Consider the following 144,179-nt stretch of genomic DNA (forward strand, 5'->3'; position numbering starts at 1 on the left):
GATGAAAGTAACAGTTATTTATGTCCCAATGCTAATAGAAAAACCTTATTTTTTACTTCAACATTACATTTAGCAGTATTTGGATTCAGATGTTTACAAAAATGTATGCATATTGCCAATGGCAATAAATAATGTTCAAAAATTATAGAGATTTTTTAACATTTTGCATTGTTGGGTTGCTTTTGAAACATTTGATGAAGCTGAAATTTCAAAATGCAGTTTAATATTTTTTGCAAAAATAAAGAACAAAATATATTTGCAGTTAACATTAACAAGGTTATAGTCAGATATATTTAAAATAAATTGTTGTTACTTTTGACAGCCCAAGACCGGTTACTCAATGAAGCTAAGCAGGGCCGAGCCTGGTCAGTACCTGGATGAGAGACCACTAGGGAACACTAGGTTGCTGTTGGAAGTGGTGTTAGTGAGGCCAGCAGTGGGCGCTCAACCTGTGGTCTACGTGAGTCCTAATGCCCCAGTAAAAGTGAAGGGGACACTACACTGTCAGTGGGTGCCGTCTTTCGGATGAGACGTTAAACCGAGGTCCTGACTCTCTGTGGTCATTAAAAATCCCATGGCACTTCTCGTGAAAGAGCAGGGGTGTAACTCCGGTGTCCTGGCCAAAGTCCCTCTATCGGCCCTTACAATCATGGCCTCCCAATCATCCCCTTCGACCGAATTGGCTCTATCACTGTCTCTCCACTCCATCAATAGCTAGTGTGTGGTGAGCGCACTGGCGCCATTGTCCTGTCACTGTGGCTGCCATCACATCATACAAGTGGATGCTGCACACTGGTGGTGGTGTGGAGAGACCCCCTCTCATGATTATGAAGTGCTTTGGGTGTATGGCCATACACAATAAATGCGCTATATAAATACACATTACATTACATTGGTGTGTTACTTTCGTTTCTGTCTATGAAGTCAAAAGTAGCAATGTGCAGCTTTTGTTTAAGGTGAGGTTATATTGAAGCTGTTCTACACTGATACAAAATAACACCTGGTTTTGAAAGACCACTTTTGTGAGTTAATAACCAGAGCAAAAATATATATTCATGCTAAAAAATATTATCTTTCAAAATTAGATTTTTATTAAAAAAATTTTTTACTTTTGTCCCCGCTCTCCCCTACTCACTAATCTAATGTATTTACACAAACATATTATTGTAAAGCATCTAATAAAAAAATATGAATTTAAAAGAGAGATCTGTGAAGAATGTACTCATTTATGCTGAGCACTGTACATTCAACAAGAAAAAAAACACACAGGAAAAACACACCTTTAATTAGATGTTAACATTAGAAAGAGATTGATTTGGTGGATCAGTATTTGACTTTCTGCTTGAGATACACACAGGAAGCTGGGTTTACAGTTAATGATCCATGGCTCTACTTTGATTTGGTGGATTAAAGAGGTTTTAGATCAAGGACAGCCCTCTCTTTCTCGCAAAACACACACCACACGCACACAAACATACAAAACATCTCAAGATACGGTTCAGCAACCGAAACAAACACACACCCAAAGACCCGCACACACAATTCTATAAAGCCTCCAATACCCACCTTTATCTGATGGCTGAAAGGGTCTCTCAAATCCCTGTCTCAAACACACAACCTTTAAACTACTTTCATCTGAAAACCTCTCAAAACGCCCCTAGACTCAATCAGCAGTGGTAATGGAACGGCGGCCTTTATATCCTGACTCCAGCTTTGCTCAGAAGAAGAGAGAGAAAGACAGAGAGAGCGAGTGAGCGGTTGGACATCCTAATCATTTTCATATTAAGATCTAGAGCTTTGATATAACCAAGACACAAATATAGAGCCGCATCCTGTCATCAGGAAAGGTCATCACTACCGGAGAATTCTCCAGTCAAGGCAAAAGCCGTTTTGTGGGAAGGCCTTTATGGTTTTTACAAGTCATCCATTTACTCGCATGATTTATTCATCGTATCCTATATCTGTACCTGTTTCTGCACAGGTACAAAATGTTCACTTTTGCACAGAGTGTGTTGCTTGTACTACATTTATATTTTGGAACTTAAATGACTCTACTTACCACGCTGCATTCTAAAAGATTTTGAGATATTGAGCTTCAAAGTTTTTGCATTCCATAGCAAACAGTATGTGTGTAACATTTGTTTTTTAAAATGTAAACAACTAATATAAAAAAAAAACATCCCATAATGTAAATAAGTCAGTAAATTAATTGTCAGTAACACGGTATTTGACGATATTTCAACTTATATTTACCATAGTGCAAGCATGTGTTTCATTTCATCATTTTCTTGTCGGCTTAGTCCCTTTATTAATCCGGGGTCGCCACAGCGGAATGAACCGCCAACTTATCCAGCAAGTTTTTATCCAGCAATTTTTACCAGCATTTCTGTATTTAACATGCTAACATCTAGATTTAACATACTGCTAGCATGTTTTAAGCATAGCTTTTCACTCACTGTTAGTATGCTTCTAGCTAAACTTGCCACTCTGCATGTTTCAAGCATCATTTTTAAATCTGCTGGCATGTTTCTAGCTGCATTTAACATGTTGTTAACGTAATTCTACTCATATTTACCTTACTGCTTGCATGTTTTATTCACATTGTTAACATGTTTCTGACTATACTTACCACAATGCATGTTTCTAGCATAATTTTCAAAACTGCTAGCATGTTTCAAGGTCTTTTAACATACTAACACGTTTCCAAGACATTTAATATATTACAAGCATGTTTTAGCAAATATTTTCACACTGCTAGCATATTTCTAGAACACTTTTCAAAATTACTAGCATTTCTGTATTTAACATGCTGCTAACATCTAGATTCAGCATACTTCACACACCATTGCTACGCTGCATGTTTTAAGCATAATTTTCAATCCTTCTAGCATGTCTATAGCTGCATTTAACATACTGCTGACATATTTCTACTTAAATGTATTACACTGCATGTTTTTAGCATGGCGTTTCAAATTGTCAACATGTTTATAACTATACTTCACACAATTCATGTTTCTAGCATCATTTACATACTGCTAACACTTGTCTACTATATTTAACATCCTACAAGCATGTGTTTAGCAAATATTTCCACAGTGCTAGCATGCCTATGGTATACATTTCAAAATTACTAGCATTTCTGTATTTAACATATGGATATATATATATATATATATATATATATATATATATATATATATATATATATATATATATATATATATATATATATATATATAAATATATATAAATATAAATATATATATATATATATATATATATATATATATATATATATATATATATATATATATATATATATATACATATATATGTTTTTATCATAGCTTCCACACACTGATAGCATGCTTCTAGCTATACTTGCCACTCTGCATGTTTCTAGCATCATTTTCAATCCTGCTAAGAATGTTTCTAGCTGCATTTAACATATTGTTAATGTAATTCTACTCATACTTACCCACTGCTAGCATGTTTCTAGTATCATTTTCAAATAAGTATTAGCATTTCTGTTTTTAACATACCACTAACATCTAGATTTACCAAACTGCATGTTTTAGCATAACTTTTCACACACTGTTTAGGATGCTTCTAGCTATATTTACCATGCTGCATGTTTCAAGCATCATTTTTGAAACTGCTAGCATGCTTCTACAAACTGCTAACATTTTACACTTAAATATAAAAACATACAGCTTGTTTTAGCATGGCTTTTTACAGTATTATTTTTCTAGCTATACTTACCACCATGCATGTTTCAAGCATCATTTCAAAACTGCTAACATGTTTATGACTTTATTTAGCACACTGCTAACATGTTTCTACCTATATTGAATTTTCTGCTAGCATGGCTTTTTACACTGCTAGCATGTTTCTAGTTTGGTAGTCCACATTGCTAGTTTAGCACTTTATTGACTGCTTGTTCTAACATGTTCTAAAAATAAAAAGGCCCATGCCATTCTGCTAACCTACTAACTTATTTTACCTTGAACCTGTTTTAACTCCCTAACCCCAAACTTTTTAATAAATTTAAAACTCAGAAAAGTACACAGAGAACCAGCGGTTTGAAAAATGCTAATTCTCTCCAAGCTTTTAGGACTACACACTGAATGACGCTATTTTAACGCCTCTACTTTACAAGCCCTAATGGCTCTCATCAGGAATGACATGTTTGGTAGTTTCTTGTGCTGCGTGATTATTTTGTGCAATTGGGAACATGATAAAAGCATTACGTAATCGACAAGGGCTTAATCTGCAGCTGAACACATCACATACGTTTCAGTTCAGCTTTATCTGAGATGGAAGAGTGCAGAAGTCTGAGGAAGTGATGCCTCCTTGGGATATTAAAGGCTGACGAGGGATTTGAACCACACAAAATAAATGCTGTAAGCACTAATGCTCCTGAGCTTTCGCCTAAGATCCTCTACGCTCCTGAGTCTTCCCTTTTCTAAATATCAAAGGAATATTAATATACCAAACTTCATTATACAAACAGAAAATTCATACATGCCCCTCAGAACTGCAGGAGAGTGAAACATGACACTCCATTAAAAGAAACACATGGCAATGTAAAATCTTAGGTACTATTACAAAGAGAGAGAAAAAGATGTGACTATACATAGTGCAAATATATATATATATATATATATATATATATATATATATATATATATATATATATATATATATATATATATATATATATAAACAGCAATGCACTGGGGAATAACTGCTGCATTGACATTTACTTCTCCATTAAAATACTGAGGAAGAGAAATTCCAGCAGCTTAAGATCACTAAAGTTGTCTTTAAAGTCATCATGAAGTATTTTGTTTTCATATTTTATGAAATATTGCAGGATTTACTGTACTGTAAATGAATAAGCTGAGCACTTTTTTGTAATTTATCTGCCCTCATAACATTTATACTCACAAAATAATGGCACATGTGTAACGATTGTTAACCTCAGCGTTATGTTTTTTGCAATTGTCACCAACTCAAAGCTATGACACCTTCCAAAAAGTGGTTCTCAAGCTGCGTCCGAAACCGCCTACTGCTCAGAAGTACTGCTTTTGAATTTAAACGTACTACTCAGCCGTACATTCTATACAATATGAATGTGAGCACTATGAATGGAATTTGGATGTACTGCATCTAAATTTTGTCATGGTCACATGACCTACCCGCGTCAGTTGCATTGCTTTACTCCCATTCATGAGTTCTCTTGTGGGGCATCAGGGGGTAGCGCAGCGTGCATGGGATGCGCACTTCAGAATTTCGCCTAAAGTAGTAAGTCACCCGGGTACTTCTCGCATACAGATTTTTTAATTCTATGAATTCAGACATACTACTCGGCTCGCATACTGATTTTAGTGTACTGTGTAGTATGAAAGTATGCGGTTTCGGACACTGCTTCAGTGTTTCTTTATTCTGAGAAACAAATCAAATCAAATCACATGAAACACAGGGCAATATACTGCAGACAAAACCGTCAGCCATTTTCTGCTGAACTACTTTTTAACAATTATATCAAAACAAATAAATTATAAAGAGCTTACATACCTGAGTAACAAATCAAAGTAATTAAATTAAACCACACAAACTTTAAGGATGGTCTTGAGCATTCCATAATACAATATCATAACTGCAACAACATGTAATTTTTACTATGGGTGAAACAAAGCTCGATAATATTGTATTTCCTAACCCTGACTCAACTCAATCACTCTTGTATATCTAAAAACAATCATGTTTTACACTTTAGGCACATTTTTTTTTATTCTTGTGTTTAAAGAACGCTTACCTGTAGCAGCAATAACCATTTTTTTGTTGAACTACTTCTTCTTCTGGATGTTTATCTGGCAGTTGGCAAACAAATTTTAAGGTGCATTTTGAGTATGGAGTATTGAGCGAAATTTTGAATTGGAGTATGGAGCGAAACTTGGTTAGAAACCCTGATGGATTAGTAAGGGGATACTACATGGGTTTAATATTAAAGAAAGGGGACAAAATAATAAAAATAAAAATGAAATAACAAAAAAATTATAATAAAAAAGTACATAAGGGAAAACCATTACATTATATCTATTAAATTTATATCATTCAAATATCTACAAATGTATTCATTTACTTTTTTTTATTTCTGCCATCTAAATTATATTTAAAGGGAGAAACTGAATAAACTTAGCTCTCTTAACAAAGTTTTGTACATTCAAATAATACATGAGATACAGTTTCAGGGAAACCACATCTTTCACAGTTACCCTTTGTTGTTGTTGTAAACATTGGTTTAAAGCAGTGACCTATTCGTAATCTTATTTTGATAACATCCTTTTTCCTGTTCATTATCTGCTAAAATACGGTAGCCGCGCAAGGACAAAATACAGAAAACACCTGCATGTTTTAACCACTAGGGGGCACCAAACTATTAATCATCTTTGTTATTCTAATTACATGTCTTTCATTTACATTACATTTACATTTACATAGTCATTTAGCAGACGCTTTTATCCAAAGCGACTTACAAATGAGGACAAGGAAGCAACTTACACAACTATACAAGCAACAATGAATAAGTGCTATAGGCAAGTTTTAGGTATTCAAAGAAAGTGTAAGAAGCAAAACAGTAGTAATTTTTTGTTTATTAATTATTAATGTAGGGAGGGAATTGCAGATTAGTAAGGAAAGTGGAGACTAAATAGTTGAGTTTAAGTTGTTAATCACAATGAATCGGTTATTCTCTTTTACCACTGCTACACATGCTTTTAAAGGGATAGTTCTCCCAAAAATTAAAATGATGCCATAATTTACCCACCCTTTACTTGTTTCAAACCTTTATGAGTTTATTTCTTCTGTTAAACACAAAATATATTTTTTGAAGAAAGTTAGAAACCTTTTTTCCCTACTATGAAAATCAATGATTACATGATTTCAGCTTTCTTTAAAATATCTTTTTTTGAGCTCAACATAAGAAAGAAACTCAAAGTTTTGAAATAATTGGGGATGTTTAAAATCGTTTTCATTTTTGGGTGAACCATCCCTTTAACCCTTTTAGATTTAGTCATCTTTTCATCAAGTTCACTCTTCATGTAAGAACAGAAACACTTCCCTTTTAATGCTTTAATTACTGCTTTGATAAATATGTACAATAAGCAATGTAAGGGGTCCTACTGTTCAAGACATAAATAAAATATCAGGTGTCCCCAGAAAATTGGGTGAAATATAGTTTCAGCTCAGAACACCTCACGGATCATTAAAAACCAACAAAAACTAAAATGCTTTGGATGAAAAGAAACTAGTCGCACAGCAGCTACTTGAGGACAAAAACCTGACAGATGTCTTTAAGTGGAACATGTTGTTCAGTGTTATAACCATAGTAGCACAATAATTGCTGTTTTGTATTGTTCACATTACCACCAAAAGATAGATTTTCACTAATGAAATGATCAATATCCAGTTAATTTTTTAAACTTTAACAAACATCTTGTCTATACAGTCTTTTTCTCACAGTTTATATATATAGAAAACTTATAATACATTTCAGAAGTTTATTGGCAGACTTTGATATCATGAAAAAATAAAAATAATCTCCATAAACTAGACCAGGGGTGTCCAACCCTGTTCCTGGAGATCTACATTCCTGCAGATTTCAATTGCAACCAATATCAAACACACCTGCCTGTAATTACCAAGTGCTGTGCAGCACTTAATTAATTGTTCAGGTGTGTTTGATCATGGTTGGAGCTGAACTCTGCAGGGATCTCCAGATTGATCTCCAGGAACAGGGTTGAGTACCCCTGAACTATGCTACGTACCAATTTGCATACTTATACTACGCCCTAAAAGTATTTACATTTTTGTGAAAGAAAAATATATCGTTTTGAGTGTAAAAGAGAAGAGAATGCAAGCTTTGGGGCATACTTCCTTGTTAACAGATTGTTGTGTTGCTTTGTCAAGACCTCTGTCAATCATCCACACATAATCCACATTTAATATCATATTTAATTTCCTACCTTATTAGAGAAGCAGCAATAGGTTATTTTGCCATTCACGAGTCTTTCATGCAGAGAAATCTCCTCAGGTCTTTGGGTAATTATGCATTCAGACGTTAATGTCCAAAAACGTCTTGATATAAGTTCAGTATTGTTGTTGCAGATTTAAATCTTTTTCCAGTTGGCTAGATAATAACAGTCATACAATCATCTTTATCGAAGCCTCTCTACTTGAGGTTGGTCTCGTGCGTCCACCATGTTTTTAGTTTATTTAAACTTTTTACCCGCATTTGTAGTTCTAATCAAATTCAGGTCCATCGTGCAATGTACTGTGGGCAATATCAGCGGTTAGAGTATGGACGGTTCTACGCTTAAAATTTTTACCGGTAATATTAAACCATCCAAGAAACTTTGGCATACTCTTTTCAACATGCTACAATCTGGGACATACTAATTCTATTTTCAAATACTTTTTAGGATGGATAGTATGCAAATTGGAATGCACCATTCGACACTGTACACTGTAAAAAAATGTTGGGTTCCGCACACTTGATCTGAAATTAATTGAAAGGAATTAAATTAGCTTATTTGTTATTACAAATTTGAGTGGATTGAACATAAACCAACAAAGCTGTCGCCAAAAAAGCTCAAGATTGTGTTGTTTCGGCTCATTTTAAATAAGTAAGTTGTACAAACAGCAAAAGGGAAATTGTGTGCATGAAGCTGCAGACAAACTAGAGTTTGAGTTTGCAAAATTCTGTAGAATGACGTTGCGAAAAGTGGTGGGATTAAACAAGATGATAAGACATTTAAAAAAGCGAGCGATTAGTCCTCATTTTAAATTTCTGTGTATAGAGGTCGTGTTTTGATCTAGATTGGTCTCACGCATAATGCGATTTCACAGGTCAGAGATCACCAACTTGAACTTTGCAACGCAGTGAACTGCAAAACATGTTGAACGATTCAGTGTTTGCGGTCTGACGCATTTGCGTGCATATGAAAAGGCAAGAGTGACCGCAGCTTTGTGTGAATTCAACAAATTAATTAATTGATTTTATTTGTTAAGGCTAATGCAGAAATATTATGTTTTTCTCTGGGTGATCCCCTGCTTAAAAAAAAAAAAGACATCAGAGAACTTGAAATGATTTTAAACGGTTAATGAAAATTGTATTGTTTTAATGAAAACTAATGGCCTTTGGATCTCTAACTGATTGCCTTCTATTAGTGGCATGCGGAAACCAATTAACTACTTTTTACATTAATGTGCTTTGATGTCCCAAAACACATTAACATAAAATGCTTTGGTTTTTGCTAATTAAAATGTGATGGTTTGTAATGTTTTAAAAGCTATTTGTGGTGGAAACCATTACAACTTTGGGCATTCCATCGTTCACTCTAAATGCACATGCAACAAAATACAATAAAAAGATCATAATAAGACAATTCGCTATAGCTGCAAGACTTTTCAGCAGCTTCTTTATCTCAACATCACTTTAAATTCCTGTAAACCCTCCAAAAGCTGTGTAACTGCTCCTGACCCTGTTCATGCAACTCCCGTGCCATCTGGTACAGTATTTGGTCTGTTGGTACTGTACATCTGTGCTCTATTTTCAGCATCTTTGACCTTTCTAAATGCTTATTAATAACAAAGATCAGCCAAAAAAATTTTAAAAAAAAATGAAAAAAACATCCTGTTTCCACTTGCATGTTTGAAGCAATGGCAAATCTTTACTTGGAACATTCTTCTAACCATCTCTGCACTTTCTAAAAGGCAACCACAACAGGATTGAGCTCCCGATGCTTTGCTTTCTCCCTGAGGACTGTGAGATGCCCTCAGCTTCATTATTCTGGTCCCTGCTTCCCGTAGTAGTCAGCAGGTGCCGGCAATCCAGCAAACATCTTCCATACCGAATGTGTCATTAGCGCTTGTGCTCAGCAAGATGACAACGCGTTCACTCGGGCGCTTAAAATGAATAAAATAACTCATGAACACATCAATTAAATCACAGCGGGGCACTGTATAATACTTGGAAAACCGCCTTAAGGGGAACGCGGTTTTCCTGTCAGCACTGTTATTCATAATTGATGCAGAACAGCATCCGCGGAAAACAAACGGAGGGTCAGATGAAGATGCACACCAGCGTTCATCTGTGCCCCAATGTGGTTAAACAACAATACAAATTGCTTGAGTTAGCAGCGGTACTTTCAAAAGGTTGTTTACTCATCATTACTCATAAAGAAGCCAAGTTACAGTAAGTTACTATGGATGTAGACTATATGCAGCATTAGAAAGATTATTAAACTGTATTACACTGCTGGTTAGAAAATACAACAAACAAATAAGTAAGATTTTTGAGCAATCGAGTAAAAAGTGATCAAGATTTTACAGCAATGTAATCTTATGTTTTTGATTACTTTTAGATTACTTTTGACCAGTGTTTGGTAAGTTACTTGAAAAAAGTAATAAATGACGAATTACGTCATTAAATTTTTATTTAAATTACTTTTCTTATTACTTTGTTTTAATAAATAATTTTAGTTGAAAAGTTATTCAATTTCATCAATGAATGCACATAAATCGTGCATTTACCTACTCATTCCAAGGGCCATTTACAGTATATCGAAGTTGATATTTAACCACACCATGTCCCAATCAGGGTTTTTTGCCCTCGAGTCTGAGTCATTTGATTTCAAGTATCTACCAATACCTAAACCCGATCTGATACTTCTATAATACATAAAAAAGAAGAGTGAAGAAACAGATCCAGGATGTTACTTATTTCTTAATTAATTCACCTTATTTTAACATTCAACAACTTTGTAAACAAACAGAGCACTTCTTTGAGGTAGCTTGAACAATCAAGCATGTTGTGGGGAAAACCGGAGCACCCGGAGGAAATGCATGCCAACACGGGAAGACAATGCAAACTCCACACAGAAATGCCAACTGGCCCAGCCGGGACTCGAACCAGTGACCTTCTTGCATTGAGGAGACAGTGCTAACCACTGAGCCACAGTGTCATCTATTATCATTATATTTTTAGTTATTCTTTTACCTAAGAGTAATGTGACTATCAGAAAACTGTGAACATGCAAATATGTTGTTTAATCATTGACAGACTACCTTGAATTTTCAGGGATACATTAAATATTTAATCCTTAAAATAGAAGGTAAATTCAGGCAACAGTTTGGGAATTCCTGTATTAAACATTAATAAACATAAAAAAAAAAAAAAGTCTTCCAGCTTTTATATTTATTTTAGGTCATGAGGTTTAAGATCACAAAAACTTTAATAAACTAAAGATGACATTAGTCTTCCAGCTTTTGATTTTCCAATAGATATGACAAAGACTAATAACTGAAACTATCAATCCTGTAATCAATAAAAAGAAACTGTAATCAAATTATTAATATTTGATTATTTTAACATGTAATATAACTTAATTACAGCAAGAACAAGTAATTCATAATCCAAATTACATGTAAGTTACTACTCAGCACTGTATACACAAACTGCTATTAAATAAAGATGATAACACCGATGATTTAAAGTCTATGTTTAATCATACATGCTGTAATTGAGTAGATCAGACAATCTGTTGTCCTGTTTAGTGGATTGAACCTATTTTGAGACACGATGCTCTGATTTTATCTAAATATTTAAAACGGCAGTAATCAGTAAAACAGCATGTGTCCTGCTTCTCTCAATCACACATCAAAACAGCTCTTAAAATCTGACATGAGGATCTCTGATAAGATCTAAATACAGTTATGATGACGTCTGATCTGTATGTATTGTTGTTAAATTCTTTCATTAAACATTGTCATGCATTTATCTACGCTTTTTTTTAGGTTAGAAAGTAATTAAGCAAGCAGGAAAATAAATAATATACACATCCAGTCATTTACATTTGCATACTATTACACTTTTATAGCCAAAAAGTTAGGTATCTCAAACCGTTTGAGGAAACTAATTTCAACAAACCATTTCAAGTTCAAAAACTAATCCTAATGAACTTAATTTATTTGAGTAAAGGAAGCAATTTGAGCACAGTACCAATAAATGAAGAGAACTAAAACTACTTGAGAACTGTAAAACCTAATAAGTTCAAGCAACTCAAACCGTTAGAGGAAACCGATTGCTACAAACCATTTGAGTTAAAAAATCTTAATGAGTACTGTGAACTTACTCCATTTAAGTTGAAGTAATGAGGTATTTAATTATTTAATTAAAACCTGCAATACAGAGTTCAAAACTCTTTTCAAATGAGTAGAATTAACTTTCAGTAAGTTTTAAGTTAACTACACTCATTTTATTTGATAAAGATGACTGTTGGGTTTTACAGTGTAAAGGTCCTGATTACTATAATAATATAAATATATAAATTATGGGTGGGCCGTTATCGGCGTTAACGTGAGACTGTTATCCGGGAATTTGAAAAAAAATATCGCCGTTAATCTATTCTCAATAAGTTGGGTTGGGTCGGGAGCTGGATCTATTCTGCGCATACAATGATGACTTTCACCTTGATATTTTAGCGCGGATGTAACTGGCCGAATTGCACTGTAGATGGCGAGAACGAGTCTTAGGACCTTTGTGCATTCCTACTGTGAAATTACCACATCAAATGTCACCTGCTAACATGGATACAATTTCACTAGGGTGAATCTGATTAATGTTAGCTCCACATCTAACTATCAGGCACCTGTAGAGTTTATGCGTTATTTGAGTAAAACATATTCAAATAAAGTGGACTGGGTGCTTTTTAAAATGTATGACGGTGAATGAAAGTCAAACCGGTGAGCCGTCTAGATTAATTCCAAGATTACAGTGAGATTCATCGAGATTTTAAAAAATTATCTATGCCCATTTATAATATAAATACATAATTTAAGTATGCATGAAACTGATTGAAAGTGAAAAGTAAAGAGACTTCTTATAATTTTTATAATTAAATTAAATTTATAACTAAAATTCTATAACAAACCATTGAAATGATGTAAAATTTTCTTGTACTCAATATTTAAATACCTAATTTAATATTCAAATGCTACAATAAAAAAAAAAAAAAATCACTAAAACTCCCATCATCAAATTTATCAACAAGCAATACACTTAATGACACTTCTAAAAAAAATACCTAAATTGTACAAAGCCCATATTTTTGAAGATGACAGTAAAATCACAAGCTTCAGATGAGATCCATAGGGCTAGAATTACGTAGAGACAAGAGATCTAGATTTAGGAGGAAGGTATTTATTCCAGTAGTGGATTTGACTTACTGCCTTAGGGCAGGATTTAAAGGATTAGTTCAGCCAGAAATGAAAATTCTCTGATCATTTACTCACTCTCATGTCATTCCAAACCCATGGACTTTTAAGCTTGAAAGAGAAAGTAAAATCACTGTACGGCAGATTTGTCTCATTTGTAAATAATTCATAATGCTGTTTCTGATCTGGATTAACCGATTCATTAAAAAACATGTACTAGACAGTGTTACTTGTCCCACAAATGTGCAAACAAAAGCTAGGAGAGATCCTTATTCCACCAGACATTGTGTGTTCAAATGCATCACATCTTGAGTTTGGATTTTGTGCCTCTTATTGTCAAGATCACATTTGTCGAAGCTCTCTTACTTATAACTGTTGAATGAATAAACAATGACTTCAAATTAGAACCACTTGTCTAGTAAACAAAGTAAGCCTCTCATATAATACATCTACCGATAGATAGAAAATGTTACTTTACAAACTGTATTGTACATAAACCATAAAACATTTGCACATTATTCATTCATTCAGATATTACTGAAATTAATATAAAACTTAATAACCAATATACTTACATAATTAAATAGATTGAATGATGGGCAAAAAAAATCTGCAGATTTCTGCCTGCACAGATACCATTTGGGCCAACTTTTAATTAAGTGGAAAAGCAAATGAGTAAAAGGGATGGCATCAAAATTTTGATTACAATGTGTTTTGATACAATGCAGCAAAGTATGAAAATGTTGCTTTGGTGTCCTCTCACAACACATGTATTAATGATCATGGCTGTTTTTCAATATGCGTTCTCAAGCAGTCTTGCGTCCTCGTGTTCTTGTGTAATGTCATCATCAAGACCGCAAGAACATAGGACGCGTGAAACTTCCCGGATGTGATCTTGATATCGAGGACGCACCGATGCAGACTTGAGCACCGAACTCTCTCTAGAAGACCCAGAAGTCATTGCGACTGGAGGTGGAAAGCGCAGCATTTTATATAGGTTTATTTTTAAAGTTTAGAGGTATAACTTATTTATCTCAGGAGTTTCTGTAAATGAGACGGTAAAAATAAAGGAATCTTAATAAAGGAATAAACACATTAAGGGCTTTTATTTGCTGAAATTTGTATTAAAATCATTTTTTTTTTTTTTTTTTTGTGCAACAAAGGGGATATACAAAGGGGAAAAACAATAAATCGTTGAATGAATGCTGTGATGTTTAAATCTTTTTCATTATTTTCATTAATTCTCATTAAAAATGAGTGAAGGTCATATGACCACCAGGAATGCAGCATCTCATTTCTCACAGGACGCATTCTGTGTACTCTGGTCTCCCGAGTTCGAGACACCAAGACCGCTCTCCACAAGAATGCAAGTTCGTTCTCTGCGTTCTTGGAATTGAGAAGCAGCCTATGTCTTCACTTCAGTAGACAGATGGCAATTTATGGATGTTTGAATGCATTTAACCATTTGTACGTCCACACAGTCCCTTTAAATCATATTTTGAGGATATTTGGAAGTGGGCAAAAGCACAAACTCGAATATGTTACTTGTGATAGGACATAGGAAAATTGAAAAACAAGTATAAACAGGACCCTAAAGGCTTAGTTCACAGTAAAGAATTATTATTTCCATGTCATTTCCGTCCTCTTGATGGGCAGGTAGAACAGCCATACCGTAATGTTCAGTCCGAACGTTTTGATTGGATAAACATTTCTTGGTCTTACCACTGACTTAAGGTACGGTTACACTGGACTTTTCTCCCCATAGACTTCCATTATATGCACGCAAATGTGTCAGACTGGAAATGCAAGCTTGTGCGACAAGTTTGGCAGTTCACTGCGGTGCAATTCAAGCTTGGTGAAATCACACCTGCTAAACCGCATCATGTGACTGCGTAAGACCAATCAAAGATTTAAACATGACCTCTCTGGACAGAAATTTAATATATGGACCAATCGCTTGCTTTCTAATAATCTTGTTTAATCCCGCCCCTTTTCGGAGCACCGTACAACAGAATTTGGCATGCTCAAACTCGAGTGCAACCGCGGCTTTACACCGAATGTTAAAATACTGTATTTACCAATTTTGTGATGCCAGTTTGACGCAAATTCACAAATTTGATGCTATCAGGATGTGAAGAGACTTTCAATCAGCATATCCAAAACACTTTCTGAAGATAATAAATTATTGCACCTTTAATGTCCCTTGCCTTTTTTCATAAGACAAAAAGTGATTGGAGACTTGACTCAATAGCAGTTTCATGAACAGCTGTGGGCAATTACTTCATTATTTCTACATCAATTAAGCAGGTAAAAGGACTGTAGTTGATTCTAAGTTTGGCGTTTGCATTTGGAAGCTGTTGCCCACATCATGCAGTCAAAGAAGCTATCCGTGCAAGAGAAACAGACAGTCATTAGCCCTCAAAAGCAAAACAAATCCATCAGAGAGATGGCAGAAACTTTTGGATTGGCCAAAACAGTTTGACACATACAAAAAGATCGGATTGGTGCGCTCAGCAGCATAAAAATGCCTGCAAGTCAATGAAAAACAAAAGTGGTGGATGATTGGAGGATTCTCACATGGTAAAGAAAATTTCTTTCACAACACCCAGTAATGTTATCAACACTCTTCTGGGGGTAGGTGTGATACTGTCAGAGTCTACAATCAGTAGAAGACTTTACGAGAGCAAATACAGAAGGCTCACCACAAGGTGCAAACCACTCATAAGCCTACTGTATATAGAATAAAAAGATAAAGCAAAACAAAACATCCGGAAAAGCATTCTTTGGATGGATGGAATTAATCAACTGTATCAGAATGACAGGAAGAAAAAAGGACGGAGAAGGCTTCGAAGAGTTAATAATACAAAGCACATAACATCATCTGTCATACACAGTGGAGGCAGTGTGATGTCATAGGCACGCATGGCTGTTTAAAAATGGTTGTAAATCTAAAGTACTTTATGTAACCCCAAAGGAGAGTTTATATATAAATGTCACTTTAGACAATTATTTGATCTGAAAAGAATTAGGTAGATTTTCTTTTGCGTCAAAACCAGCTAAATCCACTCGTGCTTTTTTTTTTTTTTTTTGCAAAAACCTCTAAATCCACCTACTGAGACAAACCAAAGTAATTAGCTGAACATCTCTAAATATGGGATTAGAAATTATTTTACCAAACATAAAACACATTACACAAATCACCTAAAATTAAAAATATATATTTCTGCCAAGTGGTGGTTCATTCCGCTGAGGAAAGAAAAAAAAAAAAAAAAAAAAAAATATATATATATATATATATATATATATATATATATATATATATATATATATATATATATATATATATATATATATATATATATATATATATATATATATATATATATATATATATATATATATATATATATATCTTAAAGGGGCTAATAATTTTATTTAATAATTTTATTTAATAATAATGTTTACTTAAAAATTAAAAACTGCTTTTATTCTAGCCGGAATAAAACAAATAAGACTTTCCCCAGAATATATGCAGTTATTATAACAAGCTATCAATAAACACACAACTTAAATGAAAAACAAGTTGAAAGATGGGGAGGAACCGAAGTCTGCCACATTATCATATCAAATTGAAAGGAGGCGATAATTTAGTGTACAGTTCATTAGGTAATTGCAAAAAGCTTTGAAAAAAAAAAGAAAAAGAAAACTGTGTTCGAATAGGATTTAACTGTATATGGCGTTCAGTAACTGGCTATAAGGTATGAAAATATGGTATGTTTACTCTAGCACTGTTAGTTAATGATCACTTTTTAAATGAACGCTTATTTAAGGAACATGGCCGTGAATACACGAGATTCAATGTAACATACAACAAGTGAATGTTTGTTATTAAAATCCTAATTACTGCATGTATGTTTGTACATTTCCATACCTCTTGTTTGATGTGTGGTCCCAGAAAACGTGTTTTATTGGATATTTGGTCCTTCCCCCATGCATCCTCTTCAACCAAAATAAAACAGTACACCTCTACTCCTTATATGTATATTAAGATTGAGCTTTGTAATAGTAGAAAAGTCTCAATGACTTCTTTTGAAATCTTTGAAGCACCAGTTTATGTTGCAGTTATCATTGCAAGGTAAAGAAAACACTAGCATAGTTTTCACAAGTTAGTGTTTGGTGAACTGTTCATTCAAAGAGCAGTCTCAGAAATTGTGCAATATACACACTGCCCTCTTGTGGACTCCTACTGCAGCCAGGGACAAAAACATTTTTCCTCAGACTGGATCTGTTAAAATTCGCATTTCATTATATTCAAGCATTAAAAACTAATATAAATATATGTTATCTTTTACAGAGAAAATCTGCCAAGCAACAGATCTGTCAATGAGTTTGCAGCAAAAACATGTCTATTTTGAGCTACCCCATATTAACAAACTCACTTCTACAATTTTTTTCCCCCATATGTGTCTATTTTTGACAGTTTACAGAGGAACAGCAAGACAGAACGTGAAGAGAGAGCTTTATAATGCAAAGAAAAATGACTCACGGCTGAAACAGAAAGGTTATGCAGTTTTGATGCAGATGCGGCACAAAGTAGAGCAAAGAGCTGAATGTCAACCACTTCTCTTACGTCTGCTTATTATAATCATATTTTAAGAACAGAACATTCTGTACATGTGTAGAAATGGTGAAAAGGCCAAACACTGATGTTAACCACTTAACTGTTGCCGTATTCAAGCAGTTTTCCCCAGTACATTTGAACAATCGTGACAAATTATGTATAATATGCATACATCGACAATTTTAAGGTGTAAATCTCAAATGTGGGGTGACTGTTGAAGTTTTTTTTTTTCTCTCTCTCTGAGAAATGCAGTTGATTCTGACGAAGCTGATTTAATACATTCCAGATGCATTTATTATGATTCAGGGAAACAATTTATGTAAGACTTTCAGTCGGTGGTAATTTATTGATGAAAGAACATTTATCTTAAATTTGCTCCGACAACATGAATGATAGATTGATTTTCCCCCAAAAGATTAAAAGTTCTTTGTGTAAGTTTTTGACTCTTCTAAAGCATAAAAATATGTTTGCAAATATTAAAGAAACATGCTGAGTGAACATTCTTGTTTATCAGAAAAACAATGCTGAAGTCTGCTTTGAAAATGGCCGGAACACTGTCTTTGTTTTGGTCATTTAACTTGCCCAATGCCAGTTTAGCCAATTCAGCACCCCGGGTTTCCTTGGTGGAAAACAGCATCTTATTCATTCAGAATGGGTGTCAAAGCATGCGCCATGTGGCCTCTGGCGGACTCCAAAATTAGTCAAATGTCATGTAAAATGGCATTCAAAGTCACATTATTAGCATTGAACCATGAATAAAGCATGTGAGATTTACCTGAGGTGTCTGTTTTCTGTTGTTCAACTGCAAGAAATAGAAGCCATTTCTAAAATATCAATTCAAGGATTTGGTAGAACAAAAATGCCTTTTAATATGGGAAAAATTACTTCTATCGGGTGCCAATACTTTTATTAAGAACATAGTTTTAATCAGCCTTTAGGCTTCATCGTAAGACTTGCTTTCTTGTTCCTCAATCTGGCAAGCTGTACTTGCATTCTTTGATCAAAACAAACGCAATACCTAATTCAACAACTGGGTGTCAAACTTACATACTGCACCTTTAAGCCACTAAATATTACAGATATAATAAATAAATAAATAAATAATTGTTAGTGAAACCATCCCAACATTGAATAGACAGTTCATCTAAATATAAATATTGTGTTTAAGTTCATTAATAGGTGATGAGCTATTTTTAGCTTAAAGCAAAACATATAAACATAAATATATCGAAAACTAAAGCTGAATGGGACAGTTCACCCACAACTGAACATTTTGTTATTTACTCAAACTTCATTTGTCAAAAACCTTTTTGAGTTTCTTTTTTTCTGTTCAACACAAAATACAGTGCTCAGCATATTTGAGAAGACCCCATTTTGAAAATCAATATTTTTATCCATTTCTTAGTGATTATAGGCAATGCTTTTTGGTGCATTTAAACAAAACAGATTAATTAAACAGATTTATTTATTAATTAATATTTTAGTTACCAAACATACCAAGTAATTGAAACATAATGCAATTAAATTCAAGCAAAACATTGCAAAAAAATTACAATTCCAATTTTCCCTTTTTTTTAAATTTTCATTTAATATTTTTCTATAACAAATTTGGTTGTACTAGTTTTTAAACTGTTATTTTTATTTATTTTGTTAGATAAGCTCCAGATTTGGCTTCAGTACTGCCTAATCTATTCTAATGTATATGCACAAATATAATATTGTATAGCTTCCAATGAAAATATGAATTTAAAAGATAGATTTGTGAGTGGTGTACTTATATATGCTGAGCACTGCAAGTTATTTTAAAAAGAAAATGTTGAAAACCTGTAACTATTGAATTTCATAGTAATTGACCTACAATGGAAGTCAATAGCTGTGTCTCAATTCAGAGGCTGCATCCTATGAAGGCGGTAATAAAATTTGTTATGACTTTTTTTTTTTTTAAAGTGATTTTAAAACTTCTACTGTCAAAAGTTTGGGGTCTCTATGATTTTATTTAAATGTTTTAAAATAAGCTGCATTGTTTCATCACAAATACAGTACAAATTGTAAAATTGTAAAATGTGACTGCACTATAAAAAAAAAACTGTTCAAAAGTAGTGAACCCAGTGATGTGTTGCGGCTGGAAGGTATCCTCTGCGTAAAACATGTGCTGGATAAATTGCTGGTTCATTTCGTTGTGGCGACCCCAGATTATTAAAGAGACTAAACCGAAAAGAAAATGAATGAATGAATGACTGGAGTAATAATTTCATTTGAAACTACATACAATAAGTAATAAATACATTTTTAACCATTTTTTACACTTAAATGCGAAGGTCACATTTTAAGAATGCATTTGAAGGAGGCTTTGAATTTATTTAAAATGACACAGCTCTTTGAATGAATCCTTCAGGGGACGCAGCCTCTGAAATGAGACACAGCTACTGGTTACAGATTTCTAACATTTTTCAAAACATCTTATTATGTGTTCAGAAGAAAAAAAAAAAGATATTCAAAAAGGTTTGGAACAACTTGAGAGCAAGTAAAAAGTAAGTACATTTTCATGTTTGAGTGAACTATCCCTTTAGCCAATTTTAGCCATTGACTTCTATAGTAAAGGGAAATGCTATGGAAGTAAATGGCTACTGTCAGGATGAGTAAATAACTGAATGTTCATGTTGGGGTGAACTATCCTGATAAGAACAAAACTTTATGCATTAACTGAAGGTAATTGTGCAGCAAACAGCAGGCAGAAGATTTTGAGCTGATTTCCTTCACTCTGTTCAGGTTGCTCATTATAAAACAACCAAGCGCCTGATTAGCAAACCAGAACAACAAACATTCAAAGCGGAGCAGAGCTGAATTAAAGGTGTCATCTGGTGCCAAAGCGCTAAAGGAAGCCAAATATGGCGAAGCATGCCAAACAATCACATTTGTTTCATTTACATGTTACATGTGTCATATTGACAAATCACTGGAAATGCACATGGCTTGAATCTGAATACATTTATTTGCCATTTCAGTAGCTAATGCTTGATGAATGGTTAATTACACATCCAAACATTTTTTTTCTCACACACATCATCAAAATAATACATGGAGACATATGCCAGGCTTCTAACAAATATTGTGCAAATAGAAAAACACTTATTTAAGTCTGTGGAACGGTTTGGCAACAGCAAATATTTTGCATTTAGAGCTGGTGAAAAGCCAGAAACCTTAGTAAGAATGGAGTAATTTGGTAGTTTTGAAAAAGAAGCCTATTTTGCAACACAACACAGGCTCATTGGAAATATATGCTTTATTGTATATTGCTGTGAAACTGAAAAACCTGCTTAAACGTATGTTTAGCCACACTTAAACATGCATTAAACAGTGAATTATGATCCATAAAATAAATAATAAAAACATTTCTGGAATGGTCAGTTTTCTCAGTTGCTCACTTTGTATGGTTCCACAAGAGAGGTAAAGCAATGTAAAATCAAGGTAAAACTATGCTGTTAAAATGTCTGTTTGCTTTTAAAAACACTATTAGGGAAGGGTTTAGGTAAGTGGTTTGCTAGGTGATTTATACAAGAAGGATGTGTATCTGAAACAAAACAAAATGCATCCTAATTTCAGATTCACAAAAATGGTATCATTATGTTATCATCCGAAACATAACCGGAGGAATGTATTTTACATTTCGCAAAAATGTAGCCTGACGCATGCATTTCCAATGAGACTGGCATGCCATTTTAGTAGCTAAAAAAATGTGATCACTAATGCTGGTTTAATACTATGATGTGTTATTATTAGCTATTAGCAAAGTTCCAAGCGAAACCTTTCAAAACACACTGATGTAGGTAAATAGACGTTAAACATCTTTCTAGGACAGCACCAATAAGGATTTTAGAGCCGATACCAATAAATCTTTAGATTTGGAGGCTGATAACCGATATATTAGCAAATAAATATAAGTATTTAAAAATGTTATATTTTTGTAGAGTGATCAACTAATTTTATTTTAAAAACGACATAAAAGTGATCTTAGAATAATCTACTCAAAGTAAAAAAGCAATAATGTCAAAATTGCAAGGCAATTATATAGACCTATATTCATGATTTCGCATAAATCAGCATGGCAAAAATAAATTTTTTGTTCACCAAAACAAATTATTAATGTATCAATAAGAAATATTACAACCCAAATTCAAAAGAATTACAAATGGAAATGTACGGTATACACATTATTTGAAGGTGTCCTTGTAACAACATTATTACATGCATTGATAAATAAGTGTTAAGCAAAATGTGATGATTTTATTAAACAAAATGTGGTATAGGGTAAGTAATAGGTTTGGTTTTTGGTTAGAGCAAGTCATTATTGTTTTAAGCAGTAAATGCATTTAAAATGTTGGAAAACATTGTGAATTAAAGGGCTTTATTTTGATGATCCATGCGCAAAGTCCAAACCGCAGGGCGCAAATGCATTAAGGGTGTGTCAGAATCCACTTTTGCTATTTTAAGGACGGAAAAATCTGCCTTGCGTCGTGGTGCATGGTCTAACAGGGTTGAGCTTATTCTCTTAATGAGTTATAGGGGTGTTCTGAGAATAAACCAATCAGAGCCTCATCTCCCCTTCCCTTTAAGAGTCAGTTGTGTCACGCCATAGCGCATTTGTTATTTACATGACAGACTTTGCAAGTGGAAAAACTGAGCACTTCACTAAAGAGAAAACAGTTAAACAGAGCATCTACAGGCGAGAATGAGAGATGAGCCTCCTTGTTCTTTTCTTTTACTTTCACTCTCGTGGATAGGGAAACTTCTTGTACGCACAGACATCCATTAGCCTATACATAATTAATTTAGTTTGTTAAGAACAAAGATTTGTTTCAAAACTTTCTCTAAAATCAGCTTTAATTTCCAGCAAACGAATGAATAAACAATAATAACGAAGTTTATTAAAAAAAAAACTGAGTTATTACTAAATACACATGCTGTGCCCCATATGGTCTAAAACCTGACAGGTTGGCAAATCTAAGCTTGTTTTAAATAAAACAAATAAAAATACTATATAATAAATAACACTGCTAATAATAATAACATTATACAAAAGCAAATTGTTATGAATAAACTAAAAAAGCCTTCCGAGATGAAGAAGCCATGAAAGTATGGTTTTTATATTTATGCAGGCTAGAAAATAATAATTTTTGTAATATTTTGATCCTTTAATTCTTTTTCATATGTAAAGATATGTGTGTATTGCTGTACATACTGTGTGCATTAAGCAGTGTGTAAGCGAGGCGCACGACTATCACGCTCTGCGCACAACTATCACGCTCTGCGCTGGACTATAGACTGACTTTGATCTGGTCTATTTTGCATTCTATTATAGTTCCTCAAAATAGCAACACGCCAGCAATGCACCTCAACATGCCTCCTTTTTTTAGACCAGAAAGCCTATGGGCGCACATGAGTGCAAATGCATTTGCTATTTAAACAGCGTGGTGCAAAACATCAAAATGACTCTTGTGCAAAGCTGAAACTAGCAAACAACAATTGTGTCGTGCCTTGCACCGGGTGTATGATTGGGCCCAAAGTGTAACAGATTTTTCTCATTCTCTCTGGTTTAACACAATTATTACAATACAGTAATAACAATTTGTATATTGTTTTTGTATACACATGTCAAAAGATGAGACATTCAATGTGGGTGTTCCCATCAAATAAAACATACAATAATGATTCTATATACATAGGAAGCACATTTAATTTAATTTAAGTCTCTAAATAATTTTTTTTTGTTATTAAACAAAAATGCAGGTGATTTTTTTATATATAGAAATAAAAATATGGGTGAAATTCTGTATTATATATTGATGATGGAATAATAAGTAAAACCTAGTGGTTTGGAGATATAGTGGTATCTATTATTATACTGTTATTTTAGTGTGCGTCTTCTGTAAATTATGGCATGAGTGTAGAACATATATTATTATTTTTTACTTTAGAAAAATAAAAGCAGAACACATTCTAGTGACATTTTTTTGTGTTTGTTTTAAATTGGAGGTTGAAATATGACTCATGGCACGCTCCTGACACAAATTCACACCGTCATCTCATCACTGCTAAATTGCTGTTAACGAAGATCACGCATGCACCATTCACTTTAACACTCATGCATCCTAATACGACAGTTAGATTTTACTTAGTGTTTCAGAAAATCTGAACTCTAGACACAGCAAATCATCTCCAATCTCTCTTATTAAAAAATGTGGTCCAGTTTCTACAGCAAAGGCATCCAAACTTGCTCCTGGACAAGCACTGTGCTACAAAGTTGAGCTCCAACACACTTTCCTTGAAGCTAAGCGCATGTTTGGACACCCCTATACAAAACAGATGCTCTCATAAATAATTTAATCAAACTAAAATACTCAAGAATAATGAATCCCAATTTAGTATTGTTTTACTATAAATATGCACAGTCACTTTCTTGAATATCTTATTTCATTCATTACAGTGCAAAAATGAATGTTTGAGATGTAACAGAAATGTAAAAAAGGCAGAAAAAATAATTTAAAAAGGAGTAAAAAAAGATGAGGTGGGAAAAAAGAGGTGTGAGAGAGAATTTGTGAATGTGTAAAGCGAGAGTTTTTTCAGTCCAGAGGCACCTCTCTCAGATTTGCTGGGTCAGTTGTAGCTGTGGCCTGTTTGGACTCTCTCATCTTATCTAGGCCAAACAGCAGGTCCAGTTGAGTCACGGGCCTGAGCTGCCTGCTGTCCACATGCCTGAGGACAAACCAGAGGACACGGTGACAAATTCAGGGACATGAGGCTCACTGGATTTTAGCGTATAATATATTCACTCCTATATTTACACAGTAGAGCTGCACTACTAAACTGAGAATCACATTTTTGAGGATTTTATTTGTTTAAAACAGAGATCACGATTTTCTGATGATTCTACATAGACACAAAACTTGTTTACTAGAGGTTCCGAATAATATTTTGCAATATAATTTTACAATATATTTGAGGGGATAGCCAAAAATACATTGTATGAGTAAAATTTAAGTAATAATAAATAATAATGAAATGTAATCTTCCATCTTCCAAGACATTTAGTAAATTGTACATACAGTGTATCAACACTGAATTAGAAAAATGTGTTGCTGAAAACCATATAAATCGCTTAAAAGGACATTTTTTAGAAAGTTTTTAACTCTCAGATTCCATATTATCAAATAGTTTTGTCTTGGCCAAATATTGTCCTGTCGTAAAACCCTATACCTCAATGTTAAGCTTTCAGACTGCTGTACTGGTTATGACTGGTCCACAGTTATACACATACATAATTTTTTTAAATATCACATTTAATAGATGAGTCAAGCGCTAACATATAAAAACTTCACATTCAATGTGTGTTGTCACTAATAGGTAGGTGCACACAGATTCTGTGCGTGCAGAATTCTGCAGATTTTAGCCCATCATTGATTCTGTTTATTTACTTGTGTAAATGTGTGTAAACTTATATTTATTCAGTTTTTAAATTATTCCAGTAATATTATTGACCAATATAAAAATATACACGATTTATGTACAATACAGTTTGTAAAGTCATATTTTCTGTCTTTTAGTAGAGATATTATATAAAAGACTTGGTTTGTTTACCAAATAAAGTAGATAACTGGATTTGCATTGTAAAAATTTAATAAAAGTTAAAGAGGTATTACTTTTTATTTCATATATTAAGGTTTTAGTTATCATACTCCTAAAATAATTCCGCTAAATCCACAGATTTTTAACACAAATCTGCACAGAAATAGCAAAAAATGTCCGCAGATTCCGTCTGGCTTTACTTATGGGTCAATCTACTGTACATGTATATCACAACTATTAATAGTTATCCCAGTACTTCAGTGACAATATGGATGCATGCAGTGTTCAAATTATTTTACAAACACCTATTTGACAAGAAAACACTCTTGTGAACACTCACGGTGTCCATTGGTGCTTTAGACCTGTAGTTTCAAACTGTTAAATGAATTTTTTTTTCCACATAGACTGATTGGTGCGATTATGCATTCACAATGGTATGAACCAAATAGACATGGTCAAATTTATATTTACATTATCTATTATTTTAATTATTAATATTATTATTTAAAATACAGATCAGAGCGAACTATTTCTCATTTTTAAAGGGCTGACCCCCCATACATTTTGTTTTCATGTCTTTCAGGGGAATGTGTATGTGCGTGTAATATAAAATATATTAGACATACTCTTCCTCTTCGTCCAGTTGGAACTGTTGTGCGATCTGTTTCATCTGCTGTTTGCGGACATAGTCTCTGACACGGTACATGGCGGCGTCCCTGCACAGCTCTTTCAGATCACTGCCGGAGTAGCCCTCGCTTTGACTCGCGATTTCCTTCAGGTTAATTGCATTACTTAGCTGATAAAAAAAAAACAAAACAAAGTAGAATGAAGTAATTTATGCAAATACTAATTTTCTAAGTTTGTCCCCATGATTTCTATTAAACGAGGACCATTAAATTGTCAATAATCAATATTTATATATATATATATATATATATATATATATATATATATATATATATATATATATATATATATATATTCAATGTTGATTTCAAATATCTATTCATGTATTTATTTTATTTTATCATTTTGAAGGTACATATTTATTTACAGTCTTCATAAAAACTAAACATTCTATTTCTATTGCTAGTAATAAAAATATTTTCTATGCTCTTATATACTTTATATTTATTAAATGATCCTCATAAAATGATAATAAATATGACTGTTTTCAAAGTTCATATAAAATCTTTAAAGTAATATATAGCATATTTGTATGATCATGTGATACATTGCATATTTCACATTATTACAGGTATTTTGGCATATACTTTGAGATGAAATGCATGCATGCTTAAGCATAAGTGATTACTTTTTAAAATAGTTATGACTCCAGCACTTTTAGAACCTTTATGTTGTATAACCTTTTAAAACAAATGTATAATTTAGGAATGATAGCAAAAACGTATTAATTTCTGTTATTTAACGTTAATCCGCTTGTTAAGTGTGCATCACGTGAAGCAGCGTTTGGGTCCAAGCGGTATATCAAACTGTATGAGGAGACTCAACAAATGGTAATAAACGTTTACAAAGCGATGTATCACTTTTGAAAATCAGGATCACAATATATCCATGCCTAATATTAGATGGCCATAAAGTGATACAATTTTCATAATTTGTTTAAGTATTGGTGTCTGAGATGCAGATAAAGTCAGAGACTGTTGTGTACACCATGATTTTAAATAAAATTCACTTTAATGTATGATATTACTAAAAAGTAGTCATAAACGAATATTTCCTCAATTGAAACGAGTAGCGGTCCAGAAACAGTATTCTATACATCATGACATAACAAGCGGATATAAGCAGTACATTTAAACAGACTATTTTTTTGTGAATGAACTGCAGTTCAGATAAAGAAGCGATTAATGCCTTACATTTTCACCAGACAGGATGAGTCTAAGGATTTCTTCTCTTTGAGCTGCATTCTGAAAATGGACCAAAGACAACATCTTACCTTCATAAAGACATGCAATTAACAAAAACAGTGTGCAAAACGTGTGTACTTTCTGCAGACTCACAGGCAGGCCTACATGAAAGGCAGTAGGCATTCTGCGCAGTATTGCGGCATCCACATCCTGTGGTCTGTTAGTGGCTCCCATCACCATTACCTGCACATTGACATTTCATTACACTTTCGATTTCTTTCACATAGGAAATTCAAGATACGATACGATGCTCTCTGAAACCTACTGTACAGTTGAATACAAAATTATTAACCCTCCTGTGATTTTTTTTTTTCAAACATCTCCCAAATGAAGTTTTACAAATTTTTCTACAGTATTTCCAATAATGAGCAACGCAGTGGCGCAGTAAGTAGTGCTGTCGCCTCACAGCAAGAAGGTTGCTGGGTCGCTGGTTCGAACCTTGGGTCAGTTGGCGTTTCTGTAAGGAGTTTGCATGTTCTCCCTGCGTTCGCGTGGGTTTCCTCCGGGTGCTCCGGTTTCCCCCACAGTCCAAAGACATGCGGTACAGTTGAATGGGGTGGGCTAAATTGTCCGTAGTGTATAAGTGTGCGTGTGTGTGTGGATGTTTCCCAGAGATGGGTTGCGGCTGGAAAGGCATCCGCTGCGTAAAAACGTGCTGGATAAGTTGGCGGTTCATTCCGCTGTGGCGACCCTGGATTAATAAAGGGACTAAGCCGACAAAAAAATTAATGAATGAATGAATATTTCCAACAATATTTTGTCTTCTGGAGAAAGTCTTATTTGTTTTATTTTGGCAAGAATAAAATCAGTTTTTAATATTTATAAAACTATTGTAAAGTAAAATTTATAAGCCCCTTTAAGCAATATTTTTTCATCGTCTACAAAACAAACTGCTGTTATGCAATGATTTGCCTAATTAACCTAGTTAAGCCTTTAAATTGAACTTTAAGCTGAATACTAGTATCTTAAAAAAAAAAAATAAAAATCTAGTAAAATATTACGTGCTGTCATCATGGCCAAGTAAGAGAAATACGTTATTAGAAATTAGTTTTTTAATTATATTGCTTAGAAATATGTTGGAAAATATCTTCTTTCCGTTAAACAGAAATTGTGGATAAAAAATATACAGGGGGGCTAATACATCAGGAGGGCTGATGATTCTGAATTTAACTGTATACTGTATGTGCATCTGTTACCTGGCTGTTTTCTCCTGTGTCAAGTCCATCCCACAGACTCATGAACTGGGCCTTCATCATAGCAGTGGCTTCATGGTCCATACTGGAACGATTTCTCAGGAATGAATCTGAAGAAAGAGAAAGATTTGATCGATTTATTATTCATAAATGCATATTGTGAAATCAATCCAAAAAGCTGAAGAAATGTCAGTTTGTCTGCCTCAGTCTTTCTATCTATCTACTGTATCTGTCTGTGTTTGACTGTCTATTTATTATCAATTATCTATCGATTATACTGGATATAAAATATTTCAATCACATATTTTAAAATAATATTAATACTTAATACAGTTACATAAAGTAATATATAATTCTTTCCACACTTTTTGTACTTTATCCATTTTAGCGTTTGTAATTTAATCTGTGGCAACGGTCAGCCTCAATAGCCTTTTGAGTAATGCACTGACATTTAGTATCCTGAGGTCGAATCTTGACTTGCGGACTTTCCTAATCCCTCTTTCGGTCCAACTTCACTTCCTGTCTAACTGCTGTCAAATCACATTAATGCCAGAAAACACCAATAAGTAAATAAATAAATAAATGCATAATCTGTGGTAGCAGCTTGAAAAGAAACTTAGCTAATTAAAATAATAATGAACTTTTACTGCGGTTTCAGCTTGCACCGTATGATAAAATGCCTGAGAGACTCTGTGTGCAGCGTTCGCATTCTTCTGTTTCACAGATGATGGGTCACAGTACAGTATTATTCAAATGCCATCAGCATTGAAAATACAGTGCTTAGAAAACACTGCCATCATTATGCAAATACACATGTACCACATTTTCCATAAAACCCATGAATATAAAACACCTGCATAACCCATAGTGATTACAGACAAGTTTATTTCTGTAGTGGTGCAGAGCGAAATTATTCAGCATGTTAAACAAGCTGGCATTGTAATATCTTTCCTATCTGTCTGGCATCTCTAAGCATCTTTCACACTCTTTTAGAGCATATTCGGTAGTTACCTATTTCATCAAGGAAAATGATGCATGGCTGAATCTTGACAGCCAATGAGAAAACAGCAGCGGTCAACTTCTGCGATTCGCCGTACCACTTGTCAGTCAAAGTGGAGGCCTGTAGATTAATAAAGCGGCATCCAGATGCTTTTGCTGTTGCTTTGGCAATTAATGTCTTTCCACATCCTGGGGGTCCATACAATAGTACACCTGGGAATCAAAAATGTAAAAAAATATTTATATAAAATAATAATAATAGAGATGATGATGAAAGGTTTTGATTCACTTCAAATAATACTTTTTAGTCGCTATCTGGCCTTTCAAAGCCTTTCTACACCTCCCTTTCTTCAAGTGTTCAATAATTTTCCCTCTGCCATTTCATCTTATTAGACATAACTTAATTTGTAAACTAATTAGTTTTGTTGTCTTTGCATATATAGATTTCTTAGGTTGTTACCAACATCCGGTACAGATTTTCAAGTCAACAGCAGGTTTTCCGAATAAAATTGTGTTGAAAGTATTAAAAATACTTATTTCCCCCTGTTTTATTTATTTACAGTAGTCAACATTTGAAGTGAATCAAAACCTTTCATCAAAGTTGCCTTAGGACAAATTTGAAGACTTTTTTGATTCAAGTTTCCTGGACTTGAAACTGTTTTGACATACAAAAGGTTATAGACATCCTGCTGCTACATAAATAGGTAGATATAAATGTGTAAATGTGTTTCTTTACAGAGTTTCATTGTTTTCATCAAACATGTACCCCTCTCTACAAACATGCTCTCACCAGACCCTCAAGAAATGCCATTTTCAAAACCAATTCAAACACAATAAACACTATATCTAGCTTTACATGCATTATTAAGAGAAAGCTTGCAATTCAAGCTATAATGCAGCTTTTCTTATTTTTTTGTGTATAAATACAAAAAATAAATAAATAAATAAATAAACAAATACAGTTGAAGTCAGAATTATTAGCCCCCCTGTTAATGTTTCCCCCAATTTCTGTTTAATAGAGAGAAGATTTTTTTCAAAACATTTCTAAACATAATAGTTTTTATAACTCATTTCTTTAAACTGATTTATTTTATCTTTGCCATGATGACAGTAAATAATATTTTACTAAATATTTTTCAAGACACTTCTATACAGCTTAAAGTGACATTTAAAGGCTTGACTAGGTTAATTAGGTTAACTAGGCAGGTTAGGGTAATTAGGCAAGTTATTGTATAATGATGGTTTGTTCTGTAGACTATCTAAAAATATATTTTTAGAATAAAATATAAAATATATATATACTATCTAAAAATAAATTTTGATGAATTAATATTAAAGGGGCTAATAATTTGACATTAAAATGGTTTTAAAAATTAATAACTGCTTTTATTCTGGCCAAACTAAAACAAACAAGTCTTTCTCCAGAAGAAAAAAAATATTATCAGACATACTGTGAAAATGTCTTTGCTCTGTTAAACATCATTTGGAAAATATTTATAAAAGAAAAAAAAAAAAAATAAATGAGGGGCTAATAACTCTAACTATATATATATATATATATATATATATATATATATATATATATATATATATATATATATATATATATATATATATATATATATTTTTTTTTTTTTTTTTCTGTGTGTTTTAAATAATAAATAATAATAGAAATAATAATTCTAAAAATAATAAATAATTTTCTAGTAAAGGTTTGATATTGGCCACACAAGTAAGCTTATTTGTTTTTATTTTATCAGTTGAAGTCTTTAACAGTTTAATAGTTACCCAAGTAATTATTTAATAGGTTTATAGCCTACTTTATACCTCAGTGTTGGGACTTTGAGTAACAAATTACTTTGCAAATTACAGGGGTTGCACCAGTGAGCACAGAAAATACAGAAATCTGTTTTTTTTTTTTTTTTTTTTTTGAAGAATCACATCCCTGATCAAGATTAAAATAAATATTGGTTTGAAAGTTTTTTGATGAATTAATATTAGTTTGACACAGATGTCATAAACAAGATGTCATGAATGCATCCCTCTGAACTACACTGTTTAAAAGTTGAGCAAGCAATCTTTGTAGTTGAAAGAGCAGAGATCAATAAGCTTCCATCATTTCAAAATTATATGTACAGGAAAGGTATCTTGATCAATGGCTTCTCCAATTTGCATATACAGTGTCAAGCAAAAATAAGCACACCCCTCAGAGATCTCTCTTTTAAATTCATATTTCTATACAGTATGTTTTACAATAATATATTTGTGCATGTACATCAGATTAGTGAGTACCAAAGCCAAAACTGGATCTAATATAACAAAAAACTTAAACAGGATAAACAAGGGGAAAGAGAAAGCTGTTTGTAGTTTGCTAGTTAACTCATTTGATTTTAAATTTAGTATATTTATATTGCTAAAGATGTCTGGTAGCCAAACTTTTATTTTAGTTAATATGACTGTTTAATATTTTGTGGCAATATTCACTGAGAAATGGATAAAAAGCAGTCATTTTTTAAGGGGGTGTACTCATTTATGCTGAACACTGTATCCTTTCTGTGAATTTGTGATTAAGTGTCCAGACTTATTATTATTAGTATTATTATTATTATTAATATTATTATTAATTTTTTTTCCTTGGAGTCATATCTCTTTAGAGAAAAATGGCAATGATATGCATGTCACTGCTCTTTCTGTATGCCAAGTTCTTTGTTTTCCTCAGGGTTACCAAGCCAGGTCAAGAGGTCATTGCTTCTCATGTGGACTGCTATGAGTGACCTGCATCTCTTACTATTTATTCTGTTGTAATTTACATTTCATTGTACGCTGTGAGATCCTACTCCCATAGTGTGTGTAATGTGCTGTACTGATAGCATGCTTGTTAAAACCAAACGTCTTTAAAGTAGATAAGCATTCTTTGTGTATTTCTGTGTGCGTGTTTTTCCTCTGTGGGAGACTAAAAGACTAAAGCTGAATCTCACCTCAGTGGTCACGCTGACCGCAAAAATGTCACCTGACCCTTGTTTGTTTTCGCCTAATTCATCATTTAGAAGATATGCTTCAGTTCTTGCATCTGAGTGTGGAGATTGTCTACATTTATGTGTGTTTTAGCCAATGAGAATTCTTTCTACTTAGATGTGTGACGTAGTCAGTGACCTTCTGTTGTAGAATAATTGTTGTTTTGTACACAGAGTGGCTTACGAACTCTGTGTGAGTGTTGAAGTTGGCATCTGCTGATGAAAGTGCAAACTATTTTCTTCAGTAAATATTTCTTTAATTAATTGTATCTCTGATATTTGTTCATCATACCGGGTCCTTGGGTTTAATTGTACATTCCTTTAAGTATAATTGCAAACATACTGAATTAAAAACAACCGTCTGTTAGTCTTTGGCTTCTAGAGTTTCATGACAGAACATTTTCACAGTTTCTACAACAGCTGGTAAAATGTTTTTGGCACGTTCATACTGCAGGAACTGGAAATGCTTTATGTTATAGGAACTTCTTTTGGGAGAACTTCCTTTTGGGAGATCTAACCCAGCACAATAAGAACTATCAGTAACGCAAGTAGCACAGTTCTTGGTCAAAATGATTGCACTAATCAAGCTAGGGATGTTCTGATACCCTTTTTCCATTCCCGATACCGGTTACTGAACCAATACCCCATTGTGTATCTGTAGAAACGGTTGTGTATAACAATACTACTAATAATACTAATATTAATACTGCTACTGTCTACTTCAGACTTATCTTTAATAAAACATGAACATATACAGACAGTGAACTAAAGTATTTTTATTAACTGACATTTTATTATCAGGCATTCAAGAGTAATTTTATTTACTGTACTTTACTGAAACAAGTTCAGCTAGAAATCAAAAACTGTAACTTAAAATTATACAAGTTTTACAGTAACTGTGTAAAATCAGTGAAAAGAATAAAGACATATAAAAAAATAACCTTTTTTTAAACTTAAAATTTAGACACATTTAAAAAAAAACAAGTAAAATAGTGTGTTAGCCTCTTCTTCGCTGCTCTAACAGTGGTTATTGTGGCAACAAAGCATAACTTCTTGTTTTTGCATTCTGAGCAGCAAAGAGCTGACTGGTTTGGAGTGTTAAGCAAAGTTAATGATCATACAGTATGTCTCATTTAAAAATATGGTATCAGATCGGTTTATGGTTTCAAATATTCACCAATGCCGATGCCAGAATTTTTGTGATAATGGAAAATATTTCCGATACTAGTTATGGCATCAAAACAACCCTAACTCAAGCACTTTTCATGTACATTTACAAACTTTTACCAGCACTTTACAAAAGTGGACAATTACATTTACTTCAATGCATACATGATATACAACAATAATTGTAACAGTATTCTATAGTAGTGTTGTAACATTGCTGGAATTCGCTACCAATCAATACTGAAATTGATGTATCAACTGATCTTTACAGCTTTTAAACTCTCCAGTGTCCCTGTATCTGTGTTTACACTCAGTAAACTGCGCTGATCTTCACAGCCAATCACAGTCACTTCCGATGAGTACATTAACACAACGGCAAATCAGCGCTGTTTAAGAATGTGCTCAACAGCGCTAAAATGTTAGCGGGAACGTTTTTCAAACTTCAGTATTCATTGGTACCGAATTCCAGTATCATGACAACCCTATAGTATAGTATAGTATAGTATAGTATAGTATAGTATAGTATAGTACACTAAGGAAAAGTTTTGAGGTGTTTGTCCCAAGCTCAAGACTGAACTATTGTCATTTACTCTCTTTATTTTATTTTATTTAAGTATTGAATTGTTATTTCCTATTCAGTAAGATAAATTATCATAAAACCAACAATTAAAATTGCAATCAGTTTCAAATAATTCAACCTTGAAAACATTACATTAAAATTCAAGGATTTTTAAGGATTTCCAGGACCCATATGAAACTGAAGTAAACACTAGCTACGTTTCCATCCACCTATTTTTATGCGCATTTTGGATATGTGCATAAAAAACTGTTGATGGAAATGCTAAGATGTGCATCATTTTGAAAATGCAGATAAAAAAAGCAAATGCACAGAATAACATTTTTATTCGATGAGAAAAGATGCGCATAAACTATGATGGAAACACTTTTACCTTTCAAATTCCAGTATGCACATTAAAAAAAGTCATGTGATTTTGTTATATGAGATCGTGTGATGGTAAAAAATGTTCATTAATGGACAAAACCAGCAGGCTGAGCATTGTAAAACATCTGAAATGTTGTTTTGGTCATTCTAAAATGCCAGTATTAATGTTATCATATTATTATTTACATACAGAATTGTCAAGTGCGTCTGTGCTCCGCGTCTGACAACTTCAAATGCCACCACGCATTCATTGCATGTCAGCATACTGCCTTCTGAAGCGCAAGTCATTTATTAAAAAAAAGAAAAGATTCACGCAGCTTCTCAAACCACATTAAATTCCGTTCTTAATTTTGATATTTGCCAGTTCAGTTAATCAGGAAGTGATGATTTTGTTCTCTTTGCCTACTTGGATGGAAACACTGCCTTTTTTTTTTTTTTTTTTTTACAAGACATAAATGTACAGAAAGCTAATGTTAACAGCAGCTTCCAGTGTTTGTTAGTTTCTATAACTATTGGTACTGCCTGGTACAATATCTACAAAAAATAAGATCAAAAACAAACTCTAAATGCCAAGCGAAATGTAAGTTTTGTCCTTTAAAATGCATTCTCTATTTTCTTTACCTTTGGGAGGTTGCAAGAGCTTAGAACCACTGAAGAGATGACGTTTCTGGAAAGGCAAGATGACAGTGTCTTGCATCTCTGAGATGATCTCATCTAGCCCAGCAACATCTCTCCAGGTCACCTAGCAAGGAAAGGAAGAATATTTTCGACCATATAGGCCACTGATGACTTGGAAAAGACCGGAGGGCCATTGTGAGAAAAACAAATTGCAGGTTTGTGCTGTCATAGGTGTGCAATCTGTCAGTGCAATTCACATGTACTTTAAATCAGGTTGAAAAATAATACTGTGTCTATTTTTTGTAATGAACTCCGATGTAATGAAGCAGAGTGTGATTTCATGAAAGGGTTGCATTAAATGCAGTGCGGACAGTATTTGTGTTTACTTTGATGCTGCGAGGATCAACCAGAAGAGTGGCGATGTTCATCTCATACTCCGTAAGACTGACACCCTCTACACCTATCTGCTTCATCAATTGCTCTGCCTGGAGAAACATGGTAAATGGTGAGTTAGAGACAATGGATAAATAATTCCAATAAACATGTTAAATAAAAATTCACAATAAATAATACTTAGCTCATATTACTATAAAGGTTAGAAGTCTTTTTGATAACCTACAGTTGAAGTCAAAATTATTTGCCCCCCTGTGAATTTTTTTATTATTATTTTTTTTTTATATTTCCCAAGTAATGTTTAACAGAGCAAGGAAGTTTTTACAGTATTTATTATAATATTTTTTCTTCTAGAGAACATCTTATTTGTTTATTTCTGCAACAATAAAAGTGCTATATATTAAAATGTATAATTTATTTAAAATATTTGTATTTTTTAAACCATTTTAAGGTCAATATTATTAGCCCCCTTAAGCAATATTTATTTTCAACTGTCTACGGAACAAACTACTGTTATACAATTAATTACCCTAACTTGACTAAAGAACCTAGTTAAGCTTTTAAATGGCACTTTAAGCTGAATACTAGTATCTTAAAAAATATCTAGTAAAATATTATGCACTGTCGTCATGGCAAAGATAAAATAAATCAGTTATTAGAAATTAGTTATTAAAACTACTATGTTTAAAAATGTGTTAAACAAAATATTTCCGTTAAACAGAAATTGGGGGGGGGGAAATTAATCAGGAGGGCTAATAATTCTGACTTCAACTGTATGTTTTTCCTAATTAGTCAAATACACTTTATCAAAATCAACAAAACATCTTTATATGTAAACTTAAAAATAACAATTGACTTTAACCAGTTCAAAATGGAGCGGCAAGTTTATTTTTTTCCACCTCATTAACCCCAATTCCACATCATTCAATAGGGTATATGCGGAGCTAGGGTTTCTTCCCATACTGATAAACTTTGGGTGAATGGTTAATGTGACTTTTTTTCATTTTATATGGTTCCTTTCACAGCATTGATGTTGTAATGTAATTAAAATACAATCAGTTAATTAGACTTTGGCATTCATTTAGTTGCTCCAGCGTAAAACGAGACAAAAAGCTGTTTACTTGCATGTGCCCGTCAGAAACGGCAGGGTAGCACAGAGGCTCCATTGAATATATTGGGGTAAAATAAATGTTCATATTTTAAAGACATGGCGGGGAAAAATTTTATTTAATGCAGTGCTTCTTGTACAATCTGAGACCCACTTTATATCGAATATCACTCAGCCAGTGGAGATTGCTGATTGTTAAGGAAAACAGAGCTTAAACGCGTTGATTTTGCAATAGCATACAGTTCACCAGGTTACTGACAAATTAAAAGTCCTTCAGCATACTTCCACATATACCCTATTATCTCTTCAAATTATTTCACTTTATTCTTACATATTATATGTTCTTTATAGGTATGGGACAATAACGTTTTCAAAGGTATACCATGGTTTGGAAAAGTTAAGGTTTTAAAACTGCCAAAGTTGCCAAAGTCCCTCAATCGGCCTTTACAATCAGGTCCTCCCAATCATTCCCATCCACTGAATTGGCTCTATCACTATCTCTCCACTCCACCTATCCGCTTGTTAAGTGTGACGTTACGCGAAGCGGCTTCCGGGTCCTAGCGCTCTATTCAACGGAATGGGGAAAACCATGAAATGGTAATAATAAACGTTAACAAAGCAATTTAATGCTTTCAAAAATCACGATCACAGTATATATGTCCATGCCTAATATCCGATGGCCAGAAAGTGATAAATTTTTTTATAAATTGTTACATTTTTGGTATTTGTTATGCAGCAAGCCCAGAGATTGTTGTGTACACTATGATTTTATATAAAATTAATTTTAATGTGTGATAGGAATGAAATGTAATCATAAACGAATGTTTTCTCCACTCAAATGAATGGCGGCTTGGACCTGGAAACAATATTACATACTTCACAAACACATCACCACTGAACAAGCAGATAGCTGGTGTGTGGTAAGCTCACTTGTGGCGTTGTCCTGTGGCTGACGTCACATCATCCAAATGGATGCTGCACACTGGTGATGGTGTGGAGAGACCCCCTTCATGACTGTGAAGTACTTTGGGTGTATGGCCATACATGATAATTGCGCTATATAAATACACATTATATCATAAACTGTGGGCTGGCCCACACAAAACTGAGTGGGACACAATTGAAGTTTACTCTGGGCAAATAGCAAGTCCACACAAAGTGGAGTGTACAGTATATGAGCACACTGTAGAACCTTATTTATTTAACTGGAATTGGGTTTTCTGTGACACTTAACAGCACACATAAAGCAACAGAGATTTCTTTACCCTTTTCTTGGCTTGGGATTTTTGTTTTTGTGTCGGGTCCAAAGCATCCACCACCCATTTGATGCTGTAATATGTTGCAGCACCAAACACGGTCAGCCTCACCAACATCCCCACAACTTCATTCCGGGTGAGTGGGCGGAGCAGGGCATCCCGAGGAATGTCACTCAGCATTATGGCCCGCCCCCGCTGTCAGCCCATTGGATAAGAACAACAGACTGGTTGTGTCAATCTAGGAGAGAGCAGGTACAATAAATATAAATCACAGTAGATCCAGAACAAACATTTCTTGACCTTTATTTTACTGTTATACGCTTAAAGACAACGTTACACACGGATTAATTGAGCATTCATAATGGTCTTAATTCAGATGCAGCGTGACATGGGCGTGAAAGACATTTAAAACGGAGCAAAGCACTAAATTTCTTATAGAGTATTACTATTGATGTCAAAATCTATTAATTAAATTCTACCGACGACCAAAAATAGCAATATGTAAAAACATACAGCAAAGCATTGTAAGAAAGAACATCCTCCTAAGAGACAAAAACGAAAGGTATGTTTTCCCCCGCACTTCTAATACACTAATGACAAAAACCCAAACCGAGTGTTAAGCTAAAACCCAAGATATGAACATCATAACGCAGTACATTTAAAAAATATCCACTCACATTTCACAGCATTCCTTAAATCCACAAACAAGACTAGTGTAACTGTCCGATATGTACCGTCCGGAAACAAATCTATGGAAACACAGGTTCCTACATCCGTGTTTCTTATAATTTTTACAGCGGTTGGCATCCAACGTTTTGGTGCATTATTTACCAACATCCGTGTTTATTTAGACTATTAAAAATTTATATAAATGATACTGGGTGCCTTTTACTGATATAACTTTTAAATTATTAAAAATATTAAATACGCTGAACACTGAGACATTAACATAATTAACTCATCAAAATATTTGAACTCCTAAATGCATTATGAAGACTATGCAAGCTAATAATAATAGGATTTTGCCATTTATGTCTATTTTTAACTTAACTGATAATATTCACTGATGTACTGACTCGTTGTAATGAAAAATACATTTAAATGACCAGCTACAGGTTATGTAGTCTAACTTATTATTTAGATAACAGATTATTGAAAGCATGTAGCTTCCTTTCACTGACATTTTTTTAAAGAAAAGACCATGCGGTTTGATGAAATGATGATGAAAACGAGATGATGAATCTTCTAAATGTTTTGTTTGTTTATTTATTTATTTATTTATTTATTTATTTAGTTAGTTAGTTAGTTAGTTAGTTAGTTAGTTAGTTAGTTAGTTAGTTAGTATCAGGCCCTAGTGAGTCATTCATTCATTCAGTCAAGTAAAGTATGCAGTATTGTAAGTGCAGTCTCCAATCACTTACTATATTGTGTTAAACAAACTGGAATCTAATTTTAACAAATTAGGCTATCTAAATGTTTGGTTAATTGGTTATTCAAAATCAAGCATACAGACTCTACAAAATAGTTAGTGAAAACCCCTGTAGTGAATATTTTAATGAATCACTTAAAAAAAAAAAAACTGTTAAGTAAGTTGTTGTTGCCTGGAGTCCCTATAGGCTACTGATTTTTTTTAAAGCCCCATTGGTAAAACAGAACAAACAAACTAATTATTTATTGAACTGTCATTATTAGTTGGTTATCTTAAGTGTGCAACCTTCTACACTTAAAGAATAAAGACAATTTGTGGTTTATCCCAAAAACAGAGAGTCAACTAATTATTTGTTTACTATTATGTATCTAGGGCTGCACAGTGGCGCAGTGGGCATGTTCACCTCACAACCTTTCTGCTGGTCTGAGCCTTGGCAGGGTCAGTTGGTGTTTCTGTGTGGAGTTTGTTTGCATGTTCTCCCTGTGTTCGCGTGGGTTTCCTCCGGGTGCCCCGGTTTCCCTCACAAGTCCAAAGACATGTCTGTATGTGTGTGAATGAATGTGTATAGATGTTTCCCATGGGTTACAGCTGGCAGGGCATCCATTTTGCAAAACATATGCTGGATAAGTTGGCGGTTCATTCCGCTGTGGCGACCCATTATTAATTAAGGGACTAAGCCGCAAAGAAAATTAAAGAATTATGTATGTAAATATTTGTTTTGAAAATATGTGTTTAAAGCAAATTAACTGATCATATATTTAGGTAGTTATTTTAAAGAGATCGTTTAATCCAAAATGAAAATTTACTCACTATTTACTCACCTTCAGTTGGTTTATTTTTTCTGAAAAAAAAAAGATATTTTGAAGAAAACTGAAAAAAAATGCAAATATACACATCAACATTATATACATACTTTAAAATCACAGGTTAACTATGTCTGTATTTATTAACTTATATGTGATTGTAGCTTTAACTTAATTTGATTGCAATGCAATAATCTGCTACTTTTGTAAATGTACTTTTGAAACAATATGATTGTAAAAAGCCCTATACAAATAAAATTGAATTGAAAGTAAATACATGGAAGTCAGTGGTTACAGGCTTTCAGCTTTCTTTAAAATATATTTTGTGTGTTCACCAGTAGAAACAAACTCAAACAGGTTTGCTACAAATGAAGGGCGAGTAAATGATGACAGAATTCTAATTTTGCGTGAACTCCCCCTTTACATATGCAGCTTCCATATTAAGAATTTTAGCTAAACAGAAAGCTGACCAAAATATCAAATTAATGAGCAGTTATCTATGACACTTTGGGGTACAGAGGTGTTGTTAAAAATCTCTACTCATGAAAATGAAGGACATTAGGCTATAATTATCAGTGAAGTTAGTTGTTCTGCACAAAAAACTCACATAAAATGTGTGAATGTGTTATTTACAAATGGTGCAACATATGTTTATTTAACCAATCTTAAAAGAAATGTATATATTTTAATTTGTTCATCATTTTATCGATTCAGACCATTGGTTCCTTTATAGGCCACTTGAGGGCAGGCTTGGCATATTCAAATAAACCAGTGCCTGAAAGAGACTGAGCACTTGTGATTGTATCAACCTTATGATAAGCCTGAACCATGCGTGCATGTAATATTGAAGGTTAATTAAACCGGAGAATGGATGTTTGCTTGCATCAAGGAGTCATTATCTTCAAGAACAGGGACTAGTATTGGCCGCAAGCCAGTGGCTAAACTAAGAATCGGCGTGTTTGATTAGTTGCCATGGTGCTCGTTACTTCCTGTGATGGATGAAAACTGGGAGATGCGTTCATCTAATTTCTTCAATCTTTCAATTAGCGGTGGAAACAATAGGCACTTAGATAATGCAGAAAATATGAATGCTGGTTAAACTCACGAATAAGCAACTTTTTTTTATTTTAAATAATCTATCCTTGTTGGCATTTTAGTTATTTCTGCTAGCTCTCTGTTAGCTGCTTTTCAGAAGTAAAATATTTGAAATGATCCTTTCTTTATATTTATTTCTGTGATAAATGATCTAGAAGACCCACAAAAAAAAAAAAAAAAAAAAAAACAATTTAGCAATTTAAAGTAAATACCGTGTTTTTTGTGTATTATACTATATAATGTATTATTTACAACCCTGCTGAAAAATCCAGCCTAAACCAGCCTAGGCTGGTTGGCTGGTTTTAGCTGGTCGACCAGGCTGGTTTTAGAGGGGTTTTGGCCACTTCCAGGCTGGTTTCCAACCATTTCCAGCCTGGTCTTAACTGGTCAGGCTGGGAGATGACCAGCTAAAACCAGCTTGACCAGCCTAGCCAAGCTGGGAGTCCAGCCAAAACCAGCTATATCCAGCTTAAACCAGGCTGGTCAAGCTGGTTTTAGCTGGATTTGGCTGGTCATTTTCCAGCCTGACCAGCTAAGACCAGGCTGGAAATGGTTGGAAACCAGCCTGAAAATGGCCAAAACCCATCTAAAACCAGGCTGGTCAACCAGCTAAAACCAGCCAACCAGCCTAGGCTGGTTTAAGCTGGATTTTTTCTGCAGGGTTATTTTAATGAGTTATTTTAGTTCATGCTTTTATGACTTCTAGGCTGGATTACTGTAATCCTCTGTTCGCTGTTTGCTCAGCATCCTCTATTAACAAACTTCAGCTAGTACAAAATGCAGCTGCCAGAGTTTTTATCAGGTCTAGAAAATATGATATCGCCCCAATTTTATCCTCCTTACACTGGCTGCCTGTTAAGTTTCGTATTGATTATAAAATATTGCTTCTTACCTATAAAGCTTTAAATAATCTAGCTCCTGTTTATCTAATCAACCTTCTGTCTCACTACAATCCAACCTGCTCTTTTAGATCTCAAAACTCAGGGCTTCTGGTAGTTCCTTGAATAGCAAAGTCGAGTAAAGGAGGTCGAGCCTTCTCATTTATGGCTCCTAAACCCTAAAATAGCCTTCCTGATAATGTCCGAGGCGCAGAGACATTCTTTCAGTTGAAGATTAAAGATATTTTCTTTTTGGTAAAGCATACACACAATGCATCGCATAATGGTGTGATGCATGAGTGTGCTCCGCGCAGGACACACTCCTCCTGTCTAATTATTATTTCATTTATAGCACTCAATTTTTGCATCTCGCTTGATTGATTGTTTATGTTGTTGGGCTCCCCATCTCTTGTCATTTTGGATCGTTTTGCTGGTTATGTTATATTAATAAATAATTTTGTTGGAGCACTTTGGCTGTTGTTTACTGATGTCATTTGTCTTCAGATCACAAGTCGTATTTAAATTAGGGACCAGAATATATTTAAATATATTTTTTATTAGATAATTGAATATTTTTGTTTTGGGAAGATTTCATTAATTTACAGTGCATTTAGATAAATTTATAATAGATTAAATGAATATATAAATAAGATTGATATATATATATATATATATATATATATATATATATATTTTCCCAGTGTTAGGTTGTGGCTGGAAGGGCATCTGCTGTGTAAAACATGTGCTTGTGGTTAAAAAAGATGGCTGTTCATTCCGCTGTGGCGACCCCTGATTAATAAAGGGACTAAGCCGAAAAAGAAAATGAGTAAATAGTGTCTTTTAATCTTTAATAATACAATCCTGCTATGTGACTATTGTGATATTGATGCTCCAACAATATATTGTTCAACCGTAATGTACTAAAATAACATTATTAGAACTGTGTGTAGAATTTTGAGGAAATAAACTAATTTAATCCATTTTGAGATAAGGTTGCAACATAAAAAAAAAAAAAATGTGGAAAAAGTGAAGCGCTATGAATACTTTCCGGATACACTGTATATATTTACAGCTGATTCAGAACCACAGCAAGTGCCACAACCCATAATGATGTGCCTGGCAGTGAAGTGCTGCACCACTAAAGGTGCAACCAGAGACCTGCTCAGCAACCTCCATCATCGTAGCCCGACACCCCTCACTCGTCCGAGGCTTAAAATCTCTCTCCTTCCCCGACTTCAAGCCTCCATTGTGTTGTACGTGACTTAAAAGGATCAAGCGGTTCCTGTGGGAAATTTTTATGGTGATTGTTCCTGTCACCTCTCTCCCCTCTGTTGATAGCAACACACGCCAAGACAGCAGTGTACACTTTACCGGGAAGCGGATTCCCACAGCACCCAAAATCTAATCTTTTATTAAGTTGAGGAATTAGGCCAGCTCCTTTTTTTATTTCGGTGTTGTAATTAAAAAGATAATCAAATCGCATGGTGGGAAAAGTGGTGCAGAGATGCAGATGATTGCATTTATGTAGAAAATTAAAAGCATTTTTTTTTTTTACTCTTAACAGATTTGTGTTTATTTTTCTTACATACAAAAACTTTTAAATAATTAACATGAGTAAATATGCAATAATATTTAGTTATACATGTTTAAGTCCTTTAAAAGTTAACAATACCTCAAATTTAAAATATGTAACTTAGTGACATTCATAATATTGTTTTAATTTTAAATGTCTTTATCGGTCAAAAATGTGATGTTTTTGAAAGAAGTTTCTTCTGCTAACCAAAGTTGTATTTGTTTTTTTATATTTTCAAGCTACAGTACAATAATTGTTTTATGTGTAATTACATATTATTAAAGTTTAACTTAGTCCTGTGATTCAAAGCTGAATTTTCAGTATTACACAATGCTTCAGAAACTACTCTGAGATACTGATTTTTTCATTTGTTTATTACCATTGGCAAAAACAGTTGTGCTCCTGTATTTTCCCTGTGGAAACAATGATAGATTGACATTAAAATGTACACTGTAAAAAATAGAATCATCATTTGTTTAGCACACTGTACTTTTTCTGTCATATATTTTAAGAATTGTGAATAACTATTGATCTACAGTACATGAAAATATATGTTATGTCAACAATATTCGTTAAAATGTTGTCTACATGCATTTTCTGGACAAACATTTTTGTGTTAAACATGCGTGACGTAATGATCTAAAACTAAGTTTGCTTATCTGTTGCTTTGAATGAAAATAAATTGAAGTTGTAAGAGACACTGTGGCGCAGGGGGTAGCACAGTTGCCTCAAAGCAAGAAGGTCGCTGTTTGGCCGGCTGGGTCAGTTGGCATCCCTTTGTTCGCATGGGTTTCCTCCGGGTGCTCCGGTTTCCCCCACAGTTCAAAGACATGCGGTACCGGTGTCTGAGTGTGAATGAGTGTTTGCGAGTACTGGGTTGCAGATGGAAGGGCATCCGCTGTGTAAAACATATGCTGGATAAATTGGCGGTTCATTCCGCTGTGGCGACTCCTGATGAATAAGAAAGAAGAGAGAAGCACATCAATATAGCCTGGGAAAACTTTTTACAGAAATCTTGTTTTGCATGCTATCTTAATCAAATTTTAAGGTATATTTTTTCTAGGTTATTATAATTTCAAGTGTTTGTACATGGAAAAACAAATATTGAACACAATTTTTTTTCATTACTTCATAATGTATAAGTTTAATCATGAAACTTTCTAGATGGCCATACTAAAGCCCAAAGTGTCTTTTTAACATATGATACCAAATTTTGGTAACACTTTAATTTGATGGTCCATTTAAGTATTTATAGACTATTGTAGATGCAATGTAACTTAAATTCAACAAACTGAACATCAAAATAAAGTGTGACCAAATATTTGTAGCTCACTGGGGTCAAAAATGGTTACTGTTTAAAGTTAGGTGTAAGTCCTCATAAGTGAGTGCTGGCTAACAGGTTACCAAAGTGACTTTTAAAAAGATTTTTGGTAGTTTAAATGGTATAACGTTTAATGCATATTATATTGAAATGTACTGGCAGTTTAATACAAGTTTTTTTTTTGTATCACAATGTACAACACAAACACGGATAATATATTACTTTACTCTAAAGATTAGGGTTGTCGCGATACCATTGATACATCGATACTGAACTAGCTTAGTGTAAGTATCATTTACCAAATAGTATTCCGATATTGTAATTCATAACTCAAGTTATTAGAAACACTATATTTTACCTTATAATAGGTCTTGAATTTAATTAATAATTGCTTTTTTATTTAAAAAAAGTATTATTTGCATGTCACTTGACCTACATTTTTTTCATTCTTATTTTGCAGTTTATTTTGCAGACCAACAACAACAAAAAATAAATAAATAAATTAATTAATTAAAAACAACATTAAAATTAAGATACAAATTATACCAAATAAATTTGTTACATAAATAGCATTTTCCCCAACAAAATTGGGTTATATGAAGTAGTCAAAAATTGTTTTAATGTTTCTGTCATGGTATGGTAAATCCAAACACAAATCCATGTGCAGCAATTTGATATGACAAAAATCAACAAAAAGATAATCCCAACCTTGCACAGGAATTACAACTCAAATAGAATAATCTAGAAATGAGTCCAAACAAAAACACTGAAAAAAAAATAAAAAAAAATACAAAAACCGGGCAGGAGTGCTAACTAAAACAATCAGGAATCCAAAATTCAGCAAATACTGAGGTGGATTTTATACTCTTTAAAGTGTGAAGTTAATATATATATTCAAAGTGTATGTATATAATCTGCTTGTAGACTTGCATACCATTAGAAGAATTACCATATCACAAGAACTGGATAAGTTATATAGTTACCAGGTTTGTGTCAGGGGTTAACCTAGGTGGAAATTGAGGTCAGGGGTTAACCTAGGTGGAATTTGTGTAATATATGGAGAACAAAGGAAAACAACGGATGTAAAAGGGTATTTAAGTAAGGCCAGAAGATGAGTGAGTTAGAATTTTTCAGACAGAGATGCTACTGGGGGTCTCCTGAAAGTTCTCCTTTGTTGTCGACAATAAAGTATATTCTTTTGATATTCATAACCTCCAGACTGAGTTTGATTGAGTAAGAGAAAAACCAAGAAAACCACCACATTTGGCGTCCCTCTGGGTGGGCTGGAAAGGAGCAGGACTGGTGTTGCTGTGCTTGCTGGACTGGAGAGAAAACACAAATATGTGGCCACAATAAAAAACGGTAAGCAATTTTATGCTTATTAGTTTGTGTTTTTTCTGCCAGGACCTGCTTGTACAGGTAAATACACTTGAACTGTTTCTCCAGCTTTAAAGAATTAAAAGTAAATGTAAAAAAGATATTAAAGAAAAAAGGGGTTTTGAATAACAGACGAAAAAGAGTAATTTGCATGCAAATGATCTGTGTTTTCCTAAGAGGGCCTTGATGGATAGGATAAACATTAACTAGTAACTGTTACCCAGATTTGGGAAATTATTAATGATGTAAGATATGCATAGAGCATTTATAAGTTTTAAGAGAGAGTCCTTAATGTGTGGTAACAGTTAAGAGATTAAAGCAGATTAAAGTAGAGAGATGCGCGCTAAGACCTACGATACCGCTTTGTTTGAGGAGATAAACAAAGGGCTGCATGGGTAGGCGAAAGCCTGTGGTTACCGCTCTAAGGTTAGAGGGCTGCTCGGACAGGTCACTCAAGAGGAGTGTAGTGTAGAGTATTTATTTAATTGAAGTGTTTGTGTATTTGCTGCTTCAGATTGTGGCAAAATAGTCCACATTGATGGGCAGAGAAGACTGCCTTCCTCCTCCTTGAATGGAATGAGGATGGGGGGATGCAGCTCCTGTTACACTGAGTGGAGGAGAGGAGTGAATGAGAAGAGGAAAAGTAATAAGATTAGAAGTGTGAATGTGTTTAAAAGTATGTTTTCAATAAGGAGTAGGTTAAAATAATGATTATAGTATATTATAATATAAAAGGAGGGCTGCATATGTGTGGTGTGATTTAAAGAACAATAGGAATAGTGATTGATGCAGTTTAAGAGAAGAGATTATGATATAAAGAGAGGAGTCTCTTAAATCAAAACTAATGGAACATGTTGCATTTGAAAGACACAGAGTAAAAGGCAGAATAATATAATAGTTAAACATTTTTCTGAAATTATCTTTGTGTTTTAAGTTTGAATATGTTAAAAAAAGAACAATAGGCAGAGTGAACTGAAATTCCTGACATAGCAATGAGTGAAAGACAGTCTGCTCCAGGATGGGGGTAAGAGAGAGATTTATGGTGTCCATGTGTGAACAATAGATTGCCTATTTACAGCACTAGGGAAACAGAGAAGAGGAGAGTTAATGAGAGGAGATCAAACTATAGATAAAATAATGACATAGACTTTAACATAATTTGGATAGAATATAAGTTATTAATGAATAGACAAATTATAAAGTAGTATAGTAAGATAAATGAAATGAGAAAGTACTAATAATAGAGTTATATTATATAGAAAAGAGTTTGAAACTTTACTAATGAAAAAGAATAAATGAAGCCATAGTGATCAATATATATAGAGATAAAGGAAGTATGGAGTAAAAGAATGTATTAAATAAACAAATAGATTTACTAAATAAGTATGGATAAATAACATATAAGTTAGTTCTTTGATTGAGAATAAAATAAAAAAAAAGAAAACTTGAAAAATGAATAGTGATTAATTGAAGATTTAATTATAAAATGTGTAACAAAATAAGCTTTAAAATGTATAAGAAAACCTAAGAGCTAAAAACTCAAAATACGGAAAGGAAAAAGAATAAAATAGAAATAGAAAAAATAAGTTCACTGTTTCAAGGATAAAAATAGATGTTTAAAATATGCTTACAATATAGGTACAGTGAACAGATAAGATAAAAAGTAAAAAAGCAGTAACATTTTGAAGAAAGAATTAACTTTAGAAAATTTGATTGGATTTAAGGGGAAAAAAATGTTTGTTTCATCTTTCTCAAAGTCAGCTATGTCATTTATTTATAGTAAAGTACAGTGATTCAGATGAAAATCATAGAAGCTAGGTAAATGTTAAAGAATGCGTTAGAGTGAGTTTAAAAGATAAATACATTTAAAAGTTTATGCAGTAAGAAGCTAAATTTATAATTATGCATTGCACTTCAAAAATGAAAAATGCTTTTAGTAAATAAATATGTGTATTTAATTAATAATATGAACCCTGAGCTATAGCATTAATGATTTTGAATGGTTATATCAGATATTGGGCCACCATGTAATACTACTGAATTAAAACAAGTATGGAAAAACAGATATGGAAATAAAAAATGCAATACTAAAATATGTGACAGAGAAAATAAAAGATAAGATAATGACAAATGGCAAACAGAAGAAACATTTGATGCAAGCAGTGAGAAAATAGAAACTGAGCATAGAAAATGTTAGGGAAACTAAAATTCGATGTAAAAATGACCGGTTAGTAAAGGAACACTAGCATAGATGAGGAGAAATGTAAAGTAAAGCATAATCTGAAGCTAAAGAAATTATTTAGAAGAACACTGAAGAAATAGAAAAGTAAACATTTACATATGATAAAATGATTGTGAATTAGAGAAAAATACACTGTTAAACCGTAAAGAGGAGAAAATAGATGAGAGGAGACTTCATTTGATGAAAAAAAAAATGGGAAAGAAGGAAAGACTTTTATGAGCTAAATTCCATATATTACTTAAGAGGACATAGGGATGGACTTTGGGGGACTGTGGTCTCTTACCTACTAGACATCTCTGAGTGCATTGGCAAATGGAAAAGGTGTTTGAAAAATACAATGGACAAACTGTTGGCTGTGGACATTTGTGAAAGCAGTGAGGCAGACACTGCATGCCCAGGAATTACTGAGGACTGGAAAGGCTACTTATGTTCAGAGACACTAAAAAGAGGCAAACAAGCTAATGATGAACTGATCAAAGAGAAAAAGCGCTCAACCAGAACTTTACATCAGCTCAACAAAAGAAAAGAAGCCAGCACTAAGAGAAGGGGGAAACACTGTGCCCTGATATGGACACCACAGAAAAGACTACACCAATCTATGAATCAGTTGTCTTCTCAGGGTGTTAGGAGGGGGAGTCTGGCAGTCCATCTCAAAGCAGTCGACCTATAGTCCAAATTGACTACAATGTGACCACTCAGAGGGCAAAATAAGAGCAAAAGTGTAGCTGCCCATTCTTGTATCCAATCAGACTCCTATCAATTTGATAAAAAGAAAAGTATCATGTAACCCTTAAGAAAAGTCTTAGATGATAATGTACGATGATACTTTAAATGTGTAATGTTTAAATGATTAAATTATGAAGAATGTTAAATTATTTTGGTTCATTTTCATAGGTTAACTCATAGAGATTATTGAACATAAGAGGATAAATTATTATGTATGGTGGTGATAAAAAAGATAATAAAAGACAGTTTTTGATAACTAAAAAATAATTTGGGTTAGAAGTTGATGGAGTTAAGTATTTAAGTTAAATCTAGGGAAAACTTATTTTGAGTAAACTAAACCAAGATTTGAGAGAAAAATTATGCCAGAAATTACAACAGAAAAGTGATTTAAAGAAGAGATAGAAACACAAAAAAGTGAAATGAACTCACAATACTGAATAGGTAAAAAAGTAACAATTCTAAATGTACTAAAATAATATTTGAAAAAGAAAAGTGTTTAAGAATAAAAAACAGAAAACAAATTGTTTTACAAATGTGAAGAAATAATTAAAAGCAAAAAAGAATTAAGGACTAAAGGAGAAAAATGAGATCAGCTAGAGAGGAACCTATAAAGAACTCCAGTGATTTTTCAGTCAACTGATAAAAAATTACAACAAAAGTTTATGAATAACCAGTTTGATGTGAGAGCAGGAAAGAATTAGGAGCTGAAAATGCTGAAAAGTAAAAAATGGTAATGAATATAAAATGCAAAATAAGAAATGGCTCAGAAATAAGAAATTATTTAGGTAAGTGTCAAATTTTAATAATGATTAATAGTTCAGGACATTAAGGGAAAACAAAATTAGCCAGCATAGGGAGGATTGATTAAAATTTAACCAGATGAAGGTCTGCTATATGCTGGAATAGGCATTGTTGAAACTTTTGAGAACATAGCAATAATAGAAACACTTAGATATGTAATGGCATTTCTAATTAAAGTCAATTTCAATTTGGTTGTGATTGTGTAGGTGACGAATGAAATGGATTCTATTTGAATTTGATTTGAATTTAAATTTTGATTATGGCATTAGTCAAAGCAGACAAAAGTAGATGTTGTAAAATTTATGATTTAAGAACAGTCAGTGATAGAGAATTTCTTAGCAGAGGTTCCTAACACGCGCTGCACTTACATTTGTTAGTTTGGATGCCAAAGATGTTAAAGTAATTGATTTCTGTTCAGTTAATTATCAGAGGAGGGCAGACACTTGGTTACACTTAAAGTAAAAAAGACGTGTAGAATTTAGTTATCTGCAGGTACATCTAGTTCAAGCTAAGTAAAAGACATAAATAAATTTTTTTTAGGGATGATTGGTTTAGTGTTAACAAGATTCTGTATCTATTCTAGATGCAATAATAACTGATAAGATGATAAATAAGAAAATTGATTTTTCATTAAAGAAAATAGGGTAGCAGGTCTAACAATAGTATAGAGTCACAACCTTAATTAGATTATAGTACAAATAAACAACGTGCTAGTCTTTATGAACATATGTAGCATTATTCAATTCAATTCAATTCAGCTTTATTTGTATAGCGCTTTTACAATGTAGATTGTGTCAAAGCAGCTTCACATAAATGGTCATAGTAACTGGAACAGTGTGGTTCACGTTTTAGTGTTTAAGTTCAGTTCAGTTCAGTTTAGCTCTGTTCAGTGTGATTTAATCATTACTGAGAGTTCAAACACTGAAGAGCAAATTCATCGATGCGTAGCTCTACCAATCCTGAACCATGCGAGGCAGTGGCGACAGCGGAAAGGGAAAAAAACTTCACCTGATGGGAGTGAAGAAAAAAAACCTTGAGAGAACCAGACTCAGTTGGGCACGACCATTTTAATTTCTCCGCTGGCCAAAAGTCTTGTGCAGAACTTCATTCGCCGTGGTTTATGCTTATGCATTAGAGGTGAACGAAAAAGACAAATAAGATTTATGTAATACATACAAAGTACAGATTGTTGAGGCAACAGCATTTCTAGATATTGTCATTGGCGATGTACATGGTTAGAATCAAGGGTGAAGTAGTAAGGAAGATTAAGCAGCAAGGATAATAATCTCCTTTTTGAATGCAGTGATTGGTGAATTGTTGTACACATATGACATCTGTGTAAAGTAGAATGTGAGTAAAAGATCAGCGGTAGGCCTAAGAGGATATTCAAGAACTTGATTGTCGATGTTGTGATATAATAAAAATAACTTAGGGCAAGAGATACAAACTTTTGGAAATAACAGTTGTGGTAGATGAGTGAAGGTAATTCCATTAGCAGAGCAGGGAAGAAGGAACAGTTATTACATTTAAGACAAGAGAAGTCTCAGATTTGGAATAACCTCTGAAGAAAGTTCAAGTAATGTGTCTACATTTATAAATAAATTAGAGTAATGAAAGGTAATTAAAGTAAATAAAGGTAATTAAGTAGATAAATAAGTGGATATGTGATTCAGTGAATAGATAAGTAAATGTATTGATAAAGAATTGGAAAAAAAAATTGAGCAATTACACACAATTGTAAGGAATGATTGAAAGAGCTGAAGATGATCCCTCAAGGCCTAGTTTAACAAGATGTGTTAAAATAATATACCTTTTGCATTAATAAGTGATTGCATGAAAACTGACAGAAACAAGCAACTAACATTGCATGAAGTACTATTGGGTCGGCCCTTGCATGTAATCTTGTATCTAACCTTGTGGAATGTTTGGAGAACATTTCTAATGCATTGGAAAGAAGTTTGGTCTTTTATGAGGAAACTAACTGCCATATGCAAAGCGATATCTGTACAGGAAACCAGAAAGGACCAGAAGCAGGAGATTAATCCGGTGATCGAGTATATCTGAGGTGTTCTGGAGAAAGTGGAGTGAAGTCAGGAGAAATGGACCTTATGCCAAGGTTGTCAAAGGGGATGCCATCAACTGGATACCATCGGGACCACAGCACAAGACAGCCAAAGGAAAAAGCTCCAGCAAGAGAAAGCTAACGGGAAACAGAGGAGGCAGAAAATGTTGAAGCTCAACGAATTGCAAAGTGTGGCAGAAGGAGTTCATCAGAACAGTTAAAAGAGTAATTCTGATTATATACCTGAGTGAAATATACAGAAGGTGCCACAAGTTCAAGTGATCATAATAACCACAACTTCAGGTTACAGACTCTCAACATAAAGTCTCTATCAACATTTTTTAAGGCCAGAACGAAACAAAGAATGCTCGCAAGTATGTGCCAGATTTAGGGTCAAAAAGATGAACTAGTGCTAAAAATTTTTATAGTTTAGATAAAGAAGAGGATGATGAAGAGGATCCATGCCTTGGGTGTTAAGTGCTAGTAACCTCTACCCCAAAACGGCGGCTCTCTACGATACGCAAAGTATCTGGGCTGAAGATCAACGTATTCTACTGATTATGTTTTGTGGGTGTTAGATTAGAATATTGTGTTGTGACCCTAGATTGGGAGATTGTGCATGTTTATTTTTTGTTTTAGGTTTATTCTTTACTGTATGTTAAATAATCATGACCACCAGAAGCAAATAGATAACTAATTGTATGCTTAAAATACAAAATAGAATCAAGTCTTTTACTGTGTCCTCATCAAAACAGGACACAGAGGTTTGGCGTGATTCTATTCCAAAGTGCAATTACATGATTTGGTCATTTGTAATAATACTGTGACATATATTTGTCATTAGGTAATATGGCTGAGGGCTAGATCATAGAGTTGCACTATGGGCCAAAAGCAAGACTATTAAGACTTAAAGTCTTAAGAGGAGGGATTATATGAGGTGGATTTTATACTCTTTAAAGTGTGAAGTTAATATATATATTCAAAGTGTATGTATATAATCTGCTTGTAGACTTGCATACCATTAGAAGAATTACCATATCACAAGAACTGGATAAGTTATATAGTTACCAGGTTTGTGTCAGGGGTTAACCTAGGTGGAAATTGAGGTCAGGGGTTAACCTAGGTGGAATTTGTGTAATATATGGAGAACAAAGGAAAACAACGGATGTAAAAGGGTATTTAAGTAAGGCCAGAAGATGAGTGAGTTAGAATTTTTCAGACAGAGATGCTACTGGGGGTCTCCTGAAAGTTCTCCTTTGTTGTCGACAATAAAGTATATTCTTCTGATATTCATAACCTCCAGACTGAGTTTGATTGAGTAAGAGAAAAACCAAGAAAACCACCACAATACTAAACTGGGTACAAGTGCCAACAAAAACAAACTAAAATAAATAAATAAAAAAAAATAATAATAATAATAATAACATGGTTTATGAAGACAGGGCTAAATCGACAAACAAGAAACAGCTGTAACATAATATAATCAGAAGTGCAAAGGATTATAGGAAATGGAGTTCAACTACAAAACAAGTTAGTGCATTCAAGTGTTCAAAAAGGATACTGCAACAGGTGTTTCCTGTTGTCAAAACGTAGAATGTGTGGAGAACTACAAATATTTGGGTTCCATTATTGACCGATCTTTAAACTTAAGGCAAACTGTGATGCTGTGTGCAAGAAGGGGCATCAGCGCCTATATTGTCTTAGGAAACAATCAAGTTTTTACATTGGCCCCAATATGCTTACTCTTTTTTTTTTATCATGCTTTTATTTAGTCTATTCTATCCTTCGCTCTGGTGGGATGGTTTGGAGGTCTGTCTCTCAAAAACAGGAATAGACTGAGCCAAGTTGTTATATGGTCTAGCAGGTTGATTGGTAAATCACAGCTAAGTATTGAATCCCTGTATAGGCAGCTTTTACGGATAGCCTATAACATTTGTAGCTGTAGCTCTCATCCTCTGGCTGAGGAATTTATCCTGCTTCCTTCAGGTTGAAGGTTTCAGATGCTTTTTAGTAGGACAAAACGGTTCAGGATTAGCTTTGTCCCATCATCTGTTGTTGCATCTGTTGTCGTGATACTATAGTCCCGATAAACTGTGCAACCCTACTAAAGATGTTAATAAAAGCCACTTTTTCAAAGTTTTCAAGGTTAAAAGTTGCTGGAAAAAAGATCAAGGACCCATAATGCAATTCAAAAGCATAAATAAACAGGGAAAAATAAAAACATGAATCACAAAATACAAAAAAACGCTTATTTTTTACTTTATGTATGCACTTTAAAAGAGCCACAAGACTCCACAAACCGCTTTACAACATCATAAGACTAAAGATACAAAAAAGTAATGCAGAGAAAAGACAAAACAGACACACAAAATATAAAAGCAGGCAAAATAAAAGTCCTAATAGGCCAATGAAAACAGGTTGTTTTTCATTTTTAAATGGCCATTCTGATCTCCACTCGCAGGTCAACAACAGCGTGTGTTTCTTTTGCCTGCTGCTTCTCTATTGTTAGTGTAAATGAAGTTCCTGGTTGTCCAGCGAACCCTTCAGATGATGCAACACTGACAGATCTCTTTCTCACTCTGCTTTATCTAAGACTTGACCGTAGGGAACACTAGCTGCAAAAAGTCTGTCTTTACTCAAACAAAAAAAAGCAAAGCGCTTTATGCTCCGCTATATATGGTAGTTTATGCCATGGTATCAACACACTGTGATCTAATTACACTCTCAGTCAAGCTGAAAAAAGCAAATATATCTGTCACAATGAGGGCAGAGCCCCAGCTGTGCGACTGAAAGCACCTGGAAAAGAAGTATTAATAACAATTGGACAACAATGCACCTTGTTTTTATCCCATTCACAATGCTAACTTACATTTAAATAGAATAAAGCAACATATTATGGACTTTTCTGTGTTTGTGACGTCTTTGAGATTCTGTATAATGGAGTAATGATAGCTAAATAATAATATTGTTCATCATTCATTTATTTTCCTTCGGGTTATTTATCTGGGGTTGCCACAACGGAATGAACTGCCAACTATTCTGGCATATATTTTTTTATGCAGTGGATACCCTTCTAGCCACAACCCAGTACAAGGGAAACACCCATGCACTCTCGCTTTTACACACACTCATACACTATGGCCAATTTAGTTTATTCAATTCACCTATAGCGCATGTCTTTGGACTGTGGGGGAAACCGGAGCACCCGGAGGAAACCTGAGCCAACACAGGGAGAACATGCAAACTCCACACAGAAATGCCAACTGGTCCAGCCCCCTAATAATAGTAATAGTAAATTATTAATTAAATTAAATAAAAATGTAAAGAAAGAATCTAAGCTTATTTAACTTAAAATGTCAGACAAACACACGAGGGACAGCAAAACGAAGTTATAATATATGTATAAAGTACAATATTTTATTGTTTTAATATATTGATATGCTATTTTTGTAAGTCTGACATTATAATAAAGTATACAGTATGCTTGAATATGTTTGTTAGCAATTTTTTTTCTTGTGACATTTGTGTGTGTGTGTGTGTGTGTGTGTGTGTGTGTGTGTGTGTGTGTGTGTGTGTGTGTGTGTGTGTGTGTGTGTGTGTGAATGATAATAAAAGTTTAGACCAATTACAAAAATGCTTTTTTTTGCAAGAATTATGTTGTATTATGTATATTATATTATATTATATTATATTATATTATATTATATTATATTATATTATATTATATTATATTACTATTTTGTAGTGTGTTTTAAAGATGTTGAAAATAGTTTCGTTTTATTTTGTTTTTGTATAATCCGGTCTAGAGATTACAAATAAATAAGTTCTAGAAAATAAGAATGATCCTTCTGCTTTACTTACTCTTATTTAGCTTTTTGATTATAGATAAACATCTTTCGTTGCCTCAAGTTTTTTCCAACTTCGCTCACTTTAAAAAAAAAAACAAAAAAAAAAACTTTTTTTTTAAGGTTTAGTGAGACAGTTATTCATGCTCTCATAACTTCACTCTTGGATTGCCATAAAAGAGAGAATTACAGCATTTACAAACCAAATGATCCAGATTGCAGCAGCAAAATTCCTTAAAAATTTCTACTGCAAGGCTGAAACGCAGACTTTTCAGTGGTGGGTCTTTGATTATGGAATGGCTTGTCTGTGCAACTCAGAATGGCCAAACCTCTACCATTTGTAAAATCTCTTTTAAAAACTCATTTGTTTTCCTTAGCTTTTAAACAAGTGTTAATCTGCAGTTTTTCTTATCCCTTTTAATGATCTGTCCTGTTACATCGAGCAACTAAACTAAACCTAAACCTTTTCCATATTTACTCACTTTTTGGACTGAAATTTGTTGATAAACATTTTAATTTTTCATTTTTCATCTGTTGAAAATATAAAAAGGAATGTGGGCTGGATAAATTTGGCCTTTGAGCAATAAGTTTTTTTTTTTTTTTTAGTAGATTTAATTCTTATGCTGTTCGGTGCTGGTGATTATACACATTTATACATTTATACATTCAGGAAAATTGTGATTCTTCAAAATACAGAAAACACAAGCAGATTTTGAAGAAAAAAAAGCAAACCTGCCAGCATACCATTACAATAGGTTCAAATTATTTTCAATGAATATATTGAACTTCTTTGAAATAATGCTATACACAAGGTTTAATAAAAACAATGATTACGCTCAAACAATAGAGCATAGTGTCTGGAATGCACAAGATCATGAGCTTGATTTCCAGTGAATTCATTACATAATAAAATATACACATTTAACCCAACCTAATTAGCTTTGCTTGCCAAACGTGACTTTTCTAGCCTTTTCTAATTGTTCTAATCGTTTATTCACAACAATTCTGTGAATGAGAGCAAAACTATCCGAAAAAGCAACAAGTCATTTGTGCACTTTTGATTTTTCGTTGTCACTTATGCTTATCCACAAACTCTTGTCTCAGGTTTGGCTCCGGATTTTATCTGTGCACCTGCATTATTCAACCTGTACTTAATATTCATAAGCAGACCACCCGCCTCAATCTTTTTTAATGCAGATATCTCATGAAAACTCATTTCTCTCTGATGAAGAGATAGGATTGTCTATTAGTGCAACTGGAAACAAATTTGCAGAATAATGTTTCTGCCAGACAGATGTGCGCAAAGCAAAGCAGTAAGCGAACAACCCAATCAAGAACATAATGGTGCTGCTGATTTAACTCCTCACGCAAGAATCTGGTAATAAACATCTGATTTCCCTGATGAGTTTCTTTAGAGACTTATGGTAATGTCGGTAGAGGGTTATCACTTTTTTTTTTCGTGAGGGACATTTGAGTTCCAAGAGAATGAAGGTCTGAACAATTACAATTGGCTCTTTCCAGCTTCCATTCGTCAGTGTGACAGTGCTTGTCGGGCGGAAATGAATGGATAAATAGAGAGAACACATTTAGGTTGCAGATTATTCCTGGCGCACGAAGACAACTCTGACGCCAGGGTGACAGAACATGTTTGGCGGAGCGTATTTGGCAATGCATCAGCTTGAACGCAGTGGTTAAATATATATAATAAATTATAATATTGCTAGACATAACAAATATTCACTTAAAAAATAAAAACTTTTTCATCAATTAAAACATCATGCATGCAAATAAAATTCCATAAATTCTTTAGAAACAACTTTTACATGTGATTGAACCAAAGGCAAAATTTGTATCACCGGCTACTTTATTAGGTACTGGAGGCTGGAACCACTTTTGCCTTCAGAACTGCCTTAATTCTTCATGGCACAGATTCAACAACATACTGGAAATATTCTTCAGAGATTTTGGTCCAATCATAAAGTTGCTGCAGATTTGTCGGCTGCACAGCAATGATGCGAATCTCCTGTTCCACCGCATCCCAAATATGCTCAATTGGATTGACTTCTGGTGACTGTGGAGGCCATTTGAGTACAGTGAACTCATTGTCATGTTCAAGAAACCAGTCTGAGATTATTCCTGCTTTATGACATGGCACATTATCCTGCTGGAAGTCAGAAGATGGGTACACTGTGGACATAAATGGATTGACATGGTCAGCAACAATAATCAGGAACAGGCTGTGTTGTTGACATAATGCCCATCTAATGAGGTCAAAGTGTGTCAAGAAAATATCCCTCGCACATTACACCTCCAACGGCAGCCTAAACGGTTGACACAAGGCAGGATAGATCCATGCTTTCATGCTGTTGACGCCAAATTCTGACCATACCATCTGAATGTTGCAGAAATCGATTCCAATTTTCCAATTTTTGTGAGCCTGTGTGAATTGTAGCCTCATTTTCCTGTTCTTAGCTGACAGGAGTGGCACCTGGTGTGGTCTTCTGCTGCTGTAGCCCATTTGCCTCAAGGTTCGATGCTCTTCTGCAAACCTCGGTTGTAACGGTTATTTGAGATACTGTTGCCTTTCTATCAGTTTGAACCAGTCTGGCCATTCTCCTCTGACCTCTGGCAACAACAATCTCACTCAGACCAGCAACCGGGTCCAGTCTTGCATGATTTTATCTCATTGTGCGATAAAATGAAACTAGACCTAAATGTGTCAAAAACCAAAGAAATGCTCAATAACTTTGGCAATAATTACACCTGCTCTCTAAAAGGTGGTCATAAATGACACACAGGTCGAGGTTGTATAGGAATACAGGTACCGAGGAACAATTCTTGACAACAGGTTGAATTTGATCAAAACCCTCATACAATAATTAATAAGGCTCATCAAAGACTGTGGAAACTCAACTCTTTTAATGTAAAGAAAGTTCAATAATTAATTTATTGAACATATTTTGTCCTTTTCCTTTATTCGCTGGTTTTCCTCATTGTCTATAAAAAGCAAGAATTGTCTTTAAGGTATTGTTAATTTGTGTGCAAAAACTTTAGGAGTTTCCCGGCCCAGTCTTGCATCCTATTACGAACAGCAGGTGTTGAAGATGGCACATAAAACACTAGAATACAGCACACACCCCTCAAACAAACATTTTGAGTGGATGCCCCTTGGGTGAAGTCCAAGGACAATAAGATGTTACACAAATCGTTATAAATTCACTTTTGTGCCTGAAGCAATTTGGTTACGTAATAAATGTAGTTAATCAATTGATTATTATTGGTTATTATTATTTAGTCTTGAATTTTTTTTTGTTGTGTACTTGATGTTAAGTGTTGGGTTTATTGTGTTAAGTGTGTCATTCTTGTTAAATGTGAAGCATCTCCATGTCAGAATGAATTGCCCCAAAGGGGGCTTTTTCACCCACAGAACTGCCGCTCACTGGATGTTTTCTTGGCTGATTATACATTTGCTTTAACGAGCAGTTGGACAGGTGTACCTAATAAAGTGGCCGGTGAGAATTTTAATTTAATATTTTAACATTTTAAATGTATTTTTTGTCCAGTAATTTTTTAATTTCTTTCAATATAAATAACAATATATATATATATATATTTTTATTATTGTTATTTACTAAACCCAGCTAAGTGTACTTGTATAATATATGAAGTATTTTTAATTTTCATTCTTTCATTTTCTTGTCGGTTTAGTCCCTTTATTAATCCATGGTCGCCACAGCAGAATGAACCGCCAATTTATCCAGCACATTTTTACGATGCTCTTCCAGCTGCAACCCATCTCTGGGAAACATTCACATTCTCACACACACACTCTCACACACACACACACTCACACTCTCACTCTCACACACACACACACACACACACACACACATATATATATATATATATATATATATATATATATATATATATATATATATATATATATATACTGTATATGAATTATTTTTTTGTAATTACAGCACTTATTGAAAATTTGCGCACAAAGAGGGATTTTGCCAATGTTTTTGATACTGTAAACACTAAAACAGTTTAATATATCACTCACAACTCACTCAAAATAAGAATTATTTATTTAGAGGTTACTGAGTCTGACTTCCAAAAATACCTTTTCATGCTGTGCTGGTGTGTCTCTTGAGCTCTGACCTCCATCCATTGTTTTATTGATTATTACATCCCCCTTGTGCCACCCTCAATTCTGTTACCATAGCAACCCATAGAAACGGTGCACTTGTGGCAAGTAGGGAATTGACCAACATCAACATTGTACATACTGATGAAAAATGAATCTGCTGAGTGTTGGTCCTCCTTACTAAAACGACTGAGAGTGAGTCTGTACTGAACTTCTCATTCCGTTGATTAAAGTCTCCCTAAAATCATACTGGCAGTTTTTTTTTTGTTGTTGTTTTTTTGTGTATTTAGCATTAATAAGTTCGTCTAGAGGTGATCTAAAAGCAAGTGTGTTCCAAATCAAAAGACACAATTAAAGATTAGAAGATATAACCATTAAAAACTTGCAGTTATTTGTTTCCACCAAGACAGATTGATTATTTTTTTGACATTAAACTTTTTTTTTTTAAATTAAACTCATTGGATCTGACTTTTTGATCAGCAAATTCTCATTAGTTTCTGAAGCATCCGGTCTATACAGTAAATAATTTTTTGCTAGATATATTTCACCTTCTATACAGCTTAAAGTGACATTTAAAGGCTTAACTAGGCAGGTCTGAGTAATTAGGCAAGTTATTGTATAAAGATTGTTTGTTCTGTAGAAAAAATGTGGTCAGAAAAAATATAGCTGAAAGGGTCTAATAATTTTGACCTTAAAATGTTTTTTTTATTTATTTATTAAAAACTGCTTTTATTCTAGCCAAAATAAAACAAATAAGACTTTCTTTAGAAGAAAACATATTATCAGACATACTGTGAAAATTTGCTTGCTCTGTCAAACATCATTTAAGAAATATTTAAAAAAGAAAAAAAAAAAATCAAAGGGGGCCAATAACTCTGATTTCAACTAGTTCAAGAATGAAATTCCTCATCGAATCCTGTTTGATCTACAGTTCCTCTCCATAACAACTCCCTCTTGTCAATATGTTTGTTGTCTCTGCTGCATTTATCATGCTTTATGTTCAATCACCAATGAAACAAACAGCTCCACATTCATCTTGCTTCGACAAATCTGCTTCGTCATTAGGAATGTGTGCTCGCCAAGACCGCTTTGTGCTTGAGCACCATCAAGTTGTGTTTACTGTAATATCAACAGCTCAAAGCACATGAACAAATTTGCCAGTCTTATTGGTTAACCAGTTTTTAATACAGTGCATGTTCATGTTTTGCATGTTGCTGTGCACACTCACATTAGCAATCTTTTTTAGTCACTTTAAATAGCCATATTGGAAGTATATTGACATATCTCATAATAAAAACATGCATTGTTAACTGCATAATGCAAATCTGCATTCCTGCTGACAATCAAATGATCAAAATAAATACATTCATTCATTCATTCATTTTCCTTCTGCTTAGTCCCTTTATTCATCATACTGTAGGTCTCCACAGCGGAATGAACCGCCTAACGCAATTCAAATATATAAAACATGAATTGATGTATACTTTAAACTTAACTTAACTTAGTTACACTGTTCAATTAAAACAACTAAAATATGTATTTGTCAAATAATTGTGTGACTCAAAAGTATCGGTTCAGGCATCGGTGCCATTTTAAACATATCGATTTAGCACCAGTATTGAAATAACCCCAAACGATACCCAACGCTAGTCTCCACAGCACACCACACCCCTAACCCTTAATGTCCAATGAGCAAATCAGACTAAAATGTATACACATGGAATCAAACAAATTAAGAAGGGAATTACCAACCAACGTCACACACATGACTTCACAGGAATTCATCCCCATAAACCAGTTGTAAAAAAAGGCCGGTTGCAATACGAAACATGTCGTGTTGTGTGGTAGGATGCCAAAATCCAAAGTCCAAAAATAGAAAACTTAAATTTTACCATACACCACACTGCTTTTAATGCCAACAGCAGACGTCTTTGGCTAACAGCCATCAGAAGAGCTGAATAGAGTGAGGACCTAATTTAAAATGCTGGACTCTGCAGCTCTCATGTTATATCAATTAAGTTCACTCTAAGCTGAATCACAGTAGACATACACAATACACATTACTCGTTTTAGATTGCAGCAATAATTTCAGTAAAAACAGTTAAATTAAACTGCGGACACTCAATGCTAAGAATGAAATGTAAAAATCTAAGTGTGCATACCCTGCTGTACAGGTGCTGTCAGAATGCAGTTGTTTTGCTTGTTGCAATTACCCAGGCCTTGTACAGTTCCATTATCTTTCCTTGTCTTTGGCTAGACAGAACCTTGGTTTTTAGCACCACATAGTTTTAAATCTGGTAATTATGGAACAACATTTCTTACACATGACCACACAGAACAAAATTGTTGGCATCCAAAGACTTGTTGGCCTTTAACTTATCTCTTGTAAAACCACTTGGAGTTTCAATGAGATAGCTGTATTTTTCGGGCTGGATGCTTGGCCATTTCGTCTTATCCTATATCCATTGGGATGGTGTTATCACAAATAGAACCTTGTGAACCTTGGTCTCTTTAAGGTTAATTTTGCAGAATAATGGTGCTTATCACTGGGTGACAAGCTGTTAAACATATGTTGAAAGCTTTATGTAAATGATGTATATAATATGTAATCAATATAAATCATCTATAATACAAAAACAAACTCTGTACTGCATTGGATGTCATTCCCTCGCTGTAAATATTATCGCTCCCAGTTTTTTCTGCAACCTCCATGCGCACATCCTGAATATTTACAAACTGGAAATTCACAAATTGCCCTGAGATTGTGTTTGAGAGACAGTTACTCAGTCAGGATTAGAATTATATACCGTGGCTGTCATGAGCCTAATGTGTTAAAGCTCAACGGCTCCTGGAAGTGTTGTGATATAAACAAACTATATTTGCTGCTTTTATAAAGGGGGAGCTTTTCAATATTTCCCACCTTGTTTTCCTGTTTCAGTTGAAGTTATCAAAAATGCTTCACATTTCAAGGCACTTCAGGGGATTTTAAAGATCGGAAGAGTCTAATGTGACTGAATGTTTATTCCTGAAAGTATTGCTCATGCACCTGGATGAAAATTTCACATCATGCTGCATTTATTTCATTTCTGACTGTCTACTTTTTGGTCCAACAAAAAGATCATTCATTATTTTGTAGGATCCCTCATCCGAGCCACATCACTTTTGAACTGACACTTTCATCATAAATTACATGCCCGGCAATCCCTGTCGACCGCTTTTCCTCCCAGAATCCACCAGGTGGCTGAACTAACAGCAATAAGTGTCTCTCTCCAGCGAACAAGCCGCCATATTGATCACTGCTCATGTTTCTTCTGAATCAATCTCCATCACCCAATGGCCATTTTCCACATCATATTTCTTTTCAACAGGAGACCGATGTTTCTGGGGCTTTGAAGAGGGGGAAGGGTTCCAAACAAGCAGATTCCATCAAAGTAAAGGTCTCTAGTTCCTCCTCAAGGCACCAGCGCTAATGCAACCCAACACATCACTGTCATGCTTCCAGGGTCTCTCAGGTGCGGAAAGACAACAATAGCTGTAATGGATTTTAAAAGACGTCAGAGAAACTCAGGTGCCTTCAGCAACGGTTAGTTTTATTCCTTTGAAAATTGTCCCACTCCTATAAACTCTCGGTAGCCTATTTTCTCCGAGGGTTGACCTGTATGCATTTAGGTGTCAATTTTTAATAGACAGCAAGGCTCACTGAAGAAAATGTACAAATTATTTCAATAGTTTCTCTCCGCAGGTAGAATGGTGATGAGGGCTTTTGAAGCACTTGTTTTGATATATTATGCAGTTTTGTTCTGTTTACACAGCTTTGCTTTTGCATTTGAATCATTTAGCTAAGCAGTGGATTCAACTGATTCAAAGGTAAAATCATGTTTGTTCCTCTCATCACTTTGGTAGGTTAATAAAGTTCACATTTAAAGTTCAAATAATAAGGGGAGCAATATTAATCTTAACTTGACATGTTTTTAATCCAGCTAAACTAAAATAAGACTTTCTCCAAAAAAATTATAAAATAAATGAATAAATAAATGAATAATGAATTAGAAGTACTGTAAAAACATCCTTGTTAAACAGCGCCTGTGAAAAATTGGAAAAAGTATTAAAAAAATGTACAGGAGCGCTAGTAATTGCTCTGAACTGACAAAAGAAGAAATATGTTTGAGAATGGAACCACACTGGGCACATTGTATGTTTTCTCACAGTTTGCAATTGGGCTACACTGAGCAGAGTCCCTTTAAGCAAGTAAATTCACTCGACGGCCATCTTTGAAACGTCTCTCTGGCAGTATGCTCAGACATTAAACAACAGCTGTCTCATAAGCTTTGTTTCTAAACATCCGAATCAAAGAATATCTGCATATTTTTTGGTTGCCCGAGCTAATGCGCATGCACACTCGAAAGGAACGAGATCACGACACCAACCTCATTCATGGTCATTCTACACATTATCATCCTGTGTATATTGATTGTCTGATTTCACTGCTCTTCTGAACTAATTCAAAACTTAGTCTTGATGGCAAATTTCCTCCAGAAATGACAGTGACTCTTTGTTTACAAGTTTGTGGGGCATTTAAGTAGTTGCTGTAATGTGATGAGCGTTTGACAAGATGGACTGTACCTCGCGTTCGTTTCATACAGATTACAAAACCAAAAAAACTTGCTTTCAAGTGCTCTTGGCTCATTTATAAGTAGAGATTTCAATCTTTATGAGGATATATTTCTTATGTCTGTGAAACAAGCATTCACAGAGATTCCAGTGCATTTGTTGACCACAAAACTGTTGTAAAAATCACCATATTAACCGTTACACTTTTCTCCATTCAAAACTATGTTTGAGTGACATGTCTTGTGTATTCTGTAGTCTTTGACTGAACACACTACGGTAAATTAAAAAAAAATCTCAATAAAAAAAAAAAAATCTAAAAAGACCGATTCATTCTGGTATTATACATTTTGATTCACTAAAAAGAACCAAAAACCAAATGAGAAGCAAATGGAGCGATTTAACCTAAGCACCACTAATGGATTTAAACAAGAGTATAATTGTTTCAGATAGATTTACTCGAATAATGATCTTTATATCGAGATACTTGAGATACAAGTGCTTGTTAGAGTCCCCACAGCGGTTCTGAACTGTGAAAAAAAGGGTTGAGTTTCTATTACTTCTCTTATCTCCAATGGCCTGTCCCTCTCCAAAGCTCTTAAATGGGTTTTTGGCCCAGAGAGAATTAATATTGACTTTCTATTGACACCAGAGCATTGCTGCGGGTTTTCAGTATTACACCCAGATGCATTGTTCATTTCCCTGCAAGGCCGATTCAGATTTGCGGTCCGGCTTCTTCAGAGTGTTCACTGAACCAGTTACTGAATGCAATGATGAGAAGTGTCTGCGTAGCTTGCCTCTAGATGATCTCATTCATTTAGACGTGTCTTCGACACTGAACTCTGGGCTGACCATTTTAATTAAATTTGCACAGTTTTATAATCTAAGGCTAATTTAAAACCATTAAAAGGTCAGCCGAAAGATGTAAATCACAGATTTATCGCACATGAGTTGGTAGGCCTGTTTGATATTCAACATGAAATCGTCATTGCTCATTCTTGGCATGTTATTAGAGTTGAACACGTCTACATGCATTAAGCATGCAGCCTTTTAAACGCTTCATGATCAATTCCTGTCATCATCGAGTGTCAGGTAGTAAATAATTGACTGATAATGTGCTTTTTTTGCTAGCTGTTTTCATTAGGAAAGAACAATCGTATAAAGGCTCACTCAACAAACACAGAAGCACATGATTAATTCAGCCATATTTTACAAGCATTCCAGGAGACACCTTTTAAAAATATTAATAACAAAAGAAATACAAAATTCTAATTATATATATATATATATATATATATATATATATATATATATATATATATATATATATATATTTTTTTTTTTTTTTTTTTATCTCAAAAATGTCACATTTTTCCTTGCCATTCTGAGTGCATATCTTTAAATTATTACCTTTAAGAGTTCACATTAAGCTGAGGATTGATAATAACGCTTGCTTGGCATGTTGTCCCGAGAGAAAGCACTGAGCTTATAAGATTCTCAAGCCATGGGCTCCTGTTAGCAGGGCAAGAGAGAAGTTTGAGCTCAGGCAGATCTTGATAAACTCCCCTGACTTGTTGATGGCTAATGAGTAAGGACAGGTTATAGGGATAGCTGCACTGCTTACTAAAAGTTCATCTATGCTTCCAATTTGGTATGGCTAAAATTACCTATAATGCGCGTTTTTGGAATGTGGGAGAAAATCAGGGAACCCAGGGGAAACCTATATGCGAACACAGGGAGAACATGCAAACTCCACACAGAAATATTGACTGGTCCAGTAAAGACTTTTAGCATTGACTTGCTGTGAGTCAACAGGGCTAATCATTGGGCCATTGTGTCACCCAATCTAGAACAAGGAGGGAGCAGTAGGGGTAGGAGGGGGGATTCTTCAAGACAAAGATATTGAGGTAAGAAACTCTGATTATTAATAGTGCAATAGGAATCATCTGATTGGTTAATCGTGTGTTAGCTAATGCGGGACCAACCATGGACAATCATACGCATATGCTCCTTTCGAAGATTTTTTTCATCTAATCTTTTCCCTGCAGAATTGTAAGATCATAGGCTCATGATGTGTCTAGCTCACACTTTTGATACATGAGCTTGCAATTTAAGTTTCTAAGTTGAAATCAAGAAATATAAACACACTCACAAAAAAAAAAAAAAAAAAAAAAAGATTGTGAGGTTTTTTTCTTTTGATGTCAGGTTGCAAATAATACCCGATGATGTGTTTCTTTTACTGTAAACAGAAAGTAAGTAAAATCTGGTTAAAGGTGCAATATAGGAAATTGTCTTCAGAAATTTTTTTTGTTACGCTGGTTGAAAGTCTCTTCACTTTCTGATATCAATCATTAAGTGAAGTTTCATAAACTAATTTTGAGAGGAATATGATTAGGATAAGATTGATTGCGACTGGTCGTTCATCTATAATCATCAATAATCCAATTAGATTAATCCAAGCCTACAATGCCACAATTTTATTCTACTGATCTTCTAGTAGGAAGAATCCCTCCTTCCACCCCATCTCCTCACATTCCTCCTTTTTCCATGGGGAGCTCTTGAGACCTGCCTGATCTTGGAACCCCTTACTGTATATGTTAAATGACCAGACGGGAGCCCTGGGCTCAGTTATCTCTGAGGTAAGGATTCTTTCCCGAGACAACATGCCAAACCTGCTAATAGTGTCAAGCAATATCTCTTGAAATGAAATGGTCCAAATGTATTGGCATGTATTTGTATTATATTGTGAAATGTGTGGGACCAAGAAAGGCTCGTCCAATCAAAACGTTTAGTCCAAACATTAAAATATGCTGTCATACCTGGGTGTCATTCATCCATTCATTCATTTTCCTTCAGCTTAGTCCCTTTCTTCATCAGTGGTCGCCACAGCACAATGAACCGCCAACTTATGTTTTACACAGTGGATGCCCTTCCAGCTGCAACCCATCACTGGGAAACACACACTCGTTCACACACATACACTATGGTCAATTTAGTTTATTTTTATTCACCTATAGCACATGTCTTTGGACTGTGGGAAAAACCGGAGCACCTGGAGGAAACCCACACCAACACGAGGAGAACATACAAACTCCACACAGTAATGCCAAATGACCCAGCCAGCACTCAAACCAGTGAATTTCTTGCTGTGAGGCGACAGTGCTAATCACTGAGCCACCGTGTCAGCACACCTGGCTGTTAAAAAATGATAATTGCAAACCTCTACAATGTATTGTTGTCTGCGTGTTCATGCATTCAGGAGGTGTGGAATTTGAATGGCGATTTTGCATTATGGGTGTAGCCTTTTAATGTTATCAGGCTAACATTAGCATGTTCAAAGATCTCCTATTACCTTTCTCAACAATAACCTTTTTTTGTCCAATAAATACCACCATCTCCCTTTTTTCTCTTTTTTTTCTGTCAATAAAGTAAGAAAGTTTCTCAATTTTTACTAGTGTTTACTTGTCTTGTCGTGTCTATAAAAATAGCATTTTTTTCTCCATTATGAAACACTGGGCTTGCCAGTTTGACTCAAATGGAGCTGTCTGGCAATGATTCTCTCATCAGGTCTGCTCTGTTGAACAGATTTACAGTATAGTGTGTGCAATGGATGCATTGATGAGAATCTGTTTACTGAAATCTGTATTAAATGAAAAAAAAAATAACAACATCATATTATGTTAATATTATGGTATTTCTGCAAACATTACATAATAATAATAATAATAATAATAATAATAATAATAATAATAATAATAATAATAATAATAATAAATAAATAAAACATTATACATAACAGTAAAATGTACATTTAGAATCGTGTGACGTAACGAAGATATTCAAGAGATGTGTCAATTGCCTCATGTGACATCTAACCCTGGTCTATGAACTTTCAAATGCAATACAGAGGTCAAAAGCATTCATATGTTTGCTAGTGTGCGATCATCATATATCTTTGAATAATTTCATGGCACCATCTCGGTCTCACAATGAATGCGCTAAGGGACCTGGAGGCCCGTAGCAACTTTTCTGCTCTGATGCAAGACTTGCGCTTGCCACGGAAATGATTTCTGCATTGTAGCTCAAAGAGATATTGTGAAGACATCACCGATATGTATGAGGGACTGAATGCACACCTTGCAGCAGCACGTCTTCTCTACACTTTTTCATCAGTCTACTTCAGACTTTCACAATGCCCTATTTTTCCACTTCTCTCTCTCTCTCTCTCTCTCTCTCTCATCAAAATCCTGATCCTCCCAGCTCTGACCCTTCTTCCTCTCTCCACCTCAGCATTATTCTTCTACATTTGTCCTTGAATTCATTTCATTTCCACCTGTCCTCTCTTCAGCAACGCAGAGCCCACAAATTCATAATATTTCTCTTAATTAATTAATGAGCATGTATGAATTTTTTTATTAAATCTTATATTAATAAAGTCAGTGCACTGGTGATGAGAAAGTATAACTACAGTTATAAACCACATAAGTGTCAAATGTCCTTCAAATGTGCAGTAACTTGTTAAAATCACATTTAAAAACATGAAGAAAATGTGTTAGCTTTTGGAAATTAAATAAATAAATAAACAAATAAATAAAATTAATTAATTAGGCTGGCGTGGTGGGCAATAATGTCGCCTCACAGCAAGAATTGCCCACTGAACCTACGCAGGGCTGCACCTAGTCCAGGTATGTCAAACTCAATTCCTGGAGGGCCGCAGCCCTGCACAGTTTAGTTCCAACCCAGCTCCAACACACTTACCTGTAGGTTTCAAACAAGCCTAAAGGACTCAAGTAGTTTGATTAGGTGTGTTTAATCTGGGTTGGAACTAAACTGTGCAGGACTACGGCCCTCCAGGAACAGAGTTTGACATCCCTGACCTAGTCAGTACCTGGATGGAAGACCACATGGGAAAGCTAGGTTGCTGCCGGAAGTAGTGTTAATGAGGCCAGCAGGGGGCGTCCAACCCTTAGTCTGTGTGGGTCCTAATGCCCCAGTATAGTGACAGGGACTTTATACTGCTCAGTGAGCGCCATCTTTCGGATGAGACGTTAAACCGAGGTCCTGACTCTCTGTGGTCATTAAAAATCCCAGGATGTCTTGTGAAAAAGAGTAGGGGTTTAACCCTGACAACCTGACCAAATCTGCCCACTGGCCTCTGTATATCATGGCCTCCTAACCTTCCCCATATCATAATTGGCTTCTTCACTGTCTCCTCTCCAACAATCAGCTGGTGTGTGGTTTGAGGTCTGGCGCAAAATGGATGCCATCGTGTCATCCAAGGGGATGCTGCACACTGGTGGTGGATTAGGAGATTCCTCCCCATGTGTAAAGCGCTTTGAGTGCCCAGAAAAGCGCTATATAAATGTAAGGAATTATTATTATCATTATTATTATTAAAAGGTTGTTGGTTTGAGCCCCTCCTCAAAGCCCGACGGCAATAAAATCATGTGAATTGCCTTTTGCAGCATAAAAAGTGATTGTTATTTGTATTATTAAGTGTTATTTTATATTAATAATGTACTTTATTTATGTTTCCCCGCAAATGTCAAGAGCAAATCTACATCCTTGCTTTTTTCCTAAGGTTCTAAACTTTGAGTCATTTATACCACAAAAAAACATAAATAAATTAAAAATATTATTTAAAAAATTATTTGATAAAAACGTCTATCTATCTATATATTTTTTTCTTGATTACAGTTTTTTTCTTGTTAAAAAAATTGTTATATCCAAATATATAAACATTCTTAAAATTAATTTTTCTAATTAAGTACAATCTTTTGTCTTTTCAGAAAAAAACAAACAAATAGAAAAACTAATTACTAACAAATAACAATTTCTGAAAAGCAAAAATCTCTACTCGTGTATAAATTACTTATTGGTTTAAAAAATAACAAAACTAGAACAAAACAAAGCCTAAAACACGACCTTTTTTTCTTTTTTTTTTTTTGCAGTGTAGCCTGATTTCTATTACAGATTTCAACCAATTTCTCAGATGAAGATTAATAATTTTCAAATAAACAGATCAATATTGCTGATCTGATCTTACTGCACCTGTTGCATAATGGCAAAGTGAGTTAAAAGTTTTTACAATATATGTTTTATATGTTTGATGGTCATGATCATGTGACCTTTACATTTATTAAAAAAAAAAAAAAAAAACATTTCCATGCAGATTTGGAGAAATATAACTTGCAAATTACCTAAAATAAAGAGCTTGTCATCACAGATATTTTCAACATATTTACTTAATAGTACATTTTGGTTGTTGTTCTTGTAATCTTTCTATTTAGCATTCAGTGTGATTCAGCGTTGATGCATTCTGTGCAGAATAAGTACTGCAAACACTGTACTACTCACAAATGCAGTTTGATCTTTATACAAATAAAAAATAAATTAAAACAATCAGTCTACTGTGCCAAAGTTGAGAACCATCCTGAAAACCGGATTTATATTGTAATATTTTATATTTGAAAAATATTTTTATATGGTAAAAAAAAAAAAAAAATTAATAAATTATAAAAAAGAATAAACAAAACAAAATTTATAAACAAAAAGTAAAAAAAAAAGTTGATAAAAGTAAATTAAAATAAAAAGAATGAAACAAAAAATGCATAACTAAAGAAAAATAAAATAAAATGAATAAAATAAGAAATAAAACCAAATAGGGCAACACAATGGTGCAGTAGGTAGTGCTGTCGCCTCACAGCAAGAAGGTCGCTGGTTCGAGTCTTGGCTGGGTCAGTTGGCGTTTCTGTGCGGTGTTTGCATGTTCCCCCTGCGTTTGCGTGGGTTTCCTCCAGGTGCTCCGGTTTCCCCCACAGTCCAAAGACATGTGTTACATGTGAATTGGGTAGGCTAAATTATCTGTAGGTTATGAGTGTGTGTGTGAATGAGTGTGCGTGGATGTTTCCCAGAGATGGGTTGCGACTGGAAGGGCATCTGCTGCGCAAAAACCTGCTGGATAAGTTGGCAGTTCATTCCGCTGTGGCGACCCCAGATTAATAAAGGGACTAAGCCGAAAAGAAAATGAATGAATGAATGAATAAAACTAAATAAAATGTATAAAAATAAAAAAAGAATAAAATAAAAAAATAGCAAAGAAATAAAGCAAAATAAAATGTATAAAGTAAATTAAAAATAAAAAAAAAAATAAAATAACAAAATAAAATTTATAAAAGTGAAATAAAATAACAAAACTTATAAAGAAAAATGTTATAATTTCTAAATAAAAAGTAAAATAAAATTTAATTAAACAAAACAAAATAATAAATAAAGAAAAAATAAAATAAAAACTAAACTAAATTTATAAATAAAATAAAATTAAATTAAAAATAACTGGTTTTGTCATGAAATTAATAAAAAAAATGTTTATACTTCATTGTGTGTGACTGTTATGCTAAAATTCCAAATAATACTCTTACATATGTGATATTGCTTAATTATAGGGTACAGAATCATCATACAAAGCTGTCATCATAATTTAATCTATTTTACATGAATCCACCCCTAAAACAATCATAAAGGGAGAGTGAAACCCTAACATGAAAATGTACTCCCATTTACTCACCCTTAATTTTCTACAAACCTACTGTATATGGGCTTCTTTCTTTAACTGAACACAAAACAAGATAAAACTAATTGTGATTATAACTAAGACTGTGGATTACACTTCCGTCAGAATAAGTGGAGATGTGAACAAGCCCTTTCATTCTTACAAAATACTGCTCCCCCAATTTATTTATCTCCCTCAACTTGCGTTTCTTTCTTCTCAGACCATCTTTTTTCCTGAGCGTACCTTCTGATTTGCCAGAAAATAATGACGTTTAGTTAGCCTTATGATGCTCCTTCACACAAGGTTATGCAACCAAATACAGTAGGCTACTGTCCCCAGCTCAACACTATGGTTCAGTGGGAGAATATCAGTGTCAGACTGATGAATAATACATCCTGATTGCCGTCACATTTATAGGCTTTGATGCACCGCAGACACAGGGTTCATGGTGAGGGTAAGCAAGTTGCTCACCGCAGTAAATGTAAACTGTCCTGCTACCTCCAATATTACAGCCTACGATGATGCAAAAGTCATTTTGATTGACAACATTGGTCCATGTGAAGGACCATGTGAAGTTGTCAGCAAGGTCTAATTTTATGGTATGAAAACATACAACCAATAATACAAGCATGCAATGTACAGTTGAAGTCAAAATTATTAGCCCTCCTGTCAATTTTCTTCTTTTACAAATATTTCAGAAATTATGTTTGACGTAGCAAGGAATTTTTCACAGTATTTACTAAACTATTTTGTCTTCTGGAGAAAGTCTTATTCGTTTCATTTCAGCTATACAAGCAGTTTAAAAACAAAAACATTTTAAGGTCAATATTATTAGCCTCCTTGAGCAATATTTATTTCAGATTGCCTACAGAAAAAAAAAAAAAACATTGTCATTCAACACATTCTTCATGTACGGGTGGGCGCAGCCCCTGCAATCTTTTTCGCTTGGGAAATTTTTACACTGCTTAATGTTGCAGACTAATATTTTCTTATTTTGTAAAGCAAGTAGTTTGGCCGTTTTTTGTAGCTTATTATTTTTAATTATCCCTTCCATAGGCGACTGAATTGGAAGTTCAAAAACAAACGCAAAAATGAGCGCACTTCCACATTAAAGAATAAGGTCACTATGACTTGCCTAATTACCCTAACTTTGCCTAATTAGCCTATAAGTCTTTAAATGTCACTTTAAGCTGAATATTAGTTTTTTCAATAAAATCTAGTCAAATATTATGCACTGTCATCATGGCAAAGAAAAAAGAAATTAGTCATTAGAAATAAATGATAACCTTATTATGCAACTATATTGTTATATTATGAAATGTGTGGAAAAAAAGAATCCTCCAGACTTTGGGGAAAAAATAAAAAATAAAAAAATAAAATATATATATATATATATATATATATATATATATATATATATATATATATATATATATATATATATATATATACACATATACATATATATACATATATATACAAGGGGGCTAATAATTGTGACTTCAACTGTCTATGATGGATGAGACATCTAATCTGATATTCATGACCACATAAAATTTTGTAAAGTAATTGTAAATACTTTGAAAGCATATTAAATGTGGACAAATTGTTGACTTGATTTTAAGAAATATTCTTTCAAACATCACAATGTCAAAATCGAATTGTTGTGATCGCTGGTGATCTGGCAGTTGCACATCGCTGGAGAACTACACACATGCCACAGTAATGAATTAAAACTCCCATCATGCAACACACACACAGACACACACGACGCACGCGCACACACACACATTACAAAAATACAATTTATTGGGTAGTTTAACAGTTAACATAAATAATACTCCATACAGCTACTGTTTGGGTGTCCAAACTCTGTCCTGGATGGCCGGTGTCCTGCATATTTTAGTTCCAACCCCAATTAAACACACCTGAACCAGCCAATCAAGCTCTATTTAGTTATAGAAACTTCCAGGGTGGTGTGTTGAAGGAAGTTGGAGCTAAGCTATGCAGGACACCGGCCCTCCAGGACTGAGTTTGGACATCCCTGATCTAAAGCATGATTTTTTTTCAAAATCATAGTGTAAATTATGATAAAAATCCAATTCCAGTTTCATAATAATAACAAATATATATACAGCAGTGAATTGCTAAACAGCTTCATTGTCACTCTCCAGACTTGTCAAGGTCATTTTGTGCAGAAATTGGATGAAGGATAAACAGTCAAGGTTTTGTTTGTTTTGATGGTGAAAAGAACTAGAGGTTCAGTTCACTTTTAGAGAGGAATTTGGGATTTGATTTTGTTCTGCAAGAACAGGAGGTCTCCTTTAACTCATTTCTCAAATGCTAGCTTGTGCTTTAAGCCTCAGTTCTCATATTAAAAGAAAATGACAGTATATAATATTTTGCTAGTTATTTTGCAGGGTTTTAAAGTGGCATTTAAAGGCTTAACTAGGTTTTTAGGCTAACTATGCAATATTTCAGGTTGATTAAGAAAGTAATTGGACAGAAATCAATCAGAAATTGTTCAGAAATCAATTGAAAAATAAAACATTTAGGGGGCTAATTGCTGTGATCGTCAGTGACTTAGTAGTTGCAGATCACTGCAGAACTACCCACATGCCACAGTGACAAACTTCAACTTTCAGCATGCACCGCACACACGCATCGATTCCTGTTTCCAGTAAGGTCTAGATAAGATATATGGCCTGCCGAAAGTCAATCAACAACACAGCATTTTTTAGGACACTCTTTAACAATAGTTCATGTTTTTACAGTACTGTGGGGGCTGTGTTTAGGGTTAGGTAGGGGTAGACGTTACAAAAATACAATTTATTTCGTAGTTTAATAGATTACATAAATAATACTCAGTACAAATCAGTGTAAAACAATCTGTTCCAATTATGATAGAAATCCAATTCCCCCTTTATAATAATATCAAACATATGTATACAGCAGTGAATTGCTAAACAGCTTCATTGTCTCTCTCCAGACTTAACGAGGTCATTTTGTGCTGAAATTGGATCAGGGATAAACAGTCAAGAATTTGTTTGTTTGGTTTGATAGTGAAAAAAAAAACTAGAGGTTCAGTTCACTTTATAGTGAGGATGTGGGATTTGATATTGTTCTACAACAACAGGAGGTCTCCTTTAGCCCATTTCTCAAATGCAAGCTTGTGCTTTAAGCCTCAGTTCTCATATTAAAAAAAAGAAAAAAAGAATTCATTAAATTTCATCACTACCTTTGGGATGGAAGTAGTCAGCACCTTAAAATGCTCAGTCATGCTAATTTAGATAAAATACCAAATGCAGTTTTTTTGGATACTGTAAAATGCTGAAAATGAGTTTCGAAAATGCAAAGTAGTACAGTTGGAACGTTGCAAGATTAATGTACATTCGTTGGCATATCATTTAAGACATTGTTGTATTACAAAATCATTTGACAAGAAGTAATTGATTACAAGAGTCTGGCATCAGGTACAGAATATTGCTTTTATCCCTCAATGCAGATTGTGTGATTATAATTAATGAATGCTGGCTTCAGGAGTTTTGACTTTTGCTTATTCTGCATTTGGAGGGGGGGAAAAAAAGTTGATGTTGCATTTGGAAAACAACAACACTGCCCTCGTGTCATTCAGCCATCAACGAGCCTGTCACCCCAGCGCTGTTCAATTCTACAGGATGCAACAAAAGGCTGATTTAATAAAAATGCCATCAGCATGACTGAAAAGATTTAAAAAGCTAATTAATAAGTGAAATCTGCTTTCAGTGAAGAAAAAAAAGTCACAACAAAAGGTTATTTGGAGAGAATAGAGGGGCTATCCATTTGTAAACAAGTCAATTTCCTTTTACATTACTCTTGCTTTCACCAGAATGTGTGGTGAAATTTCATAAACCGAATGAACAAATTGAAGTTTAGAGCTTTTAACTTCAGACAGAGAAGAAAAAACAATAACCGGGAAGCCGAAGCCTGTAGACAGTTGAGAGATTTTGATGTTCGCTCAAAGCTGTTATTCTAACAGAGGAAACCTGACCTTATAAAGCTGGAGGGAGGGACACTTTATCCATGTCATCAATCAAACTCAGAAAACAATTTAATGCCTGTCAATAGAGAAAGCTCAGCGCAGACGCCTTCAGAAGACATGACTAGTCAAGCACACGGCCAACGCTTTCTCCAAATAACCTTTTTAAGACAGAGGATCACAAACTCAAAAGTGACTTTTCTTTTCTTTGTCTTTGAAATACAGGTGTTGAGCTGTTGAGACAGATTTTTGGATTTCGTTCTGCTTGGGCTGCAAACAGCAAAAAATTTCAATTAAAGTGATTTGTTTAAATTTATATTTGATGTTTAAAATTTTTAAATGATATATTAAGTAATTATTTACATGTACTAGTTACTTTCCTTTAAAATAGGTTTAATGTTTCTCAGATGTATTTAAACACTGCAGATATTTTAGTTAAAGTCTAATTTATTAGTCCTGTTATTTATTTTGTTTGTTTTTCTGTTAAATTAGAATTTTTTTTAAATAAGTGTTTTTTAATGGAGAGTTTTTTTCAACACAGCTTTAAACAATAGTTTTAATAAATAATTTCCACTGATGCATTTTGTTTTGCCACAATGAATATTCATTCATTTATTAATTTTCCTTTGACTTAGTCTGTTTAGTAATCCGGGATCACCACAGCGGAATGAACCACCAACTTATCCAGCATATGTTTTACACAGCGTATGCCCTTCCAGCTGCAACCCAGTACTTGGATGTTTCCATACACACTCATTCACACAAATACACTATGCATGTCTTTGATTGTGCACGAAACCGGAGTACCTTAGGAAAAACCATGTGAACATGGGGAGAACATGCAAACTCCACACGGAAATGCCAACTGATCCAGCCGGGACTTGAACCAGCAACCTTCTTGCTGTGAGGTGACAAGGCAAACCACTAGTTATTTTGCAGGATATTCAGCTTAAAGTGACATTTAAAGGCTTAACTAGGCTATTAGGGTGACTAGGCAGGACTTCAGGTTAATTAAGAAACTAATTGGACAAGTGTTCTTTTCTGTTGCCAACCGAAAAAAATAGGGGGCTAATAATATTGACCTTAAAAATTATAATAATAAAAAAAAACTCTTTTTAAAAGTTCACACTGGAATATTGCTTAACGCAATTAGCAGATTTGGTATGTTGTCCTGGGAGAAAACCCTGAGCTCCTGTCTGATCATTTAGCATAAAGGGGGTCTGAGATCAGGTAAGTCTCGAGAGCTTGTCCTGCTAAAGGATGAAAAGAAGGAGGTAGGGTGGAAGGGGGAATTCTTCCAAAATGAAGATTAGGAAAGTAAAATTGGTCTATTTATTGTAGGCCTGGATCAATCTGATTGGATTACTGCTGATTACAGATAAGAGACCAGCCGCGATTAATCATATCAATCCTTATTTCAGCCAAGTTAAAAGAAATGTCTTTCTCTATAAGACAAAAAAATATATAACACATAAATATTTTTTAATTAAATAATAAAATTATTTTTCTTATTTAACTATATATCCATTATGATCATAAACAAAAATGTTAATAAAAAGGTAAATGTAAAATAGTAATTTTATTAGTTTTGTTTTCTTCAAACCAAATAAATAAGAAAAAAAACGGTCACTAGTTTTGATGGTACGTTTGTTGAATTACATTACATTGCATCTACATGCCAACTAATCCTAAATGTCTGATGAAGGAGCAGTATAGCAGATATTAAGCAGACAGTCTACTAATACTCAAATGGACCATCAAATTAAAGTGTCACCAAAAAAAAAAAAACAATAATAATAATAATTATTATTATTATTATCATTATTCAGTTTCCGTTAGCTTAGTCCCTTTACTCATCAAGACCAAACAGAAGGAAAATAATTAATGAAAAATATATATTTTTCCAGTACTGGGTTGCAGCTGCAGGGCATTCGCTTTGTAAGACATATGCTGGGTGAATTGATGGTTCATTCTGCTGTGGCGACCTCTGACGAGACGTAAAAAGCTTTAACCTATTTAGTGTTAGCACAAAATTTTCAAGCTTGTCATACTGCAGCCAGGCTAGTTATAGTTATATGCACAGCTGCTTTTACAGTAACAAAAGAGTGCAGGACATGAATGTGTTTGACAATTGGATTTCACACTACACTCCAGGACTTTGTTAAATAAAAGAGAGAAAAAGTCATTTCTTGTGAGATGGACAAAAAAAGGTCCAAAACTTTCCCCTATTGATGTATTCAAAGGACAAATGTGTGGCTTGATCTTTAGGCAAGAAAGCTTCTTGGAATAAATCAGAAATAATGAATTTGCAGCACTTTTCATAGAAATGAAGCTTTACCATCAAAGCTTCTTTTATGAAGGCAAACCGGCTGTATTGAGGACCGAAGGATTTTACTGCCATTCTCTGCATTATTGGCCTTCTTAAAGAGAGCACAGATAATTTCAGTTCATCACTCATGAAGTTTTCTTTCTAACTTGTTTGCTGTGTCTTTCCCCCTTCTTACTCCTGTGAGCATCAGCGTTTTGTTTGACTTTTCATTTTTAAGAGCTTTCTGGAAGTTCTTTTCTGCTAACTCATTTGCTCATATTTAACTAAAGCTATTTCTGGTAATCCAGTAGACTGTGACTGATTTTATTGCGTATTCTCTGCGAGCGCTTGACTATTTCTTGCCATATTAGCAAAAAATGAATTTGCACACATTAGCCTGAAGTCCTTCTTGTGTTGAACCATTTTTTTTTATATCGATGATAATCTTTTTTTTCCAAGAAGCCTGGAAATGGTGATTAAATGTTGATTTTCCATCAGTGGAGCGGCGGATGAGATTTTACATCCCTGAAATCAGTGGAGGACTGATAAAACGAGCCATCTGAAAGCAATATCCTCTATATTTCAGGGGTGATAGGGCCTGCTTTCTGTGTAATAAATGATCTTATTGCTTTTTTAACTAGATGACAAAATAGGAATTTGCAATTTTGCAGATCTTTGTAATGAAACGCTCTTCTATCTCATCAGGTGTGTGTGTTTTATAGTTCTTCAGTTTCTGGTGGAGAATTACTTACACTCATGTGCCCTTCAAGTGGAGTTAAAAAAAAATTGTAATGAGTTTGAGGTAATGACTTTGAGAATATGAAAAGTTATATTTGCAAAATATGCATGTTCAAATGGACAAGCAGTTTTACAATTGCACAAATTCGGATCTATAGTAATATAATGTAGTGTTTGAGTTAAAAATCACAAACTAATGGTTTGCTTTATGCAATAAAACAATTTGTTTCCAGGTGGATGTTATCACAGAATAAAGCCCAAAAGGCTTATTAGCAACTCCTATATAAAGTATAGCCCTATTGTATAAGACTAAAGGGCTTTTTCAGCAAAAACAACTGCCTAGATGTATTTTATCCCACTTCCCAGCAGACACACTATGTCATAAGAAGTTAATGTTAGGTTAGGTTTAGATCTTGACGTCAGGTGACCAAAATCCAATATTTAGTCAGCGTCTAAGCACGTTATTTTGACATCCAATGATTTCAAATGACGTTATTTGTTCATTTTATTTTTTGTTGGAAAGTGACCAAAATCCAACATCAGTAGACAGTAGACGTAAATATTAGACACAAAACATTGCTCTAATCCTTTTAAATTCTTTAATTAAAGGCAAAGCTGACACAAACAAAAATGGCTGAATGGAGCATACACTAACCTGTAACAAAATTGAACCAAACAGTCAATATAAATATAAAAGTTTTCACTGACGGTAGATTTTTTTAACATCAAAAAATGTTGCAGCAGAGACAATAATGAAATTCAGAAGTGTAAAAGAGATTTTTTTTTATTTCATTTTTTTATCAGTACACTTTGAACATATACAGTACACTATGCACTTATACATGCATGTAGTGTATGAGTTTAGTGTCATCCAAGATTGATTCAAGTCATTTCAGGTCAACATTTAATGGATTTAATGGTTGGCAAATTAGTGCAATAAATAACCAAACTACCAAATAATACCTGTCATGACAACAATAACTGTATTCCTCATTGAGAGGCACCATAATCAGAATTTTTGCTAGCATAATTATAATTGACCCACCAGCCCTTCTTCTCTCCCCCACCTCATCACACACCAACCCAAAATACTATAAAATTCTGAGTGTGAAGAGAAACAAATTGCTTTGTATAAAGGCCTGTTTCCACTGATTGGTATGGTATAGAAGGTTCGGTACGCTTCTATGGCCGTTTCCACTGTCAAAAGTTACTTAAAAGCGAACCGTACTACACCACATTTTTGGTACCCTTTCCAAAGGGTACCTAGCACAACAAAAGGGTACCATAAAGTAGGGCTAGATGCGCAGCTGAATGCTATTGGTTTACAAAGATGCGTACACAAGCCAGGAGAATGAAAACAAAGAGAGCCCCAGTTTTAAATACACAGCTGAGACATTACATCGTAATACTTTATACATATAATAACGAGCCATAATTGACCTGAGCTCAAACAACCTTGCAGTTGTCTTAATGAACAGCCCCAAAGCCAAGAAGATTAAAATCTGCCATGCCCTATTGTTGTTTTAAAAAAAGTGCAAATGGCTTCACTTTTTCCAGAGAGTGCTCTGCACGTCTGTATTTGAAAAACAAACTTCTTAAGCTGATGATAATAACATGTGCATGATTACTAAAGTGCTTCTGACATCATTTCAGAAACGGACAAATGCGCCAAAAAACAAAGTAAAAGCTTGAAAAAACAAAGAAGCAAATGATTCTTTCAGCAACCTAATACATGAATAAACTACTACTGTATGTTTTACTATTATCATCACCTTTTGGACTATTATAAACTTGGAATGATGAAATTACTTTCTAACAAGAGGTTAAATGTGCTGATGAAGATTAAAGATACAGATGAGAGGTTTGCTCTGACTGTGCTTTATGTTGCGTGTTGCTTTTGAACCCAAATAAGGACTAAATGTATGCTGTATGTAGTTTTTCATACCCCGTGACAAACTGGGATATTAGACGCAAATAAGGAGCAAGGACTGGTGAGAGTGTTATATAATTTAATAGCGCATACCAAATGGTATGACTTTTTTTTTTTTTTTTTTTAAATATGTACATTAAAATTGGCCAAAATTGGAGGGTGGGGGGTGGGGGGCGTGTGTCCTAAATGGTTGAAAATTCCTAGTTTAGTGAACATTTAAAAATTGATTTGCCACATACAAGACACTGGATTCTTTTTTTTGTTATAATGATCTACTGCATCTGCCCATTTATAAGCTGCCGTTATCTTTTAAAAACAGCTGATCTACTGTTATTGTAGTAAAAATGATTTTAGTGTTTTTAGATTACAGCAACGTTCACATAAGGGACGCTCGAAAACAATCCATTCTCCTCTGCTGTACCCGCTCCAAGCACTTTATATTCATTCGCATTGTTTGCTTTCCTCTCTGTCAATAATCCAGCACATTTATCCAGTCTTTATTAAAGCTAAATTGTCCTCTACAATTTCATACTTTTGTTTATGGGACTATCATTGAGCCGGTGCCGAGTAATTTCAGAGTCTGTCACAAAAACGCATTTCATCCTGCTGCTGATGTCAGGGAAGATGGAGCGCTCTGCAGTGTATCATCGCACGGCTTGGACGGTGCCCAATGAGAGGACGCCAACTCTGACAATTCAATTAAATCATCCAGCGGCCATACTGTGTCCAGCTGACCCGCTTGTCCGCACCGAAGCTGCCACAAAATGATGGTGTCATTTGCCCGAGTGTTAGAGAGTTAAAACCCATTTAGGCAGCTCGAGCCGCTATTCATCAGACTAACTAGAAAGGTACTAATAGAAGGCAGCGAGCTGAGAAGAAATCCATATGTACGATGAAATAAGACGCATTGTATGATGTGCTGGTTTAATTGCGCTAGAAAGAACTAAGTGTTCTTTTTGGAGGCACTTTTTTTTTCTCTCTCTCTCTCTAGCACTCAAGCGGATGCACTACAGCTTAATTGTGAAATGAGGTGCTTTTCTGCTAATTGTCCTAGGCAGAGAGGGACATGCCTGGAGTGCTAAATTACCGCTGTATTTCTGACTTTATTTGCGAATTGTTTGACTGTTGCTGGAGGCAAAGTGACGACGCCTGTGCTTGTGTGTGTGTGTGTTATTTGGCTGTTTTGTCTGCAGCTGTGCCCAGTTGTGGTTCTCACTGGTTTTATACTTGCACTCTTTGCTTTAGCAAAAACAAACCGTTTCAGATTAAGCAGATTTACAGTGCATCCAGAAAGTATTCATATCTGAGGACTTTTTCCACATTTTTTTTATGTTACAGCCTTATTATAAAATGAATTAAATTAATTTATTTCCTCAAAATTCTACACACAATACCCCATAATGACAATGTGAAAAAAGATTTTTTGAAATTGTTGCAAATTTAATAATAAAAAAAAAATCACATGTACAGAAGTATCCACAGCCTTTGCCGTAAAGCTCTAAATTACATTCTGTTTCCACTGATCATTCTTGAGATGTTTTAGCAGCTTAATTGGAGTTGACCTGTGGTACTTTCAGTTGATTGGACATGACTTGAAAAGGCGTACACCTGTCTATATAAGGTCCCAGGGTGGACAGTGCATGTCAAAGCACAAACCAAGCATAAAGACAAAGGAATTGTCTGTAGACCTCAGAGACAGAATTGTCTTGAGGCACAAGCCTGTGGAAGGTTACAGAAAACTGTCTGCTGCTCTGAAGGTTCCAATGAGAACAGTGGCCTCCATCATACACAAGTGGAAGATGTTTGGAACCACCAGGGCTTTTCCTAGAGCTGGCCGGCCTTTAAGCGAAGCAATTGGAGGAGATCAATACAATGGTTACTCTGTCTGAGCTCCAGCATTCTTCTGTGGATAGAGGAGAACCTTAATGAAGGACAGTCATCTGTGTAGCCAGACGGAGTCCACTCCTCGCCTGGAATTTGCCAAAGACATCTGAAAGACTCTCACACTATAAGACACTAAATTCTCTGGTCTGATGAGACTAAAATTGAACACTTTGGAGTGAATGTCAGGCGTTTCATTTGGAGAAAAACAGGCACCACTCATCACCAGGCTAATACCATCCCTACAGTAAAGCATTGAGGTGGCAGCCTCATGCTGTGGGGATGTTTTTCAGCAAAGACTAGTCAGGATAGAGGGAAAGATGAATGCAGCAATGTACAAAGACATCCTGATTGAAAACCTGCTTCAGAGTGCTCTTGACCTCAGACTGGGGCTCTGTGAATGTCCTTAATTGGCCCAGGCAGAGCCCAGACCTAAATCCTATTGAACATCTCTGGAGAGATCTGAAAATGGCTGTACACCGTCGCATCATATTCAAAAAGACTTGAGGCTGTAATTGCTGCCAAAGGTGCATAAACAAAGTATTGAGCAAAGGCTGTGAATACTTATGTACATGTGATTTTTAATAAATTAGCAACAAATTCAAAAAATATTTTTTCACATTGTCATTATGAGGTATTGTGTGTAGAATGTTGAGGAAATGAATTAATTTAATCCATTTTGGAAGAAGTCTGTTACAAAAAAAATGTGGAAAAAAGTGAAGTGCTATGAATACTTTCCGAATGCACGGTGTATTCAAGCACACACTCATACAAAAATAAAAACATAACTCCATCTAAAAGATTCAATGGACATAAAAAAATTGAGATTGTGTTATTGTTCACAAACAAAAATGACTGGGCTCTATATATGGGCACTAAATGTATAAGAAGAATCATTTGCGAAAAAAGTAAAAACAAAAAGTGAATAAAAGACTGAGACAAATGCATTTTTCACCATTGATTGAAAAAGTTAGTTAACTCAAACTTACAGTCAGCAAATGTGATTGTTTTGTATTTATTTCAGACCAGAGTTTCTGCAATCATGCACATCAAATGCTGTCCAAAAAAAAAAAAAAAAAGTAGTAAATCTTCTAGAGAGGGACCTCAGATGCTCTTTGAAATAAAGTATGAGACTCACATCCTCCAGGCTAGCATCAGAAAGCTCTTCTGTTTTTTCAGCTTTCTAAGAGGCAACCATTATAGCTGTCACTTCGCATGATGCATAAAGGACTCTGAGCCGATTGGATGACCTTGGCAGAGCTCATCTGCATAACCCTCAGCACCCACCAGCCTTGCCAGTGTGCCATACTCAGTTAAGGCTTGAAAACAAGCCTCATGTTTTTTTTTTTTGAGGAAAAAAATCCTCTTAGACGCACAAACACTTGAAGATACAGATGCAGTTACTCATTTGCAGGAGAGCCTAGGATATTGCGTTCTTTGTAAATGGAGTCTGCGCTTATGACTTTGCAGAGTGTTCACTCATGCTGATCTTATGCAGGGAATTTAGCCTTTATTGGTCTTTCAAAGCAGAAGAGATGGCGCAGTCTAATTATCTGAGTATTGTGTGTGTTGCTGCAAAGTATTTTATTTTATTTGTAATTGCAAACTGAGAAAAAGACTTTGACTGCTTTGCATTTAGATTTTGGCATTGGCTAATTAAATCCATGTCTTTAAGAAAATAAAGATACAACTTAAAACTTGAAAAAGGATGATAGTGTTTCACATCCATAGGCGAATCCTGAACGTGTCCCCTCTTAATGCTTAGCCCAGATCAATATTAGTCTTCATTGTAAAACTGATTATTACTTTGTGATATATTTCTGACATGGCCTGGTAAAAAGCTCTCTTTCATATCTATTGGATGCAGGCCTGGTGCTAATTCATTCATTGATTACTAACACTCCAGTCATTCCAACCTTCAGAACACAAATTTAGACATTTTATACTATGAAAAAGTAGATAAATATACAAATTTTGAAATTAAAGCAATAGTCCAGATATCAGGTCCCAGTATCAGATAAGATGAAGATGTTCCTTTATAAACGTGCGTGCGGCAGCAGAGGTGCACTCTAAACTCACACTGGAGAAAACTGAAAAAATGAATTAGGCTGCTCGCCTTCATGTCATCCACTAGACAAGACTTTTGTCAGGTAGTGTAGATGGCATATAAAATCATGCTTTCCTACAATAGGTAAGAAGTGCATTAGAAAGGAAAAACATCTCAATTAAACGTGCTTTTTTTTAATCAAACAGCAACAAAGATTTTTTTTTAATTAAACGATGAATGCGATTCTAATGATTCAGATTGCAAATGATTTTTTTCTGTTCAGGTCAGACTGATGTTAATCTTCTTTATAAAAATGTACAGACAAATTATTATGATTATTATGAATATGTCTAGCATTGTCTTTCTGTGGGTTACATAGTAACACTAGTGGTTGAAGTCATTCAACGGTCTTTGAATCATTGAGTGAATCAATGAGTTACTTACAGTGTTTGGACTTTCAATAGAAATTTAAAAGATCCCATAAAATTATAATAGTTTTTTTTTTTTTTTTTTTAAATATCAGTATCAGTATTAGGCGAGGCAGTGGCGCAATGGGTAGTGCTGTTGCCTCACAGCAAGAAGGTCGCTGGGTCGCTGGTTCGAATCTCAGCTCAGTTGGCATTTCTGTGTGGAGTTTGCATGTTCTCCCCGCCTTCGCGTGGGTTTCTTCCGGGTGCTCCAGTTTCACCCACAGTCCAAAGACATGCGGTTCAGGTGAATTGGGTAGGCTAAATTGTCCGTAGTGTATGAGTGTGTGTGTGTGGATGTTTACCAGAGATGGGTTGCGGCTGGAGGGGCATCTGCTGTGTAAAAAACTTGCTGGATAAGTTGGCGGTTCATTCCGCTGTGGCAACCCCGAATTAATAAAGGGACTAAGCCGACAAGAAAATGAATGAATGAATGAGTATCAGTATTATTCATCTTTACAATATCTATAAGCTTTTTGTTTGACATTTGGTGTTGTAGAAAAATATAGTTGTGTTAGTGGTCTTTTTGATTGTGTATTTCTGTTTTGTGTGTGTAAATTTTGGCTTTTGTTTGTTGTTTCAGCCAATTCGAATGTTTTGATTTGATTGAATGGCCATTGTCGATGGTTGTCAGCTGATAGATATGGGCCAGTACGGGCCTTTTGCACCCAATAGTAGGCTTAGAAGGCTGCTATCATCCATCCACATAGCTAGTCAGCTATGGATCAGATACGGCTGTGGCCGGAAGTTAACGGAAATGATTTATATTATTTATTAAATTTCCCATTAATTATATTTTATTAACGTCTACCCCTACCTCAACGCTAAACCCATCACAGTAATGTAAAAAATAGATCTGGATCTGGAGTCTTCTCTATTAGTATAGCTGATTAACCATGTCGATGGATGATAACAGCTTTCTGAGCCTACTATCTGTCTCTCAGCTGATAACCACTAACCCCCATTCAATCGAAGAATAACATTTGAAGCGGGTGATTGCTTATGCCCCACTTGTTGTTTTGTTTTTGGTTTGTTCGTTGTTATTGTAAATACTGTACTTTGTATATACACCGTGAGAAGCAGAAGGGGTTGGATGCCACACAAACAAGTATTTTCCCTTGTTTTTATATATAATAAGGAAAGTAGAAGTAGTTTTTGCATTTTTTTTGCTGTTATTTATTAAGGTGTATTTAGTTTCACTTGGTTGTTTAAGTAGGGGACATTTTTAGTGTATTATTTTACCTCTCTGAGGTATTTTGCTTCTCAATTTAGATTGAATTTAAAATTACAATGGTGATAATAATATAGGCGATTCAGATCTTTCAGATGATGACTATACGTTTATTTGGTCAGTTTAGATTAATGTTAACCTTCTTAATAAATATGTCAATGCGCTCCAGTTGCAATAAAATCTAGGTTCATATAATGAAATATTTCTATATTACAAACTCACCAAAAATCTGTCATGGTCAATAATAAGTGATTTTTTACATTTATTTTAAATATAAATCACCTGGATTCTAGAAAATATGCTGTTATTACAGTATAATGTATCATTATGATGAGTTGCTACATATCAAGGACCTGATAGATTATTTCGTGATATAGTTCAAGCATCGGCTGATAAAAATCAATATTTCATATATATTTTTCACATTCTCTGCTTTCACAGCATCTCTTACATTTACTGAACAGGTATGGCAGTCCTTTCTTTGGAGTAATTGCAGTGGCTTTTTAATTACATTTTCAATCTTGGTTCAATCACATCCTAACAATCCTACAATAGAGATTTACATTTAAATTGACATTTTATCATGAGAGTCTGGCAGAGGTGCTTTAGCACAAAAGAAGAGTTTTATCTCTCCGGCTTTAGTGCAAAACTTTGATGCTTTTGTGTTACTGCTGAATTCAGTGCCTCTGATATGTGGACAGCAGGGGTTGAGGAGACGTCCTTCACATCTTTTATGTACATTTATTTTCATTTTCTGATATCCTAGTATAGATTTTATGAAAGCTTGTATCATTTACATTTGGCAGAGTATGGAATATTTGTTTTTCCAAAGTTGTTAATTAAGAGCAACATTTGTATTAAAGGTACTGAATCAGTTTTAATTTAACCACACCAGCATTCAGCAAAACTCTCCTACCTGCCTGATATGATGGATTGTTTCACAATCTGAAATATTGTTATGACTTTTTATTCTCTTTTCTACATAAGCTGCTTTGACACAATCTACAAAGCACTAATAATAAAAAGATAAAGAAAGACAAAAATGTTTAGTTAACAATAACCAGAAAATTAAATTTTAGTTAAAAAAAAAAGTTGTTCATTCAGTGTTCATTCAAATGTTAATTCAGTGTTTCTTCACATGTAATTGTGGTGTATAATTGGCATGGACTGATGGGAAAATATTATTTCTATTGTGTGCCATTGCTTTTATTTACAACATGACGTAAATCAGCCTTTAGGCTTAAAAAAAAAAAAAAAAAAAAAAAAAAAACTGGCTGTTGATGTTGTCGATCTGTGCTTGCATCTGCAGGCATGCAGTACCTAGTTCAACCACTGGGTGTCAAACGTACATACTGCACCTTTAACTTGCAGCCACTGTAAAAAAGAACATTTACCAACATTGTTGTTTATACCCAGAAGGATTATACTCAATCATCTCACTACAAAAATACAACAACTGAAGTTTAATTGGTGTAGTTGTTCTCTCAGCTGCTGTTCGAGTGGCTAATATGATCTCCGAAGTAAACCAAATCCCTTTAAAAGCAATAAAATAAAATAAATAATGATAATAATAAAAAAATAAAAATAAAAGACCTGCTAAAGCAATCCAGCTTCTGAATTACAGTAAAACCATGAACAATTTGCTATAATTTTAAAATTGTTTCAATGACATACACTTAAAGCAGCACTGGATCAATAAAAAAATAAATAAATAAATAAACAATGGCAAACTAAAAAGCCTGAGGTAAAAACACAAGACCTTGCAAAGATCACTTCAGAGAAGAAGTGCTACAGCATTATTGGAAAAATGAGCAGAGCGGAGACCGAGAGCTCTTAAATCCAGCAGACCCCGCTCAGAAATGGCCCAGTTGCTCTGCAATTCAGCCCGAATCGCTCAGTCCACGACCTTGACGTCTCAGCAAGAGAAAGACCCTCATATCAAATAAGAAATAATAAAATAAACTGCACAGATGTGAGACTGGTGGCCTGCTGTGAGCAGCAGGCAGGATGAATCAGCCAATCAGACTGAAGGACAAGCTGATATAAGTTTGATAATGAAGATTCTGTGCACGACCACATCAAGAGTGCTCAGTGACAGTGGAGTCAATTATAACTTTTTCTTCAATATATTTATGTTGTTAAAGTAATGTTTAGGGTTACAAAATAATAATAATAATAGAACACAAAAAAAGAAATAAAATGTACAAAAATGTTATACTGTAGTGGTCCCACTAGTGTTTGAGCCAATAGTATCTGGATGCAGCCTTTATGATGCAACCTGAGATTGCATCACTCAGATGCAATGTCAGACACAATGCACTCAATGGAGCTAGTGACTTCACTCTGCGTGGAGTTAGGGGTGGGGTTAGGTGAGCCCATTAAAAAGCATTGGATGCAGCTCAGATTGCATATGCACCAAGTTTGCAGCCAGACCCCTTTCGATTGAGCATGCAAAATTCTGATGCATGGCAATTGGTCAGAAAAAGCAAGCAATTGGTTCATATTTTATATTTCTGTCTAGAGAGGTCATGTTTTGATCTTTGATTCATCTCATGCAGTCATGTAATGCAATTTCACAGGTCAGAGTTCACTAAGCTTGATTTTTTGCAATGCAGTGAACTGCGAAACTTGTTGTACGAGCTTGTGTTTCTGGTCCGACACATTAATGTGCATTTGAAGGGTCTATAGGGCCAAAAGTCCAGTGTGACCGCAGTTTAAGTCACATTCACACTGTTTTGAACCAATCAATCTGACTATAAAATATAAATATTTCATAAAAATCAAGAAAATAATGCAATGTTATTGTACTGCAAGTTTAGAATACTGTCCAACTATTTATTACAATTATAAAATTAACATTGAATGATAAATAAAAGGGTCAAAAAGAAAATGGATGAAAATTGTGCAAATAATATTAAAATAATAATCTAACTCTTAATTTAGTGAATCATTAATTCAAAATAGAAATAAACCAAGTGTCTTTATAAATAGTTCATTGAATCAACTGATTCAATCAAAATGAGATGAATTTTTCTGGGATAAAAAAGTATGTCCCATAACAGTGTCTCTCAACCACGTTCCTGGAAGACCAATCTATCTGTCAATAAAATAGTATTATTTCATTAAAGAAAAAAAATAATAATAATGCAATGTTAATTTACTGCAAGTTTTGAATACTGTTCAATTATTTATTACAATTATAAAATTAACGTTCAATGATTGATAAAAGCCAAAACGAAAATGAATGAACGAATGACAATTGAAATAATGATTCACTAAACTAAGAGTTAGATTATCATTTTAATATTATTAATTTAATACAGAAATGAACCAAGTTTCTTAATAAATGATTCATTGAATCAAATGATTCATTTAAAATGAGATTAATTCTTCAGAAATGAAAAAGTATATATGTCCTATTACAGCGTTTCTCAACCACGTTCCTGGAGGACCACTGACACTCAATTTTTTGGTTGTCTCCTTTGTGCCTCAAGCCTGTTGAAAGTCTTTCAGTTTTTGCTAATGAGCTGATGATCTGAATCAGATGTGTTTAGTTAGAGACATTAAAATTGTGCAGAACTGGTGGTCCTACAGGAACGTGGTTGAGAAACACTGTCCTATTATAACATTTTGTCAAACAGCAGGTTGTCAGAGCACACATTCCATCTGCTATTGGTCAGACAAAATGATGCAAATGCACTAAATGATAGGAGAAAACAAAAAACAAAAACATCTCCAAGTCAACTTATAATATGCAACATTTGCTTTCTTTTTAGTTTAGTTGGACTAATTTTTTTTTTTTTTTGTGCTTATTTGAAAAAAAAAAAAAAGGGGCCAGTAATTTCATTTCTTTGCATTTATGGTCAGTGTCTTTATTTCTAATGCACTGACTGACACTGTTTACAGCTAATAGCCATTCAGTACAATAATTTAAAGTCTGTGGCAGAAATCAGTCCACAGTCCCAATCACTGGATAACTGTCATGTTCATAATAAATATATGTAAATAAACATATGTAAGAGGTGATATTCTTTCAAACAGTAGCTAAATTAAAAAAAAAAAAAAAAACATAAATAAGTCATGTATTAATCATTACAGCTTATTTTTTGTTGTTGCGTTTGGATTTTTATGACATTGTATTTTTTCTATTTATTTGGTAACAATCACTTATGTTTCTGCCTTTCAGTCTGAAACTGGTTTCAGATTAACATATTTTGGGCTCATTTATTGATAATATATAACTGATAAATCTAATAGTGGGCTTTTCCTGGCTTGTTTTTAAGCTTCGGTTGCGCATTTGTCTTTCAACACTAATACAATTGTTTATCCCTATTTTCTATGATTTTAAATACAATTATGCAGTAAACAGCTCTGAGCGAGTAAATGAGGTCGCTGTTTTTTTTATAATTGTCAAAGTAGTTTCAGGTGTATTTGCATAAAAATAGTCACACAAGGTCTGCTTTTAATTGTGTCTCGGAGCGGCGTCTTTCTCTCACTCCTCTGGAGATCTCATTACTCCTCCTGCAAGCTGTTCATCGCACAGACTCATCATTATAACAGGGCTTTGCTCACTGATCTGAGAACTGCTGTGGTCGACCACATACAGAGCTGAAAATCATGTTGAAAGTGTTGGTTCGAGATCGGCCTCACCTCTGCTGTTCATATTTATTCTCATTACAGACACATCAGATGAGTGACAACTGTGCACTTACAGTACGGCAAGTAACATTCACAAGAGACCCCTTGATTCCTGTTTTGCCAACAACAGCATCTTCTTCTAGTCAATTCTCAATTACTGCGCAGAGTTCCAAATCAGAGAGTTTAAAAAGAAAAAGTTCTTTTGCACTTTAATGGTAAGAGCAGATTTTAATACTGCAAAATGTATGTGATGAGTAGGCCCACACGGAATCTGCGCGCGCAGAATTCCGCAGATTTTCCGCAGACTTCCGCAGATTTCTGCAGATTTCTGCAGATTTCTGCAGATTTTTAGCCTATCATTAATTCTGTTTATTTACTTGAGTAAATGTGTAAATCTGAATTTATTCAGTTTTTATTCAGTAATTTATTACTGTTTATTTAATACATTAAGGTGTAAGTTATGATACTCCGTTGGATACTCCCAAAATAATTCCACAGAAATCTGCAGATTTTTCCAAAATTCTCAGCAGAAATAGTAAAAAACGTCCGCAGATTCCATCTGGCCATGGTGATAAGCAATGTGCTTCTTTTTAAAGCTTATTTACTACTAAGAAGACAAAGAACCTCATAAAAAAAAATCGATACAGTCAGTTGACAATTTCAGAACCATGAATCAAAATCATTTACAAAAATAAATAATTAAATAATAAAAAATAATGGAGATAATAGTAATAATAATAATAATAATAATAATAATAATAATAATAATAATAATAATAATAATAAAATCCTAGTTACTGATAAGAGGAGATCAGAGAAAAAGGGGGCAGGGGCTTAAAAATTAAAGATGAAAATCAACATAACATTAGCAGGGGTCACTGATGCTAGTCTCACACTGCACAACTTTGGCCCTGATTTTTTACTGGTCGAAAACGAAGCCTGAAATCAGTCAAACAGTCAAACTAAAGCCTGCTCTCACTGTAGGATTTTAGCCATGATTTGATCATCTGAGACAAATTTGGGAAATCATAATTCCTGAAATCCTTGGTTAAAATCTGTGATTTTTGATAGTTGGTTTGACAAATTCATAGACAACTGCTTAATGGCCATTGCAATCAGATTTCTCTTCTGATGAAGTTCAGACAGTGTCAAAAGATTTCAGACTTTCCTGCAGTGTGACTACAGCTGTGACCAATTCAAGTGCAATAATCCCAGAAATAATAGGAGCCTTGAATCTGATCAATTGGCCAAACAAATTCAAACCATTGCAGAGAAATGTCAAAACATTTTTTTTTCTTCCTGGTTTTATTAGAGGTGAAATTGTGTGAAACTGCAACTACAGATTGTTTATGTTTGCTGTGAGGAATAATTTAAAAGTGTGACGCCAAACTCCAGGTGATTTTACCTCCATGTTTGGCACATCCTCACTGTCATTCAGTCTGGCATTATGGCAGCTGAAGATCTTACAGCCTGACATGCTACAATAATTTAGTTAAATTTAATGATTAATAATATTATAATATTAAATATTATATTTAATAAATATGTACACAGTTTAAGTCAGAATTATTAGACCCCCTTTGAATATTTTTCTTTTCTTTTTTTAAATATTTCCCAAATTATGTTTAACAGAGCAAGAGAATTTTCACAGTATGTCTGATAATATTTTTTTTCTTCTGGAGAAAATCTTGTTTGTTCTATTTCAGCAAGAATAAAAGCAGTTTTAATTTTCTAAGGTCAAAATTATTAACTCCTTTTAAGCTATATATTTTTTGGTAGTCCACATCTTAAGCCATCTTTTTTACAATAACTTCCCTAATTACCCTAACCTGCCTAATTTGTCTAATTTACCTAATTAAGCCTTTAGATGCCACTAAGCTGTATAGGATTGACATGAAAAATATCTAGTCAAATATTATTTACTGTCATCATGGCAAAGATAAAATAAATAAGTTATTAGAAATGAGTTATTAAAACTATTATGTTTAGAAATGTGCTGATAAAATCTTTTCTTCGTTTAACAAAAATTGGGGAAAAAATAAACAGACTTCTGACTTCAACTGTATATATGTATATATATATATATATATATATATATATATATATATATATATATATATATATATATATATATATATATATATATATATATATATATATATACACACACACATACATACATACATACATGCATACATACACACACACACACACACACACACACACACACACACACACACACACACACACACACACACACACACACACACACACACACACACACACACACACACACACACACACACACACAACAGTTCTGTCTGGTGCTTATAGCCAAGAGATATTAAAGTAATATCAGCGCTTGAACAGCCTCTTCACCCTTGTATATTACTCCACCCATACGAATGGCAAACAGAGCACTACAGTTTGACAAACATTACAGCTGTTGGACGGGGCTTTTAAGGTGAGAATGTAGTTGTTTAGATTGCAACTATGCAGTTTATTTATAAGGATAGTGGCTATTTTAAATATTCATAATTTTTGAGATTCAGCACATTGGTGGCCATCAGCCTGCCATACTTAGCAGAGCAAAGACGGTTGACGTTCAGCCACAAAATGGTGCAAGAGACCGTATAATATGTAGAGCTGTATTATACCATAGTAGTGGTTGCTTTGTTCTGGATTTTTCGGGGTTTTTCGGTATTGTGATCTCCTGATTGCAACAGAGAAATACTGGGAAAGCTATGTAGACTGATTGCAAATTGTGCTAAATACTTGAATAAAAATTATATATATATATATATATATATATATATATATATATATATATATATATATATATATATATATATATATATATATATATATATATATTTTATGGTCACAACAGAAGCATTTACTAGAAAAATATTAAATATTTATGTTTTTTGAAAAAGCTGTCAAAATTAAACGAAGACAAAAACAAGTCAATATTCGAATTGAAGTAATCTTGTTTTCAGCTTGAAATAAGATTATTTTTAAAGATTTTGAAATTTATTTTTACCATTTATTTCTAAAAGAATTGTATTTTATACTTGTCTAGAAAATAATTCCTAAATTTAAGCCTCCTTTTTAATAATATTAAAAAAAAAAGTTACCCTGAATAATGCTTTTTTTTTCATCTTGAAGTTTGACATTAGTTTGACAAAAAAAATTAAAAATGAACAGCGCAATAGTATCTGGCTGCAGACTTGCATGTGCAAACCCAGACATGCAGTCTCAGACACATACACTCAATGGACCCTTTTCTCATTTCCAGGATTTTCAGTAGCAGAAGTTGTCATAGTAAAGCAACGATATGTTTTTTACAATCCTGTTTGCTGAAATCATAAAAGGCAGTTTCTGCAATGGTGTTATAAAGACTTTCAGAAAAAGGGAAAAAAAAAGACTAATGACGGCAGCCAGAAGAGAGAACAACGTCAAATTTACTGTCTCACCCCATAGACACTGCATTAGAAACACTTTGCATAATTGATAAACAGTTTTTTGTAATTGGATACAAAGATAATAAAATACAGACATGAATAAAATTAAATATTCATAGTTTTTTTTTTTTTTTTTTAAATAAAAATATTAAAACTTTCAAGGATTTAAGATGCTGATGACCAATAAAGATGTCATAACAGTCTATGGGTAAATAGTAAATAGGTAAATGCATTAAAAACATTGCTGGCAGTCTCAGCTTGCATGTGTACCAGGTGTGCAGGCAGATTAGAAACGAGACAAACCATTGTCTGCAGTGTATAGGCATGCAACACCACACACAGGAGAAAAAAAAAAGATGAAAACTGTAAAAATCTAGTTCAGCTCAATCTTGTCTGTCCGCTCAGATGTGTTGCTGCAGTCAGTACCTCAGTCAGTGAAAGTCTTCCTGGGAAGGTTTCCTGGTGACCTGCTTCTCATTCCTGTCCTGCTGTCCTCCTCAAAGCTCCCCATTACTGCATCCCGTCATCCATCCTGTGTGTCAGAGGAAGAGCGGGGGTATAATGTGAGCCATACATCAGTTTGCAGACTCTGTGTTGTGAGTGGAGCTGCCCTTGTCAGAAACCTGGACCTGGAACTGTCCTCTTCCGCTAAATTGAAAGCTGTCTCTCTGCTTTAGTGTCCTCTGGGTGTTTAACAGCTCTGGGAGTGAAAACATTAACATTTTACAACTTCTGCTTTTATCCTGCAAGGCCAGACTACACAACACATCTCTTTTTTTCCTCCTTCTTCTTCTCTAATACATATCTCGTCTGACAGAAGTACGAGAATGCAGAGGGTTTTATGGGGTTTATTTAAGACACAGCAAAACCTGTTTTATTATAAAAACGATTAATTGTCAATATATTTAAGGAATACGATTTACTTTAATACAACAAATATTACTTAACATTATAACAAAAAAATGTATATTATTTTTAATCTATACTATAATAAAACATATTTGTATAAATTAATTAAAAAAAATATTTAAATAAATAAAAGAGATTGATTACTTGGAAAAATATTAATTACATCTAATAATATATAAAATATTTATTAAATCCACTTTAATAAAAAGTTAATTCCTATATATCTTTATATTAATTTATGTTTTGTTTCTAATAAATGTCATACAAAGTATTTAAAATGTCTATTTAACTTAAATTATTTAAAATGAAATAAAATGTATTTATTGTGAAAAATAACACATTTATTGTAAATAAATATGTCGGCAAAGTTCCATTGTTTTTACTTTACTATAATAAAATAGTTTCTCATTTTCATTTATCACTCAACAGCCAAACTCTGCATGGACTCTTTTTACCAACCTGAATGCATGAATGAAAGATAATAAGAAAGTGTCTTCAGTCTTGGCTGTTTTTTTTTTTAATTGGCTACAATACAAAAAATAATATATATATATATATATATATATATATATATATATATATATATATATATATATATATATATATATATATATATATATATATATATATATATATATATAGAAGAGTTGGCCACCCACCACTTTGTTCACAGTCTGAGACAGAAAGTTGTGTGAATTCTCAGGACACCTATTTCAGTGATACCTGTCAACCAACAGGAGCATTTTATGCGTGGTTTTAAAAAAAAAAAAAAAAAAAAAAAAAACACCCATTAAACAGCTTCTCCTATCACCGTTTAATGTGCAGAGACAAGTCTAAGTAAGCCTTTTGTAGGCTGATTTCCCCAAAGACTGTAAACACTGGGACTCCATGGAGCTTTCAAAACATGCTGCGCTTGTTTGTGCCTCCTACATGTTAATTCACCAATCAGCCAATGGCCCAAAATACCTCTTCACAAAACCATTCAAGGTACGTTTTGTATTTTTAAAACAAACTTTAGAAACAGTTTTCATTAATAAAACATTATAAATATATAATGCATAAAATGTGTATTTAGGGACATTGTCTTAAAAATATTAACGTAGAGTCCCACTCTCCTATTTTTTACTGTGTTAACCTCTTGAGTCATACACTAAGCTTTAATTATCATGAAATAATTATTTTGTTCTGTTATTTGTGTTTACTATGCTAATGTGCTGTATACAGCAAGGGTTCTTAAACTCCATCCTGGAGGTCCGGTGTCCTGCAGATTTTAGCTTCAACTTGCCTCAACACACCTGCAAGGATGTTTCTAGAAAGCCTGGCTGTTTCACAATGTCCTTTCTTTAGTGATCTTGCATTATCGTGTAACGTCATCATCAACGCCCAAAGTTCACTTCCAATACTCAAGACCGCAAGAATGAAGGATGCTTGAAACTTCCCAGATGTGTTTTTGATATTAAGGATGCATCAATGCAGATTTAAGCACCGAACTCGCTCGAGAAGTCCCAGAAGTCATTGGGACTGCAAGTGGGATGCGCAGCATTTTATATAAGTTTATCATTTCAGAGATATAATTTATTTACCTCAGGTAAACATTACCATGAAATCTTAATAAAAGGAGTAAACACATTAAGGTTGTTTATTTGCTGAAATTTGTATTAAAATCTGTTTTATTTGTATTGTGCAACATATATTTGTAAAGTCTTCATGCATAACATATATTGTGAAAAGTGGAAAAACAATAAATCGTTATATGAATGCTGTAATGTTTAATTATTTTTCCTTTAAAAACGCGTAAAGGTCATGTGACCATCAGGAAGAATGCAGCATCTCATTTCTCAGGATGCGTTCTCTGTTCTCAGGTCTCCAGTGTTCGTTCTTCCGAGGTGACCTGGCAAGACTGGTCTTCACAAGAACGCAAGTCTGTTCTCTGTTGAGAAACAGCCAATAATAAGAGCTTGACTAGCTAGCCCACCTGTCTGATTGGGGTTGGAGCTAAAATCTGCAGGACACCAGACCTCCAGGACAAAGATTGAGAACCCCTGGTGTACAGTATACAACATGGAACTTTATTTTTCTTTATTAGTAGCAATTTCAGTAATAACAATAGATGTTGTGTCTCTTCCTACATTCTGGTGAACTCTGTTATGCTGGTAATGAAAAGCATAAGAATCTGTAAAGCACTGACAGAAAAAGCATGTGACACAAAAGACAGTGGTTCTCATCCACGTTCTCAGAGAACCACCAACACTGCATGTATTGGATGTCTCATTTTTCCTTTTGAAAGACCATTTCAGGTCTTTCAGTCTCTGCAAACGAGCTGATGATCTGAATCTTCCCCTCCGGAAAGAACATCAGAACAAGATGTATGCTGTGGTCAGTCTGATATTTCTCAATACTAATATATAAATATTTCACTGTGATATGTGTTTTAAACAATAAATGTTATTAATTAATTTCGCTAATCAGTCTATTCAAGAAAAAAAAAGTCCGAAATTGTCAGTTCTAGAGCACCAAAAGACATCGTGTTCACATGACTTTGTTTTCTCTTAAAATGGATGTTTTTATCTACATTTAGCCTGAAAATAAAATCAAGTAAGATGTACAGTATAGTTTGTAATTTAATCTATAGTAACATCTGAATGTTTATCTGATCTTAATCAGAGGATACTGTAGGTCAGAAATCTTAAATATATGTTTTATTAATAAACTAGACATAACTAAAACTGAATATATAAATGACTGAAGCATGTATTACACAAACTAACCAAAACAGTTGACCCCCCTTAAATTTATAATAATTCGCACACTGCGTATATTGTTACTCGAACACCCCTGCACTGTAATAGCCAGGGATGTAAATTTGTTAGGTTGCTCTCATGTACCAATAAACACTATGGTGACTAAGAGAGAAGCATCAAATCTTCTCACTCTGACCTCAGAGGAATTGAAAGAAACTGCATGTCAAAGAAGGTGAAGTTCCGGAACACACCCACTGACTGCATTAATGCAACAGAGCGATGATAGCGCAAAGGTCAAAAAGCCCAAAACAAAATCACCCCTAATAGGGTCAACTGATAATAGCTTGGTGTTTATTTAATGTAAATATCTTATTTTTAACTGTGCTGTTACCTCGCCTCCCCTCACTACTGGCTCTGAGCACAGGACACAGCAGGTTTACTGCGTTAGTTGGTGATCTTATACGAAGCAGATTGTGCAATGATTCACTGGTTTGCGCTCACTGTGCGTTTCCTCCTATGACTTCATCATTGAACCGCATCATGTGTAAAAAACACAAGACACCCACTAGCCTGCTAATATAAATTTCCTATTTGTTTCATTGCACCACATGCAAGCTATGGGCGAATTTGCAGCGACAGCATTTATCGGGTCTCCAGCGAGGTTTTAAATAAGATCTTCTCCTTAGATAAGTGCGGGCAGAAGATGCTTGTTTATGAACGCATTGGAGCTGAACAGCTGAAGCCTGGCTGAGCAGGTTTCTGCAAACTCTCTTCGCAAACACACTGGAAAAAAAAACAAATTAAAGAAACGCCTTGAGAACACACAGGTGGCTGTATAAGAAGTGCTTACTCTAGGATAGCTTCTTGCTGTGGTCTCATCCGTCTCGACTCTCTTTCTCTCTCTCAGGACTACACAAGCAATAAATATATGAAAGGAAGGAAATTGAGTGGCTTTCACTGCAGATGAGAGAGGGGGAAAGAGCGAATGCATCAATGGAAAGCAGTAATGTTTATTTTCTAGAGTTGTGGGCTTTTGAGTTTGCTTCAGAAAAGATTGATTGCTTTGAGAAGCATTCAGAGATCAGCTGAAGTGTTGTGTGGTTTATAATATAATGATTGGACTGTTAAACGTATATCCTATTATGAAAGAGTGTTTAAGTGCAGAGCTTTAAGAAAAAACCCCTGCAGACACATCATAGGACGTTAATATTAGGTCGCAAGCGTCTAAGAACAATGTTATTTTGATGTCCAATAAAGATGTGAAATGACGTTGATATTTTTTTAATAATAATAATAATAATAATAATAATAATAATAATAATAATAATAATAATAATACCTTACATTTACATAGCGCTTTTCTAAACACTCATAGCGCTTTACACAATGTGGGGAATCTCCTTATCCACCACCAGTGTGCAGCATTCACCTGGATGATGCGACGGTGGCCATATTGCAGATGGTTGATTTTAGGTCATGTTGGAAAGTGACCAAAATCCGAGCCAACATCTTAAACCAAAGTCAAACACTGATTTATTCGTCAGGTATGGTAACCAAAATCCAATGTCTGATAGGTGTCATATTGGTAACATCCACAGAACCTCAAGCTGTAACATCATTAGATACTGATATTTGGTTGTTTTTAGGTTGTGTTGGAACGTAACCAAAATGCAACGCCTGTCTGATGTTGGACATTGATGTCGGTCTGACATCGTCCCGCTTCATTCCGCTGTAGCGACCCAGATTAATAAAGGGACTAAGCCGACAAGGAAATGAATGAATGAATGAATAATATTGGGAAGGATCAGGACCGTACAATAATTGTTCAATAATGGAATTTGGTACAAAATAAAGCTCAGGAAAACTAATAAATGAAAAATGCTCTAAAAAAGGTTTTGCAGTTTGTTCAAGAATAGTTGTTGTTCAATAGTTTTAGACAATATTCACACAAATATTTTGATCTGCTTAAAATGTTGACCACTAAAAAATGACTTTTGTTGCTTGTTCAAGCTACTTAGGCCCAATCCTAATTCTAACCCTTAGCCCTTGTCCTTACCCCTCATTGTGCACGTTCATGTGAAGGGGTAGGGGTGTGCCAATTCTCTTTAGCTTGATGGCGTAGGGCTAAGGGGAAGGAATAGATATCCCTTAAAACTATGATTTTTCAAGACCACACTGAAATCCAAGGGGTAAGAAAATTTCCCTAAATACACCAGCCACAATGGCAGGATAGCTGCACACGGAAGTAAGGAGATCCACAAATTAGTATTTTTTGTCAATTAATAAAAAAATGTTAATACAGTCATAACCGCATTCGTGTTTTACCTTCATGCTTTAATAAATAATAATAATAATAAATAAAAAAACAAAAAAACGCTAAATTTCATAATCTATAATCCATAATAATCACTTCTGCACAGCAGTCCCACACCATTCTGACACTCGAATACCCTGTCAGAAAAGTCTAGTGGCTGGAAATGAGCTTTTTACAGTGTCTGCTATCATATTAATTTAGATGTTTGTGTGTTTACATTGATGAATTGTGATAAATTGTAGAAACCAGCATTTTTTTACAGTGTACTAATAAAAAATAAAAAAATAAAAAAAGACCACAGTTTTGGCTGAAAAAGTAATTAATATATTTATATCATACAGCAAAACAAGCTACAGATGCACTGTAAAACATTAAAACTTTTTAAAATAAATTGTCAACAATTAGTATTGTTGTTAACAATATTACTAGATATTTTTTTTTCGTTTTAAGAAGTGTAACAATACTTCAATAGTGTAACAATACTTCAATAAGTCAGTTTGACTGGACCTATTTGATATAGGTTGAGATGGCTAGAAAAGTTAAATTGATGCAACTGAAAAGAGGAAAAAAAACTTTAAGCAGCAATCAATTGTTACACCATGGACAGCATGAGGGTGGCTAAAAACGGTAAATACAGTGGTCCCTACCCATAACAAGGTTCACCTTTCAAGGTCTCGCAGTTTCACACATTACCTTTATAATAAATAGTAATTTGCCATGCTTTTTTTTTTTTTTTTACAAAGCATTGTGTTATGTGTCTTGATAGACCAGGGTGCGAATTACAGGGGGGTTGGGGGGGGCTTCAAATCCCCCTAATTAACGATTGATCTCCCCTGAAGAACATCAAAACAAGAAGTTTTTAAAACCATTTAAAATGTCAAAATTATTAGCTTTTTTTTTTTTCCAACAGTCTAGACAACAAACCATCATTATACAATAACTTTCCCAATTACACAAACCTGCCTAGTTAACCTAAAAAATAAATCTAGTAAAATATTATTTACCATCATCATGGCAAATATAAAATAAATCAGTTCTTGGAAATGAGTTATTAAAACTATTATGTTTAACAATGTGTTAAAAAAAAAAAATCTCTCTGTTAAACAGAAATTGGGTGAAAAAATAAAGAGGGGGCTAATAATTCAGGAGGGATAATAATTCTGACTTCAACTGTAATTGCTAGCACATAAAAGTAGAATAAAATATTTACTTTTTTGTCACATCCATAACGCGTGTTTATTTTCCACATTTAAAGTACTAAACATGTTTACAGATTGCTATTTTTCTGGTCCCTCAAGTCTGTGTTTAGTTGTTCTGGAAAATATAAACAAAAGTTTCAATATAATATTAACATATGCTTTCTATGTGAATTTATGTTTAGAGTTTTTACTGCAAATGTCACATCCATAACGCTGGAATTGCTCACTTGCAGTTTGTGAATCTCCTATTTGTTTCATTGCACCACATGCAAGCTTTAAGTGAATTTGCTGTTTGAATTAACTTATTTAATATAAGTTGAGATGTTTAGAAAAGTTAAATTAATTCAACTGAAAAAAAAAATTAAAACTTTAGGCAGCAATCAATTTTACACCATGAACAGCATGAGGGTGAGCAAAACTGTAAACATCATCGTTGGGTGAACTATCCTTTTAACATTGCCATTGCTTTTTCCTGTCAGTTAACTCAAAGCATCTGAAAAATGACACCATGATTGCACTTCATCTTTTGGACAGGTAATTATGTGCTTTAATTTGTTTGGTGATTGTGTTAAAGCAATTAAGTATTTTTGTGTAGCTTAGTGGCTCAATGCTAACAGCAGCTACGTTCTATCAACAAACATGTACTGTTTACATTTGGTACATTTGGTATTATAATTAAATTGTAAAGTTGTCTCTGTGGAATAAAGCCTTCACTTAATTATTAAAAATGTCGAGGTATTGCTTTGAGCAGATCACACTTACCAGTCTTTAGCTTTGTAGCGTTGCTGAAGGCTTGATTTGGTTCAGGTGTGTTTGATTAGGTTGAAGTAACGCTGTGTTCAGGTCTTCCTGGCAGGTTCTTCTTATTTACGAGATGCCAAGTTGTAATTATGATGTCAGGTGTGTTCAAATCACTTTGGTAGGAACATATATAAAACTCAACATGATTTTTTAAAACTCTCATCTACAAAATGATCAGTAAACTGCATTGTGTTGTAGCTTGTATCTGTTTTTATTCAGTTTATAAATGTGCTGATAACTGAATTGTCATATGTTGTATCATAAGACCACAAAAAGTATTTTCTAGATGCTATTTGCTGTATAGGCCTATGACAAAAATTATAAATATACTGTCAGTACAGATGGTTTACACCATTGTGTCAGACGTGTTATTTTACAGACAAACAGCGAACTCAGAAACTCAGGTGTTAAAGGAAATCTATTGTTTCCCAGTCACAATCGGCTTCATGTTGATGTTCATGTGCTTTTATCTTATAAATGCAATCTTTCAGATGACATTTCTCGAAATCACAATTGTTGTGTACTGAAATAGAGTAAGCGAAATTTAAAGGTGGCACAGTGGCTCAGTGGTTAGCACTGTCACCTCACAGAAAGAAAGTTGCTGGTTCGAGTCCCAGTTGTGGCAGTTGGCTTTTTTTTGTGAAGTTTGCAATGTTCTTTCTATGTTCACGTGGGTTTTCTCCAGGTGCTCCAGTTTCCCCAAAAAGTCTAAAGACATGCGCTACAGGTGAATTGAATAAACTAAATTGTCCTTAGTGTATGAGTGTGTGTGAGAAGGAGTGTGCTTGGGTGTTTCCCAGTACTGGATTGCGGCTGAAAGGGCATCCGCTGCGTAAAACATATGCTGGAATAGTTGGCGGTTCAGTTCACTGTGGCAACCTCTGAAATAGAGACTAAGCCAAAGAAAATTAATAAACGAAAGAATGAGCCTATATAAAACAATAAAAAAATCTAAATTAATAATTTATTAGTACATTATTCATAGATTTAGAAAGGGGACATTCTCAGAACATTGCCAACGTTATGATAACATTATCTTACAAACTCTTATCCAGTACCTTTAAAATAATAGCCTAGTCAATAATGTTTAATTAATGTAAAGCCACACACGTACACACACACAAAATGCACCTTTAACCTTTAAGCAGCTTTATTTCTACATTTTAGTTAAGTGTTGGTTGTTATTAGCCCCTCTGTATATTTTTTTGCCCAATTTCTGTTTATTGGAGAGAAGATTTTTTCATCATATTTCTTATCATAATTGTTTTAATAACTCATTTCTAACAACTGACTAATTTATCTTTGCCATGATGACAGTAATAAATGTTTGACTAGATATTTTTTAAGACACTACTATACAGCTTAAAGTGACATTTAAAGGCTAAACTAGGTTAATTAGATTAACTAGGCAGGTTAGAGTAATTAGGCAAGTTAAGGTTTGTTCTGTAGACTATCGAAAAAAAAATAGCTAATAATAAAACAATTATTAGAAAAAAGGGGCTAATAATAATAACCTTAACTTGTTTTTTTAAAAATTAAAAAACAGTTTTTATTCTAGCCAAAATAAAACAAATAAGACTTTTCCCTAAAGAAAAATTCAAAAAGGGGGCTAATAATTCTGACGTAAACTAAACATTCCCATTCCAATTAATACTTTCAGAATGATAAAATAATGTTTCCTTAATATTTAATAAGCTTTTACATCTAGAACTGTTCTAGAACCCCAGCTACCCATCTCCACATGTGATGTCATCAAATTTTATACACAGTAGAAAACAATATTACTTGTTTTTTCCCCTTCACATAAAACACATCACACAACTTTGTAGAAAAGAGAAGAAAACTTGTATTTTATTGTTTTGATCTTCCTGGATTATCATGTTTGAAGTATTTTACAACGTGTTTTTTCTACAATAGGACCTCTTAACATTATATTCATATTTTCATTAATTTAAAATCAAATATTTTGTACATGCTTAGGGAGGAACATTCCCTGGTCTGATGGCATAAAGATGGAGAAAGGCACATGAGTTCTTGAGTGAACACATTGTGTTGTGCATCAGCAATTAAGTCTGTAAATTAAAGAAAGAAAATACTCAATAGCTAAAAGAGCTGAAACTGTGGTGTCAGATTGAAGTCTATCCTACTTTCTGTTTTCGTAGCACTTAGGATACCCATTAAAGTTTCAATGTGGATATTCAATTATCCAAAGCAATTCACAGCCTGAAGAAATAAGTGTTGATATGGCAATTGATAAGTAATAAATCTCGAGACTTTGCTCAGTGGGCTTTGCAACTTTAGCTGCTTCTTTCTTTGTTTATCCTCAGCTCTTTCATCATTCCTCTCAGAATTTTCTCCCAAATCCGCTGGAAGTCTATAAAGTGGAGCAAGTCTTTCTTCTGCTTTAGCCGGTTGCTCGACAGTAAATGCGTCCAAAGACAATATTTCACCTTTGGACGTCTATATTGAGAGTGTTTTCCCCTCAAAGAGAGTTTCTTGCGTGAGTGAGCCTGAACCCCAGACTCTATGGCTGCTCTCCAGCTCAGGTTATTTAGTTTTCAGCTTGGATGTTTCTCAGTGTCTGGGGTGTTTTATCCAGTTCCGAATCATCCATTTCTGCCCTGAGCAGCGCTGGACCACCAGCCGCAGGCCAAAGTTCGCATCTTTTGACATTTCAACCTCCAAACAGCGTCCCGTGTCTCGACTTATGATAGGGCCATTCTGAAAAAAACAAAACAAAGATGATTATAAATATACAGTATACACTAGATTAGTTACTGTTCATTTATTTATGTTTTATATTTAGCTAGAATGCATTCAATTATTGTTTCAAGTGACTATAATTTTATATTAAATAAAATTCATGGATGTTGCAAAATATTTAAATTAAAATATAAACGTAAAAACTTGCTGGATAAGTTGGCGGTTTATTCCACTGTGGCGACCCTGGATTAGTAAAGGAACTAAGCCGACAAGAAAATGAATGAATGAAAACAAATGCTGGTTCTTTTATTTGTAGTACTTTTATTACTGTTTCTATTATAATTGTATTTGAGTTAAGTTTTAATTCATTAATTCATTCATTTTCCTTTGGCTTAGTGCCTTTATTCATCAGGGGTTGCCACAGCGGAATGAACCACCAACTTATCCAACATATGTTTTACACAGCATATGCTTTTCCAGCTGCAACCCAGTACTGGGAAACATCCATACTAGGGGTGTCAAAATTAATTGTTTCTTAGATGCACCACGATGCAGATGTAGACAATTAAGTAATTAATGTATCATTCATGCATTCATTTTCAACTGCTTTTCCTGGCCGGGTCGAAGGGGCAGCAGTCTTAACAGAGTACCCCAGACTTCCCTCTCCCCAGATACTTCCTCCAGCTCCGCCCAGGGAATCCCGAGTTGTTCCCAGGCCAGCCAAGAGACTTAGTTCCTTTAGTGTGTCCTGGGTCTTCTCCAAGGCCTCCTCCCTGTAGGACATGCCTGGAACACCTCCCTAGGTAGGCGTCCAGGAGGCATCAGAAACAGATGCACGAGCTACCTCGGCTGACTTCTCTCGATGTGGAGGAGCAGCGGCTTTACTCCGAGCTCCTTCTAGGTGACAGAGCTCCTCACCCTATCCAAAAGGGTGCGCCCTGCCACCCTGTGAAGGAATCCGAGATCTTGTCCTTTCGGTCATGACCCAAAGCTCATGACTATAGGTGAGAGTAGGAACACAGAATGACCGTAAATCGAGAGTTTTGCCTTTCAGCTCAGCTCCTTCTTTACCACAATGGACCGGTACATTGACCACATTACTGCTGACACTGCACCTCCGCCTGTCAATGTCACGTTCCCTCCTTCCCTCACTCATGAACAAAATCCCAAGATATTTGAACTCCTCCACCTGGGGTAAGGACTTTGCTCCAACCAGTTGATGACAAACCACCTTTTTCCGATAGAGCACCATGGTCTCAGATTTGCAGGTGCTGATTCTCATCCCAGCCGCATCACACTTGGCAGCAAACTCCTCCAGTGCGGATTGAAGGTCCATGTTTGATGAAGCCAACAGAACAACATTGTCTGCGAATAACAGAGATGAAATCCTGATGTCCCCAAACCGGACGCCCTCTAGCCCAAGGCTGCACTTTGAAATTCTCTCCGTAAAAATTATTAACAAAATTGGTGACAAAAGGCAAAGGGGAGAGTCTAACATGCACTGGAAGTGCAAGTCTGACTTTTTCCGGCAGTGCAAACCAAACTCCTGGGGCCTCATGTATCAACGCTGCGTACGCACAAAAACTTTGCGTACGCCAGGTTTCACGCTCATGTTTGGATTTTTTTAACGATGAAATTAACGTGGGAATGTGCGCAGGTCCACACCAACTTCATGCCTGACGTGTGTACATTTCTTGTGTGTGTCTGTTTTATTTCCATTGGTGACTCCTAGAGGCAATTGTGTTAAATTGCACACTACAAAGTGTCTTTGAGCCGTGTAATGGAAGCTGTATGAGACGGGTTCATCCGCATGTCTAGCAGGTATATAAGGTTTCCATACCATGCATTTGACCAGCCAAACATTAAAGTGCAATTTGCAGATGTCGCCGTTTTTCCCAATGTAATCAGAGCAATCTACTATACATTGCTATAAAGGCACCATCTGAGGATGAATTTGCAAATGTGAATCGTAGGGCTGGGCGATTTGGCAAAAAAAAAAAAAAAAAAAAACTATTTTTTTTCTAAAGTTTGACCGATTCACGATTTCGATTTTTTTTTTATTGTGTTACTAGTCTTCTCAAAACATTACAACAACATGACTGAAGTAACATTCTCTTTAAAAGTTGAACTTTAAAACTTGAAAAACCATCTGGTTAAGGAATATTGTATTTTTAATGGCCATGTCATACAAAAATCAGTCAAGGTGTAAATAAATATAAAACAAATTCGCGAGTTAAATGTCATTGCTGAAGATTTGAATAAGAAATATTTGTGTAAATATTGCAATTGCAGGAATACAGAGGTATATTTTGCAAGTTTTGCTGAGCCTAGAAAAGATTGGCTTTCAGCTCGACTTTGACTTTGTCTTCTTCTGATTGAATGTCAGGTTGTAATGCTGCTGCCTTTTTCTTTAAAAGATACCGTGGAATAAAAGGACTGAACATGTAAACTGTAAAGCCTAATTTAACCCAATGCATGAAGTTGTGGATGTATAGCAGAAGCAAATAAAAGCACCAGATGTGTGTCTAATTTAAAATAATATATTTAATCTATTTTCCTTTTCCTCCTTTTAAATATGGATTATTTGATGCACTTTGCTCCACTCTGTATTATGCTGCCTGATCTGTCTGGTTTTTAACTAGGTCCGCTAAATGACGTCATGGGGGCGGGTACTTTCATTTTCACTGCTACAGTCCCTCACCTCTGCTCGTGTTTAAACCAAAAGATCGGCACGGTTTTTCACATGGCAGGGTTTTAAGTCCTTCATACATGTTGAGATCGAGTTTATCAACTTGATGAGGGAATATTCTTGACAATCTACACAGACATGACTCAGACTAATGCAACAAGTAAAATCCTACATGACTTCATGCTTTAACAGGCAGTCAAGCACATGACAGTTTAAACTATCACACACCAGACGCGCATATTCGCATGATATTTAACATGAAACTAATCAGATGGCGCTCTGTGGCGCGGCTGAATTATGAACTGTGTCTTGAATCGTGGCTGGGTGGCGCCGGTGTGTGTATAGAAACCTGTTTAGAATTCTAAAATCCATGGCGCTGTGTGGTGCTACGCGGTGCGTTGCCAAGAGGTACTTCTGGTGTGCTTCCTGCTTCATACAGAGAGTGAACCAAAGGGCTTTGGTGCCATTATATTGTATTATATATATTTATTTGTTAAATCTCGATTTCTCGATTTAATATAAAACTAAATCGTCGTCAAAACGTAAATTCGAATTAATCGAAAAAAATCGCCCAGCCCTAGTGAATCAGAAACATTTCCAATTTCAATAAACGTGCAAATAAAACATGACACATATACTTATAAGTGATTCATACTTGTCTTCCTCGTGATAAAAGTATAGGCAAAATCTGATATGCTTTGAGCACAAAACTTCTGAGAGCAGTGCACGTAGGACAGTTTATGAAGGATGTACCGCTGGATCTTGTCTCACTATAGTTGTTAAACGTGATATTAAATTAATCTTGTCTCTATATAATGACTCTTCAGTCTTTTGAATCAAGTCACAGCGTCAGTACACTGCTTCAATCTTTCGCTTTCACGCTTGTACTTAGTAATTGTAACGAAAACCCCAGACACTTTTGGTTGGTTCCTGTTGGTTGTGAACCTTTTTTACCAACCAAGTTTGTTGACGCCATATAACAACACAGATCACTCTGTCTATTCATGCCAGAGTCTTCCGGAAAAACTGATTGTGAGGTGGTCATTTGTTTGTAACTCATCTTTATTTATTTATGATTTGATTATGGGTAAGACAAAGACCTTGCGGGTCAAGTAGTTAAAAAGGTAGCCTAAAATAGTTAATCCGTTATGAATTAATTAATTATTCGTAAATAATTAATTTACAGCTGCCTTCAATGAAAATGCCATTGTCTATCGCAATGTTTCACATTAGACATCGTACGATCTCCCAACCCTAGTATTAAATCAACAAACAAAATATTAAGACAAATATATACAACACAAAAACAACAAAACAAATTAAAAACTGTAACCACTGTATACAAACTATCCACTTACTTAAGCCTAGTTCACACTACAGGAATTTAAATTTGGAAGTTAATGAGCTCTCTGATGGATCGGGCTGTGATCGGGAAGAAATCTGTGGGTGAACACCACAGCGATTAGAAGACACAAAATCAAGTCATGTAGTGTGAACGGCACAGCGATCTGCCAATGTTTAATAACCTGTAGTGTGAACTAGGCTTTTGGAATTGCTCAGGGTTCTGCCACAGCATGCTCGCTAGCCAGGTAAACTGATACTTTAGATATAAAACATCTTAGCTGTGCTTTTGGAAACCAATACATTTTTAAACATCTATTATCTCTTTATTTAGCATCTATTTAGCATTTTTATTTATGTATTTATTTCAATTTACTTCATATTAATAATGAATTTATTTGATTTATATATTTCCTCACACACAAAAATTACTTCAACAAGAGACGATAAAATATTAATATGAAGCAACATTAGCTAATAAACTAATAAAGCAAATAAACAAACAGTTTTGTACCTGAGTAAAATCCCAGAGCCTCTGGGAAGACCGGGTGACAGAATCACATTTTTTCAAGCTTGGAGTCCTTCCTCTTCCATCATCCACCAGGCATTTTGTGTCAGGCAGAAACGTAGTTGACCCCAGGGGTCCTAACTGCAATAAGCCCTCAGTGGTGTATCTTGCCAGCTGAAATGAAACATCACAGGAAATTTCTGATGTTATAAAATGTAACAGAAGATTTATAGAAGAAATACAGCTTAAAGGGATAGTTCACCACAAATGAAAATTCTGTCCTCACTCCTCCATTTGTTCGAAATCTGTTTGAGTTCCTCTTCTTTAACACAAAAGGATATTTTTTTGAAGAATGTAAGTAGCCAAACAACCATTGAGTATGTATTCTAAACAAAGGAAGTCTATTATAACAGCAGCATTCTTCCAAATATCTTATGAAACTCATTTTTGTGAACTACAGTATCTATTTCAAGGAATAGTTCACTCACACATTAAAATGGCATCCTACTTTTTTGTCCTAATGCCATCTTTTGTCTTATTTTCTTCTTTGCAAATCAAAATAAAGTATGTTTTATTCCAAATGTATGAACAAAAACTGTAAAATATTTTTGGTTATGTTCTGTTTATGTTCTAACAGAACCCTTTTTCAACAAGTATACAGCAATGTATAACATTCATTATTCATCCACATTTCTAGGTAGTTTATGCTTTAGTTTTAAACACTCATGGAAAATTGATATCTTTGGCCTTTATTCAGATATACTGTTGTTAGGTGATATAAATATTTAAGCATATGGTGTTCTTGCACATTGATGGTGTAAAACTCTTGTAAGGGTCCATGTTCCAAATGGTTCTTTTGCAGTAATACAAGTAAACATTGAAGAATAAACTGGGAATGGCTGCAAATCAAACACAAAGAGAATCAATGAAATGTTACTAACTGATGATACTGCAGTTTGCACTTTATTTCTAGTCAGTCATATTTTTTTCTAAACGTCTAGTTTTCTCCTCTTCTCGGTACCTCATATATTTATGATTTTTTTGCTGAGTTCACTAAACTTGTAGGATCATTAAAAGCAAATATGTCTCCACCAGGCATGCATATTGACTCTACTCCCAGTGGGCACCTTGATGTCTAAAAATCATCAAAAAACATATCTTAAAATGTAAATAAATTTTATGTCAATTGATTAAAGTTATGTAATAGTTTTTTGACGTTTTTTTAAAGCTTGCGTTCACATCAAGGCAGTTTATATCCACTGATTAGATACACAGACCAATGTACATTTGTAATTTGCAATTGAAGCTTTTTGATGAATAAAACTGTGATCAATGTGTGGATGTCAAAAGAATTACACAATTTTTTTACAATTGATTAGCATTTTTGATGTGTTTTTGTTTCAATAACCGTTATACCTCATCTGTCAATATTACAATGAATTGCTTGTGGAAGCATAACGATATTGCTCAATACAAGTTCAGAGGGAATATGTGCCCAGAGGTACATTTTTGAGAATTGAGAAATATGTGCTCGTGGCTGCATTTTGTGTGTAAAACTAATGCTATAAGGCGATGCCGCTGACCGCTTACCTCCGTATGGAGGTGGTATTATTTGCCTTAATCTTAATAAGACAATAAAATGAATAAATAATATATTAAGTATTATTATTATTATGTTGTACTACTACTATTATTTATTATGAATAAATAATATGATTAAGAAGAAGGTCGCTGGGTTGCTGATTCGAACCTCGGCTTAGTTGGTGTTTCTGTGTGGAGTTTGCATGTTCTCCCTGCCTTCGCGTGGGTTTCCTCCAGGGGCTCCGGTTTCCCCCACAGTCCAAAGACATGCAGTACAGGTGAATGGGGTAGGCTAAATTGTCCGTAGTGTATGAGTTTGTGTGTGAATGTGTGTGTAGATGTCTCCCAGAGATGGGTTGCGGCTGGAAGGGCATCCGCTGTGTAAAAACTTGCTGGATAAGTTGGCGGTTCATTCCGCTGTGGCGACCCCGGATTAATAAAGGGACTAAGCTGACAAGAAAATAAATGAATGAATGAATAAATATGATTAAGTTGTTTAAATGAGTTGCTTTTTAAATGTTCCTTTAATGATCTCGTTTTACATGTTATAGCACATAATTCGATTAACGGCATTGCGTCACCACACTATCCATGTTTCCTCTGGAGTTTCATGTCATTTCAGGCATTTCATTTTTAATTTGTCGACTTTAACTGCAGTTTGGCACTTTCACTTTAATTCAGCAACATTTCATGCTAAGATTTTAGATGCAAGTAATAGAATTTGATAGTGCACGGCATAAGAAAAAAAAACCTTCAGGTGCAGAGAACAGTGTCAAACAGCGTTGTATGTATAGACCATACTGTGGCACAATTCGGCGAAAATCCTACAGGATGATAATAGTTTGATTTAGGTGTTTACATGTCTGTACTACACTTCAATAATGAAGTGCGGATTAAATTCATCAAAAACCGTGATTTACTTGGGTACTCTTTATCAGAGTATTGTCTTAATCATAACTAAATCGGATTATTGTTGTCCATGTAATCATACTCATTGTTGGATTTGGGACATGGAGTGGAGTAAACCAGGTATTGAGTCTGGTGAAGGACCATTCCAGAAACCAAGTAAAACGAAATCCAAAAAAGCAATGTGCAATCATGGTAAAAGCATGCAGCCACAATGGCTTTCTCTTCTAGTTTGCTTTTGAAAACAGTTGTAATCAAGCTGATATATTATGCACAACAAGCCAACTTCTGACATTGAAATTAACAGAAATGCACACAGCGGCCTCTAGTTGCTTTTAGAGAAATGGCATGTATGAGAAAATGTGCCCCAGTAACATATTTAAGATTGATAGGTGGCTTCTAGTGTATTTTTGAAAACAAAAACTGCAAGAAGACCTGGGCCAGTGTGCATTTTTTAGGCTCTCAAAAATGTAGCCCTGGGCACATATTCTGCATTCTTAACTGCTGTTTTCTCACTGGTGTTATTCTTATGATGTTATTGAGCGGAAAGTATACAACACATATTTATGTATTCATGTTTCCTCTCTCAACAGTGTGGACAAGTCTGTTTAGTTATCAGTATATCACTGCAAAGCTATGAATATATGAGATCAGATTCAAGTTCATTATCACATGAGTGTTCCTGACTGCAGTTCACTGAATGGCCACCGGTGTCACCAATAACATGCCTTTTTTATTCTACATTTAACTTCTGTAGGAAAACTCAAATATTAGACATTACTTAGCAGTATGATTAAGCCCACCATCACAGCGAAATGTACTATCCAGAGAGATGGAAGTCTAGATAGCGGCTATCTATTACAGTAAGTACATGGCACTAAATATCACAGGTCAATAATTCAGCTGAAAGTCAATCTCTAAGATATCAGATCCCAAGGTCGGTGCATCACAATGAAGTACAAGCTGACATTCAATGAAAATCAAGCTCGCTCTATTGAGTAAAGCTAATCTATAGAACTGAGGGTAATTGTCCAGTGACCAAGGTGAAAACAGTAGTAGGACAATAGAGTGAGCTCATCTTCATGCATACTGTAACCTGATTCTGCTCTCGCAGTGGTCATGCATTCACTTCGGTGATGTACCGCACACAGACACGCTCACAGAGGACACCGTAACAAAGGGCTTTCATTAAAAAGATGACAAGAAGGAGACGGCATGCTGTTTGAACAGGCTTGACAAGCAAAACGACGAGAGGAAAATAATTATCGACACTTTTATCCCAAGATCATCAAATAAACCAATCATTTTATAACAGCAAAACAGGCTTTGAAAAGCTTCACTGAAAATGTGTGAAAATCTTATTCAGAAAAAACCATGTGTCCATTTCAGTGGACATCACATGATGTCAGCCCATGTTTTTTTTTTGTTTTTTTTTTTGTGGCTCCTAAGCATTTCCTCTAATTTAAAATCTGAAGTCCATGAGAGTGGACGATTGTCATCCAATTAAATGGCAGCAAGGCTCAGCATGTTGTAATTTGAAAAAAATCCACTACACTGAAAAGCAGCAAGGCGTCTCTTAACTCCAGACACAGACGTAAGCCACATTTACAAACTCTTCATTCAGATGTATTGATATGTTTGCCAATATTTCATAGATTGTAGGTATACAAGAGGCATTGCACTTACTAGATAAAGTTTAAAATCTTTCTGAAATACACAGACATGCTTACAGAAAACACTGTAACAAAGGGCTTTCATTAAATAGATGACATGAAGGAGACAGCAAGCTGTTTGAACAGGCTTAACAACCAAAACAATGAGAGAAAAATAATTATCAACACTTTCATTCCAAGATCATCAAATAAAACAATCCTTTTTATAAAAGCAAAACAGGCTCATATTCATTCCTAGAAATACAGCATAGTTTATACTTATGAAGTATATACACCTTTATATTCAGATTATTTGATCACTAGGGTAACATTGAATAGTTATGCTTTCCCCCAATGGACCCTGTGTCCATTACAATGGACATTACATGTCAGCCCATGTTTTTTGAGGTTCCTGAGCATTTTATCTACTTTAAAGACTGCCGTGCATGAGAGTGGATGATTTTCCTCCAATCAAATGGCAGTAAGGCTCGACATGACTTGCATAAATAAGTCTCTTCTGCTCACCAATGCTCCATGCATTGCATCAAAAATAAAGCAACTAGTAATACTTGTGAGATATTATAATGATAATAAAAACTATATTTAATAAATCATGAGCTAAGTGTGAACTCTTGAAATCAGGATTTTTTCAAATGTGTCTGTCCATTAGGAAAATGGGTTCAAGATCTGTTACTGAAATTAAATCCCCAGTAATGCTGATTAAACTTTTTTATACAATAAAACTATATCGGTGTACTAATTTATTGCTGAAGCAATTTCATATGCAGAATGTGCAGATCTTGAAGTTCTTGAGCATACAGCAGATGGAAATATCTCAAATGTGGAATTATCCTCAGGAGTGATGAGGAAGGTGAAGATAAAATTTGTTATAAATAATGTATAATCTTTACAACAAAAACTTCAAAATTACACAATGACACAATGTTAATGTTTGTAATTTTGAAAAAAAATGTCAAGATTATACCAACAATCATGTTTTTTTTTTTTTTTGTATTTTATGTTGGTATAATGTTCGGGAAGTTCTGACCTGATGTGCATTGAAATGGACAAAAAATACACATATTTAAAGGGTGTTGATTTTTTATTATTATAATGTGGTCTCATTTTTATGGAAACCTCAAGAACTGTACATACTTTGTCATTTTTCAAAAACTTGAAACATAATTCAGGTCTGAACGAGTTAACAAGGGAAAAAAAAACATGAGATGAAGTACAATAAAACCTATATACCCTTAATCATCAATGAATAAATCCAAACAATAGAGTTCTGATAGGAAGCAAAGAATTTTTGAGCTTGAAAAAATAAAAGTTTAAACAGCTGAAGCATAAAAAACATACCAATATGGTGATAATAACTGGTAAAGTCATTCATTCATTCATTCACTCATTCATTAATTTATTCATTCATTCCTTTTTCTTCGGATTGGCCCCGTTATTCATCAGGCTTCACCATGCACAGTGAAATAAACTGCCAACTTATCCAGCATGTGTTTTACACAGCATGCCCTTACAGCTGCAACCCGGTTCTGGGAAACACCCATACTCACTCAGATACACTCATAAACTATGGCTAATTTAGTCTATTCAATCCCCTTGTGAATGTGGGGGGAAACTGTAGTACCCGTAGGAAACCCACCCGAACATGGGAACATGGAGAAAACATGCAAACTCCACACAGAAATGCCAACTGACCCAGCCGGGACTTGAACAGGCGACCTTCTTGCTGTGAGTTGACAATGTTAACCACTAAGCTACCATGTCGCCCACTGGAATACTCAAAAAAGGTACATTTTTCATTATTATTTTATTTTTATTGACACAAAACGTGTCAAAGTCACATAAAAACAAGACTATTTAGAACATGTTTTACAAGAAAATACTAGATCCATCTTTCTACAAATTTACTTGTCTTCTTTGTACTTGTCTATTGCATTACATTTTCTATGCCTTTAATGACACAGTGTCCATGATTAGTTCCTGTTTTCAATTTGTTAGAAGGCAAAGAGAATAAAAAAAATGAAGCTTAGCTGTATCATGTAAAACCAGCTTTTATTATAATTTAACCATACGATAGGAATACACTTCTATTGCTTTATTTCCTTCAGGCCTGGATTATGCTCTAAGACTCTACACGATTTAGAAAGGAGAAAAGGACAGGGCAGGGAAAGACAGATTGTATTTTATACTGTTGAAAGGATCATGTCTCTATTGTGCATGGATGACAATGGAAAGGTCAAATCACGCTGTCAAAGGTCAAAGCGCGGTAGGTGAACACTCTGATTATTCCACATCCGTTTAATTCCAACAAATACAAATGTCAGATGTCAAAGCCACATAAACTGATGACTTATAAGCACTATTTTAAAAGGGAGGCAGTTATGAAAGGAAACCGAGATACAATCGACAGGTAATTTCAACCTAAGCTGCTCTCTGTCTGCGGGGCACTGTGAAATAAATGTACATTGATGTACATTCACTGTGAAATAAATGTACACAAGTCTCATTTAATTCTTGCGATTCACATCAATATGCACTGCTGAATATTATGCTTTTTTTGTCCCCCTCCAGACCGCTGCATATGCCAGTCTTGATTTAGTAATTTATCCTTGCAAATGTGACACATTCTTGGCTCCCTGTCCTTGCATTTGCCAGTAACAAGATTTTTGCTGTCTGCTTGGGATACAAAAGTAATGTGAATGCATGAAGATTGAGAACTAGACTGATGGGAACAGAATGTAACTAAACATGTCCCACTCAATATCGATTGTGGTTAAGACCTTGTGTAAATGTACTATTACGAAGTTAACCTATAAAGATTATGAAATATCCCACATCATGCAGTGACTTAAAAAATAAATGATATATATATACTCAATACTGGTAAGGTGAAATATATATTTTTTTGTTTCTTGAAAATTCTTGTATTCACAGCGACTACATTTATTTGATAAAAATACAGTAAGAACAGTGGAATATTATTCAAAAGAACTGCCTTTGAAAATATATGTTAAAATGTACGAGCTTCACGCTGGCGCAGTGGGTAGCACGATCGCCTCACAGCAAGATGGTTGCTGGTTCGAGCCCCGGCTGGGTCAGTTGGCATTTTTTGTGTGGAGTTAACCTGTTCTCCCCATGTTTGAGCAGGTTTCCTCTGGGTGCTCCGGTTTCCACCACAGTCCAAAGACGTGTTATAGGTGAATTAGCCGAAATTGGCCGTTGTGTATATGTGTGAATGCAAAAGTGTGTGGGTGTTTCTCAGTGTTGGGTTGCAGCTGAAAGGGCATCTGCTGAGTAAAAAATATGCTGGATAAGTTGTCAGTTCATTCCGCTGTGGTGACCCCCAATTAATAAAGAGACAAGCCGAAAAGAAAATGAATAAATGAATGTTAAAATGTTATTTATACCCATGAAAGCTGAATTTTCAGTCTAAGTACTCCAGTCTCCATTATCACATGATCCTTTAGAAATCATGAATTTTTTTAGGATTCTTACTGTTATAAATGCTGAAATTTATTTTATTGTTCATGATTTGGTGACTAAGCCCTGACACAAAAAAAAAAAGAAAAAAAAATCATCATTCAAAAATGTATCATTTACAACTATTTTGGTAATGCAACATACAAGTGTCTGTTAGACAATGTTAGTGAATACAGACTGAAATTGTTAAAATTGTTCAAACTTTTGCCATTTTGATTGTTACAATTTGGGCATTTGCACAAACGGCATGGATGAATATAAACAAAAGCCTATTAATGCAAAACCAAAGCTCGTATCTCATTTGAACACGTGATGCGTTTCTGAGGAAGCATAGATTGACCAATAGGTGGCACTTCAAGTTATATAAAGTTAAAATTCTGTACTGTATTTTAGAAAAAATATAAAATCACTAAAATGGCTAAGCAGGGTCTTTTAATAATGGATTTAAGTTAATAGGTGTACTAATACATTATATATATATATATATATATATATATATATATATATATATATATATATATATATATATATAGTTGAAGTCAGAATTATTACCCCCCTAGTTTATTTTTTCCCCAATGACTGTTTAACGGAGAGAGAGATTTTTTTTTCAACACAAATTCATTTGTTCTAGGAAAATTAAAAACAAATAAGACTTTCTCCAGAAGAAAAAATATTATCACACATACTGTGAAAATGTCCTTGTTCTGTTAAACATATTCAAAAAAGAGTAAAAAATTAAAAGGTGGCTAATAATTCTGACTTTAACTATATATATATGGCTAAATCCTTGAACCTTGAGCCTTATTAATTGCTGCTAATTGTTGCACATGTCATGATGCATGTAAGAGATTAAGCATTATTATTATTACTTAAATGTTATCATTTTAACAATTGTCCAGGGACTGGAGATGTAAATTAGTCGTATAGGTAATTGTGGAACCTTCCAGCCGCAACCCAGTACTTGGGAACACCCATACACCCTCACATTCACACATACAGTATGGCCTATTTTGTTAACCCAATTCACCTATACTGCATGTCTTTGAACTGTGGGGGAAACAGGAGCACCTGGAGGAAACTCCAAACAGAAATGCCAACTTGCCTAGTTGGAATGCAAATCAGCAACCTTCTTGCTGTGAGGTGACAGTGCTAACCACTGAGCCACCGTGTTGCTGTGTATAAAAATGTATTTCATCGTTTAAAAGCTTAAAAATGATTACATTATTTGATCTATGACAGGTGATGGATGCCACCATGTTTGTAGATGTCAGCATATATTGCACCACATCCAGTGTAAACATAAGCACCAATTTTAATGGATTCTTTTATATTTAGTCATGCCACGTCGGTGGTGTCAGGTGTAAACATTGTGAAACCCCAGCCATATTGTTACCTGATTATTAGTTCAGCTCTCCCACCTGTGCTCTCTTGTTTCTTTCAACATTGCTCTCCCATTTTTTCTCATTGGCTTTTAAGTTCTGTGCCACTGTTTCTGCTTATATTTGGTGTCCTGTATTTTTTGTTTGCTTTTATTTATCTATTTTTTTAACTTTAATAAAGGCCAATTCCACTCTGCACCTGAACTCTTGTCTCATCTCAACCTATACTCAATAAAATGATCAAACATTTTAATAAATGCTTCTCTTTTTGACTTTCCTTTCATTGAAGACTCTTTGATCAAAACCACAGCTTGCACATCAAAAATCAATCATCAAAAACTGATTGAAAATAATAAGAGCCATTATTATTAAGTGAACACCAACAATAATTATTATAACTGAGCAGCAAGCACATTACAATGATTTCGGAATGAATAATGATGCCGAAAGTCATATTGAGAATATTTAATATTGAAAAATATAGTTTTTATTATCATTATAATATCTCACAAGTATTACTAGTTGCTTTATTTTTGATGCAATGCATGGAGCATTGGTGAGCAGAAGAGACTTATCTTTAAAACCATATAAAACCTAACATTATATAAGACATTGAAAGGAAAACACTGACCTGCGATGACATGCCGTGACAAGGGTAGAGTATGGCCCTCTCATCCTCCTCTGAGCCCTGATCAAGACAGTACCCGCTGGCTTTACTGTTTCGCACCTGAATAATAAAAGAACAATAAAAAACAGCTAAATCATGCAGTGATGTAAAGTATTAGTGTAAAAATCATTAGTAACATTAGTAGAGTGTACTCAAAGGGGTGGTCCACTAAGATATCATGCTTTAGACTTTAGTTGATGTGTAATGTAGCTGTGTAAACATAGACAACATCTCTGAATGTGATATGCTCAAAGTTCAATGAAAAGGGAGACAATGACTTTTACAAATTAGCTTAGCGAAGCCTACAGCAAACAAAGTTCAAAGAAATACATCCAGGTTAATGATGTCGTAAACCCTTCAGGTTACGTACATACACGCTGCACATACATGGCGCTGTAATGTTATAACAGGTGATGTGGAGCTGATCTGCTAATCACAGCACATTATGTTAGCTGATAAATCAGAGCTTCTTGAGGTCTTCAGTGGAACTAGGAAAAATGCCTACACTCTGGACCACACCTTTAAGTGTGTGTGTGTGTGTGTGTGTATGTATGTTGTGTGTGTGTGTGTGTGTGTGTGTGTATACATATATATATATATATATATATATATATATATATATATATATATATATATATATACTCTACTTCTACTTTACTTCACCATATTTCTGCTGAAGTAATAGTATTTTGTACACTGTGTGTGCTATTATGCATCCCAATTCAGCCTACATTCTCAAAAGAAAAAAAAAAAAAACAGCAGCTGTCATTGAGGCTGTATGCTTTTAAAAGACACACATATGTACCAATTACATAATAATACACCTTTAATTAAACTCCACTTTATTGGACATGTTACAAGTCCCCTTGAATAAAGCAGTTGAGTTTTGCTATTATGAAATTCATTTAACCAATTTATGAGATTAGTGGGAGTACTTTTAGCTTGGCTAAACATAGATCATTAAAACAGAAAAGACCATTTACATATCCTAAAACTTTTCCTATTTAATGCTTGCCTTTTCTTTAGTTACATTGTGTACTCAGACTGTTGAAAAAAGAAGTAAAGAAGAGTTAAGTTTAAGATCGGAAAAATATCAAAACTGTTTTTTTAATTACAAGATGCTAATGCATAATCCAAGTCACTGATTTATGCTAAACTAAGCTAAATATGCTCTTCTGAAAAGTGTTCAGAGATTGTGCTCAGAGATTACGGATAAAAAAAAAGTTAAACTTTTTAATGGTAAAGTATTAACTGCGCTCCTGCGCTGGTTGATTTTGTTGTGTTGACCTTATCAACTAAATAACTCAAAAGGTCATAATCCACGCTCATTAAATAACTGCATTATATTTTTTCTGTCATGACATATGTATCCCCCATGGCAGATCCAAACACAAGTGGACACTCTAAAAAACGTTGTTATTTATTAAAATATGATATATGATATCATACACATATTTTAGATATTTGGCCATCATTCTCGCCTTTAGGGCCCAGCGGAAACATCAACAAGGTGTCGCATCCAGCCTTGGTGCAAGTATGTTGCCTTTTTTATAAAAAGCACATTTCCTTTCGCTAAAAAACGATATTGTAGCATTTAAATACTAAGATAGACATATTAATATGCTAGATTTTATGTAAGAAGTTGCTTGTATTCCCAAGAAATGGAGAATCTGAGCATTAATATAGTGATTAGCTGGGGTGGAGGAGGGTCTCTGAAAATGTACTGCAGCTTAACAGTGTAGAACAACTGGGCATTTAAGGCCGTACTCACACTATGTACAGTTGCCTTGAACCGGGCCAAAGCATGTTTGTCCACCCTCCCATCTCCCCCGACGGCCCGCACTCACATTACAATCGGGCCTGGGCACGCTTACGTCATCGATGCTAACTGTTCAGTAAACGCTCTAGCTCAGCACAGTGGAGATTTCTCTAGTTATATCGTTTCAGTCGTTTGGTATGCAGTGACATGCAGTCAAATATTTTGCCAAACAGTCCTTAGTGATGCGGTGACACGTAGTAAGATATTTCGCCGACCAGATCCGCCACTTTTGGTGCTCATAAACAATCATTAAGCCCTCGTGCTGCAGGAATGAGGAGGTTTGCTGAAGGTGAACAGCTGTTGTGCAGTGAGGGGTTTTTGTCTCTAATAAACTACGGCAGTTTGTGTTCATTGAACAATAGATTGATTAATAAATCCATATGAAACAGTCCCTTAAAAGTCACGTCTCGCTTTCAGTTTTGGGCTTTGGCGCGTTTTGCACTCACACTACAATCATACCGCACCAAAGTCCAAGTGAACCATGCTCAGGCCCACCTCTTCCAATCGGGCCAGGGCCGGCCAAGTGAACTGTGCCTGAGCCCAATTCAGCGCACTCAAACTTCTCAAACGATCCTGGAAACGGGCCTGAGCACGGTTCGGATAGCATAGTGTGAGTACACCCTTAAATAATGAGGAGCAAGCTCAATGACTGTCGAGGCAACAGCCACCAATCTCCAGAGCCATGTGGTTAATGATGTAATTAGCCTGCGAAGGCATAAAGTTTCATGGCAGAAATTGTACTTATTTCACAATGTGAGGGAAATAAAATCACAAATGTGTCAGCTCAACGCCTTCCTCAGTATGTGAAGAAAACTAAATTGTTTAAATCTAGGTGACTTTCAAAAACAGTTGAGTTCCTTTATGATGAATTTGCACTCTTTAGAGGTAAATACGATATAAAACTACATTTTGAACAGATTTTCTATCTCTTATTCTGAGAGTGTGTAGCATTTGTGCTCCTTTGAAGGTTGAACATACTGTAAATGCACACACAGCCATGATTTATCAAATCCATTTGGGAGATGACAACATTGACCATCCATAAACCTAATACTGTACAGAGGATAAGATATGTGGAATCTGTGGTCTAGCAGGGATATTTTCAGAGACAAACTATTCCAATACAGCTATAGATTTTCCGCCCCTGCAGTTCCAGAGATCAATGTAGAAATGCAGGGCTCATTTTTTTCTGTAACAAATTGAAAATGCTGTAAGATTTCTCTTCTATTGAGATTCAGTTGTAACACACACACATTCCCTGCCTCTGCCCATACACACACACACACACACACACACACACACACACACACACACACACACACACACACACACACACACACACACACACACACACACACTCTAAAGTTAATAAGGGCCTCATTAAATCTCATTATGAGAAAATTGGAGCTAATTCCAATGCTTGCTACACTGTTGCTACGGAAACCAATTATCTTTACATTCTTTTTTGGTTGTTGCAGTTTTTACCATTTGGTACAAAAATACAAACTTAAGTGTTTTATACAATCTTATGCAAATGTCTGTAAAGTCAAAGATGAAGTTAGGTTCTAACACACTAAAGCATAGCTCAACTATAATGGCTCTTTGCTTTTGCAAGCTTCTCAAATGACATTTTATTATAAAATCTGCCAAAACAAAGCATAACAGAATGATATATTTTATAATGGCAGGATAAAGACATTTAAACTAACAGTGTGTGAAGGCATATGAAAGGATTTGTTGGTTTAAAAGTGTGCACACAGGTCTTTATTACCTCTCCATAAGTGATGGTGTTATTGTAGATTCTCATCTCAGGATATACATGCTCGAGGTACCAGCGGAAGCTCTTGCAGTTCATTTTCTTCCTCAGTGCCACACGCTCTGACACATCTCCAAAATCTACTCCTGGGTTCTGGAACAACAGAAAGAGAATTCTAGTTGTTGTTTGGCAGAAACAGTTTTATGCAAAAGAGTTTAAATACACTAACTACAGGAGCAGATCCTCTGGGATTCGGGGAAAAGAAACAAAATATATATATTTTTGTACACACACCAGAAAGAACTGTTGTGTATATATATATATATATATATATATATATATATATATATATATATATATATATATATATATATATATATACAACAGTTCTGTCTGGTTTTCGAATCTGATTGGCTGATAGCTGTGAGATATTATAGTAATATCAGCACTCGTACAGCCTCTTCACCCTTGTGTATTACTCCTTGAGTGGCAAGCAGAGACTACAGTTTCACATATATTGCAGCTGTTGGACAACATAATGTATTTTTGAGGCTTTTTTTAGTTCAGAATGTAGTTGTTTAGATTATAACTATGCAGTTTATTTTTAAGGATAGTGCCTATTTTAAAATATTTATAACTTTGGAGATTCAGCGCCTTGGCGGCCATCAGCCTGCCAGACTGAGCAAAACAAAGACGATTGATATTCCGCCACAAGATGGCAACAGGAACTGCATAATAAGTCATTAGGGTAGAAAAACAGCATTTTTAGTGTGCGTTGCAATCTGCAGCTGAACAAATCATTACAGAACAAATCTAGCAGTGCGATATGGCTAAAGTCACTACACTAGGCCACTCGAGCCAATGCACACCTTCCCACAGTACTGATATACAGCCACATTGCAATGCTACAAGTGTGAAATTTGTGTTTATACAACAGTTCGACGGCATAATCGTGTATAAAAAACCTTTTTGTACGAGGAACTACTTTCTTTCGCCACACATCTGCAGCTGATGCTCAGAACAGCAGAAATCGTTACTACTTCACAAACGTCACTTTAGAGCTAGTATTTGAATGATTCTCTAGCATAATGTTTAAAATGATGACAAAACAGGTAATTTTGCTGACATTTTAAGATTGTAAGGCTGAACGGCATAAAATGCCATCACTCTACAGAGATTTTCATGTATTTCTCAAAGCAATGCAATCACTACCAGATTACTGTTGTGAAAAAGTTAAAAAGCACTTACCAGTTTTATAATGATTTGATCAGCTATACTTTAAAATTCTGCTGGGTTTTACCTCTCCTGTAAGGGCTTATTATGTGGTCTATATCGCCATCTCGTGGATGGAGAATGTCAACTCTCTGTGGTCTGCTAAATGACAAGCTAATGGCTGCCGATGCTGTGTCTCTCAGAAATTATAAATATTTAAAAATAGGCACAATCCTTATAAATAATCTGCATGATGCAGTCTAAATAACTCGACCAAAAAGTGTCCTCTGCTTTTTGCTGTATGTGAGCGGAGTAATACGCAAGGGTGAACAGTGAAGAGGCTGGACGAGTTCTGTTACTGGCAGAATAAGAAGTGAAATTATATAAGAAATCGATCTCTCTCTTTTGTATGGATTGCAACTATGCAGTTTATTTATAAGGACAGTGCCTATTTTAATACAGTTACTTTCCTATCCAGGTTTTCAACAGTGTTTTTTAGAGACCTCATCCCAGAACACCCCCTCCTTATCGCAAACACCACAGCTGTCTGGTAGTGATCGTGCTACTTTTTTTGGGGTTATTTTTTGTGATATATTGATTGCAACAGAGAAATACTGTAGACTGTAACACAGAGGGCAGTTCATGTCAGGTTCAGCCTTATAATCTTAAAATGTGAGCAAAACCACCTGTTTTGTCATCCCTTTATACATTACGCTTGAGAATCATTCAAACACTAGCTCTAAAGTGATGTTGTTGAATTAGTAACGGCTTCTGCTGTTTTGACGTCAGCTGCAGATGTGAATGAATGGTGGAAGAAAGTAGTTTCTAATACAAAAGGGTTTTTACACTCTCTGTGTTTGATTTTCTTTTTTATATACACGATTGTGCCGTCGAACAGTTGTATAAATGCAAGATTACACTTGTAGCAGTGCGATATGGCTGTATATCAGCACTGGTGGGACACTAATGGCCCGTTTCCACTGAGTGGTGCGGTACAGTACGGTTCGTTGTGGTATGCTTTTATGGCCGTTTCCACTGTCAATAAGCGTACCGAACTAAACCGTACCGTACCACTTTTTTGGCACCCTTTCGAAAGAGTACCAAGAATGAGAAAGGGTACCAAAAGGTGGAGCTACACACACAGCTAAACGCTGATTGTTTACAGAGATATGTCACGAGCTCGTGGAGCTAGACAGAATGTAAACAAAGGATCCGCCATGTTCTAATACACAGCTGAGAGATTACATGGATATACTACAGAGGTGACTTGGACTCGAGTCAGACTCGAGTCATGAATTTGATGACTTTAGACTCGACTTGACAAAATATAAAAAGACTTGCAACTCGACTTGGACTTGAACATAAATGACTTGGACTTTGACTAGGACTTGCCCCTATTGACTTGTAAAGACTTGCTGCTTCCCATGAAAAGCCCAACGATAAAAAAGTATGTTGACATGGACCGCTCTCTCTCTCTCTCTCCCCGTTTATGTGTGCGTGCTGTGTGTGACAGCATGCGCGCGCGTGTGTGTGAGCATGCGCGCTTTCGGCATGACGTCCAATCGAAGCACGGTAGATTGTTTTGATTCGACAGTATCCAACGTGACTACTATGAGGCGCCGGAGTGGACAAAAGTCAAGCGAACGCAGAGAGAATTTGAATTTGAACTTGAGATCGAGCCAATACTCGCGCTCTCTCTCTCTCTCTCTCTCTCTCTCTCACACACACATACAACATACACCCCTCTCTCTCTCTCTCTCTCTCTCTCTCTCTCTCTCTCTCTCTCTCTCTCTTTCGTGCATTCAGTCTCTTTGCGTTCGCTTGACTTTTGTTTACGATGGCGTCTCATACCTTTAGTGCTTTTGCTCTCACGGGATCCTCCTGTTAAACTGACCCTTCGCTAAGCCACGCCCAAAAACCGCCACCCACCAATCGCGGCTTACCAATCGTAGCTACGGGCAGAGGCTCTGTCAAGCTTTCGAGCGAGGGAAACAAGCCAAATCGTTGCGCAATTGGATTGTGAAAATCTGACACCCGCTATCCTAAAAGTTTGGACTGGGTGGTGGGATTTTTTCCCTTTTCAAAACCAAAGCCCAAGAGGAGAAATGCCAGCGTGGATCAAGCTGTGTGAGGGGCGGTAAAGGAGTTAAGCTAAGTTGGTTTTGTTTTCGATATTCACATTCAATGATAGGTGGCAATAACTCACACTCCTCTTATCCTAAACAGATCTAAACTGTGTTTCTTTTAAAAAAATAAATAAAAAAAAACAAAGCAGGTTATGCTTCCCAGCGGTCTTTTTCTTTTTTTCCACTCGATATTATGAGCCAGGGCTCGACAATAAGGACTGCCCGATGGCCCGGGGCCAGCGTGCGAGACACTCGGGCCAGTGTACAAAATGTTACTGGCTCGATCGGGCCAGCTGCTGCTTTTTTGCCTGCCAGATCGAGCCAGAGCTGCGTGCTGCGACTGTCTGTCAATTGTGTGCAAATACAATCTTACGGTGCTTTCACACATAGACGTTTGTTTCGGAATCTGTCTCGTTTCACCCGTTAGCGCGTTTTTTTAGCATATATCCAGCAGTTGCGCTCGCTTCCGCGCCAAATCAATCAGTCCAAGATCGCCTGAATGAGACGCGGTCTCTGTCCTATTGAGCGTATCGATTGTAGCGAGAAAACAAAACAATGCAACGAACTAACGACCCAGGCTATATCACAGTGTATCATGATCGTGTAATAGCCATATATACGGCTATATGAAGAGGGAATGATGAGCAGGGCGAGATGTCATTCTTACCGGTAAATGCGAAAGTGAAAGCATGCTGAAATATTACCGAGAGCAGTTTATCCAGCCTGATCTCGGTTTATCCGTCAGGAAAATTGACCGAAATTACTATCTGTTAATTTTTCCATATTTTAATCGTATAATATGTTGTATTAGGCCTGTTGTTTTGTTCATTTCCGCACTGACAGCTCGAAAGAAAGATTTACATTGATCTGATGCAGTCTCGGTTCATCTGCTATGTCTCTCTATAATTTAAGCCTAAAATACAGAATTATAGTCAACGTTTCTTTAATAGATTGACTAATTCAATTGATCGATTTCTACAAAACCTGACAATTGAAATGAGGCTCTGTATATATGAGAAAGTCTGACCTCGATTTGTATTTGGTGACGATGTCTGTGGGTTGTTAAAATTAAAGTGCACATTTTCACTTATAAAATATTCTATACACAATACACAAAAGTTTGGGGTCAGTGTGATTAAATATGTTAAAACAAGCTTCTTCTGCTCACCAGGGCTGCAATTATTTCATCATAAATACAAATTGTGAAATGTTGCACTATAAAATAACTGTTCAAAAGTAGTTTATCATTTAATTTATTCATTTATTCCAGTGATTTTAAAGATGAGATTTCAGCTTCATTACTCCAGTCACATGATCCTTCAGAAATCACTAATATTAATTATTATTATATTTATTAATGGTAATAGTTATAAAATCAATAATGTCTGGAGTAATTATTTTATTTGAAACTAAATACAATAACAAAGCAGTTATTTAAAATTTTAATAAATATTTAACAATTACACCTTTTTTACATTTATAAATATAGCCTTGATGAACTGAATAGTTTTCCTTAAACATTTTAAAAATTACCGTAAATATATATACAGATTTATTAGCCCCCTTTTGTTTTTTGTTTTTTCTTTTTAAAATATTTCCTAAATGATGTTTAACAAAGCAAAGAAATGTTGATATTTTGTCTGATAATATTTTTTCCTCTGAACAAAATCTTATTTGTTTTATTTTGGCTAGAATAAAAACATTTTTTTAACCATTTTAAGGTAAAATTTATTAGCCTCTTAAGCTAATTGTTTTTCAGACTGTCTACAGAACAAACCATCATTATACAATAACTAGCCTAATTACCCTAACCTGCCTAGTTAACCTAATTACCCTAGTTAAGCCTTTAAATGTCACTTTAAGCTGTATAGAAGTGTCTTGAAGAATATCTAGTAAAATATTATTTACAGTCATCATGACAAAGATAAAATAAATCAGTTATTAGAGATGAGTTATTAAAACTATTATGTTTAGAAATGTGCTGAGAAAATCTGTTCTCTGTTAAATAGAAATTGGGGAAAAAAATAAACAGGGGTGCTAATAATTTAGGGGGACTAATAATTCTGAAATCAACTGTGTGTGTGTGTGTGTGTGTGTGTATACACACACACACGCACATTCAAATAGCGATTAACTTCTTTTTTTTTTTGGTGGGGCCAGTGAAAATTTGGGCTGGGCAAGTAAAAATCAGAACCACTGGCCCGATCGGGCCAGTAGAAAAAATCCTTAGCGTTGAACCCTGTGAGCACTGCTTAGTTTAAACCCTCGCTATTGTAACGCATATAAATACATACACTAATATTTGCTGGTAGGAAAAATCTATTTGTTCACTTCTGTTATTTATACTTTAATGTGCATTTCAATTTTTTTCTTCCACTTAACTGCAAATTTGAATAAAAACTGGATAAAGAGCACACAAACATGCTGACAGTAATAGGTACTGTACACTGTTATGGGTCAATGATGCTAATATTCGGCACAAATCCATCAGTTTCTTAGGTTATTAGATTATTTTATAATTTCACCTCTCCTGCTGTGCGTGAACTATGCTGTTGAATGTTCAGCGTATGAGGTGGCTAGGCTAACCTTGCTTCAATTTTGATAAAATTAATTTCTAATCAGTTGCTATTATGTTGTGAATATACCCCTGTAATGTATACTGCAGTCCTCTTTTGTCTGGCTTTCTCAGATATCTCACCTGTTTGCCAAAAATGACTAATTAAATCCTTGGGAATGTCTGACACCAGCGCATACACACTGTAATAGATGTGCCAGGCATGAAAGCTTGACAGGCGTAGCAACAGTAACTAAGGAGGGCGAGGCGTAGCGAAGGGTTATTCCAAGAATGTTGATATGGTTTCTTTCTTGCTTTACTATTTATTAACAATACACAAAAAACTAAAAGGTTAAGGTAAATTCTTTAATAAATTCTAGTGTTTTTGAGTATTATACTTGTTGTATACTTGTATTATACTTATGTTTTAGGCTAGTATTATTTACGACTTGTTAATTAATGCTTCATAATACAGTAGTATTACCAATAGTGAACAGATAAAATAATACAAAGTGTAGTTTTAACTACAGTAAAGTGTAGTGATTTGTAGTATAAAATACCCTATATTGTAAAATAATACAGCACTGGGTAATTTGTTTATATTACACTTGTGTTACCATAGCAACTATAGTATTACCACAACTGATCAATTGAAGTTCTTTACTGTAGTAGGCTACTGTTCAAAACACAGTACATGCCAATATACGTGTTCAGGGGCCCCGTGGCACAGCTTTCCTCAAAATGAAGAGGATGACATGGAAAATGTCCTCCACAATCTCATCAGTAAAGTGGAAGCCAGCAGACACTAGTTTACTTTATTTTAGCTGCCATAATAAAATGAGATTGATAGTGAGATTTATTTGAAGAGTGAATAGTACAGTAGGCTATAATACCTTATCAAGTGTTTCCTTATTTTTATCACAGTTACATTTCTGCTTGCATTAGTTTTTGTTTAAATGCTTTTAAAATAAAATGTATTCTTTACATCCAACTACTATTCCAGAGGTGCCTTATAGTGGTGTAAACCCCTTTACAAGGGGTGTTACCCCTGTGTAAACTCTAGCCACCCCTGTGGCCAACCCGATATGATTTTGCTGTTGACATTATTTATTTAAATCTACTTACATAAATGCAATACAATGCAATATTTCAATAAATAAATAGCAGCCACTAAATTATTGTGGATTGATTGGTGCCACTGACGTAGCTGGCCTCTTCTGGCCCCCCTTAAGCAAATTTTCAGGGGGGCACCACTGGTCTATTCTCTGTCTTTAAGTGTTTGAAACTGAAAATATCTCATAATATAAAACAACCAAAAATGTTATGGTTTATTAGATTAAACATTTAATATATAAGTCTATTTTAGTATTTTGGTTATTGTTATTAAACAGTGCAGCAATATGAATCATATCAAAAAGCATGAAAGGAAGAGGGAACACGACACAAATTGTGAGTTTGCATATAATCTCTGAGAGCGCTCAAGAAAATTTGTGTGTGAGCAGTGTATATTTGAGAGCGAGAGAAAATTTGAGAACTCGCAATCAGTTTTGTCCACAAACAGAGGAAATCCGTGCACGAGCATCACACAAGGTAGAGAGCAAAGCTCTTCAACGTTATGTGAAGAAAACAACTTTATTGTTTGTATGAAGTAGCCTACTTCATTAACAATATGTGCTACCATTTTACATTGCTGCTAGACAGATTTGCAACTCCATCTCTTTAGCACACACGAGATTCAATTGACAAAATTCCAATTTCACTCAATTTAACTTCGCAGCATATACAGGAGTTGGTCTACTGCTACCACATTGAGGTTATGTAATTTTGGTTAATCACAAGTTGATCACCGAAGACATAACATAGCACAACTAAACTTAATGAATTAGACAGCAGTAGACCTGCAATTTCTGTGTGATGTGAGGCAAAATGGAGTCTTTTTTTGGTGGAACTCGTTCTTGTGCATTATGCTGTGGAGACGAGACGCAGCACTGTTTAGCACTTTTTCAGAAAATTGCATTTGTATTTTTATATATCTAAGCAATGTTCTTTAATAAAAAAAGGTTTGTTTAATTAATACAGATCTTACAACCATACCTAATCTGTATATATTTTATTTTTCTGTTAAAAAGACTCGAAAAGACTCGAAAATCAAACTGCAGGACTTTGGACTTGACTTGAGACTTGTTGCCTTTGACTCGGGACTTGACTCGGGACTTGCCTGTCTTGACTCGGGACTTGACTCGGGACTTGAGGGCAATGAATTGAGACTTACTTGTGACTTGCCAAACAATGACTTGGTCCCACCTCTGATATACTATATGCATATAATAACGAGCCATGGATGACCCGAGCTCAAACAAACCTTGTCGTCGTCTTAATGAACAGACACAAAGCCAAGAAGAAAAATCTGCCGTGTCCTGTTGTTGCTTTACGAGCCTGTCTAAAAGGACGAGCGGTATTCGCTTTTTTTGGGAGCTTGCGATCGCGTCTATATTTGATATAACTAACTTCTTGAGCTGATGATAATAACGTGTGCGTGATTATTGAAGTGTCTCCGTCATCTGATCCATTCAGAAAGAAAAGGACAAGCGCGAGAGTAAAGCGCGAAAAAAAGGTGAAGCCCGACAAAACACAGGATCAAAATTGTTTTAGCAACCTGAATCATGACCAAACTGCCATGTTTATCATCGCCTTTTGGACTATAATAAACTGGGAATGACAAAATGACTCTCTAACAGAGCTTACATGTGCTGGTAAAGTCTACAGACACAGATGAGAGGTTTGCACTGACAGTGGGCTATATTGCGTGTGCTTTGAACTCAAATAAGTACTAAATGTCTACTGTGTGTAGTTTTTCTGTAATTAATAATATATTGTAGACTGTAAGGGTCTGTATGTGTTCATTTATGTTGCATTTATATATTTATTTAAAATAATTACAGACGTTACAGTAGGCTATTTCGCACTGTCATTGATCTGCAGTTATAATCAAATCCTATTCATAGAAAAGTTAGTAAAAAACATTTTTAAACACGTATTTGTGTATAAAGCATCTGTTTTGTGAGAAGTGCTTCTCATATTATATGTAAGCGACATGTACAGCTTTACTGTAGACATTTATTCGAGCGAGCATGACGTCGACTTAAACTTTCTGTCATACACCATGCCCACCAAAAGGGTACCCTTGGTAGTGGAAACGCAAGCCTGATAAAGGTGACCCGTACCGACCAGAACCGTACCGCACTGTACCAGTCAGTGGAAACAAGCCATAAGGCCACCCACGCCTCCAACCAGTGCTGATATACAGCCATAATGCACTGCTACTCGTGTGATATTGCTCATATACATACAAAAACACACACACTGTTTTGAAATACTATATCAGTTATAAACACTTCAAATTACTGAATGTTAAAACTTACATATGTATTTAGAAAAATATTGTAGTGGCTATTTTCTCTAAGGAGGCTCTCTCAGTGGTCAAGAAACAAAGTCTTACCCGGGATGTCTTTTACAAGTTTTATTCTTTATAAAGAAGATCACAGTCATACAGCAACAACAGTTTCTGCAGAGTGAGATACTAAAGCCAAGTGTGTTCACCCTTTTATCTAGTTTGTACTGCTTACGAGGTCAACTCCCAGTAAGGCCTCATCTACAATTACGTCAGGCGTCTTCTGCTGTTCGTGCGATATGCTCATAACAACCACACATCCTTCTTAGGATAATGAAAAAGCTTTCACCTAAAGAAATATAGTTATCTTTAAAAATGTACACACATAGGTTTTATGATGAACATATGGAGAACACAGATACACACAAATGTAATAATGAGTCTTAGACAAGTTTCTAACATATAAAGCTCATCTAAAAATGAATTTCCATTACAATATACAGTCATGCAAATACTACTGTATATTATACAGCATATTTGAATATGAATAAATATAAATAATGCTAGAAAGTCATACCAGAGTAAAGTGTTGTTGGCTTTTTTCATACTAATTCTAGATGGTGCTAGAAATTAAGCCAGCTAATTATAGAACTGTTAATTTATTAATTTAGTGGGATTACATTCCCACAACCTTCTGTTAACCTCACAGACAGTTCAAGTATTTATAGAGTACTTATGTAGCCCAGAACGATCTGTTCTTCTAGTTCATATTCATCATTTCGAATTTCATACTAACCATGTTCCATCATCAGACCATCGCACATAAACACAAGGGCTCTAATCCTTCAGAAAATTGTCAGGGCGAACAGGAGGAGTAGGTGTTTTCGTTTATGTCAGTCATGGGAGACTGCAATTGTTCTTTCATTAGGAGCCGCTAACATGCTAATCATCTGTTTAATTACCAGCGCTAGCGAGTGGGCTCAAATAAGCACGGCGAAGTGCTCAGTGGACTGAAGCAAAGAACTTCTAATTTATTCAAAAAGTCTCTGCTAACACGCGCTGCATCTAAATCTCCATCTCTGATGCTCGGTGGAAATACTAATATGGGGATAAGATTGCAAACCATACTGTATAATGGGAAAAAAATCGTGCAGTTTTTCCTGGAAATGTTCAATGCCTACTGAACGTAGTTTATCCCAGTGCTTGAGTGATTCAGACCCAATGAGTTGCAAATGCTTGAGGTATGTTGTACATTTATCATGCCCTGTTAATTAAAATGTCTGAAATGCAAAGAACATACAAAGAACATTAGGCACACCTGTCCAACTGCTTGTTAATGCAAATTTCTAATCAGCCAATCACATGGCAGCAACTCAATGCACTTAGGCATGTAGACATGGTCAAGATCATCTGCTGCAGTTCAAACTGAGCATCAGAATGGGAAAGAAAGGGGATTAAAATGACTTTAAATTTGGCATGGTTGTTGGTGCAAGATGGGCTGGTCTAAGTATTTCAGAAACTGCTGATCTACTGGGATTTTCACGCACAACCATCTCTAGGGTTTACAGAGAATGGTCCAAAAAAGAGAAAATTTCCAGTGAAAGGCAGTTCTGAGGGGGCAAATGCCTTGTCAGAGGAGAATGGATGGTTTGAGCTGATAGAAAAGCAACTGTAACTCAAATAACCCCTTGGTTCAACCGAGCTATGCAGAAGAGCATCTCTGAAAGCATAACACATCGAACTGTGAGGTGGATGAGCTACAGCAGCAGAAGACCACACCGGGTGCCACTTCTGTCAACAAAGAACAGGAAACTGAAGTTACATTTCCCACAGGCTCACCAAAATTGGACAATAGAACACTGGGAATGTTGCCTGGTCTGATGAGTACCGATTTCTCCTGCGACATTCAGATGGTAGGGTCAGAATTTGCCATCAACAACATGAAAGCAAATATCCATCCTGTTTTGTATCAGCGGTTCAGGCTGGTGGTGATGGTGTAATAATGTGGGGATATTTTCTTGGCACACTTTGAGCCCATTAGTATCAGTTGAGCATTGTGTCAATGCCACAGCCTACTTGGGTATTGTTGCAGACCATGTCCATCCTGTTATGCCCACAGTATACCCATCTTCTAATGTCTATTTACAGTAGGATAATGCGCCAAGTCATAAAGCACGAATCATCTCAGACTGGTTTCTTGAACATGACAATGAGTTCACTGTACTCAAATGGCCTCCACAGTCACCAGAACTCAATCCAATAGAGCACCTTTGGGAGGTTGTGGAACGGGAGATTTGCATCATAGATGTGCAGCTGACAAATCTGAAGCAACTGCGTGATGCTAACATGCCAATATGGACCAAAATCTCTGAGGAATATTTCCAGTACCATCTATGCCACGAAGGGTTAAGGCAGGTCTGAAGGCAAAAGGGGGTCCAACCTGGTAATAGTAACGTGTACCTAATAAAGTGGCCAGTGAGTGTAATTAATGTGAGCCCTATTGGTATGAAATGTTTATGTACGGTCACAACTCTCTGTTATAACTTGTCAAGGTGGAGTTTAAATTGATACATGTGCAAGGATGTTTTACAATTAATTATGACATTGAAATTAAATTATGCTTACAACTGAAGCAATGAAGTCGTATGTCAGTGAGCGCAAAACAAGGGATTGTATTACAAGTGCATTTTAGCACGTAACTCAAAGAGGAAATTATATATTTATAAACTGGATATAAAGCAATCTGGCAGATGCCACGGCTGCAACATCTCAGTTGGTAAAATAAAATGTACTAAAACTCAATAATTTAATAAAGCTATTGTATTTTATGGTCATACTGTAATTAAATACAAATTAAAACTAAACTAAAATAAAAATAATAGAACTATAATAAAAAAAAAAACATTTTAATTAACACATTACATTTTACTTGCTTTAATGAAGGCTTTTATAAAAAAAAAAAACATTACATAGTAAAGCAATCGGCTCACCCAAAAGAAAGTCTACTAAAACGCTATTTTATCTGTAGTTAGAATTTTCAAGAGGAATACTGTCAGCATGAAGCCCTATACGGTTCCTGTGCTGCGTTAAATAGACCTAAATGCTGTATTGACTACGGTAAGTGTTTTATAAATAACCCTCGCTGTCATTAATGAGTTCTGAAAACCAGTTATAAGCATGTCGAGGGCACTTCTGCAATAGACAGGAATGCGCCATGTGGAATTGAACACTACTCCATTATGAAAATCTATTAATAATGTATACTTGGCTATTGTGAAATTGTTTTCCATTTAAGAATTGCGTGATATAATTGTCAAGAGGTGAAGTATCTCATTTCATGCACTGACCAAGGCCAACACTTCAACCCAATTAAACCTTTTAACAACTTAAGTGCTGCCTCTTATTGAAATATCCTTTCTGTACACAGAATTTCTCTTCAGGAAAAAAAAAAAAGCATTGTTTACATCATGGTTCATGAAGGTAAATGAAAAATGTATTAATTCTGGATTTTTGCAAGATAAATAAGCAATATTATGCAAATATTGCTTTTATAAGAGGTTTAAACAGACTGTGAATATAATCAACTTCTAATGGTGAAAATGTATTTATTTTTTTAATGTAATCACACTTTATAAAAACAGTCTGCAGAAACACTTTGATTGACATTCTTCTTTTGTACATGTCATCAGAGCATACCTGTCGACTCTCTCACTTTACCCGGGATTCTCTCATATTTTATAATTATATCCCGCTATCATGCCATATTTTCCCACATTGCTCACGTTTTTTAAATCTTTCTATGAAGGGTGGCAATAAACATTAAAGAGCCGATCCTCCCTTTGCGCAACCTATACCACCGAACCACCCAGGATATGCCCAATGCTTTTAAATCTGAATTTGTTCTTTGCTTTCATTGTATTAAGCCATGTCACAAAGTACAGCGAAAAGCAGCGCATACAGTCACATATGCTATACATTTAATGGAGGACTGTATACTGTCGTTATGACGAAGTTAAATGTGTTCACATGAAGAAAAAAACGAACGAAAAATCAATTGATCACGTGAAAATGACAGTTAATATGTATGTGTTTTTACAAGGTTATTAACATGTTTGCATTACAGAGAGCAGGAAAGAGACAGGCTTCATAATATCGTTTAATTAAAATAAATGATCAACAAATGAATCTGTCTTGACAGTCTTTACATGTGAATGAATTATCTACACACAATATGATTTCCCAATTAGAAAAAAATTCTACAAACTATAAAATACTATTCATGACAATACTTAAAATAACAGACAAATCCAAATGCCCAACACAAGCGAACTGCTCTCCAGACCAGATCAGCTCGATGACATATAAAGTCTCAGACACCGCCTGTAGTCCCATTTAGCAACTTGATAGCAACCGTCTTTTTAAAGAAGCATAAGCGATTTAAAAAATCAAGAGTGTGATGTAACTGATGTGTTTTATGTTGTAGAATAAAACGTGAACGTATCTTGAGTTTGTGTTAGCCACAGACCTTATTTAAGCGATTTTACTAAAATCCCATTGAAAAAACCCATTGACTTAGGGACGAGGTAATCGGAACTGCTAAAATGCTAACTCGCTTCTGGGTTTTTGCATACAAATTGACGTCATAGTTCCTCCACTCTATGTTGACAGGTATGCATCAGAGAGGGGAAGCCCCACCCATTAGTGACGATCTCTCCCTCATTTACATTTTTTAATGAGGTTTTTTAACAATTTTGAATCTGTCAATGTCTGCCACATAGGCATTTGTAGCTCCGCCCTCTTTTGAAAAGAGCTTTAAATTCATTTGAATTTGATGCGGCAGTCACCAAATCATATATTCATTCATTTTCTTTTTGGCTTAGTCCCTTTATTAATCCAGGGTTGCCACAGCGGAATAAACTGCCAACTTATCCAGCAAATGTTTTATGCAGCAGATGCCCTTCCAGCTGCAACCCCTCACTGGGTTCACTGGTACACTATGACCAATTTTAGCCTACCCAATTTACCTACAGCACATGTCTTTGGACTGTTAGGGAATGGAGGATCTTTGGAACTTGGGGGAATGGGGAAGTCAGATCATGGATGTACAGCCGGCGAATCTGCACCTATCATGTAAATAATGTTTCAAGCACCTTTTTGAATGGTATGAAGGCAAAGGAGGGCTCAGCCTGTTATTTTAGTTAAAGTGGCCAGAGAATGTATTTAAAGTATTATCTGTGTGAAACTAAATTTAATGACTGCAGTAATTCTGTACTGAGGAAAGCATTAAAACTGACAAGTTGCCAAACTCAATCTACAATCCTGTTCTGTGTACTGAGCCTTGGCATACTAGTAAATTAATCAGGGCAAAATTAAACACAGCAACCATTTTCCATTAACCACCAACTGTCAAATCCCAAAAACACATGAGGATTGGTGAGTGCAGTTGCTAAATATTTCACTCACGTTCATAGGAATATTCCAGGCCATGTAGACATGGGACTTGAACTCATCCATCCAGACTTCTGCCGCACGCAGCGCATTCCTCTTAGCATAGTAATCGATGTCATTGTTGTATGGTTTCTTTGTGCGTTCAATATGTGCGACTCTGGCACATGGAAGAACCTCCATACTGCCACCACACTGCCAAACCTGCAGACAAAAAGAGAGAAAAAAAACAATAAGAAATAGGTTTTTAATTTAGAATAAAGAACCTTTAACATCGGTGGAATTTTTGCATTCCACAAACATTACTTCACTGTGAAAAAAATGCACTTTAGATTACTAAATATGATTCATTTTACACTATAAAAAAAGGCTGGGTTCCACACAACTTGATTAAGTTAACATAATTATTAGTAGTTTATTTAAATAATTAGTAGTTTTTTATTAAGTAGTTTAAACAAGCAACAGAATCTTTTTTTAGTTTAAGATAAAAAAAATTATTTTAAGAACCTGAATAAAATTAACAAAAATGGTTCTTCTACAACGTAATAATACCCTATTGGTGTAATGGAAGGTTGCTGGACAACAAAGTTGGGGATCCACATAATTTTTTATTAGCAATCGTCAGGCAGGCAATGGTCAACAGGTGCAAACAGGAACATAACGGTAATTCATAAGCATACTCGAGGTCACAGTAGGAATGTCTGACGTGAAACTGACGTTTTGACACAGTGTCGAGATTCTGAAGTGCAAGTGTTATTAAACACTGCACCGAAGCATGATCCAAAACACCCAGGTCACAAGACTAAGGTGATTCAAAACACCCAGGTCTTAAAATATTAATAAAGTAAGCGTTTTTCATGTTTAAAATAGTATTTATTTTTATTTTAGTGTTTAAAGCTTTTGTCATTATGCTACTTCAGTGTCTCAGAGTCATTCAGAAATTATTATTAAATGCTGGATTAATGTACAATAAAGTTTTTAATACAGTTTTGCAAACACGTGTTATACCACTTCATATATACATATATATATATATATATATATATATATATATATATATATATATATATATATATATATATATATATATATATATATATATATATTTGTGCATGCTGTATAAGTGCATATTGTTTACCCATAGTGTTTACATGTTCAAAATACAGCAAGTAATACAACAAGCATTTGGTTTGGGCTGGATTTTTCAACTGGACATTGCTTTACAATGCCCTTGATGGGTGAACATTATCCAGTGGGGGAGTGTCTTTTGTCTATTCAAGTGTGAATTATTCAAGACCACAGTAACTCCCACACATGCAACTGAGATGACCCAAAGCACACTTTACAAAATGTAAATCATTGTAATGATTTCTTTGAATGAGAGTACACTGCAAAAAAATGCTTTTCTTACTTAGATTTTTTGTCTTGTTTCTAGTCCAGATGTCTACAAATTCTTAAATCAAGAACATTTTCTAGTCAAGCAAAACATATTGTCTTGTTTTAAGAAATACTATGCCAAAATGAAGTGAGTTTTACCTCAAATCAAGCAAAATATTCTGCCAACGGGGTAAGCAAAATAATCTTGTTTTTCGATTTGTGCAAGATTATTTTGCTTACCCCACTGGCAGATTATTTTGCTTGATTTGAGAAAAACCTCACTTTATTCTGGCATATTATTTCTTAAAACAAGACAATTTATATTTATATATATATATATATATATATATATATATATATATATATATATATATATATATATATATATATATATATATATTCATTTTCATTCATTCATTTCTTGTCGGCTTAGTCCCTTTATTAATCTGGGGTAGCCACAGCGGAATGAACCGCCAACTTATCCAGCAAGTTTTTACGCAGCGGATGCCCTTCCAGCTGAAACCCATCTCTGGGAAACATCCACACATACACACACACTCATACACTACGGACAATTTAGCCTACCCAATTCACCTGTACCGCATGTCTTTGGACTGTGGGGGAAACCGGAGTACCTGGAGGAAACCCACGCGAACACAGGGAGAACATGCAAACTTCACACAGAGACGACAACTGAGCCGAGCGACCTTCTTGCTGTGAGGTGAACGTGCTACCCACTGCGCCACTGCGTCACCTATATATATATATATATATATATATATATATATATATATATATATATATAAACAGATGCATTTAATTTTCTACTATTTTTCATTTTTCTACTAACCATGCACAAATTGTTTTCTAAAAACGCAAGGAAGTACCTCCATTTTCTTTTACATATTATTGTAGCACAGTTTGTGCTGAATACAACAAAAAAACATGTTGGCTAATACTTTGTAACAAGTTGCTAAAATAAGCAATGTCAGGGCATGTCAAAACATTTTAGGGGCCCCCAAATCACCTCAGACCACAGAGGATTAAAGTGATGTCAGAAACACAATTAAACTCCCCAATTTAATACTTCGAGTTGAAGCAGAAAGGTTACATTTATTTTGAACACAATTATTTGCCTATGCAAATGTTAATATTAGGTGTAATACCACAGCACATAAAGTCCAAATTACTACATACTGTAGGAAAAAATAAAACAAAGTCAAATGTTTTGGCATCTAAACACCTCCATCCACAAGTCAGATTGCACTCAAAATGAACTGCTTTTTATTTAGGGCGCCTGTTTGCCCGTAGAGGTTTGCCCCCTTCATAATAGAAAGTGTGTGAGCTTGCTTGATACAGCAATTAAGTGTTAAGGGCCATTAGTTTGTGCTGAGATGAGAGAAACAGGGGATGATAAATGAACGTGTGGAAGAATGAGTGCAAATATGTTCGTCCCCTGAGACCCAGCAGTCACACTATTATGCTGACTCTGACTGTGCGTCTGCCTCCACATCACAGAAATATATGAAGAAAAAAAGTAAACGCATGCCATTATGAAGCAGAGCCAGCCTGCTGCTGCCGCAGTGATGACAGGGGCACAAGAAAGTTCAGGGAAACGTTGCTGAAAGTGCTTTGCTGCTGGAGAAGAGATACGAAAGGTCTGTTGACCCGAGAGACTAGATCCTTACAAATGTGCACATGTAGATTAATAATCGGCTATTAGCATTGCATATGCATGACTTGGGAAAAGAGCATGTAAATCACTTAGTATGATACTCTTGCATAATAAATAGGGATGTAAGGATTTACCTGACTCACGATTTGATACGATTTATGATGCTAATCTTACGATTCAGTCACAATTATTTTGCAAAATATAACATATTTTCTGCCATAACTAAGTTGCTATATTAAAAACAAAATCTCAAAATAATAAAAAATAGTACAAACTAAAGACTCTTTAATATAAACAAACTAAAACTGTGACTGTGCTGGGATTTGACACACACACATATATATATATTTTATAAATATAGGCATATTGGTTTTCTGGCATGAGCTTAGTTTTTTGCACATTTACAATGTCCTCTGCTGATGAAAAAAACTCTTTCATTGGAGACTGAGATGGCTGGTGTGGAGGGAAAAGCTTTTCCTAAACCAGAGAGCAGTGTGTACAGAGGTGGTCAATAGGCCCTCTGCTCCAGGCGACTGGCCACTGACATCAAAAAACTGATTGTAAGTTAACTATTTATAAAGAGATAGGAGTTAAACATTATGAGGGTAAATACTTAATATTACTTGTATACTTAATTAGTATAAGTAGCAGTGTGACACACTTAAGACATATTCTTGACCCCCTCTGGTCAAAACATGTATCGGGATTCATTCAACATTTCAACCGAATTAAATCTTGGCATATTTGAATCGATTTTCAACCGACTGATGGTGAATCATTACATCCCTAATAATACAATTATTGTGTTAAACATAAAAACAATAGCCCAGCCTCTACACTTGAAAGGACCACATACTGTACATACTAGACTTTTATATAGGCAATATTCATCACTTAATACAATTTTTATCTTCATTATTATTATTGCCCATTTCACTCTAGGTATATATAGTTGAGGTCAAAATTATTAGCCCTTCTTTTTCTTTTTCAAATGATGTTTACCAGAGCAAAGAATTTTTCAAAATATTTTCTATAATATTTTTTCTTCTGGAGGAAGTGTTATTTGTTTTATTTCGGCTACAATAAAAGCATTTTTTTATTATTATTATTATTATTATTATTATTATTATTATAAGACTGGTTTCACCCTTCTGCCGTATCTTCATTTTAGAAGAATCCACCTTTCACCCCATAACCCCATTTCCTTCTATACTAAGGGGTGCTCTCGAAACATACCTGATCTCGGACCGCCTTACATGCTTAAAGACCTGACAGGAGCCCTGGGATCAAATAACTCCTAAGCTCAGGATTCTCTCCCAGGACAGATTGCCAAACCTGCTAATAGTGTCAAGTAATATCTATGATGAACCTTTGAAACAGAAATTAGGTAAAATAAATACACAGGGGGGCTAATAATTCAAGAGGGTTGTAGTAAAGTAAAACATACTTGCAATAAACTTTATACTTTATCAAACAATCTTCACATGGAAATATTAAGCAGCATAAATATTTCAACACCAATAATAATAGTACATAACTTTCAGAGCGAAATTAGCATATTTAAAAGATTTCAGAAGAATCATGTGATGCTGAAACCTGGAATAATGACTTTGAAAAATCAGATAAAAAGCATTTCAAAATATATTACAATAGAAACAGTTTCCAGCAAGCATTTTTTTTTTTGTTTTAAAATGATGTCTAATAGACGTCTAAACATAGTCGTCTTGGCTAAAACAAGACTAAACCTGGGCTGTCAGTGAAAATCTAACAGACGTCTAGGAATAGGCCAAAACTTAACTACTCGTCAAATAAACAGAAATGAATGACTACACATATAAAGTCTGTCTAATCTGTCTATATGATGACTAGTCTACTTTTGGCTATTCTTTAACATTTATTAGATTTTCACTGACAGCCCAAATTTAGCCTTGTTTTAGCCAAGCTTTCTATGTTTAGATGTCTATTAGACGTCTATTAAACACAAAATTGTTTGCTGGGTTCTTACAGCAAAACGTGAGTACAGTAAAACTAACTATTCTACAATAAAAAAAGTGTACTATTTCATAATTGGAGTTTTGATGAACAGGAAAGTCCTCTAAATGAAAAAAAAAAAAAAAACATTTTTAATAATATGACTTATGTTTAAATTTTGGTTTCAAACATTGTATTAATGCAGAAAACACAGCTAATTCTAAATATCCAGCAATGGTGAAATGTTGCAGAACAGCATGTCTAAAAAAAATCAGGCACTTTTAAAATTAGATCTAATTAAAAAAACAAACTATTTATATGTTTAATAAGAAACAATTAGATAAGAGGGAATACCAATGAGCAAAACAATTTAAAAATATGCCAAATATGATGCAACATCTCCAAATAAATTGTATGTGTGGCTTTATGCTTGAAAGGTCTACTAGAAAAGGCACTAGGTCCTTTGAGCACTCCTTTGCTTTGAACGCTAGCGGTCTATCTTCAACTAATCGTGACATTAATGGAACTAGCTATGCATTCACTGACTTTTATTAGCTGTGGAAATACTTTTAACTCCAGCACCACTGATCCATAATGCGACCTTGGTGTACAAAATCAATCTTGGAGCAGT

The 144,179-nt window shown here is 34.7% G+C and overlaps 2 protein-coding genes across 9 annotated transcripts in view; both read right to left on the reverse strand.

Moving 5' to 3' along the window:
• Positions 1-24,314: 24,314 nt before the first annotated feature.
• Positions 24,315-103,338, reverse strand: atad1a (ATPase family AAA domain containing 1a). 4 transcript variants are annotated; one of them, XM_087251403.1, is made up of 12 exons: positions 103,260-103,338; positions 95,964-96,034; positions 95,761-95,866; positions 38,157-38,385; positions 35,777-35,875; positions 35,394-35,514; positions 29,661-29,861; positions 28,653-28,759; positions 27,550-27,639; positions 27,406-27,456; positions 26,152-26,321; positions 24,315-24,655 (listed from the first exon to the last, which is right to left on the reverse strand). In XM_087251403.1, the coding sequence occupies exons 4-12, from the start codon at positions 38,325-38,327 to the stop codon at positions 24,523-24,525; spliced, it is 1,143 nt and encodes a 380-aa protein (XP_087107529.1). In that variant the 5' UTR covers positions 38,328-38,385; positions 95,761-95,866; positions 95,964-96,034; positions 103,260-103,338; the 3' UTR covers positions 24,315-24,522. The 4 variants fall into 4 exon arrangements, with proteins under 4 accessions (XP_087107529.1, XP_087107527.1, NP_001004640.1 ...); XM_087251401.1 differs by lacking the exon at positions 95,964-96,034; NM_001004640.4 differs by lacking the exons at positions 95,761-95,866; positions 95,964-96,034; positions 103,260-103,338 and adding an exon at positions 38,825-38,904.
• Positions 103,339-105,120: 1,782 nt separating this feature from the next.
• Positions 105,121-144,179, reverse strand: part of galnt9 (polypeptide N-acetylgalactosaminyltransferase 9) — a 196,045-nt gene continuing 156,986 nt past the window's right edge. For 2 of the 5 annotated variants that reach the window (XM_087253362.1, XM_087253359.1), the window contains 5 exons: positions 138,544-138,729; positions 123,813-123,950; positions 120,187-120,282; positions 110,546-110,713; positions 105,121-106,019 (listed from right to left, as the gene is read on the reverse strand). In XM_087253362.1, coding sequence (XP_087109488.1) covers positions 105,873-106,019; positions 110,546-110,713; positions 120,187-120,282; positions 123,813-123,950; positions 138,544-138,729 — 735 coding nt within the window. In that variant the 3' untranslated portion in view covers positions 105,121-105,872. Of the gene's footprint in view, positions 106,020-108,063; positions 110,065-110,450; positions 110,714-114,463; positions 115,209-120,139; positions 120,283-123,621; positions 123,951-138,543; positions 138,730-144,179 lie in introns of those variants that run through there. The other 3 variants (XM_087253360.1, XM_087253361.1, XR_015491057.1) reach the window with 3 other exon arrangements.

The sequence above is a fragment of the Danio rerio genome, chromosome 5, assembly GCF_052040795.2.
Source record: "Danio rerio strain M-AB ecotype USA chromosome 5, GRCz13ab, whole genome shotgun sequence".
Taxonomy (NCBI): Eukaryota; Metazoa; Chordata; class Actinopteri; order Cypriniformes; family Danionidae; genus Danio; species Danio rerio.

Bases quoted from the DNA above. Each gene is read 5' to 3' on its own strand.
- atad1a (XM_087251401.1), bottom strand. From the start codon at position 38,327: ATGCTGAGTGACATTCCTCGGGATGCCCTGCTCCGCCCACTCACCCGG. The intron at 27,640-28,652 runs GTAACAGATGCA...GTCAATGTGCAG, and splicing joins ACACAGGAGAAAACAGCCAG to GTAATGGTGATGGGAGCCAC. The intron at 27,457-27,549 runs GTGAGTCTGCAG...GTCCATTTTCAG, and splicing joins CCTTTCATGTAGGCCTGCCT to AATGCAGCTCAAAGAGAAGA.